At 42.4% G+C, this 115,514-nt stretch overlaps 2 protein-coding genes across 5 annotated transcripts in view; one reads left to right on the forward strand and one right to left on the reverse strand.

The window, feature by feature from the left end:
- The first annotated feature begins 10,887 nt into the window (after positions 1 to 10,887).
- On the forward strand, positions 10,888 to 78,558 carry LOC110534229 (LHFPL tetraspan subfamily member 6 protein). Of its 3 annotated transcripts, none has more exons than XM_090187025.1 (5): positions 10,888 to 11,241; positions 17,136 to 17,195; positions 17,817 to 18,371; positions 76,890 to 76,988; positions 77,647 to 78,558. In XM_090187025.1, the coding sequence occupies exons 3-5, from the start codon at positions 17,987 to 17,989 to the stop codon at positions 77,763 to 77,765; spliced, it is 603 nt and encodes a 200-aa protein (XP_090043151.1). In that variant the 5' UTR covers positions 10,888 to 11,241; positions 17,136 to 17,195; positions 17,817 to 17,986; the 3' UTR covers positions 77,766 to 78,558. The 3 variants fall into 3 exon arrangements, with proteins under 3 accessions (XP_090043151.1, XP_021474632.1, XP_036789224.1); XM_036933329.2 differs by lacking the exon at positions 10,888 to 11,241 and adding an exon at positions 16,875 to 17,027; XM_021618957.3 differs by lacking the exon at positions 10,888 to 11,241 and having other exon boundaries at positions 16,838 to 17,345.
- Positions 78,559 to 107,438: 28,880 nt separating this feature from the next.
- LOC118936705 (uncharacterized) overlaps positions 107,439 to 115,514 on the reverse strand; it is an 8,998-nt gene continuing 922 nt past the window's right edge. For both annotated transcript variants that reach the window (XM_036933331.2, XM_036933332.2), the window contains exons 3-5: positions 115,253 to 115,419; positions 113,584 to 113,776; positions 107,439 to 111,402 (exon numbers count right to left, since the gene is read on the reverse strand). In XM_036933331.2, coding sequence (XP_036789226.1) covers positions 111,296 to 111,402; positions 113,584 to 113,776; positions 115,253 to 115,419 — 467 coding nt within the window. In that variant the 3' untranslated portion in view covers positions 107,439 to 111,295. The remainder of the gene's footprint in view (positions 111,403 to 113,583; positions 113,777 to 115,252; positions 115,420 to 115,514) is intronic.

Below are 115,514 nucleotides of genomic sequence, written 5' to 3' on the forward strand. Positions count from 1 at the left end.
GCTACATCTTATTTGGCCAGCGTTGTGTCAAGTCATTCCAGTTCACACTGATCGAGGTGTGTGCAGAAAGTAGCTCATAACTTTTTCAAACTGATCTGTCGATAGCGCCTGCTAAATTCAGGGCATCAATGTTGAGAAAAGTAGCAAAACTTTTGTAGTTCTTGATGGCTAACGTTATATCTTTCAAAAATGGTGCGGTAGAATGTACTGAATAGCTCACTTTATAGACAGAAGCATGCTACATGGCAGGCCAATCCAAACTCATCTCCCGGCATGTCTAGCCCATCCTTTGAACAAAAAGCTGACCTGCGCATCACTAGTGTGTGTCTCTTCACAGTCTGTGTTGTGCCATAGTGTTGTTTTATTAGTTTTTAAAAAATCTTTCACTGCTAGCGTGAGTTAACTGACGTGGAAGAGAGCTCCATGAAGTCATGACTCTATGTACAGTGCATTCGGAAAGTATTCAGACCACTTTATTTTTTCCACATTTCGTTATGTTGCAGCCTTATTCTAAAATTTATTAAATTTAGATCTGGTGGAAGAAAATACAAGGAAATAAACATACTTTTCCTGTTTTTTATTGTTGCTGCATCTTTCAAATGATCAAGAACAGCCAAACATACAGATAGGATGCTGGGGATGATTTGAATGAAGAACATAAGATGGCAACAATAGCTGAGCAAAGTTTTAGACACATAAAAAAAATGAGCATGAAGTCACCCAGGTGTCCCATACAAATGTACCCAAGTGGCCGAATTGGTACAGTGATACATTTTGAAGGAAACAACTATATACAAAATACATAAATGCTATTCTAACACACACCAAAAATATATATATAAAACATATTTAAAAAATAATAATAATACAATTTTAATAAATTACAAGGGTAACTATTTACACATTTTCTATTTACAATATTGTGAAGACCCTCAGTCCTCTACTCAATATTGTGCTGCTGGTGCCGTGGCCCATAGCAGTCTCTTTCTGCTGTAAAGCAGAGGCTTACTGAACAGGTGGTGCAGGTGGTGGGGCACTTCCTGTGACAGTAGGGAGATGTCGTTGTGCCCTTTTTGCCCTGAGGCACATTCATGCCTGCAGAGATGAATCTGGACAGGTGAACACCACTGGTTGGAGCAGAAGGGACAGAGGTAGAGGGGACAGAAGGTGTTACAGTGGACTTGCTGTAGCTAGCAAGCTCCTGGATGAGCAGCTCCCTGAAGGCTAGCTGTGAGATGGGGGGCTGTCCACAGCTCTTGGCCATTTCCTCCTGGAGGATGAAGGCATTCACCACAGCAATATCAATGAAATGATAGAAAAATGTCAATTTCGTGGTCTTGTGGAGAACATTGTAGTATCCTATCAGTGCATCTGACAGGTCCACATCTCCCATGCCCTTGTTGTAGTCCTTCAAAGCAGCTGGAATGGGGACATTTTTTTGTGGTCCATGTTCCGCTACTGTCCCTCACACACCTGACGATGTGATCTCCACTGAAGGACTTGTGGATAGTTGTGCACATGACCACCTCTCTGGTATCCATCCACTTTACAAAGAGCAGGCCATTTTCACGAATCCATCGCATGGTACCCCGCTCAGCCCGCTTAGGCATGTCGTTCACCTTTGTTTTTGGAAAGCCCACTCTGTTGGTCCGAATGGTGCCACAGGCCCACATCTCCAGCTTCCTCAGCTCTGTAAACAGGGTAGGGCTTTTGTAGAAGTTGTCCACAAACAGTTTGCAGCCCTTCCCCAGCAGTTGAAAATACAATAACTCCACAACGGAATCATAACTCAGTCCATTACCAGTAGCAAAACAGTTTTTAGGCACACAGAATCAGTCAAAACAAACAGTTTGTAACCCCATTTGGTTGGTTTGTTACGCATTTATTGTTTGATGCTGATTCTGTCCTTTGAGGCTACCATCCTCTCATCGATGGACAGGTTCTGGGCAGGCTGAAAAAAGGTATTGCAGGCCTCAACTATGCTGGGGTAGAGAGGTTTGATTTTGCAGAGCCTATGAAACCTTGCTGTGCCTCTCTTCTTGTCATTATCCCCATCAACTTCTGGGTCACTGATGTGAAGCGCCCGTGAGATAATCAGAAACCTTTAAGAAGACATGACAGTGGTGGGGAAAGGCAGTTGATAGAGAGCTGACGTTTTCCAGTAGTCCCTCAGAGTTTTCAACTTCACCAGCCCCATGTAAATGACCAGTGAAAAAAAGCAGAAAAGGTCTGACATGGGAAGGGTATTCCACGCCTCTTTCTTTCCTGCCTGCTTCTTAGCCCTGTACTTATTGGTGTTCGACACCAGGGAATCAACAACTGATGAGGTGAGAAACAGTTGAAAAAGTTGAAGGGGGCTGTACTTTGCAGTCATGTCTAGTTGAGGTCCTGGCTGCCTTTTGGGTTTAAAAACTGATTGAATTGGTTCCACATCATCTTCCAACACAGAGTGCCAACGACCCTCTGGCCCTCTGTCTGCAGATTTCTGTCTTCCCCACCTCCGCTTCTTTGTCACTGACTTCAAACCTCTAGATGGCAGGGTAGGTTTGGAGCCAAAGACAGCAGTGGTCCAGCTGGATGAACAAGCTTCAGAGGGGGATGGACACCTAGACATTGGTGGCACATAAATCAAAATCACTGCCACTGTGGGAGGAAAAAATTGTTTCAGTAAGTATACTTTCACGTATGAGCCATGCATCAACACGTAAAATAAACAGGTGTATTATATAGAGTACACGGAACATAATCACTATGGTGAAGTGCTGTTCCATTCCATGTTTATATAAAAAATAAAAATATCACACACACAGACACACACACTGAAAGATTCATCTTCCTGAAGCAACTCGGTCTCGCTTTCTCTATCAATTTATTCTATAATTTGGGTTACATCTGTATATCTAGACTTTGATTTAGCTTTTCCTGATTTATTCACCATAATTTAAATATATAACATTTCAAAAAATGCTCTTCACTATGTACTGCTATGCGTAACACTCATAGCTCCGTCAAGTATGATTTTCAATGGCGAATTAACTTCTTGACGCTACCCATCCCTTAAGCAGGATAATTGTCATCAGCAACCGCTGAATAGCATAGCGCCTCAGTCAAATAATATTACAAAAAATATTCATATTCATGAAATCACAAGTGCAATATTGCAAAACACAGTTTAGCCTTTTGTTAATCCATCTGTCGTCTCAGATTTTGAAACTATGCTTTACAGGCGAAAGCAATCCAAGCGTTTGTGTAAGTTTATCGGTCGCATGACAAAACATTAAGTACACTTAGCATCAGGTAGCTTGGTCACGAAAATCAGAAAAGCAATCAAATTAATTGTTTACCTTTGATGATCTTCAGATGTTTTCACTCACGAGACTCCCAGTTACACAACAAAGGTTCCTTTTGTTCCATAAAAATTATTTTTATATCCAAAATACCTCCGTTTGTTTGGCGCATTATGTTCAGAAATCCAGCGGAAAGAGCGGTCACGACAATGCAGACAAATTCCAAATAATATCCGTAATGTCCACAGAAACATGTCAAACGTTTTTTTATAATCGATAATATATCTACTGCAAATGTCTTTCACAGTAGGAGAGGGAAAAGCAATACCTATCCAAAGTCTGTTGCGCGAGTAAAACCCATGTGACCACTTGATGCGATGTTATCGTTTTTCAAAATAAAAGCCTGAAACTATGTCTGAAGACTGTTGGCACCTTGAGGAAGCGATAGGAAAAGGAATCTGGATGATATCCTTTTAAATGGAGCAATGGGAGGCTATGGAACATGGAGTTTTCAAAATAGAAGCCACTTCCTGGTTTGACTTTTCTCAGGGTTTCGCCTGCAATATCAGTTCTGTTATACTCACAGACAATATTTTGACACTCTTCGAACGTATAACCATTACATATTTGTAACGTTCGTCGTAGGTGGAAGAAGAGGAGGACCAATGCGCAGCGTGGTAAGTGTCCATATTGATAATTTATTATCATGAACACAAAACAAAATAACGAGAACGAAACGAAACAGTCCTGAACGGTGAATACAAAAAACACCGAACAGTAAATAATCACCCACAACTCAAAGGTGAAACCAGGCTACCTAAGTATGGTTCTCAATATTCCCCAGCCTGTGCCCAGGGTCCTTTGCCATCCAAAATCTCCTCCCATGTCCAGGAGTCTGGAGATCGCTGCTGCTGCCCATTACCACGCTGCTTCGTCCTTGGTTGGTGGGTGATTCTGTAACACTCATCTTCTTCCTCTGAGGAGGAGTAGGAGAGATAGGACCAATGCGCAGCGTGGTAAGTGTCCATATTGATAATTTATTATCATGAACACAAAGCAAGAGAACGAAACGAAACAGTCCTGACCGGTGAATACAAAAAACACTGAACAGAAAATAATCACCCACAACTCAAAGGTGAAAACAGGCTACCTAAGTATGGTTCTCAATAAGGGACAACGATTGACAGCTGCCTCTGATTGAGAACCATACCAGGCCAAACACAGAAATCCCAAATTATAGAAAAAAGAACATAGACTGCCCACCCCAACTCACGCCCTGACCATACTAAAACAAAGACAAAACAACGGAACTAAGGTCAGAACGTGACAATATTGCTGTTTACCTCAGCACATTGGCTATCTTCCAAGCTAGATTTCAAGATGATCAGTGGTCATTGGGCCAAAATACAGTCAATCAACGATAGACCGCTCCTACCATTGGTGCGCAATGAGGTCATTGATTGGTGTCTTCAAATCGAATTGTTTCGGTCAATACGTCCCGGGAAAAGAGCCATCAAGTGTGATTGTGTTACTAACAAACAGAGGATTGCAATGAAACCAACCATGACTGGATAAACGTGTGTTTAGTGTGTGTATTTACCACAAATGTTTCATCCAAAGTTGAATGAGAAGGAAATCACGACGCAAGCGGTTTACAAATGTTTCGTGTTAGGCTATAAAAATGTATAGTGCCTTGCGAAAGTATTCGGCCCCCTTGAACTTTGCGACCTTTTGCCACATTTCAGGCTTCAAACATAAAGATATAAAACTGTATTTTTTTGTGAAGAATAAACAACAAGTGGGACACAATCATGAAGTGGAACGACATTTATTGGATATTTCAAACTTTTTTAACAAATCAAAAACTGAAAAATTGGGCGTGCAAAATTATTCAGCCCCTTTACTTTCAGTGCAGCAAACTCTCTCCAGAAGTTCAGTGAGGATCTCTGAATGATCCAATGTTGACCTAAATGACTAATGATGATAAATACAATCCACCTGTGTGTAATCAAGTCTCCGTATAAATGCACCTGCACTGTGATAGTCTCAGAGGTCCGTCAAAAGCGCAGAGAGCATCATGAAGAACAAGGAACACACCAGGCAGGTCCGAGATACTGTTGTGAAGAAGTTTAAAGCCGGATTTGGATACAAAAAGATTTCCCAAGCTTCAAACATCCCAAGAAGCACTGTGCAAGCGATAATATTGAAATGGAAGGAGTATCAGACCACTGCAAATCTACCAAGACCTGGCCGTCCCTCTAAACTTTCAGCTCATACAAGGAGAAGACTGATCAGAGATGCAGCCAAGAGGCCCATGATCACTCTGGATGAACTGCAGAGATCTACAGCTGAGGTGGGAGACTCTGTCCATAGGACAACAATCAGTCGTATATTGCACAAATCTGGCCTTTATGGAAGAGTGGCAAGAAGAAAGCCATTTCTTAAAGATATCCATAAAAAGTGTTGTTTAAAGTTTGCCACAAGCCACCTGGGAGACACACCAAACATGTGGAAGAAGGTGCTCTGGTCAGATGAAACCAAAATTGAACTTTTTGGCAACAATGCAAAACGTTATGTTTGGCGTAAAAGCAACACAGCTCATCACCCTGAACACACCATCCCCACTGTCAAACATGGTGGTGGCAGCATCATGGTTTGGGCCTGCTTTTCTTCAGCAGGGACAGGGAAGATGGTTAAAATTGATGGGAAGATGGATGGAGCCAAATACAGGGCCATTCTGGAAGAAAACCTGATGGAGTCTGCAAAAGACCTGAGACTGGGACGGAGATTTGTCTTCCAACAAGACAATGATCCAAAACATAAAGCAAAATCTACAATGGAATGGTTCAAAAATAAACATATCCAGGTGTTAGAATGGCCAAGTCAAAGTCCAGACCTGAATCCAATCGAGAATCTGTGGAAAGAACTGAAAACTGCTGTTCACAAATGCTCTCCATCCAACCTCACTGAGCTCGAGCTGTTTTGCAAAAATTTCTCTCTCGATGTGCAAAACTGATAGAGACATACCCCAAGCGACTTACAGCTGTAATCGCAGCAAAAGGTGGCGCTACAAAGTATTAACTTAAGGGGGCTGAATAATTTTGCACGCCCAATTTTTCAGTTTTTGATTTGTTAAAAAAGTTTGAAATATCCAATAAATGTCTTTCCACTTCATGATTGTGTCCCACTTGTTGTTGATTCTTCACAAAAAAATACAGTTTTATATCTTTATGTTTGAAGCCTGAAATGTGGCAAAAGGTCGCAAAGTTCAAGGGGGCCGAATACTTTCGCAAGGCACTGTATTTTATCAACCAAAACTAACATTCACTGTGGAACTAGGACAATTGGCATTGCCACCAGAGGAATATTTTCAAAGGTAAGCAATTTATTTTATTGTTATTTCTGACTTCTTTGATGCTAATGCTTGGTTGGAAAATGCTAATAATACTTATGTTAGCTGGGTGCTCTCCTCAGATAATCGCATGGTTTGTTTTTGACGTAAAGCCTTTCTGAAATCTGACACAGCGGCTGGATTAATAAAATGTTAAGCTTTGAAATGATGTTAGACACATGTATTTACAGCCCAACAGCCCTACAGTATAATAATGATACACGTTATATCAACTTAAAAAGGCTTTTTTTTACAACCTATGGGGTATAAGATGTTGAGAATAGTGGAATAAGAGATTCTGAAATTGATTAAATACCCTAACCCTAAGCTATGTTCAATGTCAGCAGAATTTTCCAGTGAAAAATGCTCAGTCTAAAGTCATTCGGCTATGGGTTTCATAGCCCTATAAAAATGATACAAGTTATATCACCTGAAAATGTTTTTTATTAACAACACGTTGGGCAAAGTGCTATAGGAGAGTCTCATAAGCCCTAACTGTCACACCCTGATCTGTTTCACATGTCTTTGTGCTTGTCTCCACCCCGCTCCAGGTGTTGCCCATCTCCCCAATTATCCCCAATGTATTGCTGCTGACCTGTGTTCTCTGTTTGGCTGTTGCCAGTTCGTTTTGTCTGTCAAGCCTACCAGTGGTTTCATATTGCTCCTGTCTTTTTCTATAGTTCCTGTTTTCTTGTTTCCCCGGTTTTGACCATTCTGCCTGCCCTGACCCTGATCCTGCATGCCGTTCTGTACCTTGTCACACCGCCATGGATTATTGACCTCTGCCTGCCCTGACCCTGAGACTGCCTGCGGTTCTGTACTGTCCCAGTCTGTTGTTCCCACATGCTTCAAGAGGGCCACCATTGTTCCTGTTCCCAAGAAAGCTAAGGTAACTGAGCTAAACGACTACCGCCCCGTAGCACTCACTTCCGTCATCATGAAGTGCTTTGAGAGACTAGTCAAGGACCATATCACCTCCACCCTACCTGACACCCTAGACCCACTCCAATTTGCTTACCGCCCAAATAGGTCCACAGACGATGCAATCTCAACCACACTGCACACTGCCCTAACCCATCTGGACAAGAGGAATACCTATGTGAGAATGCTGTTCATCGACTACAGCTCGGCATTTAACACCATAGTGCCTTCCAAGCTCGTCATTAAGCTTGAGACCCTGGGTCTCGACCCCGCCCTGTGCAACTGGGTACTGGACTTCCTGACGGGCCGCCCCCAGGTGGTGAGGGTAGGCAACAACATTTCCACCCCGCTGATCTTCAACACTGGGGCCCCACAAGGGTGCGTTCTGAGCCCTCTCCTGTACTCCCTGTTCACCCATGACTGCGTGGCCACGCACGCCTCCAACTCAATCATCAAGTTTGCGGACGACACAACAGTGGTAGGCTTGATTACCAACAACGACGAGACGGCCTACAGGGAGGAGGTGAGGGCCCTCGGAGTGTGGTGTCAGGAAAATAACCTCACACTCAACGTCAACAAAACTAAGGAGATGATTGTGGACTTCAGGAAACAGCAGAGGGAACACCCCCCAATCCACATTGATGGAACAGTAGTGGAGAGGGTAGTAAGTTTTAAGTTCCTCTGCGTACACATCACAGACAAACTGAATTGGTCCACCCACACAGACAGCATCGTGAAGAAGGCGCAGCAGCGCCTCTTCAACCTCAGGAGGCTGAAGAAATTCGGCTTGTCACCAAAAGCACTCACAAACTTCTACAGATGCACAATCGAGAGCATCCTGGCGGGCTGTATCACCGCCTGGTACGGCAACTGCTCCGCCCACAACCGTAAGGCTCTCCAGAGGGTAGTGAGGTCTGCACAACGCATCACCAGGGGCAAACTACCTGCCCTCCAGGACACCTACACCACCCGATGTCACAGGAAGGCCATAAAGATCATCAAGGACAACAACCACCCGAGCCACTGCCTGTTCACCCCGCTATCATCCAGAAGGCGAGGTCAGTACAGGTGCATCAAAGCTGGGACCGAGAGACTGAAAAACAGCTTCTATCTCAAGGCCATCAGACTGTTAAACAGCCACCACTAACATTGAGTGGCTGCTGCCAACACACTGACTCAACTCCAGCCACTTTATTAATGGGAATTGATGGGAAATTATGTAAAATATATTACTAGCCACTTTAAACAATGCTACCTAATATAATGGTTACATACCCTACATTATTCATCTCATATGTATATGTATATACTGTACTCTATATCATCTACTGCATCTTTATGTAATACATGTATCACTAGCCACTTTAACTTGCCACTTTGTTTACATACTCATCTCATATGTATATACTGCACTCAATACCGCCTACTGTATCTTGCCTATGCCTATGCCGCTCATCACTCATTCATATATCTTTATGTACATATTCTTTATCCCCTTACACTTGTGTCTATAAGGTAGTAGTTTTGGAATTGTTAGCTAGATTACTTGTTGGTTATTACTGCATTGTCGGAACTAGAAGCACAAGCATTTCGCTACACTCGCATTAACATCTGCTAACCATGTGTATGTGACAAATAAAATGTGATTTGATTTGTACCTTTTGACTCTGATCTGGATTAATGACCTCTGCCTGCCTTTGACCTGTTGTTTTGCCTGCCCCTGTCCTAGTAATAAACCTTTGTTACTTCGACACTGTCTGCATCTGGGCCTTCCCTAAAACATGATACTAACTTGAGTGCAGTCTTCGCCAATAAGAACCAAGATGGGCCTAGCTTTGTCCTTCATGACTAGGAATGGCCTCAATTCTAGGCCGTAGGAAATCCTACGTACATCCATCTCATTAGATCAGAACAGGATGCATCAACTGAATCATATTACTGGTTTGCATCCTAAAAAAAAGATAGTTGTGTTTTGCTGCACAACACACTTACATTATTTGCCCACCCATCATTGTCAGGTTATTTGATGTATAAGCTTCAGTAACAGAAGAACACCATGGATGTAATAACACTTTAAACAGGTAGTTTGTAAATGTGTAGAGTGTGTTTGTTTTAGGTCTTCACTGGTAGGTTGACTTTTGTAAATTAGACAGTCACACAAAGTGAACTCTAACGGCCATTGCCATGAAAGCCTAGTAGGCCTCTGGGCAGAGGCAGTAGTCCTACAATGCTGGCATATGCCTTGTTACAATAGTTTAAGTATATAACATGATTGACACGACCATAATAATCACCATGAAACGGCCTTGGATGTTCCATAAATGAAAGCCAGCATAATTAATTATTTTACATTAACCTGTTTAACTGCGTTGATATGGCTTAATTGATCATAGTCCAGACTCGTTATAGTGCGAACATCATGTGGCTGCACCAGGGGAATTTTTTTTAGGGTCTTCTGTTTCCACAGATTTATTGATGAATTAATTTCCCATCATGAAACTGTATCCCCATTCACCAATCAAATACCTGTCACGCCCTGATCTGTTTCACCTGTCTTTGTGATTGTCGCCACCCACCTCCAGGTGTCACCCGTTTTCCCCATTAGTCCCTGGGTATTTATTCCGGTGTTCCCTGCTTGTCTGCTGCCAGTTTGTCTTGTCAAGTCAACCAGTGTGTTTTTCCATGCTCCTGCTGTTTCTTAGCTCTCTTTTGCTAGTCCCCCTGGTTTTGACCCTTGCCTGCCTTGCCTCGGATCCCACCTGCCTGACCACACTGCCTGCCCTGAACTCGAACTCTGCCTGCCACTCTGTACCTCCTGGACTCTGACCTTGTTTCTGATCTTTTGGCTGTCCCGTGGATTATAATAAATATCAGAGACTTGGAAAAAGAAAGACAAATACAGCTTTTTGGCGACCCTCATAAAATCTGACATAGCACCAGTACCCCAAAGTATTAAGTGAAAACAAGCATAGAAAACAGTATTGGCATTAATAAAAATACAAAAAATAAACTTAAGGCTACTATTATATAAGTATTTCGGTGACACTGGTTGATTAACAATATTGGGTTGCTAACGGGTTTGTTTTCTGCACTTCTCCAATAACTTTCAAAAGATTTTTACAAAGTTTGCGCCCCAAAAATGTATTTTCATATGAAGTCGCACAAAAATGTGTATTTTCCTACGAATGAAGTCAAAACATTTTTTTTGTATTTTCACATGAATTAAGCCACAAAATACATTTTGTACATATTTGCATGAATTGAGTGTGAGATTGTGTTGCAACATTCACCACCATGTAAGATGGCGCCGAAGCAGAAGGCAGACGTTTTACGTGCCCCCAACCAATTGTGTTTTTTTGTTTATCTGCGTTGTTTAACTTATTTTTTAACCATTTCTATACATAATGTTGCCACTACCGTCTCTTATGACTGAAAATGACTTCGACATCAGGACTGCGATTACTCACCAATGACTAGCAGAATCTTTTTTCTAGTTTCATGACTCTGAAGAGCCCGAGGCAGAGAATATAAGGCTCCCTCGGGAACAGGTCCCGACCCCAGCGATCTGCGTGAAGAGAAGGTGGAGAAAGATACAGCTGGCTGGTTATACGATGTACCGGCAGGGTAGAACATCGGCATCTGGTAAGACAAGGGGCGGCGGTGTATGTATTTTTGTAAACAACAGCTAGTGCACGATATCTAAGGAAGTCTCGAGCTGTTGCTCGCCTGAGATAGTGTTTTTCATAATAAGCCGCAGACCACATTACCCACCGAGAGAGTTTTCATCTATATTCTTTGTAGCTGTTTACATACCACCACAGTCAGAGGCTGGCACTAAGATAGCATTGAATGAGCTGTATTCTGCCATAAGCAAACAAGAAAACAACTAGGCACTCCTAGTAGCCGGGGACTTTAATGCAGGGAAACTTAAATCTGTTTTACCAAATTTCTATCAGCATGTTAAATGTGCAACCAGAGGGAAAAGAACTCTAGACCACCTACACTCCACACATAGAGATGCATACAAAGCTCTACCTCACCCTCCATTTGGCAAATCTGACCCTAATTCCATCCTTTTGATTCCTGTCATCATGATTCTAAAAAAAATTCTTAGTTTCCAGTTGTCTTGAAAGCACCACAAATCCAGAGAATGCCAGAGTTTGATGACCAAATTTGAAAACAAAATTTCCCCTCGAAGGACCACCTTAGAATCATGATGACATCAGTGATCTTCAGGTCGGAGCTCATGGAAGAGGCCAAAGTTCCCTACTTACAATTGAATTTTAAAAATGTTGTTATATTTTTTTATTTATCCTTTATTTATCTAGGCAAGTCAGTTAAGAACAAATTCTTATATACAATGACAGCCTAGGAACAGTGGGTTAACTGCCATGTTCAGGGGCAGAATGATAGATTTTTACCTTGTCACCTCTGGGATTCAATCCAACGCTCTAACCACTAGGCTATCTACCGCCCCAAAATGGAAGACTGTCAAAAATGTATTATCCCAGTCGGAGCTTGTTATTTTCCGAGTTCCCAGTTGTCTTGAACTCACTGAAGTCTGATAATTCCCAGTTCCCGAGTTTCCAGTTGTTTTGAGCGCGGCAGAAGTCATGCTGATTGACAGCATGCTGGATTGACAGCATGACCAATGTTCAATGTTTATTGTTTTAAGCTTGGAAAAGAGACCCTTAAACCAAGACTTGGACCACACACCCACTCCACTGAATAGCAGACTAGTGATTGCTTTGCAATGCTTGCAGTTAGCCACTGATTCCTTCCAAACAACTCATTGTTGAATTTGCGATTTCCAACTTGTTGTTTATGTCCAATGGCTGATGAGCACCGACACGTTTTATCTATAATTTCTCTTCATATAACAAGGATTGAAAAGGATTTGACAGTAGATTGTCGACTTGATTCATGATGATAACTGCAAGCTTGCTAGCTAAGATTTCAAAAGTATGATGTTGACATGATTAGTCCAATCAAAGCTAATGTAGATAGAACGTGATTTGACTTTATTTTATCTGTGGACAATGCCCTTGAGCCTTCTTGGATGGGCACTTCGATTGTAGCTCAATGGCAGCACCCAAGTGGCTTGAATTTTTTATCTCTCCATGTATGTTTTGCGGTGATGTAGCGTCCCCATGAGTGAATGAACATTGAGCCAATCACAGTGCAACTAGAGAACATTAACAACCCCTATGTTCTGTATTTTCCGCTGGCTGCCCCAAGGTCCTGGAGTGGCCTAGCCAGTCTCCAGATCTCAACCCCATAGAAAATCTTTGGAGGGAGTTGAAAGTCGGTGTTGCCCAGCAACAGCCCCAAAACATCACTGCTCTAGAGGAGATCTGCATGGAGGAATGGGCCAAAATACCAGCAACAGTGTGTGAAAAGCTTGTGAAGACTTACAGAAATCTTTTAATCTCTGTCATTGCCAACAAAGGGTATTTAACAAAGTATTGAGATAAACTTTTGTTATTGACAAAATACTTATTTTCCACCATAATTTGCAAATAAATTCATTAAAAATCCTACAATGTGATTTTCTGGATTTTTTTTTCTAATTTTGTCTGTCATAGTTGAAGTGTACCTATGATGAAAATTACAGGCCTCTCATCTTTTTAAGTGGGAGAACTTGCACAATTGGTGGCTGACTAAATACTTTTTTGCCCCACTGTAGATGGATAGTGAAAGGAGATAATATGCTAGGCTACCAACCAAGTCATATCAGACAAGCAGGTCCAGGCAGCGATTGGTTGAAGAGCATGCATTTAGTTTTATTTGCATTTAAGAGCAGTTATAGGCCACGGAAGGAGAGTTGTATGGCATCGAAGCTTGTCTGGAGGTTAGTTAACACAGTGTCCAAAGAAGGGCCAGAGGTATACAGAATGGTGTTGTCTGCGTAGAGGTGGATCAGAGAATCACCAGCAGCAAGAGCGACATCATTGAAGTATACAGAGAAGAGAGTCTGCCTGAGAATTGAACCCTGTGGCACCCCCATAGAGACTGCCAGAGGTCCAGACAACAGGCCCCCCTGATTTGACACACTGAACTCTATCAGAGAAGTAGTTGGTGAACCAGGCGAGGCAATCATTTGAGAAACCAAGGCTGTTGAGTCTGCCGATAAGAATGTGGTGATTGACAGAGTCGAAAGTCTTGGCCAGGTCAATGAATACGGCTGCACAGTAATGTCTCTTATCGATGGGGATTATGATATCGTTTAGGACCTTAAGCGTGCCTGAGGTGCACCCATGACCAGCTCTGAAACCAGATTGCATAGCGGAGAATGTATGGTGGGATTCAAAATGGTTGGTAATCTGTTTGTTAACTTGGCTTTCGAAAACCTTAGAAAGGCAGGGTAGAATGGATATAGGTCTATAGCAGTTTGGGTGTAGAGTGTCTCCCCCTTTGAAGAGGGGGATGACCGTGGCAGCTTTCCAATCTTTGGGAATCTCAGATGACACGAAAGAGAGGTTGAACAGGCTATTAATAGGGGTGGCAACAATTATTGCAAATCATTTTAGAAAGAAAGGGTCCAGATTGTCTAGGCCGGCTGATTTGTAGGGGTCCAGATTTTGCAACTCTTTCAGAAAATCAGCTATCTGGATTTAGGTAAAGGAGAAATGGTGGGGGCTTTGGCGGGTTGCTGTGGAGGGTGCCGGGCAGTTGACCGGGGGTAGGGGTAGCCAGGTGGAAAGCATGGCCAGCCGTAGAGAAATGCTTATTGAAATTCTCAATTATAGTGGATTTATCGGGGGTGACAGTGTTTACTAGCCTCAGTGCAATGGGCAGCTCGGAGGAGGTGCTCTTATTCTCCATGGACTTTACAGTGTCCCATAACTTTTTTGAGTTAGTACTACAGGATGCAAATTTCTGTTTGAAAAAGCTAGCCTTAGCTTTCCTAACTACCTATGTATATTTGTTCCTAACTTCCCTGACAAGTTGCATATCACGGGGGCTATTCGATGCTAATGCAGAACGCCACAGGATGTTTTTGTGCTGGTCAAGGGCAGACAGGTCTGGAGTGATCCAAGGACTATATCTATTCCTAGTTCTAATTTTTTTGAACGGGGCATGCTTATTTAAGATGGTGAGGAAGGTACTTTTAAAGAATAGCCAGGCATCATTTAACCCACTGGCTCCAGGTCATCTATAAGTCTTTGCTAGGTAAAGCTCTGCCTTATCTCAGCTCACTGGTCACCATAGCAACACCCACCCGTAGCACGCGTTCCTGCAGGTATATTTCACTGGTCATCCCAAAAGCCAACACCTGCTTTGGCCGCCTTTCCTTCCAGTTCTCTGCTGCCAATGACAGGAACGAATTGCAAAAATCACTGAGGTTGGAGACTTATATCTCCCTCTCTAGCTTTAAGCATCAAAGCAGCTTAACGATCGCTGCAGCTATGCACAGCCCATCTGTAAATAGCCCATCCAACCAACTACCTACCTACCTACCTCATCCCATTTTTGTTTTTGTTTTTCTGCTCTTTTGCACACCAGTATTTCTACTTGCACATCCTCATCTGCACATCTATCACTCCAGTGTAAATTGCTAAATTGTAATTACTTTGCCACTATGGCCTATTTATGGCCTCACCTCCTTACTTCATTTGCACACACTATATACAGATATTTATATTGTGTTATTGATTGTACGTTTGTTTGTCCCATGTGTAACTCTGTGTTGTTGTTTTTGTTGCACTGCTTTGCTTTATCTTGGCCAGGTCGCAGTTGTAAATGAGAACTTGTTCTCAACTGACCTACCTTGTTAAATAAAGGTGAAATAAAGAAATGTTAATAAAAAAACATTATCGCATATTGAGCAACAACTGGCCCGATTTCGGGACACCGATCCAGTAGTAATGATGGGCTGTAATTTCTCTTTGCTTATTTGAGCTGTTCTCTCCATAATATGGAATTGGTATTTTAGTGTGCCACTATAGGTTTATAATGGGCTGCAAAATAGCGGTATTGTTGCTAATTTGGAGAGTAGTTTGACATGGGACACCTGTTGGTAAAGCACCACGGTTAAGGTCGTTAATAATTGTCATTATGCACCGTTTTTTTACAAGTTCGCCTAGGATACACAGTAGAACGTTGTATGGCGAATTCGGGGGGAAGACTGAAAGGGACTCAACCCCAGTTCTTTTCGCATTCAGTGACAGTGCCCAAAACGATTTTTGTTTGTGCTCTTAACCCACCATTAGAAGAGTGTGTTAGAAGGTTAGAAGAGTGTATGCCTTTAGTCTGACATTAACAGGGGTAAACTTGGTGTATGCGTGCGTGTACATGCGAGTTATTGGATCATTAGATTGTTAAACGTGAGTGGACAGTGATGACTGTTTGAACGAGTGTATTAGATAATTAGATTGATGGTCATTCGTTTTATATTCCCCTACATTCAGCCTGGTCTCATAGACTAGACGTAACATAGTACATGTATAATCAGAAATACTGAAATTAGTATAATATACAGTATTATGCTTTGTGTGGTAACATAAGACAGACGGTTGTTTAATCCAAAACAAAAGTAGGGTGGTTGGTCAGGCGTAGCAAAAGTTTGTTTGCTAACTAGCAACTTTTCAACTACTTACTACTTTTTTTTAGATACATTGCAACTACTTACCATGTTAGCTGACCCTTCCCATAACCCCAACTTGAACTCTTTTAGCTAACCCTTCCCCTAACCTTAACCCTTTTCGCTAACACTTCCCCTAACCCCAGCCTTAACCTTTTAAACAAACTCCTAAACTTAAACTTAACCCTAACCCCTAGTTTAGCTAACGTTAGCCACCTAGCTAGAATATCATATCATGCGTTTTGCAAATTTGTAACATATAATACGAATTGTAATTTGTAACATATCATATGAAATGGGTGATGGACATCCACAAATGAATACATCCCATACAACACGTAACATATCACACTAAATGAAGTTTCTCAGATTTACGTACAGAATAATAAGAAATGCTCTGGGACTAGGTTGCGACCAAACAAACTCCTTTCGTATTTGCCTTAAGTAACCTTCTGTCTTATGTAACCATACCAAACGTAACATATTATATACATTTGATTGTCCCGGATTTACTATGTTACGTCTAGTCTGAAACAAGGCTGTTCGCGTTTTCCTTAAATAATCTTTTGTCTCATGTAACCATACCAAATGTAATTTACAGTATACGAAATTGATTGTTCCGGATTTAAATGTACTATGTTACGTCTATTCTATGAGACCAAGCTGCAACCGCAGGAGGCAAACAGGAACCAACCCACATTCTGCTGCTCACTGAATAATTGTGTTCAAGCCTACGTCGTCGTCACTCACTTCGAAGCCAAGGAATGTTGCTCTGGTCGCTGCATTGGGACAGAGGTGTTTTCAGTTTCCCGTTAACTCCAGAACGCGGACCGCTTTGCCTACAGTAACTGAGCGAGTTTGACATATTGGATATCTTTTTTTCGATAAACGAGAGCTGTACCGACGGCGGGCACTTTATTGAAGTCCTGTTGCTCTTCTCTTTATCATTTAGATTGCACTTTGACATCGACCTCTCACCTACACGTTTGGGATCACGTTGAGGAATTGAAACGTAAGATTTTTGAAAACTTTCCCTTGCATTACAAGAATAGAATAGAATGCTCGACACAATGTTTGTTTGCTTCGAAATTAAGCGCCTATGGTGCTGAGATGAAAGGAAATAGGAAATATCTATGAACACACGGACATCTATGCCTGAGAGGTAATTATTTTTATATTTAGCAACTTTTGATATGGGAACAAAAACTGCGGACTTGTCAGGCCATTACATTCTAAAAATAGCCTTGATTGCCTTGGGTTATTATTAGTAGGCTAAGGTTTAGCAGGTCTGAATTTTAAAGCTCATATGCAGTATTGTAATTATGTAGGAAGCTATTATAATTATTACCTATGTAAATAATTACATGTATGTATTGTTAAAATGAATCACCCGTTGAAATTAAGGGCACATTAACAAAGTCAAGAGATGCCACTTGCATTATTTAATAGTACTGTAATAAGTCTTAGCCCAAATGATAAAGATGTTTTGCAATTGTGAGGTCCATAGTTTATGATCCTTCATGTATCCAGTGACAGTGTAGTTGTTTTTCCTGCCTGTACCTCAAATCCAACTCTCTCTCCCCCTCACTCTGTCTCTCTCTCTATGTCTCTCTCTCTCTCTTTCTCTCACCAGGGGTCATCGTACAGAGAAGAGGCTGGACGAAGAACACTGCTGGTGCTAGCCTGGGAATTATTCATCAACAGAGCTGCTGATAAAAAGCAAACAACTTCTGTGGGATAAAAACAATTTTTTTTTATCATCGTTGGGGTCATCGTTGTTGCTGGTCACTGAGATACTGAGATATGGGTTCTAGCCTGACATGTGCGGGCGTGGTGTGGGCTCTGCTCTCCTTCCTGTGTGCGGCGGCCTCCTGTGTGGGTTTCTTTATGCCATACTGGCTCCTAGGGTCCCAGATGGGTAAACCGGTCTCTTTCGGGACCTTCCGGCGGTGCTCGTACCCGGTGCGTGATGAGGTTCACCGGGCCACGGTGATGCTGGAGCAGTGTGGGCGTTACGCCTCGTTTCAGGGTATCCCCAGTTTGGAGTGGAGGATCTGTACGGTGGTGACAGGGGTGGGCTGTGGCCTGCTGCTCCTGGTGTCCCTCACGGCCCTGATGGGATGCTGTGTGTCTGACCTCATCTCCAGGACCATTGGACGGGTGGCCGGGGGCATCCAGTTTGTAGGGGGTAAGTTAAAATCATTAAGCGCTGTTAAGATTGGATGGGTGGAAGGATGGATGGGTGGAAAAAAGGATGGATACAATAATGAGTAGACTGACTCCTCCACCAATGGGTGTAGAATGTTATCGTTGAATGATTTAATAGAACGAAGCTGGGCTGAACGACGACTCCACAGTGTTATTTTTGGTTTCTCTGTTTGTCTTATTTTTCGGACCTTGGGGGTCTGAGGAGAGAGACATGAGGTGGTGATGGCGTGGGCTTCCTGATCCAGATGCAACACACTCAACATGTGGTGTGTGTCCTCTAAGAAAAATGCCTCTATAAGAGGAAAGGCCTCTGTAGTAAATCAGAGCATACTGCTTCTCTTCCCCCTCATGCACTCATCCCCCTCTCCTCCATCTCTATAAAGACTTTGATCACTCTTTTCATGGGGTTGATTTAGTGTGACCTTTTCATGCTTGCATATCAGGGCCTCGGAGTCCTCGCTCTGTCTCTCTCAAATTCTGTATGCTTTAATGGCATGAATGACGAGGTCAATGTTGCCAAAGCGATACACATAAAAAGTATGAAAACAACCGGGACAACAATGAGAATATTAGCTATAATACTAAATATACACGCATCTTCCAAAAATAATGGAAACCCCTACATGAAGTGTCTTAATAGGGTGTTGGGCCAGAACAGCAATGTGCCCTTGGAATAGATTTTACAAGTGTCTGGAACTCAATTGGAGGTATTGTTAGCAATTTATGTTATTCTTTAATAACACAGACCACAAGGCAAATCTGGGGGAGGATAGGTTTATAATAGGTTTATTCAAAAAGGACAAATCATGTTAGGAAGCAGATGGTCATGCTCCCCTGTCCTCAGTGATTCTCTCCAGTGATTCTCCCCAGAACAAAGGGACAGCATGTAGTTTTATAACCCAGCCCTAGCCTGTGGTTGACCAATTAGAATTCCTTGTAATAAAACTAGCCAATGGCCGAATAACAAAGTATCCTATTTCAGAAGACATATCCATCCCATGTCTCTGACCCATTGCTCATTAATCCCCTATTACAGAAAAAAACACAATTTCCATTGATCGTTATTACTCTTTTGACCTCTCGTCCTTTTGACCTCTCGTCCTTTTGACCTCTAGTCCTCTCTCTGCGTTGTGTATTTATCTTCAACATATTCTTACAGTATGTTACATCATTCTTCCACCAGAAATTCCATCATTTGGTGTTTTTTTTTTATGGTGGTGGAAAACGCTGTCCAGAATCTCCCATAAGTGTTCAATTGGGCTGAGACAGAGAGGAAGAGGCCAAGTGAGAGGTTTTACTCCACCCTAAATTTGTCCACAAAAATAAGCCTATGAAGTGAGGAATTTTTGTATGGAGGTCAATGAGAAAGTATTGAATTTGGACAACAAAAAATGTAATTGCCAATTTGCTACGTAAAGCTTATTTGATCGAATATACATTTTGTAATGGTTATGTTTATAAAAGCATTGATATATTGATATATATTGATATATATATTACTGGATGGTGTTTCGGCGACGTTAAATACAATTTATCTGGGAGTTATGCCTTCTGTCATAGAGATAGAGGAATCATCATGGATATAACCAGTGGCGATTTTAGCATGTTGGTGGGACAAAAAATAATTTTGTGGGATGCATGCCAGCAAAGCCACTAGACAACACATTCATTGCACTATAATGGTGACAAGCGGTTCCCATAAACTGTTAGGGCCTACATAAAGCTGTCCCAACACCAGAGTCCCAACAACAGTCCCAACGGCAGTTACCACTGCTAGACCTGGCTATCAGCGGAGCCTTGTCTGGCAGCAAAATAGTTCATTCAGCCTCATTTACTGCCTTTAAAAAAACATAGCTTATATGGCTGACTTGCTTACACAAATGTGGTTTCTACTGACAATCGAGGTGTACAAAATATGGCATAAGGGGACGACAAGTGGATAAGAGACATTGAGCGAGCTAAAATGGACGTAGTCAATATAACTTTGTTCAGCACTTTTGAAATGTACACCAACAGAATTCAGAACATGGGCTGTTCTTAGTATTCTCCCTGTACACCAAGTCAGAACCGTGCTCACTTGAACAGCAAGGTGGTGCGGTGGTCCTTCGTGGGCAAACTTTGTCATCAAAGGGGGGGTAGAATCATGATGATGCCAGTTATCTTCAGGTCGTAGACCTAGAAAGGGGCCCGAGTTCCGAATTTACAATTCGCAGTTGAATTAAAGTTTTCCCAAGTGCCCAGTTGTCTTGAACTCACTGAAGTCAGATTTTGAAGTTCCGAGTGAATTTGTTATTTTGGGAGCGGCACAAATCATGCTTCATTGACAGCTCAATGTTTATAATTTTAAACTAGGAAAAGAGACCCTTTAATCTTAGACTTGTGACCACACTACCAATCCACTGAATAGCAGGCTAGTGATTGCTTTGCAAGACACTGATTCCTTCCAAACCACTCATTGTTGAATTTGCGATTTCCAACTTGTTGTTTATGTCCAATGGCCGATGAGCACCGATACTTTTTATTTATAATTTCTTCATTATTTCTCAGTTGAATTAAAGTTTTCCCAAGTGCCCAGTTGTCTTGATTCATGATGATATCTTCTTGCTAAGATATTGAAGTATGATATTGACATGATCAGTCCAATCAAAGCCACTAGCTATAATGTGATTTGACTTAATTTTATCTGTGGCCAATGACATTGTTCCTTCTTGGATGGGAACTTCTAATGTAGATCTACCCTTAGACTTGAGTGACAGAACAGTGAGCCAATCACGCCGCAGCGCTCTGTATTTTCTGCTGGCTTGCATCACCACCACCACAGAAAGCATTGAGATAGGCTGCCTTACTCAAGAAAACAAAAAAGAGACCATGTTTGTACGTGGCTTTATTAACTCAATGATATATAGATATTTTTCTACATTGTTTGCAAACTGATATGTGACACATATTAATGCCAAAATAACATGCAATACTGGGAAAGCCCCCCCAAAGAAATGTGGGCCACCTGCCCTGAATGACGGGTCACCACTGGATATAACCCGTTTTACCACACATAGTGCCATTGAGGGCTTCCACCATTTCTTAAAGTTGTCAACTGGGTGGGGATTCCTATGAGTTGGTAGCAATCAGCCAATGAAGAAGAAAATGGACTAGGCCTCAATGGTGCTGCCCATGCTGTCACAGACACTATTGTGGCACAGATACAAACATGGCCTGTTGTTCACTCACATATCTGTCCTTTCATTGGCTAGAATGGTCCCACCTGATCTCTCCTGCCTGCCTTCTATCTTTGAGGACATCTATTTCCATTGTTAGAGCTGTCTTGTCAATATAATAGACAATCTTTGGTTGAGATCTGGTGACTGAGATGGCCATGGCATATGGTTTACATAGTTGTCATGCTCATCAAACAATTTGTGACAACTTGTGCCCTGTGGATGGGACATTGTCATCCCATGGAGGCATAGCTATGGTGTTCAAAAGTACTGTAATTTCTAAACAGTTTACCCAATATGGATGGAAATGCCCTCAGATTAAAGCTGACAGTTTAACCTCCTAGTCATTGTATCATCTCAAATCCAAAGTGCTGGAGTACAGAACCAAAACAACAACAAATGTGTTACTGTCTAAATATTTTTGGACCTCACCGAGTATGGTTACATGTACACAATAATACAGTTATTGTGGATAGTGAGATTAGTGTAATAGTTTGTTTAAAACGTTTACATGCTTTGCAAGAACAACAATTTCCCAAATAATCCAATTTACATGGACACATCTGAAATCAGGCTACCTGATGGGACTGAAATAAATGCGGAAAATCACCAATCAAAATAAACGTTCTACCAAAGCAACCATGTTATTTTTGCAAAGCCTATTTGATTCTGAGTTCGGACATATGAAGTTTGTTTGTGTGAACCATTTCTAAGATGTTTTTCTGAACTCACTTCACTCGTGCAAAAGAGGGAGGCTTTCCCCACTGGTGCAGGTACATGTACAGATCAAATAAACTTCTTGAACTCTGATTAAGCTGTTTACATGTCCTAATAATTTGTAAATTTGCTCAGAAAACCAGGTGTTTTAATTGGCGTATGCTAACCTAGATTTTTACCTTACACCAATCAAGATAGTAAACGCTTTACTCGGCTTACTGCCACAATCAGTTTAATACTGAATTATTAGTGTGCATGTAAACATACTGTATCTCTCCCCTCTCTCAGGAGGCCACTGGCCATTTCATGCACGATAAATATCTCCCGACATTTTGCTCTCTGAGAACACAGCGTCCGCCTCATTATTTATTAATGAAAGAGGAGGGAGACTGTTTATCCTACTCAATTCTCCTCTAAATTCTGTTCTATGGTCCATGCAGTGGTTCTTACATGCTCCGAAATACACTTCCATTAGGTAATGGCTATAATGCCAGCAGTGGGGATTCTTAGAGATCCTCACTTATGAAATTATACAATACTTTATCTCAATTTTCATGGAAATTGTATTGCAATTTTCAAGGAAATTCACTTGTTAAGTAACTAACGATTTTCTGTTTATTCAGTTCATATCAACAAAGTACTGAGTAATGGGTCTTAATACTTATGTAAATGTAATTTTTCTGTTTAATTTTCAATAAATGTGCAAACATTTCTTCATCTGTTTTTGGGGGATTGTATGGGAAAAAAACAATTGAATCAATTTTAGAATAAGGTTGTAACGTAACAAGCGATGAGCGGAGCGATCCCGTTATGACTGGAGCATGGAGCGAGATTCCCAAAGGCTGGAGCATAGGCCTTCTCGTCCGCTTCAATTTCGCTTCTGGCCTGCTCTCCAGGCACCATCTCACGAGTCTGAAGCCACAGACTGGCCAAAACTTTCTAAATATGAATTTAGAAAAATAATTTCAAAAGCACTGTCATTTAAAAAAAAATGTATTTCAAGTAAATCACAGCCTATATGTGAAATGTATAGACTATAATGATTTGATACAACAAAATGTTTAAATGCTGAGCGCTTTGTCCCTACCAGCCTATTGTGTTGCACTCGCAAATGCTTCACAATGTATTTCTATGTAGGGTACAGCCTTGAAATAATATAGCCTAAATAATGAATTTGTTCCTTCTTGGGAAGTAAAGTGGAAAGCGGCATTGTTGTCATCAACATATTGTTGCATCTGCTGCATTCATGCAAACTAAAGAGTGAACGGTCGGCAAATGATCTCGTGGTCAAGCAACAACAACTGCGCTCATTGAGCAACAGGGGCCGGGGCTTGGTGAGAGAAAGAGAGAGCCGATGCAAGTAGCACAGTAAATTATAAAAACAGAGTGGTGTATCACTTTAAAACCTCTACAGGATCAGTGGGTCCCCCACGGGACAGTTGCGCTAACATAGGCTAATGCAATTAGCATGAGATTGTAAGTAACAAGAACCTTTCCCAGGACATAGACATCTGATATCTGCAGAAAGCTTAAATTCTGGTTAACCTAACTGCACTGTTCAGTTTACAGTAGCTATTACAGTGAAATAATACCATGCTATTGTTTGAGGAGAGTGCACAGTTATGAACTTAAATGGGGCTGGAATAATACATTATGGCCTTTCTCTCTGCCTTTCAAAGATGGTACGAAAAAACTAAAAAAACGCATGTTTTTTTTTCTTTGTATTATCTTTTACCAGATCTAATGTGTTATATTATCCTACATTCATTTCACATTTCCACAAACTTCAGTGTTTCCTTTCAAATGGTATCAAGAATATGCATGTCCTTGCTTCAGGCCCTGAGCAGTTAGATTTGGGTATGTCATTTAGGCGAAAATTGAATAAAAGGGGCAGATCCTTAACATTGAAATAAAGTAAATACCTAAACTGGTCCGTGCATCAATACTGGTATATAGTAAAATAAGAAATACCGTCCATCCCTATTCTACTCTAGCTGTATGATGCTAGCAATCTGTATCCGACAGACATGTGATTGGTTCTTCGAGCTTCTGAGATTCCAGTGAATCCCACGCAAGATATCAAAACTAAATTATTGAAAGATAACCTAAAATACTATAAAGAACTGTGAAAATATTGTGATATGATATTTTGGCCATATCACCCAGCCCTAGCACAGCTCAGCACAACACACTGAGCACTACTGAGGTTAGGGCTATATGTTCTGTTCTGTTTTGCATGCTTTAAATCCCAGTATGAAGGATGGAGCCTTGCATAGGTACTATTTCACTGTTTCAGACGATTTACGAGTTATCCAGAAACCAAAAGCTAAACCAAAGCTGTGAAATTGATCCTATTCGCTTGAGAGGCTATATCATATATTATTGTATGGTAAAGCACAAAATGTGTGCTCTTGGAAGTATTTCACCTCTTGGATGTGTGAGAGAAGGAACAAAAAAATCATATTATTCTGTCTGTTTATTTTCATGCTTTTCAGTCTGTCTGTTTGGTCTCTGTCACTCTGTCTATCAGTTCTTCTATCAATCTACTACAGCATACATATCCACATATCCACAGGTGCCAGGTGGTACTTGTCTGCTCAGCTCCCACCCAATCCCTCGTTTCTCTTTCCTTCTCCCTGGTCTCCAAACTCTGGTCTTTTTAAGTATAACACTGTTCTCTTTGCAATCAATCTCCCATTAATTTCCCACAAAGGGCCCCATACCTCCAGTCTCCCTAATGTATGGCCCGGCAGTCCATCAAGAGGGAGAGATAGGTAGTGGAGGGGAGGAAAGAGACAGAAGGACAGAGAGAGGGAATGAGCGAGGGAGGTATAGAGCGCACGAAGGAATAGCAGTAGAGTAAATCAGTGACCTGAAGACAGCATGGACTGGATTGGCTGGTTCCTCAAATAGAGACTGAACATGCTGCTGTGGAAATTATACCCTTCTCAACTGGAGACTCACTCATGTAAATGTGTCAATTATCCTCCAAGAGAGGTCATCCTGTCAAAACAAGGGTAGATTTGAAGGAAAACACATTCATCAATTGCTAAAACAACAAGCGAGTTTCTTTCCCAGAAACCAGATCTGTGGCTTGTTTTGGTGAATCCAAACTGATCAGGCAAATGCCATATACACTGCTCAAAAAAATAAAGGGAACACTTAAACAACACAATGTAACTCTAAGTCAATCACACTTCTGTGAAATCAAACTGTCCACTTAGGAAGCAACACTGATTGACAATACATTTCTCATGCTGTTGTGCAAATGGAATAGACAACAGGTGGAAATTATAGGCAATTAGCAAGACACCCCGAATAAAGGAGTGGTTCTGCAGGTGGTGACCACAGACCACTTCTCATTTCCTATGCTTCCTGGCTCATTCTAGTGGTAGCATAAGACGGAGTCTACAACCCACACAAGTGGCTCAGGTAGTGCAGCTCATCCAGGATGGCACATCAATGCGAGCTGTGGCAAGAAGGTTTGCTGTGTCTGTCAGCGTAGTGTCCAGAGCATGGAGGCGCAACCAGGAGACAGGCCAGTGCATCAGGAGACGTGGAGGAGGCCGTAGGAGGGCAACAACCCAGCAGCAGGACCGCTACCTCCGCCTTTGTGCAAGGAGGAGCAGGAGGAGCACTGCCAGAGCCCTGCAAAATGACCTCCAGCAGGCCACAAATGTGCATGTGTCTGCTCAAACGGTCAGAAACAGACTCCATGAGGGTGGTATGGGTGGTACAGAGTCTGGAGATGCCGTGGAGAACGTTCTGCTGCCTGCAACATCCTCCAGCATGACCGGTTTGGCGGTGGGTCAGTCATGGTGTGGGGTGGCATTTCTTTGGGGGGCCAGAGGTAGCCTGACTGCCATTAGGTACCGAGATGAGATCCTCAGACCCCTTGTGAGACCATATGCTGGTGCGGTTGGCCCTGGGTTCCTCCTAATGCAAGACAATGCTAGACCTCATGTGGCTGGAGTGTGTCAGCAGTTCCTGCAAGAGGAAGGCATTGATGCTATGGACTGGCCCTCCCGTTCCCCAGACCTGAATCCAATTGAGCACATCTGGGACATCATGTCTCGCTCCATCCACCAACGCCACGTTGCACCACACTGTCCAGGAGTTGGCGGATGCTTTAGTCCAAGTCTGGGAGGAGATCCCTCAGGAGACCATCCCCCACCTCATCAGGAGCATGCCCAGGCGTTGTAGGGAGGTCATACAGGCACGTGGAGGCCACATACACTACTGAGCCTCATTTTGACTTGTTTTAAGGACATTGGATCAGCCTGTAGTGTGGTTTTCCACTTTAATTTTGAGTGTGACTCCAAATCCAGACCTCCATGGGTTGATAAATTTGATTTCCATTGATAATTTTTGTGTGATTTTGTTGTCCGCACATTCAACTATGTAAAGAAAAAATATTTAATAAGAATATTTCATTCATTCAGATCTAGGATGTGTTATTTTAGTGTTCCCTTTATTTTTTTGAGCAGTGTATATACACACACACACTACCGTTCAAAAGTTTGGGGTCACTTAGAAATGTCCTTGTTTTGAAAGAAAAGCAAAAAAAATGACATTAAAATAACATCAAATTGATCAGAAATACGGTGTAGACATTAATGTTGTAAATAACTATTGTACCTGGAAACGTCAGATTTTTTAAATGGAATATCTACATAGGCATACAGAGGCCCGCACCAGTCTCAACGTCAACAGTGAAGAGGCGACTCCGGGATGCTGGCCTTCTAGGCAGAGTTGCAAAGAAAAAGCCATATCTCAGACCTGCCAATGAAAATAAAAAATTAAGATGGGCAAAATAACACAGATACTGGTCAGTGGAACTCTGCCAAGAAGGCCAGCATCCCGGAGTCGCCTCTTCACTGTTGACGTTGAGACTTGTGTTTTGCGGGTATAATTTAATGAGGCTGCCAGTTGAGGACTTGTGAGGCGTCTGTTTCTAGACACTCTATTGTAGTTATCCTCTTGCTCAGTTGTGCACTGGGGCCTCCCACTCCTCTTTCTATTCTGGTTAGAGCCAGTTTGCTCTGTTCTGTGAAGGGAGCAGTACACAGCATTTTACCAGATCTTCAGTTTCTTGGCAATTTCTCACATGGAATAGCCTTCATTTCTCAGAACAAGATTAGACTGACGAGTTTCAGAAGAAAGTTCTTTGTTTCAGGCCATTTTGAGCCTGTAATCGAACCCGCATATGCTGACGCTCCAGATACTCAACTAGTCTAAAGAAGGACAGTTTTATTTCTTTTTTAATCAGAACAACAGTTTTCAGCTGTGCTAACATAATTGCAAAAGTGTTTTCTAATGATCAATTAGCCTTTTAAAATAAACTTGGATTAGCTAACTCAATGTGCCATTATAACACAGGAGTGATGTTTGCTGACAATGGGCCTCTGTACGTCTATGTAGATGTTCCATAAAAAATCTGCTGTTTTTTCTAGCTACAATAGTCATTTACAATATTAACAATGTCTACACTGTATTTCTGATCAATTTGATGTTATTTTAATTGACAAAAAATGTGCTCTTCTTTCAAAAACAAGGACATGTCTAAGTGACCCCAAACTTTTTGTAACGGTTTTCTATATGAGAAGGAGAGTCGGACCAAAATGCAGCGTGTAGATTCCGATCCATGTTTTAATAAACAAACGTAAAACACGAATCAATACAAACACTACAAAATAAAGAACGTAACGAAAACCTAAACAGCCTATCTGGTGAAAACACATAGACAGGAACAAGGACATCAAGACACTAAGGACAATCACCCACGACAAACTCAAAGAATATGGCTGCCTAAATATGGTTCCCAATCAGAGACAACGATAAACACCTGCCTCTGATTGAGAACCACTTCAGACAGCCATAGACTTAGCTAGAACACCCCACTAGCTACAATCCCCATACATACACACCACATACAAAAACCCATGCCACACCCTGGCCTGACCAAATAAATAAAGATAAACACAAAATACTTTGACCAGGGTGTGACAGAACCCCCCCCCCCTAAGGTGCGGACTCCCGAACGCACCTCAAAACAATAGGGAGGGTCCGGGTGGGCGTCTGTCCATGGTGGCGGCTCCGGCGCGGGACGTGGACCCCACTCAATCAATGTCTTAGTCCCTTCTCCTCGCGTCCTTGGATAGTCCACCCTCGCCGCCGACCATGGCCTAGCAGTCCTCACCCAGAACCCCACTGGACTGAGGAGCAGATCGGGACTGAGGGGCAGCTCGGGACTGAGGGGCAGCTCGGGACTGAGGGGAAGCTCAGGAGTGAGAGGAAGCTCAGGCAGGTTGATGAATCTACCAGATCCTGGCTGGCTGGTGGTTTCGGCAGATCCTGGCTGACTGGCAGATCCTGGCTGACTGGCAGATCTGGCAGATCCTGGTTGACTGGCAGATCTGGAAGAGTCTGGCTGACTGGCAGATCTGGAAGAGTCTGGCTGACTGGCAGATCTGGAAGAGTCTGGGAGATCTAGAAGAGTCTGGCCGACTGGCAGATCTGGAAGAGTCTGGCCGACTGGCAGATCTGGAAGAGTCTGGCCGACTGGCAGATCTGGAAGAGTCTGGCCGACTGGCAGATCTGGAAGAGTCTGGCCGACTGGCAGATCTGGAAGAGTCTGGCCGACTGGCAGATCTGGAAGAGTCTGGCCGACTGGCAGATCTGGAAGAGTCTGGCCGACTGGCAGATCTGGAAGAGTCTGGCCGACTGGCAGATCTGGAAGAGTCTGGTCGACTGACAGCTCTGGCTGCTCCATGCTGACTGGCTGCCCCATGCTGACTGGCAGCTCTGGCTGCTCCATGCTGACTGGCTGCTCCATGCTGACTGGCGGCCCTGGCTGCTCCATGCTGACTGGCGGCCCTGGCTGCTCCATGCTGACTGGCAGCTCTGGCGGCTCCTTGCAGACTGGCAGCTCCGTGCAGACTGGCAGCTCCGTGCAGACTGGCAGCTCCTTGCAGACTGGCAGCTCCTTGCAGACTGGCAGCTCCTTGCAGACTGGCAGTTCCGAACAGGCGGGAGACTCCGGCAGCGCTGTAGAGGCGGAAAGCTCTGACAGCGCTAAACAGGCGGGAGACTCCGACAGCGCTGAAGAGGAGGAAGGCTCTGGCAGCGCTGGACAGGCGAGGCGCACTGTAGACCTGATGCGTGGTGCTGGCACTGGTGGTACTGGGCCGAGGACACGCACAGGAAGCCTGGTGCGGGGAGCTGCTACCGGAGGGCTGGGGTGTGGAGGTGGTACTGGAAAAACCGGACCGTGCAGGCGCACTGGAGCTCTTGAGCACCGAGCCTGCCCAACCTTACCTGGTTGAATGCTCACGGTCGCCCTGCCAGTGCGGCGAGGTGGAATAGCCCGCACTGGGCTATGCATGCGAACCGGAGACACCGAGCGCAAGGCCGGTGCCATGTAAGCCGGCCCAAGGAGACGCACTGGGGACCAGCTGCGTAGAGCCGGCTTCATGGCATTAGGCTCGATGCTCAATCTAGCCCGGCCGACACGCGGAGCTGGAATATACCGCACCGGGCTATGCACCCGCACTGGAGACACCGTGCGCACCACTGCATAACACGGTGCCTGTCCGGTCTCTCTAGCCCCCCGGTAAGCACAGGGAGTTTGCGCAGGTCTCCTACCTGGCGTAGCCATACTCCCTGTTAGCCCCCCCCCAATACATTTTTGGGGCTGCCTCTCAGGCTTCCATCCGCGTCGCCGTCGTTGTGTATATTAAAGGAGCAGTGCAGTCAAAACGTGATATTCATGTGTTTAAAAATATATATACTTCCAATACTGAGGTCGAAATAACACTGAAATTGTGAAAATTATGATACTGCCTTTAGTGTAAGAGCTTTTTGAAAAAAAAAAAAAAAAAAAAGGGACAGATTTCAGCCTGTTCCGGTGGGATGGAGTTTTTGACAGTAATAGCCATATTATTCTTGTTATTAAGTGTTGTTTGTTTAGTTTAAAAAAAAATTGGACACTCTTGGAAACTAGATGGTGCATCAAGAGATTTCATCCTGCAAAATTTCAAGTAAATAAATAAACAGCTAGTTTTCCACTCCTCACTCAGACCATTCCCAGACACTTTCAGCTAAGCTAATTTTTGTACTTTTTTTTAATAATCAAAAACAATCACAGTAAGGTACTTAATTGTTACTAATAAATATGATATTGAGATACAGCTGCATTGGACCATTAAGCACCGGTAATTTCTCTGAAGCGATCCTTCTCTGAAGCAAGCCTGATCCCAGATCTGTTTGTGCTGTCTTGCCAACTGACCAGGCAGGGTACATCTGAGTACTTTGGGTCCTTTTCCATTCCCAAAAGAAACAAAAAGAGCTTCTTACCAAAGAGCAATTTCTCAAGCAAGAATTTTGCTAGGACTGTCTGGGAGTGGTCTGAGTGGGGAGGGGAAAACTAGCTGTTAATGGCAGAAAGGTTTGGAAATGTCTTTCTTATTGGTTTAACCTGTCTAAGATATTGGTTCCCAATTGGGAATCAACCCTCCCACGTTCAGCTGAAACGGTGGCGCATGGAACGCAAAAATATTCTTAAAAATATTTAACCTCCACACATTAACAAGTCCAATAGCTCAAATGAATGATAAACACCTTGTTCATCTAGCCAGCAAGTCAGATTTCTAAAATGTTTTACGGCGAAAACATAGCACATATATATGTCAAACCACCACCAGACACAGCTCATTTGAATAGCCAAAACATGCAATCAACAAACGCAGGATTAAAAAATAAATCGTTCACTAACCTTTTGAAAATCTTCATCAGATGACAGTAATATGACATGTTACACAGTACTTTTTTTTTTTTTTCAATAATATGCCATTTATATCCATAAATGTCCATTTACAGTGAGTTCACGTTCAGAAATTACTTAAAAATGCCCGCAGGAAATCTAGGTAGCGCGGCAAGATAACGTAAATAGACATCATAAACTTTGACTAAATATACATGTTCTACATATAGTTAGAAAGATACACTGCTTCTTTATGCAACCACTTTGTTAGATTTATTTTTAACGTTACAGAAATCGCACACTATTCAATATGCTGAGACGGCGCTCAGTTACAAGCTACATTTCTACGTAATGTTGGAGTCAACAGAAACACAGATTTAAGCATAAATATTCCCTTACCTTCGATGGTCTTCGTTCAGAATGTTCTGGAAGGCTTCATACTTACCCAATACATCGTTTGGTTTCAAGTCTTGCGTCTTTGTATTAGCTACTGCTAATAACATCAGCTGAAATGCACCCAAAACGTCCTCTGGTCCGGAAAAGTTGTGCATCAAAACTTCAAAATTACATATTATATGTCGACTAAACAGGTCAAACTAAGTGCAGAAGCAAGCTTTATGATGTTTTAGACACACAAAACAAACTTCAATTCAATCGGCCATCGTCTGCCCTTCTCTTGAGTGCTGGAACAAAGGAATGGCTGGGACCAATTCGCGCCCCTACGCACAGCCTATTTTCTCGTGGCACGCACTAATTTCACTCCCATAGGGTCAATTCTCGCGGGATTTGAACGATTCAAAGCTCTACTGAAAGAGGACATCTAGCGGAAGAGATAGAACGATAGAAGGGTGGGGGCGATGACGTCAAAGTTGCTCCAACTTTCATGACCACAAAAACTAGTTTGGAAGAATGCCTGCCCTGTGAGTTCTGCTATACTTACAGACACAATTCCAACGGTTTTAGAATCTTTAGAGTGTTTTCTATATATATGCATATATTATCAATTTTTGACAGATTTTTTTTTCAGTTTACTAGGGGTACCCAATCTCTCCAAAGGGGGCATATGTCTGCCATATCCTTAACAGGTTTTAAGTTCTTCCAGTGCCTTACAATGTCAATATTGTAGATATTTTTAGGGTGTGTTTTTTTAAAAGTCCCATTGCAGTCAAAAAGTTGATTTCCCTGTATTTGATAGATATTTCCACACTGAGGTTGGAATAATACTGTGAAATTGTGAAAATTACCATTTCGCAGTCTTAAGTGTAAGAGTTGTTTGAAAAGACAGCTTGAAATGTAAGCATGTTTTGGTGGAATGGAGTTTTGGCCTGCCTAGTGACATCACCAGCCAGTAAATTAGTTAACAGACCAATAAGAAAGAGAGTTGTAGATGCAAAAGGAGACTTGGTGGCACCAGATTGAAGTTCAGGCAGTTTACTGTACACATGTTTGGGGGATTGTATATACTGTAGTAAATGGTATATGTACAGTATCTATGCTTGCTTATATCTCATGTGTCATGTATTTAACAGTTTATACATGTATCTCGTGGGTGGCCAAAACGTATTTTTTTTTTAATCTACTTTTGAAGGAAATACCTACAGTCAATTTGTGCAAATATGTTAGGAGAGAAAGATTGGTCCGTCGCGGACCCCGATGTCTTGCTCCCAGACAAAACTAAGCAACTTCTTTGCTCGCTTTGAGGACAATACAGTGCCACCGACACGGTCCGCTACCAAAACCTGCGGACTCTCCTTCACCAACATGAGTAAAACATTTAAACGTGTTAACCCTCACTAGGCTGCTGGCCCAGACTGCATCCCTAGCCGCATCCTCAGAGCATGCGCAGACCAGCTGGCTGGCTGGCTGCACAGACCATGCGCAGACATATTCAATCAATCCCTATGCCAGTCTGCTGTTCCCACATGCTTCGAGAGGGCCACCATTGTTCCTGTTACCAATTTTATTTTTTTAACTAGGCAAGTCAGTTAAGAACAAATTCTTATTTTCAATGACGGCCTAGGAACAGTGGGTTAACTGCCTGTTCAGGGGCAGAACGACAGATTTGTACCTTGTCAGCTCGGGGATTTGATTTTGCAAACTTCCGGTTACTAGTCCAATGCTCTAACCTATGCTACCTGCCGCCCAAGAAAGCTAAGGTAACTGAGCTAAACGACTACCGCCACGTAGCACTCACTTCCGTCATCATGAAGTGCTTTGAGAGACCAGTCAAGGATCATATCACCTCCACCCTACCTGACAACCTAGACCCACTCCAATTTGCTTACCGTCCCAATAGGTCCACAGATGACCCAATCACACTGCACACTGCCCTAACCCATCTGGACAAGAGGAATACCTATGTAAGAATGTTGTTCATCGACTACAGCTCAGCATCTAACACCATAGTACCCTCCAAACTTGTCATTAAGCTTGAGACCCTGGGTCTCGACCCAGCCCTGTGTAACTGGGTCCTGGACTTTGACGGGTGTAGGAAACAACATCTCCACCCCGCTGATCCTCAACACTGGGTTTACAATGAAAGCTTTACGGCAAAAGCACAATATTCAATAATCTGAGAACAGTGTTCAGCCACAAAAGCAAGCCATACAGTTACCCGCCAAATTGTGGAGACGAAAAGTCAAGAGTTCCATTACAGTTTGTAGAAACATGTCAAACGATGTTTACAAATCAACCCTTAGGGTCTTATAATAAATCTTCAATAATATTCCAACTGGACCATAGGGTATTCATTACAGAGGAAAAGGAACAGCGCGCCCGCATGACCTCAGCCTAGTCCACTTGTTGAAACAGCTCTTATTCGACACCCTTCCACAATAGAAGCCTCAAACAACTTTCTAAAGACTGTTGACATCTACTGGAAGAATTGGGAAATGCAATCTGGCCCCATAGACACAGCGTATTGAATAAACTGCTTGCTACTCTGTCCCAGATGCTAATATAGGCATATTATTAGTAGTATTGGATAGAAAACACTCTGAAGTTTCTAAAACTGTTTGAATGATGTCTGTGAGTATAACAGAAATCATATGGCAGGCGAAAACCTGAGACAAATCCAACCAGGAAGTGGAGAATCTGAGGTTTGTAGAGTCATTTAAGTGATTGCCTAGCCACTTAAATGAAACTACAAACCTCAGATTTCCCACTTCCAAGCTACTCAATACTGCCCCCCTGTCACCAAGAAGTTAATTTAATAGTTATATATCCAAGATGTGCCAAATAAATTCTCTCCAGCTGAGTTTAGCTCACTGGCTAATGTTAGCTAAGTGGCTAATGTTAGCTTGGAAGATCAAGCTTCTTGCTAACAGAAGCAGAGAAAATTCCCTCCTGGATTAAGAAAGTGTTTGTTTTGTGTGTGCTGCAAACTGCGTTTTGAGATACTTTCATATCTTCATGAGCTGGGTTGTCTGTCCTAGTAGTAAATATTTGTGTGCACTCGTTAGCATTTACCTAGCATCTGCTCTGAGGATTCCTTAGTACTTGTTAACATTTTATTAGCATTCTGGTACGTGACTTTTGTTGGAGAAAAATATATATAAATAGCACCCCTTGTGTCCACTACCGTTAATACCGTACATCCTGGGATGGCACAGGCATGAAGGTATGGAAATCTGGATACTGTCCAACCCTAGTATATAATGTAGCCCTGTCTTTGTGTGTGCGTACATGTGTTCAACGTACAGTGCATTCGGAAAGTATTCAGGCCCCTTGACTTTTACCACATTTTGTTACATTACTGCCTTATTCTAAAATTTATGAAATTATTTTTTTTCACCAATCGACAAACAATACCCCATAATGACAAAACAAAAGTTGTTTTATTTTTTATTTGCATAAGTATTTAGACCCTTTGCTATGAGACTCAAAATTGAGCTCAGGTGCATCCTGTTTCCATTGATCATCCTTGAGATGTTGCTAAAACTTGTTTGGACAGGATTTGGAAAGGCACACACCTATCTATTTAAGGTCCCACAGTTGACAGTGCATGTCAGAGCAAAAACCAAGCAATGAGGTTGAAGAAATTGTCCGTAGAGATCTGAGACAGCATTGTGTTGAGGCACAGATCTGGGGAAGGGTACCAAAACATTTCTGCAGCATTGAAGGTCCTGAAGAGCACAGTGACGTCCATCATTCTTAAATGGAGGAAGTTTGGAACCACCAAGACTCTTCCTAAAGCTGGCCACCCGGCCAAACTTAGCAATCGGAGGAGAATGGCCTTGGTCAGGGAGGTGACCAAGAACCGGATGGCCACTCTGGCAGAGCTCCAGAATTCCTCTGTGGAGATGGGAGACTCGTCCAGAAGGACAACCATCTCTGCAGCACTCCACCAATCACGCCTTTATGGTAGAGTGGCCAGACCGAAGCCACTCCTCCTCCGCCGCCAAACTTACCCTAGTAAAACTGACTATCCTACCGATCCTCGACTTCGGCGATGTTATCTACAAAATAGCTTCCAATACTCTGCATCCAGTTTGCTGAGTAGTCTATCACAGTGCCATCCGTTTTGTTACCAAATCACCTTATACCACCCACCACTGTGACCTGTATGCTCTCGTCGGCTGGCCCTCGCCCCATATTCGTCGCCAGACCCACTGGCTCCAGGTCATCTATAAGTCTATGCTAGGTAAAGCTTCACCTTATCTCAGTTCACTGGTCACGATAACAACACCCACCCGTAGCACACGTTCCAGCAGGTATATCTCACTAATCATCCCCAAAGCCAACACCTAATTTGGCCGCCTTTCCTTCCAGTTCTCTGCTGCCAGTGACTTGAACGAATTGCAAAAATCGCTGAAGTTGGAGACTTTTATTTCCCTCACCAACTTTAAACATTAACGATCTGAGCAGCTAACCATCTGTAAATAGCCCACCCAATCTACCTACCTCATCCCCATACTGTTTTTATTTTATTTACTTTTCTGCTCTTTTGCACACCAGTATCTCTACTTGCACATCATCATCTGCTCATTTAGTGTTAATCTGCTAAATTGTAATTATTCACTCCTATTTATTGCCTACCTCCTCATGCCTTTTGCACACACTGTATATAGACTTTCTTTTTTCTACTGTGTCATTGACTTGTTTATTGTGTTATTGGCTTGTTTATTGTTTACTCCATGTGTAACTCTGTGTTGTTGTCTGTGTCACACTGCTTTGCTTTATCTTGGCCAGGTCGCAGTTGCAAATGAGAACGTGTTCTCAACTAGCCTACCTGGTTAAATAAAGGTGAAATAAATAAATAAACAGCCCACTTGGAGTTTGCCAAAAGGCACCTAATGACTCACAGGCCATAAGAAACAAAATTCTATGGTCTGATGAAACCAAGATTGAACTCTTTGGCTTGAATGCCAAGTGTCACATCTGGAGAAAACCCGTCACCATCCCTATGGTGAAGCATGGTGGCAGCATCATGCTGTGGGGATGTTTTGTAGTGGCAGGGACTGGAAGACTCGTCAGGATCGAGTGAAAGATGAATGGAGCAAAGTACAGAGAGATCCTTGATGAAAACCTGCTCCAGAGCATTCAGAACCAGAGACTGGGGTGAACGTTCACCTTCCAACAGTACAAAAACCCTAAGCACACAGCCAAGACAATGCAGGAGTGGCTTTGGGACAAGTCTCTGAATGTCCTTGAGTTGCCCAGCCGGAGCCCGGACTTTAACCCGATTGAACATCTCTGGAGATTTTATCTGACAGAGCTGGAAGAGGATCTGCAGAGAAGATTGTGAGAAACTCCCCAAATACAGGTGTGCGAAGCTTGTAGCATCATACCCAAGAAGATTCAAGGCTGTATGGCTGCCAAAGGTGCTTCAACAAAGTACTGAGTACGGATCTTAATACTTACGTCAATGTGATATTTCAAAAAAACAGTTTTTGCTTTGTCATTATGGGGTATTGTGTGTGGATTGATGAGGGAACAAATCTATTTAATCCATTTTAGAATAAGGCTGTAACGTAACAAAATGTGGAAAAAGTAAAGGGATCTGAATACTTTACGTATGCATGTGTGTCATGGTGTCACTGTTCTTTCCATTCTTGTGGGTTTTGGAGAGCTTGTCAGGGGCCTGTGAGTCTGCCTACGGAATGTTTGTAATGCCTTGGAATTCACATAGAATGTCAGAGTGCAGGACATTCTAAACCCTCCCCGCCACCCCCACCATCTCACCACTCCAGAAAATAAAGCCACCTACAGCTGCCACTTTCCATGGCCACATAATAGGTTATGCTGCCTTGCTATGTGGCTGTGAGGGCAGGCAATGCTCCAGTGCTTAGGGTGGGCTTCTATATACTGTTTTGGTTGGCTGCTGCTTGCAACTGCTCTCATTTTCACTATCAGACATTAGATCTTGTCAATTCATTTATGTGTGCAGGGAAAGCTGATATCTATGGGTACACTCACAATACCGCATCCACAAATGATTTAGCTTTGCAGTTTTTAGCAATCAGTTGGCAAGAAGAAACGGATCTGTTTTGCTGATAAGATCTTTCATTATAGGTTTTTATATCCTTGACATGTTTTTCACTTTGAGTGTTTCCCTGCCTCATTCTGGTTCTGTTTAATCTGAACATATTCCCCAGACAACATCTTGCGTTTGCTAATACCGTCATTCCTGAGCTGAATTTCTCTAGCAGCAGGCAGACTCTGTGAAAGTCTGAAGATATAATCACTACACAAACACCCAAGGTTTAAGACAGATTCCAATCCACCCTTTTATCAACAGTCTTTATAGGAATACATCAGCAATGAGGCCAACTTGTAGCGATCATGGAAATGTGAGATTCAGAGATATTTTTTTTATATTGCATCATCACCCTTTGCTTAAATTCCAGTTACTTGCCGGTTTAATTACACAAACATCACCAATTGGGATGTTTAGAACCATCTTAACAAGTAAAAGACACTGTAAAAGGGTTCAGTCCAGAGAGCATGGCAAATGTATTGGAACCAGTCTGTTTAGTCCAGGGGCACAGTAGGGCTACTGGCAGGCTGGATTCAGCCCAGAGGGAGATCTTTGAAAGCTACACAGTCTTCTTTGTTCTCCAGCCTCACGGACATGCCAGTGGCATTATGCCTCCTCTGACCAATCACCTTCTATGGAAAATCAATTGGCTTTCATTATATTATAGCCTGCAAATAGACAACTTTACTTCAGTTGATCCATTTCTCTCTACAGCTGTCAAGGTTAGTCTCAGACAAGGAGGTAAGTCTCAGGCATTGTTCAGAATCCTAACCCCATACGCACTCAGGCAAGTGAACCGGACAAACACACACACACACACACACACACACACCACAGTACAGTCATTTAGACATCCATTCCAATATGGAGTAAATCACTGCCTCTCAGGCAGGTTGTTAAATATGCAGAGTGGTTGCGTTGCATAATTAACAGCTGTAAAATGCCTCGTGACCAACTTTCTCATTTCCCCTCATGACTGTCTGTCAACACTGCTGCTGCACACACTGTCCTGCTTTCAGAAGCCAATCACAGTAGATGTTTTATTCTCCTTGGTAATAACAGTTTGGTTGGTGACTGTCTGAAGTTCTTTACTCTGCGGTCAGTGTCCTGTAGGGGTTCTAGAAGGCTAAATGGAATGGTGCTGGTTTGGTTGACTGCTATTCTCTTACCCTGTGGTCAGGGACAGAGTAGGGGTGCACATACACACATACAAATCTAAATTGCACCTGGGCTGGAATATTACATTATGGCCTTTCTCTTGCATTTATATTTTTTTTATATTGCATTTCAAAATAATGTTTTTTTTTTATTTTGTATTATCTTTTACCAGATCTATTATGTTCTCTTACATTTCTTTCACATTTTTACAAACTGCAAAGTGTTTCCTTTCAAATGGTACCAAGAATATCCTTGTTTCAGGGCCTGAGCTACAGGCAGTTAGATTTGGGTATGTCATTTTAGGCGAAAATTGAAAAAAAGGGCTGGATTCTTAAGAGTCATCCGCATCCATAGGTTCGGTTTGCACCTAGCAGAACTTGGCTAGGTGAAGCGACTGTATGTGCTCGCATACTCGCTAAAGACCTTTGCTTGAAAAACTTGGGAAAAAACTGCAATATTGCTGCTGTTTATCCCTCTTGAGCCACCGTGCAACAACATAGCCAGTAATGCTTCCTCAAAATAATCTGAATTTATCTAAGATAAATCAAGAGATCTGTAATAAATGTTGACATTTTTTCAGAGGATGTCTTAGTTCCACAATTTTACGTCTAGCTAAGATATTTGGTGCAGTACTTCATGAAATCTAGTAGTGCACTGCAGACAGTAGGGCGTAGCTGCTGCTGTGCTCTCGTTAAATGACAACAAACACTTCATTGAAGAATCCCGTCCAAAGTTCCCACCCCTACTGTTGACCAATGGGTGTAGACTTCGGCTACCGAACTTCGACTTTCCTTTCCAAACAGCCGAACCCCCCCCCCCCCCCCGCCTAACATCAAAGCGAACACAAATGTCATCATAATATATGCTCAAACTGTTTCGACTGGGATGCATGCGACAGGCTTTACACAAACGTAGCACACGTTTGCTGTTTTTCTTCCTACCGTTTCTTCTCCCACTTCTGATTTCTCTAAAGCTCATCCTTTGCTGTCTTTTTAATCCTACATCATTTATATCCCTCTCCCTCTTAAACCCACAACCATAAGTCTATATTGCTCCCTTTTTCTTACTCTCGCCTCCTTAAAGACCCATTGGAGTCAAAAACATGATTTTTCCTGTGTTTTCTATACAGTGAGAATACCAAACGTTAGGAACACTTTCCTATTCCTGAGTTGCACCCCCCCCCCCCCCCCAATTTGCAGAGGGGTAGGCCATCATTGTAAATAAGAATTTGTTCCTAACTGACTTGCCTAGTTAAATAAAGGTTAAATACATTATTTATTTATTTTGTCTGGAGATGGACTCTTAAAGGTGTGGAAAGCTGTGATGTTGGCCAATGTTGAATGCAATGATTCCCACAGTTGTCAAGTTGGCTGGGTGTCCTTTGGTTGGTGGCCCATTCTTTATACACACGGGAAACTGTTGAGCGTGAGAAACACAGCAGCATTGCAGTTCTTGAAACAAACTGGTGTGCCTGGCACCTACTACCATACCTTGTTCAAACACACTTACAATAAATCTTTAGAATCTTCTGAATGGCACACACACACAATCCATGTCTCAACTGCAGCTAGCGACTGGAACAAGCTGCAAAAAACACTCAAACTGGACAGTTTTATCTCCATCTATTCATTCAAAGACTCATGGACACACTTACTGACAGTTGTGGCTGCTTTGTGTGATGTATTGTTGTCTCTACCTTCTTGCCTTATTTGCTGTTGTCTGTGCCCAATGTTTGTACCATGTTTTGTGCTGCTACCATGTTGGGCTGCTGCCATGCTGTGTTGTCATGTGTTGCTGCAATGCTATGTTGTTTTCTTAGGTCTCTCTTTATGTAGTGGTGTGGTATCTCTTGTCGTGATTTCGTCCTATATTTTTATTACATTTTATCCCAGCCCCCGTCCCAGCAGGAGGCATTTTGCCATTTGGTAGGCCGCCATTGTAAATAAGAATTTGTTCATAAATGACTTGCCTAGTTAAGTGAAGGATAAATGAAAAAAATGGATTCAAGGCTTAAAAATCATCCTTTAACCTGTCTCCTCCCCTTCATCCACACTGTTTGAAGTGGATTTAACAAGTGACATCAATAAGGGATCATAGCTTTCACCTGGTCAGTCCATGTCATGGAAAGAGCAGGTGTCCTAAATGTTTCATACACTCAGTGTACATTTCCACACTATGAGATTGGAATAATACTGTGAAATTTGAAATAAAATATGACCATGCCCTTTTAGTGTCAGGTCAGTTTGAAAAGACCACCTGAAATGTCAGCCTTTTTTGACATCACCATGCAGTAAATTAGTTAATATAGCAATAAGAAAGAGATTTCCAAACTTCTCTGCCAATTTTTTTTCCCTCACCACAGTCCCAGACATTCCTAGCAAACTTCTTGCTTGAGAAATTGATCTTACCTAAGAAGCTATTTTTGTTTCTTTTTGGCCATTTTAACTGAAAACAATCACAGTAAGGTACTTAATTGTCACTCAGAAATTCTAATATTGAGATAAAAATGGCTGCATTGGACCTTTTTTAAAGTGTGCCATGCTTGTGCAGCTCAAGACTTTCTCTTCCAAGCTAAATTATGATGAACTTAAAGATGATCTTACACTGACTAGGGTACAGTGAATAAATCAACATATGAAGCTGTAACTTAGCTCATTCCTGCCTACCTAAAGGCCCAATGCAGCCATTTTTATATTGATCCAAAATCATTTCTGGGTAGTACCTTACTGTAGGGGAGAGTTGGGTAAGTTGAGCCACCCTTGTTTCTAGGAAACCATACACAAAATTAATAATTTGACCAAATATTTAGGAAGTGGCCGTCATTTCATGGAGTTTGTGAAGTAAGAAACCACATGGGCAAAGTGGTAAGCAGGTTAGGTCCAAAAAACATAAATTCATTTGTGTTCAAGGTTTCATGATGCTTGTATCTAAACCAAAGTAGATAATTATAAGACTGTTCTATACATCAGTTGGGGTCTCTATAAGATTCAATATGAAGTCCTAAACCTAAACCTAGCATGAAAGTTCATCCTTGTAGCTGTGTTGGCTTATATAGTCAAAATATTTGCCTTTGGGTGAGTTGAGTTAATGGTTGAGCAAGTGGCAAATAGAGAAAATGTAATTGTTTTCTTCCCAGGCGTAATGCATGGCTTACCGATGAGATATGATGCAACAACAGGGCCTGGCCTATGTTAAAAGTGTATAAAAAAGTACAACGTGTTTGTTAGGTGTTAAGCCTGTGTTAAAATATGTGTGTGATTAAAAGTATTAAAAGATTAAAAGTGATTTGTAATTTAATTCATTACAGAAATTTGTAGGGGGCTTAACTTACCCTGTCCCATGGCTCAATTTAGGCCATACCCGAGACAACTCTGTTTTGGACAAGCTATGTTTTCAAACTGTAATGTTTACATGAATTCTGATTTATCTCCAGGGATACACAACATCCTGAAATATATGTAGATATCCTTGTTAGAAAGAATACTATATTTCTCTTGACAGATTGATGCTGATTGTAAAAAGAAATGGCTCAATTTACCCCATCCTGCCCTACTGCTTTTTGTCTAAACTTTAAGTTCTGGCCTCCACCCAAAGTGTTTAAGGAAATGTGATTTCTAGTTCACTTGACTGCCAAGGAGCTACAGTATGCAACATACCAGGAGAACCTCTGCTTCAAGCCCAAACTTGGAATTAACTAAACATCCCAATCAGACACAATGTTTGTAATTGTATTATCTGCAAGTGCAGTAACTCAGTTCTGCAATGTGCTGGAATGTCCAAAGCATTTGATACATCTAGGATCACAAGAATGCTGTATATACAATATGTTCCAAAATAAATGTACAGTATATCCACTGTGAACCAGTATAGACATTGTTTACTTGATGGATATCATGTGTTGTAGCAACACTATCTAATGTTGTAAATATGTTGAACCATCCTCCACGGCATGAGAGTCTTTCTCTCACAATCATCTAGGATTGTTATTCCCATGAAGCTCTCCTTCGTCAAGCATTTCGCAGCTATGAAATTAATTCATTAACATGCTTGAACACACACGTGCGCTCTCACCTTCACCCACACGTACTTATTGTCTCAATCTGAGCTCAGTGGAGTGATTGAGAAGACTCTCAGTGCCTCTGTATCTCTGACTGGCCTTATCGGGGGCCTGCTGACAACCGTGAAGTCTCTCCCCCATTGTGGAGAGAGGCACCGCAATGGGGGAGAGAGGCACCGCAATGGGGGAGAGAGGCACCGCAATGGGGGAGAGAGGCACCGCAATGGGGGAGAGAGGCATCGCAATGGGGGAGAGAGGCACCACAATGGGGGAGAGAGGCACCGCAATAGGGGAGAGAGGCACCGCAAATGCGGAGAAGGGTACTATGATGGGGGAGACTAGACGTAACACATTATACTAATGTCCTGCATTTACATGTACTATTTAACGTTTGGAATGGTAACATAAGACAGATGGTTACTTAAGGCAAAAATGAAAGGAGGGTGGGTGGTTGGTGGGTATATAACGCAAACGTCTAGCAACCTAAAGGTTGCGAGTTAGAATCTCATCACTGACAACTTTAGCATTTTAGCTAATTTGCAACTACTTACTACTTTTTAGCTACTTTGCAACTATTTAGCATGTTAGCTAACCCTTCCAGCATATCAGAATGAGTTTTTCCCCACAAAAGGGCTTTATTACAAACCAAAATACTCAGTTTCATCACCTGTCCGGGTGGCTGGTCTCAGATGATCCCGCAGGTGAAGTCCTGGGCTGGCATGGTTACACGTAGTCTGCGGTTGTGAGGCCGGTTGGACGTCCTGCCAAATTATCTAAAACAATGTTGGATGTCGCTAATGGAAGAGAAATTAGAATTTCATTATCTGGCAACAGCTCTGGTGGACATTCCTGCAGTCAGCATGCCAATTGCACGCTCCCTCAAAATTTGGCATTGTGTTGTTTGACAAAACTGCATTTTTTAGAGTAGGCTTTTATTGTCCCCAGCAGAAGGTGCACCTGTGTAAACTTCATTCTGTTTAATCAGCTTTTTGATATGCCACATGTGTCAGGTGGATGGATTACCTTGGCAAAGGAGAAATGCTCACTAACAGGGATGTACAGTAAACACATTTGTGCAAAATGTTTGATAGAAATAAGCATAAACAAAAAAATAATCAGCTCATGAATCATGGGACCAACCCTTTACATGTTGTATTTATATTTTTGTTTGTAAGAAATGGGTGACGGACATCCACAAATGAATACATAACATATGAAACGTAACATGTCATACTAAACGTAGTGTTTCGGATTTGCGTACAGAATAATACGACCACGAGACCACGTTGGGGAGAGAGGCACTGCAAAGGAGATGTCATTTCAGACCAGGAGGAAGAAACCCAATTACACTTTGTCATGGTTTGAAGATTGGAGATACTCTATCCAAATCACACTCCCTATGTGGCTTGGAAACTGTTCTGTTCTTCCACCATCAGACTGGAGTTGATACCAGTTGAAGCAGTCTCCCTTTTTTTTCTTCTTCTTCTCCATGTAAAGAGCTGAGCTTTACAACACAACAACAACCTCTGACAACAAAAAAACAGGCAAAAGCAAGACGGCTCCCTACTTTCATCTGAGCAGCAGACTGACAATTTCAGAATACAACTTCAAAGACTCGCCGAAGGGTGTGAAAAAGAAACCAGAAAGAAAGAAAGAATGAATATGTATGAGTCAGAGTGGTGAGACATCTTGAGGCACAATAATTAAGAATCCTCGCAGGGGGTGTCCTGATTTTAAAACAGAACTGTGCGGGCTAAATGAGAGTACCTCAACATTGTTTTGGCAGACGAGAGGAGTTATGGCTACCTGCCTGATTGAAGGACATCCACTCAGTGTTAAACCAGCATGTTATTCAGTGTTTGGTATTTAGGTCGGGATACAATCCCATCGTGTCGTGTTGCGCACTTGACATTGGATTGAATCATGCCCTTAGTGTTAGTGTTGTGTATACAGTGCCCATAACCGAAGTGAGACGAGATAAAGAGAGAATGTTCTTGCTTTAGTTAAAAGGATGCCATCCCCATAAGATAGTGTAAGAAGTCTTATATAGTGCCGGGTGTAAACACCAAATTTTCTCCTGGCACCTATTCTGCCGGTGTGTTGTGGCCTATGGCACTTCAGAGGTTTGTAAAAAAAAAAAAACATCAACACATGCTGTGCTGCCGCTACTGCTCAGTTCAGTCAGTCAGTCTTGACCTAATTTTCCCACTCACACGTATCTATTCCCAGCCTCTAAAACCGTAGTCACAGACTCACTGTATACCGTCACACAATTGCACCCCCTTCTCTCTCCCTCTCTCTCTCTCTCTCACACACACACACACCTCCTAATCTATGAACACCTCATTATCAGTACATACTGAAGTTATCTTCACCCACTCATTCACAATCCCCTTGCTCCTTTCTCTGGCACGTTGTTTTGATCTTTTCCAATAGACACAGTCAAACTCCTTCCCAGTTAGTTTTTTCACCAAAATATCTACATTTTAGTTTGGTAGTTAAACTGTTTACATGCACTGGGATCAAATCAATATAACAGAAAATACGTAGTGCTATAAGATACACTGACTATACTGTAGATGTCTGCAATAGTGGGATTTGATCAGAGGAATCATGCCCTTCTCTGCTCCTTTCCCTTCCCACATTATGCAGATCTGCAGTAGAGAGCCGAGTGTTATAATCTCTGGTATGGGGTGTTTTAGGTGTTGAAGTCGTAAGTCTCTGGGACTATACCAAATAGAATCCTATTCCCTATTATGGTGCACTACTTTTGATGAAAAGTGGTGCACTATAAAGGGAAAAGGGTGCCATTTCAAATCTGTTATTTGTCACATGCTTCGTAAACAACAGGTGTAGACTAACAGGGAAATGCTTTCAGGCTCTTCCTAACAATGCAGAGAGAAAAATATGAATAATAGAAAAATAATAACACAAGAAATAAATACACCATGATAACTTGGCTATATACATGGGGTACCAGTAACCGAGTCGATGTGCAGGGGTACGAGGTAATATGTAAATATAGGAAGGGATAAAGTGACTAGGCAACAGTAAAAATATAAACAGTAGCAGCAGTATACAGTATGTGATGAGCCAGTAGCAGAGAGAACAGTCTATGACTTGTGTAGCTGGAGTCTGCAATTTTTTGGGGCCTTCCTCGGACACCGCTTGGTATAGAGGTCCTGGATGGCAGGGAGCTCGGCCCAGTACACACTACCCTCTGCAGCGTCTTGCGGTCGGATGCCAAGCAGTTGCCATACCAAGCAGTGATGCAGCCAGTCAAGATGCTCTCAGCTGTAGAACTTTTTGAGCATCTAAAGGCCCATACCAAATCTTTTCAGCCTTCTGAGGGGATTCCTTAGTGATGTGGACAATGAGGAATTTCAACTACCGCAGACCAACTGTACTTCACCCACTGTTGGTCTGCCTACATCATCACCAGCATCATCAGAGGGACCTATGACATCAGAGGGACAGTTGTCTCCTTTTGAAATACATTGCTATTGCTACAGCTGAGCCCATTAGCTACATACATAATCAACAACACTGTCTCCAAGTGAGTGTCAGGGGTGACGCGATTGGCTGCCGGTGTGGTGATACTGATGATTTGTCTCCACAGATGGTTTGTTTACATAGCAGGTTAGGATAATTAACGTGGCAGGATATGTTAATTAACATAGGTTAAGAGAATGAGGTTAAGGTTAGGAAAAGGGTTAGGCTTAGCTACAATGCTACAGATGTTTTAGTGAAGTCCTCTAATCACACCGGTTTGAGCGTGCACTGCAGGGACCACTGTAGAATGATCACAGTGTATTCATACGTGTCAAAGGTCTTACTCACATCGGAGGTCGTAAGCTGAATTTCTTATAAGCATCCGGATTAGTGTCCCGCTCCTTGAAAGCGGTAACTCTAGCCTTTAGCTCAGTGCGGATGTTGCCTGTAATCCATGGCTTCTGGTTGAGATATGTACAGTGGGGCAAAAAAGTATTTAGTCAGCCACCAATTGTGCAAGTTCTCCCACTTAAAAAGATGAGAGAGGCCTGTAATTTTCATCATAGGTACACTCCAACTATGACAGACAAAATGAGAAAAAAAATCCAGAAAATCACATTGTAGGATTTTTTTATGAATTTATTTGCAAATTATGGTGGAAAATAAGTATTTGGTCACCTACAAACAAGCAAGATTTCTTGCTCTCACAGACCTGTAACTTCTTATTTAAGAGGCTCCTCTGTCCTCCACTCGTTACCTGTATTAATGGCACCTGTTTGAACTTGTTATCAGTATAAAAGACACCTGTCCACAACCTCAAACAGTCACACTCCAAACTCCACTATGGCCAAGACCAAAGAGCTGTCAAAGGACACCAGAAACAAAATTGTAGACCATTTCCAATTATTAGGAAATGGAAGACATACAAGACCACTGATAATCTCCCTCGATCTGGGGCTCCACGCAAGATCTCACCCCGTGGGGTCAAAATGATCACAAGAATGGTGAGCAAAAATCCCAGAACCACACGGGGGGACCTAGTGAATGACCTGCAGAGAGCTGGGACCAAAGTAACAAAGCCTACCATCAGTAACACACTACACCGCCAGGGACTCAAATCCTGCAGTGCCAGACGTGTCCCCCTGCTTAAGCCAGTACATGTCCAGGCCCGTCTGAAGTTTGCTAGAACGCATTTGGATGATCCAGAAGAAGATTGGGAGAATGTCATATGGTCAGATGAAACCAAAATATAACTTTTTGGTAAAAACTCAATTCGTCGTGTTTGGAGGACAAAGAATGCTGAGTTGCATCCAAAGAACACCATACCTACTGTGAAGCATGGGGGTGGAAACATCATGCTTTGGGGCTGTTTTTCTGCAAAGGGACAAGGACGACTGATCCGTGTAAAGGAAAGAATGAATGGGGCCATGTATCGTGAGATTTTGAGTGAAAACCTCCTTCCATCAGCAAAGGCATTGAAGATGAAACGTGGCTGGGTCTTTCAGCATGACAATGATCCCAAACACACCGCCCGGGCAACGAAGGAGAGCTTCGTAAGAAGCATTTCAAGGTCCTGGAGTGGCCTAGCCAGTCTCCAGATCTCAACCCCATAGAAAATCTTTGGAGGGAGTTGAAAGTCTGTGTTGCCCAGCAACAGCCCCAAAACATCACTGCTCTAGAGGAGATCTGCATAGAGGAATGGCCCAAAATACCAGCAACAGTGTGTGAAAACCTTGTGAAGACTTACAGAAAATGTTTGACCTCTGTCATTGCCAACAAAGGGTATATAACAAAGTAATGAGAAACTTTTGTTATTGACCAAATACTTATTTTCCACCATAGTTTGCAAATAAATGCATTAAAAATCCTACAATGTGATTTTCTGGATTTTTTTTCTTCTAATTTTGTCTGTCATAGTTGAAGTGTAACTATGATGAAAATTTCAGGCCTCTCATCTTTTTTAAGTGGGAGAACTTGCACAATTGGTGGCTGACTAAATACTTTTTTGCCTCACTGTACGTACAGTCACTGTGGGGACATCGTCGTCAATGCACTTATTAATGAAGCCAGTGACTGAGGTGGTAAAAATCCTCAATGTTATCGGATGAATCCCGGAACATATTCCAGTCTGTGCTAGTGAAACAGTCCTGTAGCTTAGTATCCGCTTCATCGGACCACTTCCGTTTTAAGCACGTCACTGATAATTCCGGTTTTGAGTTTATGCTTGTAAAAAGGAATTAGGAGGATAGAGTTATGGTCAGATTAGCCAAATGGAGGGCAAGGGAGAGCTTTGTATGCATATCTGTGTGTAGGGTAAAGGTGATCTAGTTTTTTTGGATGCATTTGGAACGCATCCTCGACAGGCTCTGACTGGCTGGATGTTCCTCTGTGACCACATGGCCTGCCAGCTCCCCTGCTGTCTGCTTCATGCCTCAATAGGGGGGATGAATATTATCTTATCTGAGCCTGTCTCTTTCCCCTGGTCCTCTGCTTCCACTGCTCAGTCAGGCCAGCAGGGTTAGGATCTCGGGGCCGCAGCCACAGACAGGAGAGTCATTGTATGTCACTTCAGCAAGCCATTACACCCACCATCTCAGAATGTTCCCGAAATGATTTATGTAGTTAGAAACCGGTAAGATTGGCATTCTTGAAACATTATTTCTATTGAAATTAAATTAAGCTAATTGATTTCACCCAAATTGGCCATTTTAATTTATAGGATTCAGATAATATTAAATAAATATAGTACCGAACATCTGATTTGGATCCACCTTCTTCCAACCAATGAGTAAGACATGAGGAATTCCTCCAAAAATGTAAAAGCCACCCACGGACTCCCCACGCCAATCCCAACCTAACAACCAGTACACAGTATCAGTTCTCTGATTGTCAAGTAGTATGTCATTCCTGTTCATTATGTGAAGTGTATATACTGCATATAATTTAACAGATTTGGGATTTACATAGGCTTTTAGGGAACATTATGGAACGTTATTGAAGCTCAACCTTAGTTCAACCTTAATCTGTTCTGTTGTATACTTATCACATGTTAACCGGAGTGACATTTACTCTCACAGGTGGCTAAAAATAACTATCTGAAAGCCACACCCCTTTCCTTATTTAAGTGTTTTATTATTATTAAAACATATGTAAGACAGTTATATTGCAAACAAATGTTTTTATATATTGTAGAGAACACAATTTACAAGTAATAGCTGTCCCTCAATTTCATGTCACTTGTGTTAAAACGTATGAAAACCACAGCTTTAAAAAAATGGAACATCCTTGCCAAGTTCTTCCTGGGTCAAAGGTCCATTGGAGACGGGACTGTTTTGAAAAGCACATGGTGAGTGTGCACTCTCTCTTCATATGTCAACAATTTGCCAGCAGCATACCACTCTGCATACCACTGCTGGCTTGCTTCTGAAGCTAAGCAGGGTTGGTCCTGGTCAGTCCCTGGATGGGATACCAGATGCTGCTGGAAGTGGTGTTGGAGGGCTAGTAGGAGGCACTCTTTTCTCTGGTCTAAAAAATATCCCAATACCCCAGGGCAGTGATTGGGGACACTGCCCTGTGAAGGGTGCTGTCTTTCAGATGGGACGTTATACGGGTGTTCTGACTCTCTGAGGTCATTAAAGATCCAATGGCACTTATCGTAAGTGTAGGGGTGTTAACCCTGGTGTCCTGACTAAATTCCCAATCTGGCCCTCAAACCATCATGGTCACCTACTAATCCCCAATTTACAATTGGCTCATTCATCCCCCTCCTTTCCCCTGTAACTATTCCCCAGGTCGTTGTTGTAAATGAGAACGTGTTCTCAGTCAATTTACCTGGTAAATTAACAGATAAATCAAATTTCATGATTAACTTGATAATTTCATGTGAGGACTTAAGATGTGTCACTTGTGTTATACAGTTTATAGTAAGAGGAAAGGAAATTGGATTAAAATTATTTATATAATTGCATGATTAAGTGATTTATTTACAATTTAAGAAGTGTGATTTGAGCTACAGTGGCCGCCATCTTAGATATGCCATCTTGTCTGCAGATTTGTCACTGGCGTTATCGTCACTGGTGTTACTGTTCTTGCTGGTAACGCTAGTGACAATCAATAACAGCACAAACTTTCTTCTCAAAGTAATGTTTTATAAAACCCTCAACAATTATCTTAAAAAATACTTAGCATTTTATAACTGTTTCAATATTCTAATCACACATCACTTGCAAGTATGCTTCAGAGATCCAGTCAGTTCACTTCGGGGGTTCACACAAGCAAGTGACGCTCCACACTGGTGTCCTCTGTGTGGCAGAGGAGCCCCCCATCTTCTTCTGCACCATCTCACCCAGCAGAAGGCATTATCCAGCAACCATATGGGCTCACCTGGACCCCATTCTGGACATGATAAAACACCAGTACCCTGCCGTGCAACACCCTAATTTCTTCATTGATGGCCCTGCCACACAATATACAGTTGAAGTTGTAAGTTTACTCGTTTTTTCAACCACTCCACAAATGTCTTGTTAACAAACTATAGTTTTGGTTAGGACAAGTCGGTTAGGACATCTGCTTTGTGCATGACACAAGTCATTTTTCCAACAATTGTTTACGGACAGATTATTTAACTTATAATTCACTGTATCACAATTCCAGTGGGTCAGAAGTTTACATACACTAAGTTGACTGTGCATTTAAACAGCTTGGAAAATTCCAGAAAATTATGTCATGGCTTTAGAAGCTTGATAGGCTAATTGACATCATTTGAGTCAATTGGAGGTGTACCTGTGGATGCATTTCAAGGCCTACCTTCACATTCAGTGCCTCTTTCCTTGACATTATGGGAAAATCAAAATAAATCAGCCAAGACCTTAGAAAACGAAGTGTGATTAATCCTTGGGAGCAATTTCCAAACGCCTGAAGGTATCACGTTCAGCTGTACAAACAATAGTACGCAAGTATAAACACCATGGGACCACGCAGCCGTCATAACGCTCAGGAAGGAGATGCGTTCTATCTTCTAAAGATTAACGTACTTTGGTGCGAAAAGTGCAAATCAATCCCAGAACAACAGCAGAGGACCTTGTGAAGATGGTGGAGGAAACAGGTACAAATGTATCTATATCCACAGTAAAACGATTCCTATATCGACATAGCCTGAAAGGCCCTCAGCAAGGAAGAAGCCACTGCTCCAAAACTGCCATAAAAAAGCCAGACTACGGTTTGCCACTGCACATGGGGACAAAGATTGTACTTTTTGGAGAAATGTCCTCTGGCCTGATGAAACAAAAATAGAACTGTTTGGCCATAATGACCATCGTTATGTTTGAAGGGAAAGGGTGAGCCTTGCAAGCCGAAGAATACCATCCCAACCGTGAAGCACGGGGGTGGCAGCATCATGTTGTGGAGGTGCTTTGCTGCAGGAGGGACTGGAGCACTTCACAAAATAGATGGTATCATGAGGCAGGAAGATTATGTGGATATATATTGAAGCAACATCTCAATACATAAGTCAGGAAGTTAACTTTTACATAGTTTGCACAGAACCTTACATGAAGGGTTTCCAGGGGACTACGTGGAACTTTTTTGACGCCAGTCACGGAAAAGGTGCTCCGGCTGGAGTGGGGGGTTCATTGAAGAGGTCAGCCGAGGCACAGAGGAGGTATCTCTGGTTACCATAAAAGGAACCATGCGAATGCACCAGGTTGTAAGTAATCACTCCTGGCATCCTAAAATATAGAGACATAAGTTGTCTCTGCCATGCAGCGGAAGGCTTGTGGGATTGCGCATGTTACGGATTCCAAGAAGTCACCCTCCCGACAATGCTGGCTAATGGTTGTGATCTCTCACCTCCACAACAACCAGATGTCATCGACCTGGATACCTCAGCTCCACTTCGTCCAGATGTCATCGAGTCTCACCACAGTGGACAGTGGTTTATCGTGAACTATGATAAACAACCATACCCTTGCAATTGTACTGTAGATTGAAGAACATAATGTCAAAGTACAATGCATGCACAGGAATGGTGTCAACAAGTTCTACTGGCCAAGCCCAAGAGATGATATAAACTGGTATGGGGATGACCCGATTGTTTGTCTGATGCGAGAGCCAATGCAAGTGAACAAAAGATCAGTTCAAATTTGTCACAGTATGTGGAAGTACTTGGAGGAGCACCTGACTGTGTGAAAGTGGCATATGTGAACTGGATACTAGTGAAGAAGCCGTCAGTAGCTAGAAAGCAATGGAGATTGGCTCAGAGATGGACGTGACACAATAACATGGCAAAGACAAACATGTCTGAAGTAAAAGTGAAGAACACTACAGGACAAATTCCATGAACATGTTTTACTGCGTACAAAATGTTTGTATCGGTGTGGTTAGGAAACCAGATTTAGTTTATGTTCAATGTTTGTGTTTCTAATGTTCTAGTGGACATATTTTATATCTTTGTATGACAATGTCATGTTATGAAAGACACATTTTAGTCAATAGGCTTCATCTTTTGATCTTAATCTTTGAACAATAACCCTTATTTTATTGCTCATTTTAAATCAACTCATCTTGTGAAATCTGAAATTATTTGTAATTCGAAATATTACTAATAAATTGATAACATTTGTTTGAAATAATCTTATGTTTGTCATTGGTTTCACTTTGCGTCACTGGTATTACTGTATGGCGTATTGGTGTTCTGGCATCAGTTGCCCAATTTAATTGAATGTTTTTTGTATCTACCTAACTGTTGCTACATTCATTAGTAAACATTTTAAGGATATGATCATTCAATTTTGATGACTCAACATCAATTATTTCTAATGTACCAACAACAGAAATCAATGGTATATATGAAAAAATGTCAGACAATATAACTTTACACATGCATGTTGACAATGCTTGTGCAGTTCTACTATGCAATATATTATTTAAAAATGCTGCGTTAGACAGGATTACCTACACATACTGACCAGCTCAGATAGACAGAAGCATGCTACATGGCAGACCAATCCGAACTCATCTCTCGGCATGTCCAGCCCACTTATTATCTCAGCCAATCATGGCTAGTGGGAAGGTTGCCAGCTTTTTCTGTGGCTAAACCAATTAGGTTCGTAATTTAACAATTTTATTAGTGTTTACAGATTGCATCCAAGTTTGTTATTAAGGCACATGAAAGATCATATGTTCCAGAAGGCATTTATGCCCAAAAAAGTTTATGTTCAAATGGTCTCCTGTAAAGAAGTGACATGCGACGTACACCTGGTTTCCTGAAACAAGTCACATATACAAAAGTATGTGGACATCTCTTCAAACTAGTGGATTCAGCTATTTCAGCCACACCCGTTGCTGACAGGTGTATAAAATCGAGCACACAGCCATGCAATCTCCATAGACAAACATTGGCAGTAGAATGGCTTTACTGAAGAGCTCAACGTGGCACCGTCATGGGATGCCACCTTTCCAACAAGTCAGTTTGTCAGATTTCTGCCATGCTACAGCTGGTCCGGTCAACTGTAAGTGCTGTTTTTGTGAAGCAGTAACGTCTAGGAGCAACAAAAGCTCAGCCGCGAAGTGGTAGGCCACACAAGCTCACAGAAAATCATTTCTCCTCGGTTGCAACACTCAATATCGAGTACCAAACTGCTTCCTGAAGCAACGTCAGCACAAGAACTGTTCGTCGGGAGCTTCATGAAGTGGGTTTCCATGGCCTAGCAGCCACACACAAGCCTAAGATCACCATGCGTAATGCCAAGCATTGGATGGAGTGGTGTAAAGCTCACTGCCATTGGGCTTTGGAGCAGTGGAAACTCATTTTCTGGAGTGATGAATCACGGTTCAACGATCTGGCAGTCTGACGGACAAATCTGGGTTGGGTTGATGCCAGGAGGACTCTACCTGCCCGAATGCATAGTGCCAACTGTAAAGTTTGGTGGAGGCGGAATAATGGCCTGGGGTTGTTTTTCATGGTTGGGGCTAGGTCCTTTAGTTCCAGTGAAGGGAAATTGTAACGCTACTGCATACAATGAAATCCTAAGCGATTCTGTGCTTCCAACTTTATGGCAACAGTTTGGGGAAGGCCCTTTCTGTTTCAGCATGACAGTGTGCAGTGTGCATGACATGCACAAATCCAGGTCCACACAGAAATGGTGTCAAGATCGGTGTGGAAGAACTTGACTGGCCTCCACAGAACCCTGACCTCAACCCCATCGAACGCCTTTGGGATGAATTGGAACACCGACTGCAAGCCAGGCCTAATCGCCCAACGTCAGTGCCCGATCTCACTAATGCTCATGGCTGAATGGAAGCAAGTCCCTGTAACAATGTTCCAACATTTAGTGGAAAGCTGTCCCAAACGAGTGGAGGCTGTTATAGCAGCAAAGGGGTGACCAACTCCATATTAATGCCCATGATTTTGGAATGAGATGTTCGACAAGCAGGTGTCCACATTGTATGTCAGCATTTGCTTCATTGAGTCCTGTAATCAATGAGACTTTTCTTACATCTGCAGGCTTCCCCACTATTCACCTTTTTACCAATGTGTTTCTAGTTGTGGTGCTTTTGGCTCCACTAGCTACATTGTGTTAAGTTAGAGCTTGAGTGAGTCCAGATGTTTCAGATTGGTTTTTTTAAGAGAAAGAGAGCAGTGTCTCCCATACAGAGAAGGCCAAGCTACTTTCTAGGTGTGGTGCTTTTGGCACCACCTCGTGTGTTGGAGCTCAAGTATGTCCAGATGTGGGTTTCAATAGGTACTAGTGGTGAATTAAAACATTGTCCCCTATCATATTCCTGTACCAGAGATCCTGGCTGTAAGGAACCTACATGTCTAGTATGGGTAACTCTATCTGCTGTTCAGTGCTCACTGGAGACACACTGTAAACTGAGTTTACAAAACATTAAGAACACCTTCCTAATATTGATTTGCACCCATTTTTTGCCCTCAGAACAGCCTCAATTAGTCGAGGAATGGACTCTACAAGGTGTCGAAATGGTTCTACAGGGATATTGGCCCATCTTAATTGTGTCAAGGCTTAAAAATCCTTCTTTAACCTGTCTCTTCCTCTTCATTTACACTGACTGAAGTGGATGTAACAAGTGACATCAATAAGGGATCATAGCTTTCACCTGGATTCACCTGGTCAGTCTATGAAAGAACAGGTGTTCATAATGTTTTGTACACTCAGTGTATACAGACTTCACAGAGAGACATAAAACAGAAAGACATACAAAGATGTCAGAAAGACTGTGTTCTGTTCACGGAGGCCGTCAACATCTGTCTGGGGAATCTCTTTAAGGCTCAAGTCTACTTTACAGCTGAGTTCTATTTGTGTCATATTCCCTTTCTGAGAGGAAAGCTTTATTTCTGTGGTATTCTAATGGAGAGAGTGAGTGGTCTTTTGCAAAATCATTTTAATCACAACATTTTTGTGGTGGGCTACTTACCTCTCTCTCACACACTCACCTCATTATGCAGGCATAGCTACAGTACTGTCTATATTTACAGAAATATACACAGAAGGTGCATACACTCAATTTCAGGGGGAGGCAGTCCTACAATCTAAGCTAGATGCCCTCAATCTCACACAAATCATCAAGGAACCCACCAGGTACAACCCTAAATCTGTAAACAAGGGCACTCTCATAGACATTATCCTGACCAACTGGCCCTCCAAATACACCTCCGCTGTCTTCAATCAGGATCTCAGCGATCACTGCCTCATTGCCTGTTTCCGCTACGGGTCCGCAGTCAAACGACCACCCCTAATCACTGTCAAACGCTCCCTGAAACACTTCTGCGAGCAGGCATTTCTAATCGACCTGGCCCGGGTATCCTGGAAGGATATTGACCTCATCACGTCAGTTGAGGATGCCTGGTCGTTCTTTAAAAGTAACTTCCTCATCATCTTAGATAAGCATGCTCCGTTCAAAAAATGCAGAACTAAGAACAGATTTAGCCCCTGGTTCACTCCGGACCTGACTGCCCTCGACCAGCACAAAAACATTCTGTGGCGGACTGCAATAGCATCGAATAGTCCCCGCGATATGAAACTGTTCAGGGAAGTCAGGAACCAATACACACAGTCAGTCAGGAAAGCAAAGGCCAGCTTTTTCTAGTAGAAATTTGCATCCTGTAGCTCTAACTCCAAAAAGTTCTGGGACACTGTAAAGTCCATGGAGAACAAGAGCACCTCCTCCTAGCTGCCCACTGCACTAAGGCTAAGTAACACGGTTACCACCGATAAATCCATGATAATCGAAAACTTCAACAAGCATTTCTGAACAGCTGGCCATGCCTTCCTCCTGGCTACTCCAACCTCGGCCAACAGCTCCACCCCCCACCCCGCAGCTACTCGCCCAAACCTCCCCAGCTTCTCCTTTACCCAAATCCAGATAGCAGATGTTCTGTAAGAGCTGCAATACCTGCACCCGTACAAATCAGCTGGGCTTGACAATCTGGACCCTCTATTTCTGAAACTATCTGCCACCATTGTCGCAACCCCTATTACCAGCCTGTTCAACCTCTCTTTCATATCGTCTGAGATCCCCAAGGACTGGAAAGCTGCCGCGGTCATCCCCCTCTTCAAAGGGGGAGACACCCTGGATCCAAACTGTTACAGACCTATATCCATCCTGCGCTGCCTATCTAAGGTCTTCGAAAGCCAAGTCAACAAACAGATCACTGACCATCTCGAATCCCACCGTACCTTCTCCACTGTGCAATCTGGTTTCCGAGCCGGTCACGGGTGCACTTCAGCCACGCTAAAGGTACTAAACGATATCATAACCACCATCGATAAAAGACCGTACTGTGCAGCCGTCTTCATCGACCTGGCGAAGGCTTTCGACTCTGTCAATCACCATATTCTTATCGGCAGACTCAGTAGCCTCGGTTTTTCTAACGACTGCCTTGCCTGGTTCTCCAACTACTTTGCAGACAGAGTTCAGTGTGTCAAATCGGAGGGCATGTGGTCCGGTCCTCTGGCAGTCTCTATGGGGGTGCCACAGGGTTCAATTCTCGGGCCGACTCTTTTCTCTGTATATATCAATGATGTTGCTCTTGCTGCGGGCGATTCCCTTATCCACCTCTACGCAGACGACACCATTCTGTATACTTCTGGCTCTTCCTTGGACACTGTGCTATCTAACCTCCAAACGAGCTTCAATGCCATACAACACTCCTTCCGTGGCCTCCAACTGCTCTTAAACGCTAGTAAAACCAAATGCATGCTTTTCAACCGTTCGCTGCCTGTACCCGCATGCCGACTAGCATCACCACCCTGGATGGTTCCGACCTAGAATACGTGGACATCTATAAGTACCTAGGTGTCTGGCTAGACTGTAAACTCTCCTTCCAGACTCATATCAAACATCTCCAATCCAAAATCAAATCTAGAATTGGCTTTCTATTTCGCAACAAAGCCTCCTTCACTCACGCCACCAAACTTACCCTAGTAAAACTGACTATCCTACTGATCCTCGACTTCGGCGACGTCATCTACAAAATGGCTTCCAATACTCTACTCAGCAAACTGGATGCAGTTTATTACAGTGCCATCCGCTTTGTTACTAAAGCACCTTATACCACCCACCACTGCGACCTGTATGCTCAAGTCGGCTTGCCCTCGCTACATATTCGTCGCAAGACCCACTGGCTCCAGGTCATCTACAAGTCCATGCTAGGTAAAGCTCCGCCTTATCTCAGTTCACTGGTCACGATGGCAACACCCACCCGTAGCACGCGCTCCAGCAGGTGTATCTCACTGATCAACCCTAAAGCCAACACCTCATTTGACCGCCTTTCCTTCCAGTTCTCTGCTGCCTGTGACTGGAATGAATTGCAAAAATCGTTGAAGTTGGAGACTTTTATCTCCCTCACCAACTTTAAACATTTGCTATCTGAGCAGCTAACCGATCGCTGCAGCTGTACATAGTCCATCGGTAAATAGCCCACCCAATTGACCTACCTCATCCCCATACTGTTTTTATTTATTTACTTTTCTGCTCTTTTGCACACCAGTATCTCTACCTGCACATGACCATCTGATCATTTATCACTTCAGTGTTAATCTGCTAAATTGTAATTATTCGCCTACCTCATGCCTTTTGCACACAATGTACAGTGCCTTGCGAAAGTATTCGGCCCCCTTGAACTTTGCGACCTGCCACATTTCAGGCTTCAAACATAAAGATATAAAACTGTATTTTTTTGTGAAGAATCAACAACAAGTGGGACACAATCATGAAGTGGAACGACATTTATTGGATTATTTCAAACTTTTTTAACAAATCAAAAACTGAAAAATTGAGCGTGCAAAATTATTCAGCCCCTTTCAGTGCAGCAAACTCTCTCCAGAAGTTCAGTGAGGATCTCTGAATGATCCAATGTTGACCTAAATGACTAATGATGATAAATACAATCCACCTGTGTGTAATCAAGTCTCCGTATAAATGCACCTGCACTGTGATAGTCTCAGAGGTCCGTTAAAAGCGCAGAGAGCATCATGAAGAACAAGGAACACACCAGGCAGGTCCGAGATACTGTTGTGAAGAAGTTTAAAGCCGGATTTGGATACAAAAGATTTCCCAAGCTTTAAACATCCCAAGGAGCACTGTGCAAGTGATAATATTGAAATGGAAGGAGTATCAGACTTGGCTGTCCCTCTAAACTTTCAGCTCATACAAGGAGAATACTGATCAGAGATGCAGCCAAGAGGCCCATGATCACTCTGGATGAACTGCAGAGATCTACAGCTGAGGTGGGAGACTCTGTCCATAGGACAACAATCAGTCGTATATTGCACAAATCTGGCCTTTATGGAAGAGTGGCAAGAAGAAAGCCATTTCTTAAAGATATCCATAAAAAGTGTTGTTTAAAGTTTGCCACAAGCCACCTGGGAGACACCAAACATGTGGAAGAAGGTGCTCTGGTCAGATGAAACCAAAATGGAACTTTTTGGCAACAATGCAAAACGTTATGTTTGGCGTAAAAGCAACACAGCTGAACACACCATCCCCACTGTCAAACATGGTGGTGGCAGCATCATGGTTTGGGCCTGCTTTTCTTCAGCAGGGACAGGGAAGATGGTTAAAATTGATGGGAAGATGGATGGAGCCAAATACAGGACCATTCTGGAAGAAAACCTGATGGAGTCTGCAAAAGACCTGAGACTGGGACGGAGATTTGTCTTCCAACAAGACAATGATCCAAAACATAAAGCAAAATCTACAATGGAATGGTTCAAAAATAAAAATATCCAGGTGTTAGAATGGCCAAGTCAAAGTCCAGACCTGAATCCAATCGAGAATCTGTGGAAAGAACTGAAAACCGCTGTTCACAAATGCTCTCCATCCAACCTCACTGAGCTCGAGCTGTTTTGCAAGGAGGAATGGGAAAAAAATTCAGTCTCTCGATGTGCAAAACTGATAGAGACATACCCCAAGCGACTTACAGCTGTAATCGCAGCAAAAGGTAACGCTACAAAGTATTAACTTAAGGGGGCTGAATAATTTTGCACGCCCAATTTTTCAGTTTTTGATTTGTTAAAAAAGTTTGAAATATCCAATAAATGTCGTTCCACTTCATGATTGTGTCCCACTTGTTGTTAATTCTTCACAAAAAAATACAGTTGTATATCTTTATGTTTGAAGCCTGAAATGTGGCAAAAGGTCGCAAAGTTCAAGGGGGCCGAATACTTTCGCAAGGCACTGTATATAGACTCTTTAAAAAAAAAAAAGATTATAAAAAAAATGTCTACTGTGTTATTGACTTGTTTATTGTTTATTCCATGTGTAACTCTGTGTTGCTATCTGTTCACACTGCTATACTTTATCTTGTCCAGGCCGCAGTTGTAAATGAGAACTTGTTCTCAACTAGCCTACCTGATGAAATAAAATAAATAAAAAATTCACTCCACTATAGAAATGGGTAAAACAATCACTTCAACATAACAAAGACAAGGAATTGTAGGTCAGTGGCACTAGAATTCAACACTTGACCTTTTCAGCAGAAAGACATTTCTGTTGTGACGTGAGCAAGCAGGTGTGGAGTTGAGGCCTCACCTTTCTAATCTATAGGGTGTGTGTTCTGCTCTGTGACTGGAACAAATTATGTTTTTGCGGCTGACAATAGATCTCCCTCCCTCACCCCCCCCCCCCCCCCTCCCTCTCTCAATGGGGTGAGGTCACCAGGTTCTGAGACAATAGCAAGGTAGGAAGTTAGCTGTTTTGACTGTTCCAGGTTAGCATGAGGTTAAGGTTGGGTAACAGTGAAAGGTTGCTACAGCTCCTCTGTGCCCTCCAAATTGTAATGACTTCATGCCCTGTTGGGCAGTTCAGTTAGCACAAACACTAAGGTTATCGTAGGTGAGCCATCTGAAGTGGGCTGCATTAACAACATGTTGTTATTGTGAATTCGGAGAGAACACGATTGTGTTGTTATTGTGAAAGTCACCTCAGTTCTGCTGAATGTATAGAATGTCACTAATCAAAACAAGCTGGAATTGGGATCCCCAAAGGGAGTTGCTAAGCAGTTAAAATACACGAATAATGTCACTTTGTATCTTATTCCATTAAGACAAGGTCCTCTTCCTGTATCTAAAAATAGCACTTGGCAGCTTCATAAAAGGGCAACATCAGAGCAGCTATGACGGCATATCAGTTCTTTATTTAAGCTGATTCATACAGTAAGCAGATGGCTGTCAGAGAAATGTTATAGCGTAACTACAGTAGTGCCGTTAGGGGCCCTCGGGGTTCTGTGTGAGCAATATTGTGCACTTGTTCTGTAATAATTTTGTCAAGATTCGCTTAAGCAGCTGCATGATCTATTTCAGGGAAGCAAAATCTTCAAAGTGGTTCCATTGGCACTGGCATACCTGACAGATCTTATCTGCTACAGCCTGATAAATTGCAAGTAAAGTTGAGGATTTTGTATGCATTTGGCATTATTCATATCAGGTCGAGGAAATAATGAAAAGGGTTCTCCTTTGAAGATTATTTCCGACCAAATTTGGAGCACTATCCTTTTCCAACCATTAGAAACGTCCTCTCACTGTCAACTGTATTTATTTTCATCAAACGCGGCCTGGACAAGATAAAGTATAGCAGTGTGAACAGATAGCAACACAGAGTTACACATGGAATAAACTTCAGAACTTAACGCGTAAATATTTGTATGAACATAACAAGATTCTACAACTGAGACATAAACTGAACAAGTTCCACTGACATGTGACTAACAGAAATTGAATAATGTGTCCCTGAACACTGGGGGTTCAAAATCAAAAGTAATAGTCAGTATCTGGTGTGGCCCCAAGCTGCATTAAGTACTGCAGTGCATCTCCTCCTCATGGACTGCACCAGATTTACCAGTTCTTGCTGTCAGATGTTACCCCACTCTTCCACCAAGGCACTTGCTAGTTCCCGGACATTTCTGGGGGGGAATGGCCCAAGCCCTCACCCTCCGATCCAAAAGGTCCCAGACGTGCTCAATGGGATTGAGATCCGGGCTCTTCCCTGGCCATGGCAGAACACTGACATTCCTGTCTTTCAGGAAATCACGCACAGAACAAACAGTATGGATGGTGGCATTGTCATTCTGGAGGGTCATGTCAGGATGAGCCTGCAGGAAGGGTACCACATGAGGGAGGAGGATGTCTTGCCTGTAATGAACAGCGTTGAGATTGCCTGCAATGACAACAAGCTCAGTCCGATGATGCTGTGACACACCGCCCCAGATCATGACGGACCCTCCACCACCAAATCGATTCTGCTCCAGAGTACAGGCCTCGGTGTAAAGCTCATTCCTTCGATGATAAACGCGAATCCGACCATCACCCCTGTTGAGACAAAACCACGACTCGTCAGTGAAGAGCACTTTTTGCCAGTCCTGTCTGGTCCAGCCAGTCCTGTCTTGGTTTGGTCCTGTCTGGGTTTGTGCCCATAGGTGATGTTGTTGCCAGTGATGTCTGGTGAGGACCTGCCTTACAACAGTCCAGCCTTTCTCAGCCTATTTCGGACAGTCTGAGCACTGATGGAGGGATTGTGCGTTCCTGGTGTAACTCGGGCAGTTGTTGTTGCCATCCTCTACCTGTCCCGCAGGTGTGATGTTTTGATGTCCTGATCCTGTGCAGGTTTTGTTACGCATGGTCTGCCACTGCGAGGACGATCAGCTCTCCCTCCTGTCTCCCTGTAGCGCTGTCTTAGGCATCTCACAGTACGGACATTGCAATTTATTGCCCCGGCCACATCTGCATTCCCAAGGCACGTTCACGCAGATGAGCAGGGACCCTGGGCATCTTTCTTTTGGTGTTTTTCAGAGTCAGTAGAATGGTGTCTGTAATGTCCTACGTTTTCATAAATGTAACCTTAATTGCCTACCGTCTGTAAGCTGTTAGTGTTTTAACGACCGTTCCACAGGTACATGTTCATTAATTGTTTATGGTTCTTTGAACAAGCATGGGAAACAATGTTTTAATCCTTTACAATGAATTTCTGTGAAGTTATTTGGATTTTTATGAATTATCTTTGAAAGACAGGGCAGTTTCTTTTTTTGCTGAGTTTAGAATCCATTTTGCTTTTGATGTTCAGCTAAACTATTTTTCCCCAGACAGAATTGTAGGGGTTGTGTTTTCCTTCCCTTACTTTCCAGCCCTTGGCCCAACCTCATTCCATGTCTCCCCATGGTCTCTTCTCCTAGAGTGAAAAGAAGGTCGTGGGAAACACTATAATACACTTGTTGCTGCAGGCAATGCCAATAGACAATGACAATTGACCTTTAATTAGTATTTTAGAAAGTCTTCAAAGATGAAGTCTTCAAAAATTAATCAGACAACGATAGATTGGTTGTGGGAAATTACTTTTGCAGCGATGTAGCACACTAAGGGTGGAAAAGTCTTACCATAATCACGGTTTGTTAGTCCAACTATTATTATCCTTATCCCTCTAGCTAATTTCCTCATTGTTCTTCCCCACATGCTCTCAAAGGCATATCCTTGGTTTGTTATTATCGTTCACATTGCTTTGCTTAATGCAAACACTGTATCATTCCCTTATCTTTGAGAGGGCTAAAGAAGAATGTAGAAAGTTGAGTCAGAGTTCATGCTGGGTGAAAATATTATTGTTATATCCTTAGCTTGTGTCAAGTTGTTAATAGTTCAAGTTGTACAGTGTATAGCTGTATTGAGTAAAAAATAATGATCTTTCCCCACTCTGCATTGCTCACTGCATACTATGCATACAATTAGTCTTGTGAGTGGAGTAGGCCTGTTTGGGTGAGTTTTACGAGAGGAGGGCGGTGTGAAAGATGCTTCTACATCTGCTTCTACATGTGAGCAAGACAAAGGAGCTGATTGTGAACTATAAGAAAAGGAGAGCCAAACAGGCCCCCATTAACATTGACGGGCGTGTTTGGCCCCCGGACCATGACCCGTGGAGCGGGTCAAGAGTTTCAAGTTCCTTATCCATATCACCAACAAACTATCATGGTCCAAACACACCAAGACAGTTGTGAAGAGGAGACTGAAAAAATTTGGTATGGATCCCAGATCCTCAAAAAGTTCTACAGCTGCACCATTGAAAGCATCCTGACAGGTTGCATTACCGCATGGTATGGCAACTGCTCGGCATCTGACCGTAAAGCGCTACAGAGGGTAGTGCGTACGGCCCAGTACATCACTGGGGCCAAGCTTCCTGACATCCAGGACCTATATACTAGGTGGTGTCAGAGGAAGGCCCAAACAATTGTCAGACTCCCGTCACCCAAGTCATAGAATGTTCTCTCTGCTACCGCATGGCAAGTGGTACCGGAACCCCAAGTCTAGGACCAAAAGGCTCCTTAACAGCTTCTACCCCCAAGCCACAACTAATCGAATAAAATGGCCACCCGGACTATTTACATTGACACCCTCCCCCCACTCGCTGTTTATTATCTATGGATAATCACTTTACAAATTACCTCGATTAACCTGTACCCCCGCACATTGACTCAGTACCGTAACCCCCTGCATATAGCCTCGTTATTGTTATGTACATTACTTGTGTTACTTTTTGACTTTTGTTTATTTAGTAAACATTTAATTAAATCTATTTCTTAAACTGCATTGTTGGTTAAGGGCTTGCTAGTAAACATTTCACATTTCACTTGTATTCGATGCATGTGACATAACATTTGATTTGATTTTACGTGTACTTGCTGTTTGGGGTTTTAGGCTGAGTTTCTGTATAGCACTTTGTGACATATTCTAATGTAAAAAGGGCTTTATAAATAAATGTGACAGATTGATTGAAAGTACATAGTCCTAGCATTCACACAGAAATGTCCTGCATTGTTTCTTTAAAGTATTGAGAGACGGGATTCTCTAGTGATGACCTGAAGGTCTTGTGCGGAATACTCTGCAAGTATCAGGTGGAGTCGGTGGTCTACGGTAGTGTTTTAAACGGCACACAGTTGTCATTCCAGCTGTCTCGGTGTTGTTTCGGGCTCTTGTGTTGATTGAACCGTTTTTAAGGTCCTGTCAAGCTAGTCTTTGACAGCAGAACCTCTTAACGGTGCGGTGCACCACCTGTTTCTGTAGAAACGTCAAGTTCAGTGAACAGTTTTAAGGTTTGGTTGTGCTGTCGAGCGACTCCGACAGAGGGCTGCCCGACAGCATGCCACCTGTTCTGTAGTGAGATCAGAGAGCTGTCGGTAGGAACTCTCTCTGGGACACAAAAACGGCTTGATTTTTGAATACACTCACTGCAGAGAGGGCAGCTGTTCTAGTGGGTCATCAGGCAGTTCTCCTTCCAATACTCCCCCCCCCCCCCCCCCCCCACCCCACCTTTTATTTAACAAGGCAAGACTATTCTAAGGGGTGCACAGATAATGACTCCACTACAAGGAGTAGGGTGCTGATTAGTAGGATGCTGTAGATAAATATTTACCAAATCATTCAAAAGTCAGTATAATGTTAATTAGACTGGACGTGACTCACTTTTCCCTAAACCTTCACACTATGCAGAAACCATTTAAAGGGACACCACCACTTTTTAACTTTCTATCATCTCAAGCACTATACCAGTATCTACAAGTGTCCAAAAGATAAGAAAAGGTCCTAAGAAAATGTTTGATTAATTAAAATAATGAAGTGTCCCTTTTAATATTCTGTGATTGTTATCTGTTCTATTTTCTTCTTTTTTCGCCCTCTTTGTTTTTCCCACTTTGGTTTTGTTATCTGTATTATCTGATGACGTTCACAGACGGACCCTACCTCTCTATTGTATCACCTTGTTCCTTTATGGCATCCCACAGGGCATAATGACCTATAGGTCATGTTCAGGGTGTGGTTTATTCCCAGACAGGCATTTCTCTCCTACTACTCTCTCCTGCTCTCATATACTGCCTGTGGACATTTCACAAAGCCTTTTAACCCAGATGAAAATGCCTTGAATGATTTGAGATTCAATTGTAAAGAGCTGGATTTTCTAGGGTTGTATTCATAAGAAATGGAGGGACACACTTTGGCATGTGTGGAATGTCTATAGAAAGGATTTGATGCATACAGACAAAAGGGGCTTAGAGAAAGACAATGATATAGTGGGCCGGGGGTGGCAGCAAACTAAGAGGATGATTTGAATACAAGACATTGCAATGTATCTATCTATGCATGTGAGTGGTTTCAACTTGTGTCAGCTGGCTGAGTTTTATTCGAAAAGTTCTTCAGAGGGCTCTTAAATAAAATACCTCTCCCTAAGCTCCCAATGAATTTGCTTTTCAATAAGAGTAAAACATAAATTCTTCTTCTTTTCATGTCAGGGTTTCAGAATATTCTGAATAAAAGCCATTCCCATGACGATATGCTTTGTTAGATATAGCCTACTACTGGTGGCACTGCATTCATGCTTTCATCTGTAACTTCTTACAACCTCCCGAAAGTAACAGACAGACAGTCAAAGACAAACAGCATATCACCATGCAGACTATCTGTGGTGTTTCTGTGTTTGACTCCAGGCTATAAACCCAGACCCCAGTGTCTGTGTGCCTCCCAAATGGCACCCTATTCTCTATAGGGTGCAATACTTTTAAGCCAGAGTACTATGGGCCCTGATCAAAAGTAGTGCACTACATGAGGAATAGGGTGCTATTTGGGACACAGCCCCAAGTCCTCCTGCCACACTCCAGTTGCACTATCATCTCACCCACATCCTCACAACATCACACCTCCAAATCAACACTTTCAGTCTGGTTTAGCTACTACCATCACTGTTAAAAAAAATACACAGTCAGAGGGACATTTGCTGCACATAAAGTGAGATACAGTGGTGAAGTAGCTATAGCATTTCACAAAAACAATCCTGACACCTTTCATGTGGTAAAGCAATAAGCTACAGCTGGCAGGATCATGCACAGTTCAGTGCCTTCAGAAAGTATCCACATCCCTGGACTTATTTCCACATTTTGTTGTGTTACAGCCTGAATTTAAAATGGATAAAAAAAAAAAAATTAACAAATGATTTAAAAATGAAAAGCTGAAATGTCTTGAGTCAATAAGTAGTCAACCCCTTTGTTATGGCAAGCCTAAATACGTTCAGGAGTAACAATTTGCGTAACAAGTCACATAAGTAGCATGGACTGACTCTGTGTGCAATAATAGTGCTTGACATAATTTTCAAATAACTACCTCATTTCTGTACCTCACACATACAGTTATCTGTAAAGTTGAGCAGTGAATTTCAAACAGATTCAACCACAAAGACCAGGGACGTTTTCCGATGCCTCGCAAAGAAGGACACCTATTTGTAGATGGTTTAAAAAAACAAAAAAAACAGACATTGGATATCCCTTTGAGCATGGTGAAGTTATTAATTACATTTTGGATAGTGTATCAATAAATCCAGTCACTACAAAGATACAGGTGTCCTTCCTAACTCAGTTGCCAGAGGGGAAGAAAACCGCTCATGGATTTCACCATGAGGCCAATGGTGACTTTAAAACAGTTACAGAGTTCAACAACTGTGATAGGAGAAAACTGAGGATGGATTAACAAGATTGTAGTTATTTCAAAATAATAACCTAATTGATAGAGTGAAAAGAAAGAAGCTTGTACAGAACAAAAATATTCCAAAACATGCATCCGGTTGGCAACAAGGCACAAAAGTAATACTGCATACAATGTGGCAAAGAATTAACATTTTGTCCTGAATACAAAGTGTTGTGTGTAGCAAAACCTAATACAACACATTACTGAGTACAACTCACACAATTTTCAAGCATAGGGATGGCTGCATCATGTTATGGGTATGCTTGTAATCGTTAAGGACTGAGTAGTTTTCCAGGATAAAAAATAAATGGAATGGAGCTAAGCACAGGCAAAATTCTAAATGCTTTCCACTAGACACTGGGAGATGATTTCACCTTTCAACAGTACAATAACCTAAAACACAAGGACATATCTACACTGGAGTTCCTTACCAAGACTGTGAATGAATTAAATCTGCTTTGAAATCTATGGCAAAACTTAAATGTCTGTCTAGCAATGATCAACAACCAATTTGACAATTATTATACAATCCAGGTGTGCAAAGCTCTTACAGACTTACTCAGAAAGACTTACAACTGTAATCACTACCAAAGGTGAGTCTAACGTGTATTAACTCAGGGGGTTGAATACTTAAGTAATCAAGAGATGTTTTATTTTTCATGAATGTTAGAATTTCTCTTCCACTTTGACATAACTTTTTTTTTGTGTAGATCGTTGACAAGAAATTACTATATCACAACAAAATGTTGAAAAAGTCAAGTGTACTTTCTGAAGGGACTGTGTCACACAGAAAGTCATACAGTGGATCCTCCTTTAAAAGTTGCGGCACACCTTGTGGGCTGCTGCAGCATTCTGTGGCACGTTATCTATTTGTCAGACATTTTTTTTGTTAATGCAAGTTATTGCTAGTTTGACCACCAGAGGGCATCTTTGAGAAGCATTTGATGGTCTTCCATATTGCAGGCACGCAGGAGACAGGGTTTCAATCCTCCAATGGGGAAGAAGGAGTAGGCTGTCCTTGTAAATTAGAATTAGTTCTTAATTAAATAATGGAGTTTGATACACCTGGTATTGGATATGACTGAAAAAGAATGTCTCACAGAGATTCATACCTGAACCACACCTTTATTTGCCAAGGAAGAGTACATTAGGGTGACCAGATGTCCCCGTTTCCGTTTCAGCCTGTCCTCGGCTGGAGCTGTCCCCGGAAATGTCCCCGTTTTTAACTGTGCGTTAAAAACAGACCGCAAAGTGAAATATTTTACTTGGCAAGAAAGACCGGGCAGCAGAGCCTACGGGTTGATGTCTCAATCGTGTTGTGCTTGTTTAGGCCAACAGAGGGGGCTGCTCTCTATAGCAGCTTCATTCACTCTTCTTCTTCTACTAACTACTTGCTCGCGATAGTTTTAGAGAAAACTGCTGTGGAAAACTCAGCCAGAAGCTGGCAAGTATAAAGTGAATCCACAACATCACCACAAACGTATTTTCAAGCCAGGTAAATTACAATCGTTTGAGATACTAGCTAGTGATGTTATAATGTCACAACTTATTATATAGATAGATTATCTGCTCTATAAGGTTTTAAATAGCTAGCATAACCTAACGTTAGCTATGTAGACTAAGTTAGCTAGCTAGCTACTGTTTATGGTAGCTAGGTCAAAAAAAACGTTCACATTTAAACATGCAGTGGACGGGCTATTTTGAAAATATGATTATATTAAAATGAATGCACAATTTATTCAGAGAATATTTTTGTAGATTACAATTTTAATGGTTTTGCGAAAATCTATTTAGAAATGTTCATGGATAGCATTAGCAGTGGAGAGGAAGGAGAGGAGGAAGACTGGATAGAAAAGAAGAGTGAAGGAAACATATGAGGAAAGGTAAAGATATGGTTACAGAGCCTGCCAATTTATTTTTCCAAACATGCAAGCAATGGGAATCTGTTAGCATACTATTAGATAACCAACGTATTTTATGTATTAATACAGATTGGAGAGGAAGGAGAAGGAAAAATGAAGGGAGTAAAAAAGAGAGAAGCAAGGAGAGTGTAGAAGAGTGAGGTGGAAAGGTGAAGATAAGGAAAGGAAGACAGGTGAAGAAAAGAGGAGAGAGATTGGAGGAAAATAAAAAGTTAAGAGAGTAATTAAGAGTGGCACAAGGAGAGTGAAGAAGAGCAGACAGAGGAGATACAATGACTATTTCCAAGAAACAAAAATGCACTTATTATGATAAACATGATGAGAGAATTTCCATTTAATATGCTCAGGTCAAGATGATAAAATGGTTCACTGCGTCCTCTCTTTCAATTGGCAGCCGGGGAAGAATGGCAGTGGTAGAACATCAGCAGACGAAAAAGCATAAAGCCTCTCTGATTGCCCGTGTTGGTATGTCCTCTGTCACCACATTCTTCAAGAAGGTAGAGCCTTCCCAAGAAGAATATGGTTTAGCTGTGCAGGAGGGTGTCTTTGCATGCCACACTATGCGACACAATCATAGTTACAGATCTATGGACTGCACAGCACAACTGACACGGAAGCTTTATGAGCCAAAGTTTACATGTGCTAGGACAAAATGTGACGCCATAGTGAGTAACATGTTAGTAACATGGGCAACACAGGACCTAGACCAGGTTGAATTTGTGTCCCTGTCCAATGATGCGTCCAATCATGGACATATAACGCTGCTGCCAATAGTAGTCCGATATTGTAAGATATATGATGGCAGCACATCTGTGGAAACAAAACTGCTTGATTTTGTTGAATTGAATGGAGAAACAGCAGACGAAATTGCAGCTGAGGTCCTGGTGGTCATCCAAAAATGTAACCTGGAAAACAACAACAAACGGGAGTTAGCATTTAGCAGTCACTTCTTCTAAACCTGAAAAGGGACACTTCTAAATGTTATTCAGCGAAAACAGCCAAATATATCCAAATTGGACTTCACTAACCACATGAGGGATTTAACGAATATCCACTGTATTAGCAAGCTAGCATTAAAATAGGCACTAGTTGGTTACTAGTCCAACGCACAAACCACTAGGCTACCTGCCGCCCCGTGCAATTCACTATCTACAAACAAACACCTTTTGATTTGTATTTGTAAATCGAGGGCCTTAAGTAAAATGACTGCCATAAAGATTTGCACATAGGAGAGACATGCGAAAACATGACAGATAATGCAAACCTGCAACTCCATATTTGGAATCGCTTAGGTCACCGGACTTTTGTCAGGGATATAATGACAAGAAAAAGATTAGAAGTTCTCACACATAGATAACAAGTTCTCACGGTAGTCATAGAAAAAAGGTTTGTACCCATAGAAAGCGATTTTTATAAACTGCTGGTAGCCTCTCGTTCGACCATTTTGATGCCTTCCTTTTCAAGGCTGCATAAATTATAGTATTGTAACCATAATATGTTAACCATATACAGTGCCTTGCGAAAGTATTCGGCCCCCTTGAACTTTGCAACCTTTTGCCACATTTCAGCCTTCAAACATAAAGATATAAAACTGTATTTTTTTGTGAAGAATCAACAACAAGTGAGACACAATCATGAAGTGGAACGACATTTATTGGATATTTCAAACTTTTTTAACAAATCAAAAACTGAAAAATTGGGCGTGCAAAATTATTCAGCCCCTTTACTTTCAGTGCAGCAAACTCTCTCCAGAAGTTCAGTGAGGATCTCTGAATGATCCAATGTTGACCTAAATGACTAATGATGATAAATACAATCCACCTGTGTGTAATCAAGTCTCCGTATAAATGCACCTGCACTGTGATAGTCTCAGAGGTCCGTTAAAAGCGCAGAGAGCATCATGAAGAACAAGGAACACACCAGGCAGGTCCTAGATATTGTTGTGAAGAAGTTTAAAGCCGGATTTGGATACAAAAAGATTTCCCAAGCTTTAAACATCCCAAGGAGCACTGTGCAAGCGATAATATTGAAATGGAAGGAGTATCAGACCACTGCAAATCTACCAAGACCTGGCCGTCCCTCTAAACTTTCAGCTCATACAAGGAGAAGACTGATCAGAGATGCAGCCAAGAGGCCCATGATCACTCTGGATGAACTGCAGAGATCTACAGCTGAGGTGGGAGACTCTGTCCATAGGACAACAATCAGTCGTATATTGCACAAATCTGGCCTTTATAGAGGAGTGGCAAGAAGAAAGCCATTTCTTAAAGATATCCATAAAAAGTGTCGTTTAAAGTTTGCCACAAGCCACCTGGGAGACACACCAAACATGTGGAAGAAGGTGCTCTGGTCAGATGAAACCAAAATTGAACTTTTTGGCAACAATGCAAGACGTTATGTTTGGCGCAAAAGCAACACAGCTCATCACCCTGAGCACACCATCCCCACTGTTAAACATGGTGGTGGCAGCATCATGGTTTGGGCCTGCTTTTCTTCAGCAGGGACAGGGAAGATGGTTAATATTGATGGGAAGATGGATGGAGCCAAATACAGGACCATTCTGGAAGAAAACCTGATGGAGTCTGCAAAAGACCTGAGACTGGGACGGAGATTTGTCTTCCAACAAGACAATGATCCAAAACATAAAGCAAAATCTACAATGGAATGGTTCAAAAATAAACATATCCAGGTGTTAGAATGGCCAAGTCAAAGTCCAGACCTGAATCCAATCGAGAATCTGTGGAAAGAACTGAAAACTGCTGTTCACAAATGCTCTCTATCCAACCTCACTGAGCTCGAGCTGTTTTGCAAGGAGGAATGGGAAAAAATTTCAGTCTCTCGATGTGCAAAACTGATAGAGACATACCCCAAGCGACTTACAGCTGTAATCGCAGCAAAAGGTGGCGCTACAAAGTATTAACTTAAGGGGGCTGAATAATTTTGCACGCCCAATTTTTCAGTTTTTGATTTGTTAAAAAAGTTTGAAATATCCAATAAATGTCGTTCCACTTCATGATCGTGTCCCACTTGTTGTTGATTCTTCACAAAAAAATACAGTTTTATATCTTTATGTTTGAAGCCTGAAATGTGGCAAAAGGTCGCAAAGTTCAAGGGGGCCGAATACTTTCGCAAGGCACTGTATGTACCCATACTATGTCCAACATAAATAATCAAAACCCTAGCCCTAGATTACTCTATATTTGCAACACTATTGCGGTGTACACCCGTTCATCACCCAAATAGTTGAATTAGCTGGCCAGTGTGATAGCACCACTAAATGTGGAGGATAAATCATACATTGTAAGTGATTATAATCGATCCGCTGTCTCATGTTGCACAGAAAATGAGCATTAAGGAGACATAAGTATTCCTGAGGTCTCTAACCATTTGCCCAGGAGAGGCATGCAAAAGGTAGAGGGGTAGGACATGGGTTCAGACTTTGTAACAGTATTGCTTCAGTTTCTCTGCTCGCCCCAACCTGGGCTTGAACCAGGGACCCTCTACACACAGACAAGTCACCCTCAAAGCATCGTTACCCATTGTGCAACAAAATCCACAGCCCTTGCAGGGCAAGGAAAACACCTACTTCATTGAAACGCTATTAGCGCGCACCGCTAACTAACTAGCCATTTCACACCGGTTACACTCACCCCCTTTTCTCTGCACCAACCAGTGATCCTGGTCAACAGCATCAATGGAATCAACTTTTCTACGACCACAAATCGCTTTCTATGCGTGCTAACTTTTTTATACGCGTGATAACTGTTTTCTACGACTACAAATCGCTTTCTACCATGAGAACCTTTTTCTACGTATGAGAACTTCGTCTTTTTCTTGTCGTCGAATCCCTGACAAAAGTCTGGTGACCTCAACTCTTCCAAATATGGAGTTGCAGGTTTGCCATATCTGTCATGTTTGTGCATATCTCTCCTATGTGCATATCTTTATGGCAGTCATTTTACTTAAGGCCCTCGATTTACAAATTCAAATCAAAATGTGTTTGTGGATAGTGAACTTCATTTGTGGATGGCGATTTACATTTGTGGAAAATGATTTACATTTGTGGAAAGTGATTTACATTTGTGGATTGGTGATTTACATTTGCGAATACATTTGGCATGATATTGATCCTGTATATTATGGCCTTTCTCTTGCATTTCTAAGATGATAAAAAATGTTAAAAACAGAATAAGCATGTTTATTTCTTTGTATTATATTTTACCAGATCGAATGTGTTATATTCTCCTACATTAACCACAAACTTCAATGTTTTTCCTTTAAAATGGTATCAATAATATGCATATCCTTGTTTCAGGTCCTGAGCTACAGGCAGTTAGATTTGGGTGTCATTTTAGGCAAAAATTGGAAAAAAGGGTCTGATCGTATTGGTTGGAACTGTCACTTGGGTAATTACATGGTCTTCGTAGGGGCCAAGAACCTAAATGTACCTATTTGAGGTCCTGTTAGACAGATTCAACTTGGTTTCTCTTGTCCTCTACCTGTGTCCATTCAGAATCTAATAATGACAAGGACGTGCAGTTGGCCTGTTTTTATACTTTTGTTTAATTAAACATTTAATATATTATATATCTTGTGACTCCTCAACCTCCAGGGACCCCACGTAGTGCCCATCAGGAGAGGGGAATTTGCTCCTGGTGCAGCTGACAAAACAACACCACTTGGTTGTCTGGCCCCAGCCGCTATACTCGGGGCGGCAGGGTAGCCTAGTGGTTAGAGTGTTGGGCTAGTAACCGAAAGGTTGCAAGTTCAAATCCCCAAGCTGACAAGGTCTGTCGTTCTGCCCCTGAACAGGCAGTTAACCCACTGTTCCTAGGCCGTCATTGAAAATAAGAATTTGTTCTTAACTGACTTGCCTAGTTAAATAAAGGTAAAATTAAATTAAAATACTTGCATGGCCCACTCCAGGCACCAGTAGGCAGGCACAATTGTCTACAAAGAATTAAACAAATATCTGTCTGGCACCATAGATAGCAAGACATTCATGTCACTCACATGGTAACAGATACTGTCTCTCACGATACCATCATTGCCATTGATAACTGTAATATGTGGGGCTGGGGGATTTTCTAAAATGAATGGGTAGGTTTGAATGGGTGAAAATAAAAAGTGACATTCCTTCCAGTTATGCTACATCCTCCACCCAAAACGTGTCTTTATACAAAACCATGGGCTTTTCAGAAAGGTGAGTACATCAGTATGGGAAAGTTTGTTTGGTAGCTAGCTAAATTGTTTCATTACTTTTTCACAATGTAGCTAGCTACTCGTATGGAAATTAATTAATGTAACGTTAACGTGACCTGGTGATGCAAGTCAGCTAGCTAGGTAGAACCAGTCTAGCTAGCTACCGTGGCTAGTTAGCTGGCCACTGCCAGCTAGTTACTATCACGTTTGAAGGTAAGACCCAGGTGCAGACAATGTCAAAGTAACAAAAGTGTATTCATTCGAACACGGACAGGCAAACATACAGGATGGCAGGCAAGGTCAGGGCAGAGGTCGGTAATCCAGAGTAGTGGGGCAATGGTAACAGATGGCAGGCAGGGTCAGGGCAGGCAGATGTCGGTAATCCAGAGTAGAGGGCAAAGGTACAGGACAGCAGGCAGGACACAGCAAGCAGGACACTCAGGGTTAGGGCAGGCAGAAAGGACAAAAACAGGAAAATAGACAAGGCAGGAGCAAGGGGGAAATGCTGGTAGGTTTGAGGAACAAAATGAACTGGCAACAGACAAACAGAGAACACAGGTATAAATACATAAGGGATCATGGGGAAGATGGACGACACCTGGAGGGGAGTGGAAACAATCACAAAGACAGATGAAACCGATCAGGGAGTGATAAGTTACTAATGCTAGTTAGCTAGACAGGTTCTAGCTAACATTAGCTAACTTATGCGCAGCAAAGGAACTTGGACATCTGTCCTCACGCTCCCTCTGGTCTGGGCTGCTCACTTCAGCATGTGGAAGGTGGAAAGTATGCCTCTGTCAGTGTGGGGTCCAATGCTGGGGTGGGCGAGGAGGCATGCACGCTCCTCAATTTCTGTTGGCAGTCCCTGCCCTTGTACACACTCCTGACAGCAGAGGCATTCCTCCTCTGTGGCCATCACCGGTCGGAGAGGTAGCTATGGCTATAATGTTACTAGCTAGTTGTTGGTCGCTGAGAAGGGTCATTCAACTCTGGAGCCTTCTAGCTAACAACAGTTAGCTAGCTACCTAGCTACAACATAAGCTAACAGAAATATATTAAATTGAAGCATTCTGATTTGAATTCAATTGTGAATATTGCTAACAATTTAACAAAATATATTTAGCGTCAATGATGTCAGAATATAACATTATGTAGTTAGCTAGTGAGCTCATAACTTGTGCCGCTAGCTACTGGTTGCTAACAGTGCCAATTAGTCTAGACAAGAGAACGATGTCACATTCCTCAACATAGACAATCTAGACATTCTACATTCTCACGTTAACTGAGATTGTATGATCTATAAACCTAATTGTGTCCATCTTTTTTGCTTCTCCTCCAGCAAAATATAATTAGCATTTGCCTTTCCCCATTTAATTAAGCTTTTATATATATTTTTTATGGAAAGACAGCAGAGAAAAGATTTGTTTTCATTACATCAACAACAACTTTCTCTGATATTCAAACGGAAGGCATATTTTATCCTTTCCCGTGATTCGAGTGTCATTTCTTAAATGTCTCCTGAGGTCTCACTTATGGCATAGTGCTAATATTTCGAACCCCCTTTTTGAAAGAGTATTGACAGAAAAAGAGGAAGGGGAAAAACTCACTATAGTTAAGATGCATTGGCCAATCAAAACATATTGTTGCGTCTATAGTAAATTCCAAAATGACACTACATTATTTTTTTACCCTCTTTTTCTCCCCAATTTTGTAATATCCAATTACGATCTTGTCTCATTGCTACAACTCCCCAATCAAGCTTGAGAGAGGTGAAAGTCGAGTCATGCGTCCTCTGAAACATGACCTGCCAAACCCTCTGAAAACTCGGACGACGCTGGTCCAATTGTGCGCCGTCCTATGGTACTCGCAGTCACGGCCGGTTGTGACACAGGGATCGAACCCCAGGCTGTAGTGACGCCGTAACACTGCGATGCAGTGCCTTAGACAGTACATTATTTACCATTCATTGCTGTTGGGAAAAACGTAATCTGAAACACAACCAAAATAAACTGCAAATGCATTCAACAAGTTTGTCGAGTCACAAGCTTGATGTAGTCATTGCGTGCTTAGAATATGGGACCAAATGCTAAATGTAATACTATAAGTGAATTAGTCCAAATCCTTATGACACCTTCAAATGTGGGGACTAGATAAATAAAATGCATTCATTTGTAGATAGTAAAACAGATATGTATGAAAATGCCCTCAAATAAAAGGTGACATTCTGTACTGCTTCCTCATATAACACATTTGATCTCAAATCCAAAATGCTAGAGTAAAACTGTTGCCTTCACTGCCCACATTAATATGTTGGGAAGTGTTCGTTGGCTCTTGATGATGCCATCTCAGGAAATCATGTGACATAGTGGAACGTGTTATCTTTTTAACTTAAGTGGTTTTGAATAATGCAAGCTGCACTATTCACTGTATGATGGGTTTGTTATGACATAGCTTAGCACATGCTCTCTCTCTCTCTCCCTCTGTACAGCGTTGCTGATTGGGTCGGGGTGTGCACTTTACCCTCTAGGCTGGGACAGTGAGGAAGTCCGACAGACATGCAGCAACAGATCCAACCAGTTTGAGCTTGGTACGGGTCAAACATCTACACACAGTCACATCCACACAACATCATCATATTCAAGTCACATGTTGATAATCAACAAGTCATTCAATTTGATCACAGCTCATATTATGTTAGCTCTGATTTTATTTTTTTATTTTTTTGAATTTTTACCCCTTTTTCTCCCCAATTTCGTGGTATCCAATTGTTGTAGTAGCTACTATCCTGTCTCATCGCTACAACTCCCGTACGGGCTCGGGAGAGACGAAGGTTGAATGTCATGCGTCCTCCGATACACAACCCAACCAGCCGCACTGCTTCTTAACACAGCGCGCATCCAACCCGGAAGCCAGCCGCACCAATGTGTCGGAGGCTACACCGTGCACCTGGTAACCTTGGTTAGCGCGCACTGCGCCCGGCCCGCCGCAGGAGTTGCTGGTGCGCGATGAGACAAGGACATCCCTACCGACCAAGCCCTCCCTAACCCGGACGACGCTAGGCCAATTGTGCGTCGCCCCACGGACCTCCCGGTCGCGGCCGGTTACGACAGAGCCTGGGCGCGACTCTGATGGCCCAGCTGGCGCTGCAGTACAGCGCCCTTAACCACTGCGCCACCCGGGAGGCCTAGCTCTGATTTTAATTCACTGTTTGTGTCTCCTGTCTGTGTCTGTCTGTCTGTATCCAGGTTCTTGTGAGATTGGCTGGGCGTTCTACTGCACAGGAGCAGGGGCAGCAGCAGCCATGATGTTATGTACCTGGATGGCCTGCTTTGCTGGGAAGAGACGGAAGCAGTACCCGTACTGATGGCATCAAGGCAGGACGGCCATGATGACAACTTGAAACAACACTTGTCATCACCAAACATTTGAGACTCAGAGCAAGGGAGAATATCAGGGGGACAGAGTCTGTAGGCTAGCTATGCACTCTGTCACAAGTGAAAAGTAAATGAGCAGACCACCTTGTGCTGTATTTGATGCTGCAGTAGAAAGCAATACACAACACATGTAATGAGACACTCCATCGTTCTGCAGAGCACTTCAAAGAGTGGAGTCTACATACTTGGTTGTCATTGACAGCAAGAGCAACAACATGTGTTTCCATCTCTATTTTCCATGTTTTGTTTGGTTGCTCCTCTATTCCCCCTCTAGTCTGTCGTGTTCCAGTCCCTGTACTATAACTCTTCATCGTAACTGAAGTAATGGCACAATCCTGTGGTAAAGAGAAATTACTCTACTTTTGATGTTACTTTGTTATTGTGAGTATTTTATATCCTGTATTTAATGAATATGTTATGTGTTGGCTTAGTGTTGCCTTAAATATATAAACCTTTACTGGTAACTTGCAATAATTTGTAACTGTTTTCATGTCTATTTACAGTATATCTATAAACAGGGACTATTGAAGTCCCTAACCATGTACATCTGTCAAATATGAATGATGTATGTTTTTGTGTATTACGTTTATTGTATTATAATAACATATTTGCACCTTTTTGTATGATACACTATGTCTAATTTGACTTGGTTTTGTAAATACATTGTAAATAAATATTGTTACTTTGAAGTCTTAATGAACAAATAAAACGTTCAGCAGTGGAGAAGTTGTAGTTACACTGTAGCGCCATTTAATCTGAATTGAATCACTTGGCATGAGCCTATTACTCTTTCTTAAAATTGTAACAGCGATGTTGGTGATTATGGTGATTCATATGCTCGGTTAATCCTGGTTAAAATTATCTGTCATGTTTGTCTTTATTGACGACGGCCAGCTCTGACAACATTCAGTGGCGGTTATGAGCTCTGTTGGGAGTTTAGGCTTTACTATGAACAGCAGGAAGAGAGGTGAATGGACCATTCAACAGATGCTGCTGGAGGTAAATCATTAGTAAGGGTTAACACACACCTCTTCACTAGTCCCACAAACCACTGCTCATGCTATTTGCAATACACCTGGCTATTTAGTGAAAAGTCAACAGTAAATTGGGGGTTAAGTGATTTTCACAGATGGATTTAAAAGTGTTCTATATCACCAAACTGTTGTCTAGAGAGTGTGATGTCATTGGTCCACTGCCAGACCTTTAGTAAACACACCACTTAATTGAAGGACACACACAGCCTGCAGCTAAAGGCTATAGAAAATCAAAATAACACACGGTCAGTTCAATAAGTCTCTCAATGTCTTATTTTTCACTTCAAAAGGTAATTTTGTTAATTGGTCATGTGTTTTGTGAATCTCCCTCAGCCTTTTGGTGGACAGTGATTACTTTCAAAGCTCACTTTCAGAAACAGAAAGTAGAGGTTGAGAAAGAGGTAGGGCACGTGTGCTCTCGATGAGGGTGGCTTTGTAGTTGAGGACCTCTGGGGAACTCGACACTAAATAGATTTTGACAATGATATTTAGCAATTTTGGCGCATAATTATTCTCATGCAAGCGAGAGGCAGCTTTGTTACAACAACAAAATAAATGTATCCGGGATAGCCGTAAATCAAAGTGCGCAAAGGATTCACTGCTGACACAACCACCCAAGTTTAGCAAGAAAATGAACGCTTCTCACAGGCCAGATAGGCCAGCCAAGCCAGATACTGCCACTGGCGAGCCCACAATGAGCATTCTTGCCTCAGAAATCGGAGCAATTTGTGTGTCCCTGCAAAATAAGAATAATCAGAAATTAAGACCACGATGGAGAAAACGAGGGGAAAATGTATACACTGAGCAGACGAAGCAAAGGACCATATAGCAACATTGGAAAATGTCGCCATCACAGTGAAAGACCAGATAGAAGAAATCCAGAAGGAAATGCACAAATGTATCATTTGGATAACAGAGATAATATTAAAATCTTGGGTGGTCCTGAGAAGGCAGAAAACAAGGACATGATACCCTTACCTACAGGAGATTCCGACCATGCTGGAACAACATGGTCAACATGCTGCGTTAAGGGAAGGAGGAGATTTTCCAGGCAGTGAGAGGAAGAGAAAGGTGACATGGCAGCCCAGCTAGCACATTTGGCTCCTTTGAAGTTGTGGGAACATACGTTTTTAGTTTCCCATTGGTTCTGGGAACGAAGCCATGAGTTACCTGACGGGTAAAACGTTCTGAGAACGGCGGTAAAAATTCTGCCTGTTCTGGGAATGTTCATTTATTTGTAGGCTGCAGGGAGGTTCTGAGAACATTTTACTATGGTTCCCTGAAAGTTTTCCTGGAAGATTTTATAAACATTCTCAGAACGGAAATGATAGAATATATGAAGGTAGATAAATAACGTTTTGAGAACATGTTTCAACAACATTGCTAGCTTAGTTGAACTGTTTTGAACACCAAGCAGAAATAGGACACATGGAAACTAATTTCCTTAGGCATTAATCATGCAAAAATATATTTATATATTGTGGCACAACATCAGTGAGATTTAAACCAATTAGTAAGATTTGAATCCAAGGTCTTCAGTTCTCTATCCATGGGAATCAGTATAGAGCCAACATGCCTTGTTTTTTAACCTTTCTAGCGCAGGCTTTCTTCAAATTACAGAAATATAAATATTTAACATTCATGAAAATACAAGTGTTATACAGTGCCTTGCGAAAGTATTCGGCCCCCTTGAACTTTGCGACCTTTTGCCACATTTCAGGCTTCAAACATAAAGATATAAAACTGTATTTTTTTGTGAAGAATCAACAACAAGTGGGACACAATCATGAAGTGGAACGACATTTATTGGATATTTCAAACTTTTTTAACAAATCAAAAACTGAAAAATTGGGCGTGCAAAATTATTCAGCCCCTTTACTTTCAGTGCAGCAAACTCTCTCCAGAAGTTCAGTGAGGATCTCTGAATGATCCAATGTTGACCTAAATGACTAATGATGATAAATACAATCCACCTGTGTGTAATCAAGTCTCCGTATAAATGCAACTGCACTGTGATAGTCTCAGAGGTCCGTTAAAAGCGCAGAGGGCATCATGAAGAACAAGGAACACACCAGGCAGGTCCGAGATACTGTTCTGAAGAAGTTTAAAGCCGGATTTGGATACAAAAAGATTTCCCAAGCTTTAAACATCCCAAGGAGCACTGTGCAAGCGCTAATATTGAAATGGAAGGAGTATCAGACCACTGCAAATCTACCAAGACCTGGCCGTCCCTCTAAACTTTCAGCTCATACAAGGAGAAGACTGATCAGAGACGCAGCCAAGAGGCCCATGATCACTCTGGATGAACTGCAGAGATCTACAGCTGAGGTGGGAGACTCTGTCCATAGGACAACAATCAGTCGTATATTGCACAAATCTGGCCTTTATGGAAGAGTGGCAAGAAGAATTTCTTAAAGATATCCATAAAAAGTGTTGTTTAAAGTTTGCCACAAGCCACCTGGGAGACACACCAAACATGTGGAAGAAGGTGCTCTGGTCAGATGAAACCAAAATTGAACTTTTTGGCAACAATGCAAGACGTTATGTTTGGCGCAAAAGCAACACAGCTCATCACCCTGAGCACACCATCCCCACTGTTAAACATGGTGGTGGCAGCATCATGGTTTGGGCCTGCTTTTCTTCAGCAGGGACAGGGAAGATGGTTAATATTGATGGGAAGATGGATGGAGCCAAATACAGGACCATTCTGGAAGAAAACCTGATGGAGTCTGCAAAAGACCTGAGACTGGGACGGAGATTTGTCTTCCAACAAGACAATGATCCAAAACATAAAGCAAAATCTACAATGGAATGGTTCAAAAATAAACATATCCAGGTGTTAGAATGGCCAAGTCAAAGTCCAGACCTGAATCCAATCGAGAATCTGTGGAAAGAACTAAAAACTGCTGTTGACAAATGCTCTCCATCCAACCTCACTGAGCTCAAGCTGTTTTGCAAGGAGGAATGGGAAAAAATTTCAGTCTCTCGATGTGCAAAACTGATAGAGACATACCCCAAGCGACTTACAGCTGTAATCGCAGCAAAAGGTGGCGCTACAAAGTATTAACTTAAGGGGGCTGAATAATTTTGCACGCCCAATTTTTCAGTTTTGGATTTGTTAAAAAAGTTTGAAATATCCAATAAATGTCGTTCCATTTCATAATCATGTCCCACTTGTTGTTGATTCTTCACAAAAAAATACAGTTTTATATCTTTATGTTTGAAGCCTGAAATGTGGCAAAAGGTCGCAAAGTTCAAGGGGGCCGAATACTTTCGCAAGGCACTGTACATCAAAATAAAGCTTAACTTCTTTCAAAGCTTAACTTCTTTCAAAAAGGCTTTACGGCAAAAGCACACCATGCAATTATCTGAGGACAGCGCCCCGCATACGAAAGCATGAAAAACATATTTCAACCAGGCAGGTGCGCCACGAAATTCAGAAATAGCAATATAATAAATGCCTTACCTTTGAAGATCTTCTTCTGTTGGCACTCCAAAAGGTCCCAGTTACATCACAAATGGTCCTTTTGTTTGATAAAGTCCTTCTTTATATCCATAAAAACTCAGTTTAGCTGGCGCACTTCAGTCAATAATCCACCGGTTTCCCTCCTTCAAAATGCATACAAAATTAATCCCAAACATTACCAATTTATTTATCCAAACAAGTCAAACAACATTTAGAATCAAACCTCAGGAACCTTAATACATAAATAAACTATAAAAATTAAGACGGAGAATAGTAGGTTCATTAACGGAGATAAATAACAAAGAACATGCTTCATCCACGCGCATGGAAACACAAAAGCCAAAATGGGAGCCACTTAGAAAAACTACAACTTCTAGCTAATTTTTCCAAAAACCAGCCTGAAACTCTTTCTAAAGACTGTTTACATCTAGTGGAAGCCCTAGGAACTGCAATCTGAGAGGACTTCGCCTCATAATAAACATGAAAGCCATTGGAAACAGTGGTAGGCTGAAATTGTTTTTTTTTGGATGGTTTGTCCTCGGGGTTTCGCATGCCATATCAATTCTGTTGCACTCACAGACATTATCTTAACAGTTTTACTTTAGAGTGTTTTCTAGCCAGATTCTATCCATATCTAATTATATGCATATCCTAGCTTCTGGGCCTGAGTAACAGGCAGTCTACTTTGGGCACGCTTTTTGTCCGGACGTAAAAATACTGCCCCCTAGCCCAAAGAGGTTTTAACTAACATTGTTAGAACATTCTTTGAATGTCTTTAATGTCTTTAATTTCTTTGGTTTTTTATTAAATGTTTTCTTAATGTTACGGCTATACGTTATTTCGACAACATCCGGTGAAATTGCAGAGCGTGAAATTCAAATTAAATTATTAGAAATATTTAACTTTCATAAAATCACAAGTGCAACACACCAAAATAAAGCTTAAAGCCTCTTCATCAAAATGTCTTTATAAGACAGATGGCCCAGCACCATCCTCCGACAATTGCTTTAAGTTTTGGTCTAATTTTCATTTCTGAATATTAGACCCCCCTCCACAAATCCAACTGGTTCCAGTAGCCCAATAACTCTACCTACATTCTAAACCAACATGGTAAGAAATAATCATAGCAATGGCTAAAATAAATAACTTATTTGACAGTCCTTGATGGTCCTGATTCAAACTGAATTCTGGATTCAACAGTCCTCCCTGGTGATGCATCTCTGGATGAAGGCTGATGCTTCATCTGGTGAGTCAAACTTGTGCTTGATCTCCAGTATAGCAGGGAAATGCAGAACTAACTCAATCACCCACCATATCAGATCTGTTTTCACCTGTTTAAAGGCCATCCTCTGGTCTGCAAAGCTGAGTGTTTAAAGCTGTCATCAAGGAAAAGGGTGGCTATTTGAAGAATCTAAAATATACTTTGAGTTGTTTAACACTTTTGTGGTTACTACATGATTCCATATGTGTTATTTCATAGTTTTATTATATTATTTTTACTATTATTCTACAATGTAGAAAATGTAAAAAAACAAAAAAAACAAAGAACAACCCTTGAATGAGTAGACGTTCTAAAACTTTTGACCGGTAGTGTATTTAAAATCATGTTTTCAGGACATTTAAATAAAGTATACAATCCAGGTCATGTGACATGATCATCCAGAATACAGGGCTCTACTTACAGTGGGGAGAACAAGTATTTGATACACTCCCGATTTTGCAGGTTTTCCTACTTACAAAGCATGTTGAGGTCTGTATTTTTTGAAATCATAGGTACACTTAATCTGTGAGAGACTGAATCTAAAACAAAAATACAGAAAATCACATTGTATGATTTTTAAGTAATTATTTTGCATTTTATTGCATGACATACTGTAAGTATTTGATCACCTACCAACCAGTAAGAATTCCGGCTCTCACAGACCTGTTAGTTTTTCTTTAAGAAGCCCTCCTGTTCTCCACTCATTACCTGTATTAACTGCACCTGTTTGAACTCGTTATCTGTATAAAAGACACCTGTCCACACACTCAATCAAACAGACTCCAACCTCTCCACAATGGCCAAGACCAGACAGCTGTGTAAGGACATGAGGGTTAAATTGTAGACCTGCACAAGGCTGGGATGGGCTACAGGACAATAGGCAAGCAGCTTGGTGAGAAGGCAACAACTGTTGGCACAATTATTAGAAAATGGAAGAAGTTCAAGATGACGGTCAATCACCCTCAGTCTGGGGCTCCATGCAAGATCTCACCTCGTGGTGCATCAATGATCATGAGGAAGGTGAGGGATCAGCCCAGAACTACACGGCAGGACCAGGTCAATGACCTGAAGAGAGCTGGGACCACAGTCTCAAAGAAAACCATTAGTAACACACTACACCGTCATGGATTAAAATCCTGCAGCGCACGCAAGGTCCCCCTGCTCAAGCCAGCGCATGTCCAGGCCCGTCTGAAGTTTGCCACATTCTGACCTTAGTTCTTTTAGTATGTCTTTGTTTTAGTATGGTCAGGGCGTGAGTTGGGTGGGTTGTCTATATTAGTTTATCTATGATTTGCTATTTCTGTGTTTGGCCTGGTATGGTTCTCAATCAGAGGCAGCTGTCAATCGTTGTCCCTGATTGAGAACCATATTTAGGTAGCCTGTTTTCTATTGTGTTTCGTGGGTGATTATTTTCTGTTATCTGTTGTGTGTCTGCACCAGCCAGAACGGTTTTCGGTCGTTTCTCTTTGTTATTTTGGTTATTTCCGTGTTCATTCTAATAAATATGGACACATACCACGCTGCACCTTGGTTCTCACCTTCTTCCACCAACAACGGCCTTTACAATGATCCAGAGGAGGAATGGGTGAAGGTCATGTGGTCTGATGAGACAAAAATAGAGCTTTTTGGTCTAAACAAAGGTTTCTGTATCAAATATTACGTTCTGCTTTTCTGATGTTGAAGTGTACCTATGATAAAAATTGCAGACCTCTACATGCTTTGTAAGTAGGGAAACCTGCAAAATCGGCAGTGTATCAAATACTTGTTCTTCCCACTGTATATGTGACAGAAAGTCTTCAAAAAGCCTACTATAACTGAAATGGGTATTGCAGATGCATAAAGTGTCAGGTTGTCGGAGAGTCAAATTTGGGTGACTCTTTAATAAATTCCATTTACAGTGCATTCGGAAAGTATTCAGACCCTTCACTTTTTCCACATTTTGTTACATTACAGCCTTATTCTAAAATGGATTCTATAGTTTTTTTCTCCTCATCAATCTTCAAACAATACCCCATAAACAGGTTTTATACAAACGTATTAAAAAAAAAACAACCTGAAATATAACATTTACATAAGTATTCAGTATTATTTCCTCAGTACTTTTTTGACGCACTTTTGGCAGCGATTACAGCCTCGAGTCTTCTTGGGTATGGCTCTACAAGCCTGGCACACGTGTATTTGGGGAGTTTCTCCCATTCTTCTCTGCAGATCCTCTCAAGCTCGGTCAGGTTGGATGGCGAGCATCGCTGCACAACTATTTTCAGGTCTCTCCAGACATATTAGATAAGGTTCAAGTCCGGCCTCTGGTTGGGCCACTCAAGGACATTCAGAGATAAGTCCTGAAGCCACTCCTGCGTTGTCTCGGCTGTGTGCATAGGGTCGTTGTCCTGTTGGAACATGAACCTTCACCCCAGTCTGAGGTCTGGAGCAGGTTTTCATCAAGGATCTCTCTGTACTTTGCCGCGTTCATCTTTTGCCCGATCCTGACTAGTCTCCTAGTCCCTGCCGCTGAAAACGTCCACACAGCATGATGCTGACACCACCATGCTTCACCATAGGGATGGTGCCAGGTTTCCTCCAGACGTGACGCTTGGCATTCAGGCGAAAGAGTTCAATCTTCAATGGCTTCCGTCTGCCCACTCTACCATAAACGCCTGATTTGTGGAGTGCTGCAGAGATGGTTGTCTTTCTGGAAGGCTCTCCCATCTCCACAGATGAACTCTGGAGCTCTGTCAGAGTGACCATCGGGTTCTTGGTCACCTCCCTGACCAAGATCCTTCTCCACCGATTGTACAGTTTGGCCCGGGCGGCCAGCATTAGGAAGTGTCTTGGTGGTTCCAAACTTCTTCCATTTAAGAATGATAGAGGCCACTGTTATCCTGGTGGACCTTCAATGTTGCAGACATTTTCTGTCAGCCTTCCCCAGATCTGTGCATCGACACAAGCCTGTCTTGGAGCTCTACGGACAATTCCTTTAACCTCTTGGCTTGGTTTTTGCTCTGACATACACTGACAACTGTGGGACCTTATACAGACAGGTGTGTACCTTTCCAAGTCATGTCCTGTCACGACAGATTTCCTACTCTTCCTCTGAAGAGGAGGTGTAGCAAGGATCGGACCAATATGCAGCGTGGTAAGTGTCCATGGTATGTAATAAGAAAACTCAACATGAACACAAATACAAAACAACAAAGTGAACTGGCAACAAAACAATCCCGTGTGGCACAAACACTGACACAGGTAACAATCACCCACAAAATACCCAAAGAACATGGCTGCCTAAATATGGTGCCCAATCAGAGACAACGATAAACACCTGCCTCTAATTGAGAACCAATCTAGGCAACCATAGACTTACAAAAACACCTAGATTAGCAAACACCCCAAAAACATACAAAACCCCTAGACCCGGGAAAACACATAAATCCCCCATGTCACACCCTGACCTAACCAAAATAATAAAGAAAACAAAGATAAGTAAGGCCAGGGCGTGACATGTCCAATCAGTTGAATTTACCGTAGTTGCAGAAACATCTCAAGGATGATCAATAGACATAGGTCCATTTCGAGTCTCATAGAAAAGTGTCTGAATATTTATGTAGATAAAGGTATTCTGTTTTTGTTTTTAATACATTAGAAAACAATTCTAAAAACCTGTTTTCACTTTGTCATTGTGGTGTATTGTGTATAGATTGATGAGGAAAACAATTTATGTAATCCATTTTAGAATAAGGCTGTAATTTAACAAAATGTGGAAAAAGTCAAGGGGTCTGAATACTTTCAGAATGCACTGTAGGTCTTGGTTTGTGTTGCTTCTCCCCAGCTCCTTAGGTTTGGCTGGGATTTTACTTAGTTTTACTGTTGGATATGTGTACCATTTTTATATGTATTTTCTTATATTTTCTGATGTACTCATATACTGTACAGATATAACATATGATTAATATGACCTCTTTATATCTCAATAATCAGGTTTCCATCCAACCTTGTTATGCGACAAAAGGGCATGTCGGGTAAAAAATGTCATGACAGGGTTGATGGAAACAGAACATTTTTTAGGTCAATTTTCCATAATGTCGACAGAATAAAATACTCTAGACAAGCTGAGATATTTTGCGTCGGTAAAATTAATTGCGAAATGTCGGTGGAAATGCATTTATGCGCAGGTATTGATATAATAACCATAATATCGAAGTCAATTTGGAGTCACGCGATGACATGTCGTGTGGTCCTCCCACTACGAATCATCTGGAAAGCATGCCGTTTGTTAAACTACAGATTAAATCAATTATGATGAACTTCACATGGTGGTGAAAGTGCATGGTGATGAGCTTGATGCTCCTTTCCAGTCATTATCGAGAGTCTTATTCTTATTCTGGTGACACATTTGCGTTTGGCAAATAAAAATGATTTTGCTCTTTTGTCCGTAATAATGTCAACATGTAGGCTAGAAGTGCGCTGTAGCCATCGGCACACTCGCTATATAACGCAACATTTTTTTGTGAGAAAACCATCAGTAGAATTGAAAATGCGAAGGAAACCCATTGAACTAGTATTTTTTATTTGGTAAATGGGAATTTAACCGCAAAAGGTATTTTTATGTGCACTACGTCATCACGCATAGCTTCTTATCTGGTGGGAAAATGTGCACATTGTTTTTATGGCGATTTTAAAATATCTGCATGAAAATCTGTTGCCAATTGGATAGAAACCTAGTTATTTACAGACAGCTGAATTAAAAGTAGCCAGCTGGAATTTTCAAAGGGGATAATCATATAATCAAGAAATAGAAAACGTTAGCATATCTCAATTAATCTAAAGCTGATATAGCTTTTGTCCAGGAGACACATTTGAATAAAATGCTTTCTCTAGCCCAGGTACAGGTAAAACAAGGGGTATCTGCTCTCATACACAAGTCTGTCAACTTTACAGAAACTAATGTTCTGAGAGGGTCTCTATATAATAGTGTGTGGGCTCTTGATGGGAACATCAGTTGTTTTATGCAATATATATGCACCTATTGCAAACATGCTCGATTTGTGTTATGGGTTATCACAAACTGTTTTAGAATTGGGAGACATCTCAATAATATCGGGGGGGGGGGGGGGGGGGGGGGGGGGGGGGGGGGCGATTTCAATCAGATCCCAGACCAAGATCTGGACAAGTCTCAGCTGAGAAATAGTGTGGAGGGTAAATCTGTAGCTGCAATAAAAATACTAGTTGCTTGGCTTGGCTTTGGAACGTTCTCAGCACATTTAAGTAACTTGACAAAAAAACTCAATTTTCTTGGTATTTTATCACTTTAACAGAATGTTTCCTAAATGTTCAAACATGATTACATTGCATTTACATTTTGGCAATGGTCTAGGAATGTTCTCCAATTGGTTTGACATTGGTAATATTCTCAAATAGTTCAGAGAACTTTAAGAAGCAACATTCTTCTGTGGGAATTTCAGTACTTTAGAATAATGTTTTCTGCAGGTTTCCTCATGGTTCTATTTTAAAGTCATGTTCTCAGAACATTAAGAAAACTTTCCATAAAAGCCACAAGAAAAAAACAAGTAATGTTGAAAGAACTTTCTAAGAATGTTGTTTAATTAACCCATAAGGTTGATGTCCGTACCCCTGCAGAAATGTAATTAGGATATTAAAAACATGAGACTCACCCGAACACGATGGTGCTCTACTACCCCCACAAGTGTCTTGGGACTCATCTGATGTCTATACAGCCGATCTGACAACTTCTGTAAGTAGTGTCCGAACGGTTTGAGCTACACACCAATAGTGTTCGTGAGACTCTCACAAACACAACAAACACATTGTTTTGCTCTGGATGCCCGCAGGCCTCATAAGACTCGTCTGAAGGTCCCCCGGAACCAGTTGAAAACATTTATGGAAGCATACTGTCTATAGAGATTGTTTAGTGCCAAAAATAAGGGGTTAAATACATGTACAAAAAATGACAAATGTTTTCTGATCTTTCTTATACAGTATCTCTCAGATATAGGACAGACACTTCAGATCAAACTTCCTTTAGATTTTATTTAGGACATTTGTGTGGGCTAATAGCAGTAAAAAATTTGCACATTTTTCATAATTCAAGGGGTCTTCTTTAGGATCGGTGGGTCCCCTGGGTTAGGGACGGTTGAGCTAACGTAGGCTATTGCAATTAGCATGAGGTTGTAAGTAACAAGAAAATTCCTCAGGACATAGACATATCTGATATTGGCAGAAAGCTTAAATACCTGTTCTAACTGCACTGTCCAATTTACAGTAGCTATTACAGTGAAAGAATACCATGCTATTGTTTGAGGAGAGTGCACAGTTTTGAACATGAAACGTTATTAATGAACAAATTAGGAACATTTGGGCAGTCTTGATACAACATTTTGAACTGAAATGAAATCATTGGATCATTGGAAATCATTGGATCAGTCTACATCTTTGCACATACACTGCTGCCATTTAGTGGCCAAAATATAAAATTGCAACTGGGCTGGAATAATACATTATGGCCTTTTTCTTGCATTTCAAAATTGATGGTACAAAAAAAAAACCGTTGGTTTTACCAGATCTATTATGTTATATTCTTCTACATTAATTTCAAATTTCTACAAACTTCAAAGTGTTTCCTTTTAAATGGTATTAAGAATATGCATATCCTTGCTTCAGGGCCTGAGCTGCAGGCAGTTAGATTTGGGTATGTCATTTTAGGCGAAAATTGAAAGAAAAGGGGCCGATCCTTAATAGGTAAAACCTCCAAATAACCTTTAAATTTCATTCAAACATTCACATTTAGAGAATGTTTTCTTCTCAGAACATTAATAAAACTTCCCAGCAAAACATTTAGGAAACCATAGTAAAATGTTCTCAGAACCTCGCTGCAACCTAAAAATGGACGTTCCCAGAACAGGCAAAATGTTCACTTCCATTCTCAGAACGTTTAAAAAAAGTTCAGGAAATGTATGGCTTCGTTCCCAAAACCAATGGGAATCCTAAAACTTACATACCCACAACTTCCAAGGAACCAAATGTGCTAGCTGGGATCTCTTTGAGAAAGGACAGCATACTCTTAAACCATATTTGAGAGGGAGGATTATATCCTATGCTTTATTGAAGAATAAGACAGCCAATCTACGAGACTCCAAACTAGAGAGTGAGCTAAAGGCACTTGACACTTTATACTCCCAAAACAGAGACAGAACAAGCTATAATTGCTACTAAGTATGAGTGGAATAGATTGTACCATAAAAAAGCAGAGTATGCACTATTTCATATTAATCAATCTTACTGGGAGATGGGTGAAAAACCTGTCCGCTTGCTGGCACACCGACTGAAGCAACAAAATAGTAGGAACCATATAACTGGCATACAGATACATTTTTTGGCCATTTCTACTTCTTCTAAGCAGAAACATTTGGAGTGTAGATGCTTCTACAACACATTTTATATATTACAAGGTGTACTGGGCAAACAAAAGTTTGACAGCTTTTTTTGCAGACCTGAATTTACCACAACTCCCTGAGGATAGGGAGGATTTAGATGCACCACTTGGAGTTGAGGAGATCTTTCAGGTTGTCAAGAATACACCTTCTAATAAGTCTCCTGGGGTAGATGGCCTACCTGCTGTATTTTCAGTTAACTTCAGAAGTCTGGTTAGCATACAGTGTGCTGTCCAGGACTCAAGCTCTTCAACTATTGCTTTGTAGTTAGAAGCTGCAAAGGCCTTCGATTGTGTAGAATGGATATACGTTTTTGAATCTCTTATTCGTTTTGGTGTTGGAGAGAACTTGGATAATAACTTTATGACACTCCTTACGCCTGTGTCTCAAAGAATGGTCTTACATCCAATCGATTCCAGTTCATTAAAAGCACAAGGCAGGGATGCCCTTTAAGTTCTGGGCTCTAGAACCCTTAGCCCGGAAACTGAGAGGGAACCTGCTTATTCATAAGTTATAGTGGGCAATAATCAGCATAACCTTATGCTTTGCAGATGACAGGTTACTATTCTTATCTCAACCTGAGATTTCTGTATCTGCTTTACTATAGAATGTTACATTTACAATATTATCTGGTTATCATATTCATTGGGATACATCTGAGACTCTTCCTTTATCTGGCTTCTGCCCATCCACTCTCTTCAAACAATGGAAATGTAGATGGTCCCCTAAGGGTATGAAATACTTTGGTATTCTGATGACCCCCAGCTAAGGGGATATTGTCAGAGAAAATATGAAATCCTTACTTTTAAAATGAAGAACGACTTTGCTAGATGGTAAAACATATATTTTATTATGGGTTCAAATTAACTCTATTAAAATTATGCTGGCACCTGTAATCCACCAGCTTCTAGCTCATCTCCCTCTGAATATTGCAGATTCTTACTTTAAAGATATTGACAGGCATGAGCTATACATTCTCGGGGGTAACTCACAGCACCGTTTAGGAATTAAGAAACTTCAGGCTCCCCCAGTGAAAATTGGATTTGGTCTTCCTAATTTGAAATGGTACTATTGTGTTTACATTTACATGTTTTTAGCAGACACTCTTACAGTATTAATTCCATACATTTTCATACTGGTCCTGCTTCAGAATCAAACCCACAACCCCCCCGCTTGCGTTGCAAGCACCATCATCTACCAACTGAGCTACACAGGACAGCACTGGGCTATCAATGTCAAACATTTCAGTATGTTGTTGCCAAGTTGGAAGGGAAGGTCTAAACCAGACTGCTTCCAGATGGAGTCTGTTGTTTGTGGGGGAGTCACCCCACTGTTACAAACACCAGAACCTTTTGGGGTAAACTGTACAGAGCAGGAGGTTAGGACCTTTATAAATTGCTTAGGACCCTCTGCGGCACAATAAGCATATCTTAATTGGGGGCGAATCCATATTTTGGGACAGTGGCAATATGTAAAGATCAATTGTCTTTTGGATCTATTTGATGGGAGTACTAAAAAATTCTTAAGCTTTGCCCAGATTTCTGTTAAGTATACTCTGCCACAGAATCAATATTTGAGACACCTGCAAAGTTTTTTGTCAAAATGGCTGGGAAGCCCACCTTGCCAATGGAAGCTTCTCTAACATCAGGTACTGTATGTACAGTGCAGGGTCCCTCAGGGCAGTTGCCTTGGGCTGTTACTCTTCTCTATTTTTTTTTACAAATGATTTGCCACTGGTCTTACACAAAGCTTGAATGACTATGTATGCAGATGATTCCCTACACTACATGTCAGCACCCAAAACCAGTGAGCTCACATACATTCTAAATAAGATGTTACAGTTAGTATCAGAATGGGTGATAAATAATAAACTGGCCTTAAATACATCTAAAACTAAAAGCATTATATTTGGTTCAAAACATTCTCTAAGACCTAAACCTCAACTGCAGTGGTGCCATTTAGCGTGTCAAGCTAACGTAGGCTAATGTGATTAGTATGAGGTTGTAAGTAACATGAACATTTCCCAGTACATAGACATATCTGATATGGACAGAAAGCTGAAATTATTGTTAATCTAACTGCACTGTTCAATCTACAGTAGCTATTACAGTAAAATAATACCATGCTATTGTTTGAGGAGAGTGCACAATTATGAACTTGAAAATGTATTCATAAACCAATTAGGAACATTTGGGCAGTCTTGATACAATATTTTTAACAGATATGCAATGGTTCATTGGATCAGTCGATAACTGTGCACATACACTGCTGCCATCTAGTGGCCAAAATCGAAATTGCTCCTGCGGTGGAGTAATACATTATGGCCTTTCTCTTGCTGCCAGCTCTTTCTTTTACCATATCTAATGTGTTATATTCTCCCAAATTAATTTCAAATTTCCACAAACTTCAAAGTGTTTCCTTTCAAATGGTATCAAGAATATGCATTTCCTTGCTTCAGATCCTGAGCAACAGGCAGTTAGATTTGGGTTTGTCATTATAGGTGAAAATTGAACAAAATGGGCAGATCCTTAAGAGGTTGGCTCTGGTCTTGTCCCATCTTATTACTGTCTGGTAATATGGTCGAGTGGAGCAAAGAAAGACATAGCAAAGCTGCAGGTGGCTCAAAACAGAGCAGCACACATTGCTCTTAAATGCACATGCAGAACTAACATCACCACTTCCGGTTGAACGCGGCACGAGGAAGAGCTTGGTTTTGTTGTTTTGAAAAAGTTTGTTGTTTTGAAAGTGTATTGGAAATTTCTTAGTAGCTAGCTAACTTTTTAGTTTGGATCCCGCAACGCAGTTGGCATCAGTTGCTGGGACTGCTAGTGTCTGTCCAGTGATCCTGCTGACTAAGGATGGGTCTGAGGAGGTATTTGCTGTTTCAGCTAGCCTAGCTGCTAGCTAGCTGCTTATCAAGCTAGCTGGGTTTTCTTGAGGGCTTGAAAGCAGCCTGCAACGCGGTTAGCCATTGTGGCTGGGACAGCGGATTGTGGCTGTCTAGATCCCTGCTCTTTGTTGTTTTCAATCTTCCATGTGACCTGCCCTGTCTGGAGCCGCAAGGAGGAGCACTGTAACCTACGTTGCTAGCTACCTTGACAAAGACCAAAGCCGGCGGGAGTATAATTGAGGACAGTGGTGTCTCTCTAACACACATGAAAGATATTTTAAACGAACAAAACATTTTCTACAAGCAGTTGTTACAACAACAAGAAAATAGCTTCAAGTGTTTCGTCCAAATACTAGTCGATTCAACTAATAAAAGAATGGACGACCTGACCAGAGAGGTACAGGACCTAAAGAACAGTTTGAAGTTCTCCCAGAGTCAGCTCAATGAGTTGAAACAGGAGAATGGCAAGATGACAGCAATCTGTAAGTCATTGAGTGACATCAGTTCTGTGTGTGAATCCATGATGACAATGACGAATAAATATTGTGGGACAATCAAGGTTGGAGCAACATGGCTGTGGACTGAATTGCAGAATTTCCGCATTAGACCTGGACGGAGTCCGAGGACAAAGTGAAGTAAATGATCTCTGATAAACTGAAGATGGACCACAAGAAGATTGAGGTGGAGCACACCCACGGGACTGGAAAACCCACCACCGGCCCAGGTGACAGGCCCAGGCCGATAGTGGTCAAGTTCCTGATTTTCAAGGACAAGGTAGCTGTTCTGGAAAGAGCCAAGAACTTGAGAGGAACGTATATCATCCTCGATGAGGACAATCCTGAAGCTGTGTGCCAGAGGAGGAAAGAGCTGATTCCAGCCATGGAAGCTGCCAGAGCGCGTGAGGACATTGCTTACATCCGCTATGACAAGCTCATTGTCCATCCTCCCTCCCAGAAGCCTGGAGGGGATGAGAGAGCCAATCCTATGGGTTCATAGCTTTAACCCCGCAGCACATACACACACAACAATCAATTAATGGACTGCTGAATGTATTTTTTTTCTCTTGCTTTGTTTGCTCTTTTTAGTAATATGTCTATCTCTGATAAGCTACCCAGGAAAGGGCTAAAAATAGCCCATATTAATATATATGTAGCCTTTTGGAATGGGTGGCCAGTAATAAACTGGTCCTGAACATCTCTGAGGATTGTATTTGGTATTAGACCTCAGCTGAATATGGTAATGAATGGTGTGGCTGCTGAGCAAGTTGAGGAGACTAAATTACTTGGCGTTACTTTAGATTGTAAACTGTCATGGTCAAAACGTATCGATTCAGTGGTTGTAAAGATGGGAGAGGTCTGTCCGTAATAAATAGATGCTCTGCTTTTTTGACACCACACTCCAAAAGTTCAGCAGGTTCAAGTTTTGTCTAATTCGATTATTCTCCAGTCATGTGGTCCAGTGCTGCAAGGAAATACCTAGTTAAGCTGCAGCTGGCCCAGAACAGAGAGGCACGTCTTGCTATTCGTTGTAGTCAGAAGGTTGATATAAATACTATGCATGCCAGTCTCTCTTGGCTAAGAGTTGAGGAGAGACTGACTGCATCACTTCTTTTTATAAGAAACATTAATGTGTTGAAAATCCCAAATTGTATGCATAATCAATTTACACACAGCTCTGACACACACAGTTAAAGCACCAGACATGCCACCAGGGGTCTTTTTACAGTCCCCAAATCCAAAACAAATTCAAGAAAGCATTTTATATAGAGCCATTATTATATAGAGCCATTATTGCATTATTGCAACTCCGTTCCTGTCACGCCCTGACCTAGAGATCCTTTTTATTCTCTATGTTTGGTTAGGTCACGGTGTGACTCGGGTGGGAAAGTCTATGTTTTCTATTTCTTTGTGTTTGGCCGTGTGTGTGTGTGTGGGGGGGTCCCAATCAGGGAAGGCAGCTGTCTATCGTTGTCTCTGATTGGGGATCACATATAAGTTGTCATTTTCCTTTTGGGTTTTGTGGGATCTTGTTTTCTGTTTAGTGTTTCTGCCTGACAGAACTGTGCGCTTTTGTTTTTTGTCTTTGTTATTTTTTGGTGTCATCAATAAAATGACGATGTACACCTACCACGCTGCGCCTTGGGCCACTCATTTCGACGAGAAATAAACAGCAAACCTGTTTGCTTTAATAAACAGATAAAAAAAAAACAGATAAAGCAACACCTCATGGCACAACGCCTCTCCCCTATTTGATAGTTTGTGTGTATGCATTGATATTTAGGCTACGTTTGCCTTTTTTAAAAGCCATGTAGTTCTGTCTTTGAGCTGTTCTTGTCTATTAAACTATTGAACATAAGATTCAACAACTGAGACATAAACTGAACATGTTCCACAGACATGTGTAACGGCTGTTGGTGGAAGAAGGTGAGGACCAAAGCGCAGCGTGATAAGTGTTCATGATTATTTAATAGAACAGAACATAGAATGACAAAAACAACAAGAGAATGAAATGAAACCGAAACAGTTCTGTCTGCTGCAGACACAAAACAGAAAACGACTATGGTTCTCAATCAGAGACAACACCCTGTCAAACAACAAAGAAATACAAAACATAGAAAATGAACATAGAATACTCACCCTAGTCACACCCTGGCCTAACCAAAATAGAGAATAAAAGCCTCTCTATGGCCAGGGCGTGACAACATGTAACTAACAGAAATGGAATAATGTGTCCCTGAACAAAGGGGGGTCAAAATCAAAAGTAACAGTCACTATCTGGTGTAGCCACCAGCTGCATTAAGTACTGCAGTACATCTCCTCCTCATGGACTGCACCAGATGTGCCAGTTCTTGCTGTGAGATGCTACCCCACTCTTCCACCAAGGCACCTGCAAGTTCCCAAACATTTCTGGGGGGAATGGCCCTAGCCCTCACTCTCCGATCCAACAGGTCCCAGACGTGCTCAATGGGATTGAGATCCGGGCTCTTCTCTGGCCATGGCAGAACACTGACATTTCTGTCTTGCAGGAAATCACACACAGAACGAGCAGTATGGCTGGTGGCATTGTCATGCTGGAGGGTCATGTCAGGATGAGCCCGCAGGAAGGGTACCACATGAGGGAGGAGGATGTCTTCCCTGTAACGCATAGCGTTGAGATTGCCTGCAATGACAACGAGCTCAGTCTGATGAGGTTGTGACTCACCGCCCCAGACCATGACGGACCCTCCACCTCCAAATCGATCCCGCTCCAGAGTACAGGCCTCAGTGTAACGCTCATTCCTTCAACGATAAACACGGATCCGACCATCACCCCTGGTGAGACAAAACCGCGACTCGTCAGTGAAGCACTTTTTGCCAGTTCTGTCTGGTCCAGCGACGGTGGGTTTGTGCCCATAGGCGACGTTGTTGCTGGTGATGTTTGGTGAGGACCTGCCTTACAATAGGCCTACAAGCCCTCAGTCCAGCCTCTCTCAGCCTACTATGGACAGTGTGAGCACTGATGGAGGGATTTTAAGTTCATGGTGTAACTCGGGCAGTTGTTGTTGCCATCCTGTACCTTTCCCACGGGTATGCAGGTGTTGTTACACGTGGTCTGCCACTGCGAGGACGATCAGCTGTCTGTCCTGTCTCCCTGTAGCTCTGTCTTAGGCGTCTCACAGTACAGACATTGCAATTTATTGCCCTGGCCACATCTGCAGTCCTCATGCCTCCTTGCAGCATGCCTACGCAGATGAGTAGGAACCCTGGGCATCTGTCTTTTGGTGTTTTTCAGATTCAGTAGAAGGCCTCTTTTAGTGTCCTAAGTTTTCACAACTGTGACCTTAATTAACTGCCGTCTGTAAGCTATTAGCGTCTTAACGACCGTTCCACAGGTGCATGTTCATTATTTGTGTATGGTTCATTGAACAAGAATGGGAAACAGTGTTTAAACCCTTTTAGAATGAAGATCTGTGAAGTTGTTTGGATTTTTACGAATTATCTTTGAAAGACAGGGTCCTGAAAAAGGGGCATATTATTTTTTTGCTGACTTTATTACCTCAACTAGCAGAGCTAGAGCAGTGTTAGTCAGACAATGAGACATCCCCCAAAAATAGTGTAGAGTCCGAATGGTTTGACCTACAAACTTTTATGACCACTCTATGGAAAGGGGAGACTTTCATGAACACAATGGTGTGTTTTCTCTACCACTCCAACAAGTGTCAGAGGACTCGTCTGAAGTCAGTATTGTTGATGTGCCCGCTGTAACACAGCATAATGGGGAATAAGTAAAGGGATATTAATACTTTCTGAAGGCACTCTAGATGGCACTGGACACCACAAAGGTTACATAAGCTGAAGTTAATACCAGAGGATAGCTGTTGGAGATGCAATGGTGACGTTGCCTCTATTACACAGCCAGGATTTCCTCTAGGATTTGTCCTGTGCTTAGTTCTATTCAGTTTCTTTTTATCCTAAAAAAACTCCCTGGTCTTTGCTGATGACAAACATACACATAACATGATGCAGCCACCACCATGCTTGAAAATATGAAGAGTGGTAATGAGTGATGTGTTGTTGGATTTGCCCCAAACATAACACTTTGAATTCAGGACATAAAGTTAATTTCTTTGCCACATGTTTTGCAGTTTTACTTTAGTGCCTTGTTGCAAACAAGATGCCGTTTTTGGAATATTTTTTATTCTGTACATGCTCCCTTCTTTTCACTCTATCATTTAGGTTATTATTATGGTGTAATGCTGTTGATCCATCCTCAGTGTTCTCCTATCACAGCCATTAAACTCTGTAACTGTTTTAAAGTCACCAATCGCCTCATGGTGAAATCCCTCAGCCCGTTCCTTCCTCTCAACTGAGAGGAACTCTGAGAGCAACTCTCAACTGAGTTAGGAAGGACACCTGTATCTGTCACGATTGTCGTAAGAACATTATATACATTATATCTATTGACGTGAAACGCACAAAACAATAAAAAGCAAATGATACGTGAAGCTATGGAGTGCTCACAGGCAACTACACATAAACAAAATCACACAAAACACAGTGGGGAAATGGCTTCCTAAATATGATCCCCAATCAGAGACAATGATAAACAGCTGCCTCTGATTGGGAACCATACCAGGCCAACATAGAAATAAACACCCTAGATTACCCAACCTAGACACACCCCGACCTAACCAAAATAGAGAATAAAAAGGATCTCTATGGTCAGGGCGCACCCCAAAGGTGTGGAATCCGGCCGCAAAACCTGAATCTATAGGTGAGGGTCCGGGTGGGCATCTAACGTCGGTGGCGGCTCCGGTGCGGGGCGAAGTTCCCACTCAGCTTGTGAATCTGCCAGCATCGGGGGCGGCAATGGTGCAGGACGAAGAACCCGCTTATCCCGCGGATCCAGCCATGGACCCGGGCTGAACACTGTGCCTGGACTGGACCTCGGTGCAGAGGAAGGCTCATGCCATGGAGCGGGACTGGACACCGGGTCTAGACTGGAGATCGGTGCAGAGGAAGGCTCCGGCCATGGAGTTGTGTTGGTCGCCTTGCCTGGCGTGGGCATCGGCGCAGAGGAAGACTCCGGCCCTGGAGCTGGGTTGACCTTCGAGCCTGGACTGACTCCGCGTCTCTGATTGGGGATCAAACTAGACCATTTTCAATACATTTTGGGCACCTTTATTGCTTTGTCTAATGGACCTTAAAGGTAAAAATGTATATAACTGAAGTCCATTTCTATTGTGGTGTAACTGTGAATAATATTTAAAATATTCTTTATCTGTGTTGTTTTTGGTATGTATGTTATATTTTTGGGATTTTATGTTATTATTTTTACATGATACATTTTTGGTCTATTTAATGATTTTTGATATCCTAAACTTTTTGATATCCTTGTTTGGACATTATTGTGTTTGTCGCGCCCTATCTTTTCGTTGGAAAATCCTAACAGAGAGAGAGAGAGAGAGAGAGAACATCTTCCAGATAGTGAATGTCAGTCCTCATCGTGTTGAGCTTCACCTTCACTACTTCTCTTAATTTACAGCCCCATAGATGTAAAATCAAGCTGCTGATAGGAGGAGGGGGCAGCAGGAGAATGGAAGAGAGAACAGGAAAATTGTGTTTTGTCAAGACACCAGCTGGGCAGATTTATTGCACATGTATTGAGTTGTATTTCATGTTTAACTCTCTCTTTCACTTAGCTCTGTAAAGTTTTATTTTGACTTTAGACGACTTCTACTATTTCTGTCCCCCCCCCCCCCCCCGATCCGGTATACTTTTACCAGTTCCCCTTTAACAATAAATTCATGCAGGCTATACTTCTATGATAATGTATTTTCTCCACTCCTCCCTTCCCCATACAAGACCATATGGATTTTGGTCTCGTAAATGTTGGTACTTTCCCCTCTGCTACCATATGTAGCCAACAGAATATTCATATATATTCATTTTCATTTTCATCACTCCCTCTCAACAACGCAGTGTAGCCATATGAATGCACAGGCCATCTGGCTGGAGTGTTTTCTAAAATACTTAATCTCTCCCTATCCCAGTCTGCTGTCCACACTTGCTTCACAATGTCCACCATTGTTCATGTACCTTAGAAAGCGAAGGTAACTGAACTAAATTACTATCGCCCCGTAGCGATAGTAGTTAAGGATGATATCACCTCCACCTTAGCTGACACCCTAGACCCACTGCAATTTGCATACCACCCCAATAGATACACAGATGACACAATCACCATCGCACTGCACACTGCTCTATCCCATCTGGATAAGAGGAATACCTATGTAAGAATGTAGTTCATTGATTACAGCTCAGCCAATCAACACCATAGTGCCCTCCAAGCTCATCATTAAGCTTGGGGCCTTGGGTCTGAACCCCGCCCTGTGTAACTGGGTCCTGGACTTCCTGACCGGCCACCCCCAGGTGGTGAAGGTAGGCAAAAACACGTCCACTTCACTGATCCTCGATACATGGGCCCCACAAGGGTGTGTGCTCAGCCCCTCCTGTACTCCCTGTTCACCAATGACTGCGTGGCCATCCACATCTCCAACTCAATCATCAAGTTTTCAGACAACACAACAGAGGTAGACCTGATTACCAAAAACGATGAGACAGCCAGCAGGGCCCTGGGGGAGTGCTGCCACGAAAATAACCTCTCCCTGTACGTCAACAAAATGAAGGAGCTGATCGTGGACTTCAGGAGACAGCCTCTATCCACATCAACGGGGCCACAGTGGAGAAGGTGAAAAGCTTCAAGTTCCTCGGCGTACACATCACTGACAATCCAAAATGTTCCACCCACACAGACAGTGTGGTGAAGAAGGCGCAACAACGCCTCTTCAACCTCAAGAGGCTGAATAAATGTGGCTTGGGCCCTAAGACCCTCACAAACCTTTACAGATGCACCATTGAGATCATCCTGTCGGGCTGTATCACCGTCTGGGTGACACAGAGGGTGGTGCTGTCTGCCCAATGCATCACCGAGGGCACACTGCCTGTCCTCTAGGACATCTACAGCACTCGGTGTCACAGGAAGGCCAAAAAGTTCCTCAAGGACATCAGCCACCCGAGCCACGGCCTATTCCCCCCACTACCGTCCAGACGGCGAGGTCAGTACAGGTGCATCAACGCTGGGACTGAATAACAGCTTCTATCTCAAGGTCATCACTGTTAAATAGTCACCATTACCTTGCCCTGAACCTTCGTCATGGTCACTAGCCGGCTACCACCTGGTTACTCAAAACTGCACCTTAGATGCTGCTGCCTATGTACATAGTGTAACGCTCCGGGTGTCGTGGGTGTGGAGTCAGACGCAGGAAACAGAGTGCGATGCTGTGCTCTTTAATTCACAAAACGCAACACAGGGTGCTCACAACCAAAATGCACGACCAGGAACAAACACGTTCCTCTACTACAAAACAGAAGGTCACAATAATTAATCCCGCACAAAGAACCAGGTGGGCCGGCTGACTAATAAAGCCTCACTAATTGTACCCAACTCAAAACAGGTGTACTCAATAAACACATAAGGAGGGGGAGGAAAGAATCAGTGGCAGCTAGTAGGCCGGCGACGACGACCGCCGAGCGCCACCCGAACGGGAAGGGGAGCCACCTTTGGTCGGAGTCGTGACAGTACCCCCCCCCCCCCCGACGTGCGGCTCCCGCACGAGGTGCAGGGCGATCCGGATGGAGGCGATGGAAATCCCTCAACATTGACGGATCCAAAATGTCCCCCACCGGTACCCAGCACCTCTCCTCCGGACCGTACCCCTCCCAGTCCACGAGGTACTGCAGGCCCCTCACCCGGCGTCTCAAGTCCAGAATGGTCCTGTAGGGGACCAGCTACCACCGGCCTGAGGAGAGACACATGAAACGAGGGGTTAATACGATAATAGGAAGGGAATTGTAATCGATAACACACCTCGTTTATTCTCCTCAGGACTTTGAAGGGCCCTACACACTGCGGCCCAAGCTTCCGGCAGGGCAAGTTTTGGGTCGAGAGCCAGACCCTGTCCCCCGGTACAAACACGGGGCCCTCACTGCGGTGGCGGTCAGCACTCCTTTTCTGCCGTCCACTAGCTTGTTGAAGGGATTCCTGGACGGCCCTCCAGGTCTCTTTGGAGCGCTGCACCCATTCCTCCACTGCAGGAGCCTCGGTCTGGCTCGGATGCCACGGTGCCAGGACCGGCTGGTACCCCAACACACACATTAGTAGAGGAGTGGCGTAGTGAGTTCTGGGCCATTTCGGCCCAGGGGATGTATCTTGCCCACTCCCCTGGCTGGTCCTGGCAATACGACCACAGAAACCTACCCACCTCCTGGTTTACTCTCTCCACCTGCCCATTACTCTCGGGGTGATAACCGGAGGTCAGGCTGACCGAGACCCCCAGACGCTCCATGAACGCCCTCCATACTCGGGACGTGAACTGGGGGCCCCGATCAGAAACGATATCCTCCGGCACCCCGTAGTGCCGGAAGACGTGGGTGAATAATGCCTCCGCAGTCTGTAGGGCTGTAGGGATACCGGGCAACGGGAAGAGACGGCAGGACTTAGAGAACCGATCCACAATCACCAGAACCGTGGTGTTATCCTGAGACGGGGGAAGATCGGTCAGGAAATCTACGGATAGATGTGACCATGGCCGTTGTGGAACGGGGAGGGGTTGTAACTTCCCTCTAGGAAGGTGCCTAGGAGCCTTACTCTGGGCGCATACCGAACAGGAGGAGACATAAACCTTAACATCCCTAGCCAAGGTAGGCCACCAATACCTCCCCCGAAGGCTCCCACTGTCCTCCTCACCCCAGGGTGACCCGAGGAGGGTAGGACGTGAGCCCACCGAATCAGTTGGTCCCGAACACCAAGCGGCACGTACTTCCGCCCCGCCGGACACTGAGGAGGCGCGGGTTCATCCCGTAACGCCCGCTCGATGTCCGCCTTCACGTTCTGGGAGCCCGGTCTATAAGATAACGTGAACCGGAATCGGGTGAAAAATATGGCCCACCTTGCCTGACGTGGGTTCAGTCTCCTAGCTGCCCGAATATACTCCAGATTTTGGTGGTCGGTCCAGATGAGAAAGTGGTGCTTAGCCCCCTCAAGCCAGTGTCTCCACACCTTCAGAGCCCTGACCACCGCTAACAACTCCCGGTCCCCCACATCATAGTTACGCTCCGCTGGGCTGAGCTTCCTCGAGAAGAAAGTGCAGGGGCGGAGTTTTGGTGGCGTACCCGGGTGCTGTGATAGCACGGCACCCACCCCAGCCACGGATGCGTCCACCTCCACTATGAATGCTAGAGAGGGGTCCGGATGCGCCAACACGGGTGCATCCGTGAACAGCGCCTTCAACCTGTAGAAAGCTCCGTCCGCCTCTGCTGACCACCGCAACCGCACCGGGCCCCCCTTCAGCAGTGAGGTAATTGGAGCCGCTATCTGGCCAAAACCCCCGGATAAACCTCCGGTAGTAGTTGGCAAAACCCCAAAACCGCTGCACCTCATTTACCGTGGTCGGAGTCGGCCAATTACGCATGGCCTTACTGCGGTCACCCTCCATCTACACCCCCGAGGTGGAAATGCGATAACCCAGAAAGGAGACGGCTCGTTTGGAGAACACACACTTCTCAGCCTTGATGTATAGGTCATGCTCCAGCAGTCTACCAAGCACCTTGCGTACCGGAGACACATGCGCGGCGTGAGTGGCTGAGTAGATCAGAATGTCATTGATATAAACAACCACTCCCTGCCCGTGCAGGTCCCTGAGAATCTTGTCTACAAAGGATTGGAAAACGGCTGGAGCATTCTTTAACCCATACGGCATGACGCAGTACTCATAGTGGCCCGATGTGGTACTAAATGCGGTTTTCCACTCGTCTCCCTTCCGAATACGCACCAGACTATACGCGCTCCTGAGATCCAATTTTGGGAAGAACTGCACTCCCTGAAATGATTCCACTGCCGTAGCAATGAGAGGTAGTGGGTAGCTGAACCCCACTGTGATGGCATTTAGACCTCTATAATCAATACACGGACGCAAACCTCCCTCCTTTTTCTTCACAAAAAAGAAACTCGAGGAGACGGGTGAGATGGAGGACCGAATGTACCCCTGTCCCAGAGACTCCATGACATATTTCTCCATAGCCAACGTCTCCTCTTGGGACAATGGGTACACGTGACTCTTGGGAAGCGCAGCGTTTACCTGGAGATCTATCGCACAATCCCTTCCCGGTCGATGTAGTGGTAATTTAGTCGCCTTCTTTTTACTGAAAGCCAAATCGGCATACTCGGGGGGAATGTACACCATGGGACCCTGGTCTGGACTCTTCACCGACGTGGCACCGATGTAAACTCCCAGACACCTTCCAGAACACTCCTCTGACCACCCCTGGAGAACCCCCTGTCTCCACGAAAAGTTTAGATTGTGCCGGGCCAGCCAGGGAAACCCTAGCACCACTGGAAACGCAGGCGAATCAATAATATAGAGACTGATACGCTCCCTATGATTCCCCTGCGTTACCATGTCCAGTGGAACCGTGGTCTCCCTGACCACCCCTGACCCTAATAGACGGCTATCTAGGGAGTGCACGGGAAAGGGAGAATCTATCGGCACAAGCGGAACACCTAATTTAATAGCGAGTCCGCGATCCATAAAGTTCCCAGCTGCGCCTGAATCAACTAGCGCCCTATGCTGGGAAGAGGGGAAAAAATTTAAGGAAAAAAAATCAAGACAAACATGTGACCAACAGGGGGTTCTTTGGTGCTGACTCACCTGGGGTGATCGAGAAGTGTTCCGCCTGCCATCTCGACTCCCAGACGGACCGATCGGCCGTGTGTCCTCTCCGACCACAGCTGGTGCAGGGGGAGCCTCCTCCTCCGGTACCCCTCGGCACAGCCCCTCCCCCTGGGTGGTGGAACACACAGGACCCTCTCCGAACGCCCGCGGGCAGCCAGCAGATTGTCCAGTCGGATGGACATGTCAATCAGCTCATCCAGGGAAAGAGCAGTGTCCCGACACGCTAGCTCCCTGCGGACGTCCTCCCGGAGACTACACCGGTAGTGGTCGATAAGGGCCCTGTCGTTCCACCCAGATCCTGCTGCCAAGGTCCGGAACTCCAACACGTAATCCTGGGCGCTCCTCTTCTCCTGCCTGAGATGGAATAGTCGTTCTCACCGCTCGGCCATCAGGAGGGTGGTCAAACACGGCGCGGAAACGGCGGGAAAACTCTGGGTAGTGCTCCTTCGCTGAGTCTGGGCCATTCCAGACTGCGTTCGCCCACTCCAGAGCACGACCCGTGAGGCAGGAGATGAGGACACTCACCCTCTCCGCTCCCGAGGGAGTGGGTCTAACGGTGGCCAGGTACAGTTCCAGCTGGAGTAAGAACCCCTGGCACCCCGCCGCCGCTCCATCATAAACCCTCGGGAGCGTAAGACGGAGGGTGCTGGAGTCGGGAGATGGGGAGTCCTGAGCTGGGGGAGCCGAAGGTGGAGAGAGGAGACCACTCCCATCGGTCCATTCTCTCCATCACCTGATCCATAGCTGTTCCAATCCGTTTGAGAACGGTGGTATGATGTAGGACCCTTCCCTCCATCGATGGGAGAGGGTTGGCTGCTGCTCCTGCTGACTCCATTCTTTCGTGGTGCGGGATTCTGTAACGCTCCGGGTGTCGTGGGTGTGGAGTCAGACGCAGGAAACAGAGTGCGATGCTGTGCTCTTTAATTCACAAAACGCAACACAGGGTGCTCACAACCAAAATGCACGACCAGGAACAAACACGTTCCTCTACTACAAAACAGAAGGTCACAATAATTAATCCCGCACAAAGAACCAGGCGGGCCGGCTGACTAATAAAGCCTCACTAATTATACCCAACTCAAAACAGGTGTACTCAATAAACACATAAGGAGGGGGAGGAAAGAATCAGTGGCAGCTAGTAGACCGGTGACGACGACCGCCGAGCGCCACCCGAACGGGAAGGGGAGCCACCTTCGGTCGGAGTCGTGACACATAGACATGAAACACTGGTCACTTTAATAATCTTTGCATATTAATACAAATTGATTACTTAAAAATCATACAATGTGATTTTCTGGAATTTTTGTTTTAGATTCCGTCTCTCACAGTTGAAGTGTACCTATGATACAAATTACATGCTTTGTAAGTAGGAAAACCTGCAAAATCGGCAGTGTATCAAATACTTGTTCTCCCCACTGTATGTAAATAAGGTATTTCTGTTTTTACTGTTAATACATTTGCAAAAAAATCTAAAAACCTATTTTTGCTTTGTCATTACGTGTAGATTGATGAGAACATATACTATTCAATCCTATGTATTCTTCAGATATACTACATATTCTATCCATATACTGTCCATAATATCTATACATTCCATCATGTTTATTCTTGTATATTGTTAGATATTATTGCACTGTTGGTGCTAGGATCACAAGCATTTCGCTACACCCTGTTTTTGTTTTGTCATTATGTGTGTAAATTGATGAGGACAAAAAATGTATTTAAGCTATTTTAGAATAAGGCTGTAACGGGGTAGGGGAAGGGGGAGGGGTCTGAATACTTTCCGAATGCACTGTATAGTGTATATAGGGCATGTTGGGTCTGTAATGGCACAATTCTCAATACTATTCTCAAACATGTTTATTTTCATATTGGACCGCCATCTAGTGGCATACGGTCTGCTCCATCTCTGCTACAGAGACACAGGCAGTAACCTCAGCTCCCTCAGCAATTACAGAAGCTCATTGGTTTGATCCACAGTGAAGGTGTGCTCCTCTTTAGTGTCAGACTGCATTGTCACAGTACTGGAGGGACGAGAACAAAACACATGACCTGGTCACAAAAGTTTGATGTTCCAAAGAGAGATGAATGATTCTATAATAACTTCCTCCAAATTCTGAAATGAATGTATACTGTACCAACACCAGACTTGCCAATAGCATATATACAGTAGATTGTCTGTGAACATCATGGAAATAAATTGAAGATGCTGAAATGTTAGCAAGACAAAAAATACAATTTTTACTGTTATACCTTTATTTCTTGCTATTGCATTTTGTACACATTCAGTGGCAAGAAAGAAAGGAGAGAAAACACTGGTTTGGCAAACTAATGTGTACACATCACATTCACAAATCCCACTTTGCAAAGCAGTCAAACTACAATGAGATTTCAGTGCGTGGTGACAAAAACAAAAAGGTACAGCACACAGGATATGTGCTAAGTAAGGTGTGCCGTGTAAGAGAAGCAGAATTGTCTGCAAGGACACAGATACTGATATGAACAATAAAGCAGCATTCAAAAAGCCTAGGCACTTGAAGCATGTGCAAATAGCTAGTGCAGTGCCAGTATGAGCTGTGCGTGGGAGCAATAAGAGCATTAGAATGAAAAGGGAAGAGAATGGAAAGCAGCTAATGACATCATCAACAAGACATATTTAACCCATCTACATGTTCTTTCATTCTGCACATCCTAAAAACTAACATCAACAAACTATCAACTTACTAACTACTATCAGGACACGTGATGGTAGTGTGTATCAGAGACCCTGGTCCATTTCAAGTGCTAATTTCAGTTAATAATTGTTTTGTCCAGAAACATTTAGTTAGTTCATTTGATTTACTACCATAACTATCTCATTCATTCTCCACCTGATCTTATTATCTAAATAGCTTTTCTATAATTTGTGCTTGTCCTAAAACAGCCTCAATTTCAGTGTGGTCTTCTAGACTCTGATCTCATTCACAGTGATTGGAGGTTTTTGAGGACAAAGATCTAGAATGACCTCCATGATGAGTCCTAAAAAAAATTGCTACAATAATTTTTTAATCTGCAAAGCATATGAAATACTTTTACTTGTTAATAACCTATATAATTATTTCCAAAATAATGCTATGGTGCAGTGAAAGTACAATTTGATCAATCATTTTTGGCAAGATACATCTGTAAGCAATTCCACTTAATAATTTTCTAAAAAATAACATTACAAAATGTTGAATATAATTGTTGCCTATGGATTTTAATACATTATTACAATAACTAATAATGTGCCATGTGAAGCTGAGTATCAAAACATTTAACACAGTCATGACATGTCTTTAACTTTCAATGGCTAATCAGCAATCGGTAATTATGCAACACTAAGAGTAATGTTTCCTTTGATATACAATTTAGCTAAGCTCAAGCTTCTACTGTATGAAATCTACAAGAACATGTGGGAATGACAAAATGTAAACAAAACTTTCAAACTAGAGAGAGCATCAGATTTCTTTGCGTCTATGAAAGGTTTCTTAATACTTTGAGATTGAAATAAAAGGCAAGAGTTGATCATTAACCAATTATTGAATAGTTACAACATACCACCTGACACATAAATATTTTAGCCAATCAATAGCATGGGATTGTCAACTTCCAACTTTCATTTCCATTTCAGCCATTATCTTAATGGTAATTCAGAGGAAATCCTTAAAGGTGCAATAGGCAGAAATCACTCTGCCATTTCCTGGTTACAAAAATTATAATAGTTGCCCTAATTTCAGTTTATGTGCCAAAACAAGTATTGATAATCATTGTACCATCTGAAATACTGCAAAAAAAATTTTTAAGTACAAAAATAATGTATAATCAGCTCTTTATAGCTGGTGTACAAAACCAAACGTAAAAGATACAACAATAAACTTAAGCACGGGAAGCATAAATCGTTTCTATGTGAATTTGGTTGGGTCCCCCAAAAAGTTACATACAATATTGCAGCTTTAAGTGCCCCAGAATCAGGGGCTGTGAGCCAAATACACACGCTGATACGGTAGTGTTGGCCTTACTTTTCACCCCCCACTATCTCATCAATGCTACAGGGATGCTACAATGGGAATGGGTGATCATGTCCTAAAGAGATTCACAAAGGCTGTGTTTGCAAACTTGTCTGTCGCCCCTTCATTAAAGACCAAAATTGGTTACTGAAAATTGTGATTGAATAAAAAAATTAGACCAGTTTCATTTACGGAGCAAAAAATATACAGCTGTGCAATATACACTGAACAAAAATATAAAAGCTACATGTAAAATGTTTGTCCCATGTTTCATTATCTGAAATAAAAGATCTAATATGTTCCATATGCACAAAAAGCTTATTTCTCTCAAATGTTGTGCATAAATTTGTTTACATTCCTATTAGTGAGCATTTCTCCTTTGCTAAGATAATCAATCCACTTGACAGATGTGTATTATCACGAAGCTGATTAAACAGCATGATCATTACACAGGTGCACCTTGTGCTGGGGACAATAAAAGGCCACTCTAAAATGTGCAGTTTTGTCACACAAAAGAATTCCACAGATGTCTCAAGTTTTGAAGGAGTGTGCAATTGGCATGCTGACTGCAGGATGTACAACAGAGCTGTTGACAGATAATTTAATGTTCATTTCTCTACCATAAGCCGCTTCCAACGTAATTATAGAGAATTAGACAGTACATCCAACTAGCCTCATAGCCGCACACCACGTGTAACCACGCCGGCAAAGACCTCCACATCCGGCTTCTTCACCTGCGTGATCGTCTGAGACCAGCCACCTGGACAGCTGATGAAACTGAGGAGTATTTCTGTCCGTAATAAAGCCCTTTTGTGGAGAAAAACGTACTCTGATTGGTTGGGCATGGCTCCCCAGTGGGTGGGCTTGGCTCCCAAGTGGGTGGGCCTATGCCCTCGCAGGCCCACCCATGGCTGTGCACCTGCCCAGACATGTAAAATCCATAGGCCTAATGAATTCATGATTCATGAACTGATACATAAAATTACGCTGGATTCAAAACTTTGTTAAATAATTTAAATTATTATACAACCATCCCACCTCTGCAGATTTAGCTGTGAAGAGACAGAATCATTAGATAATTTGTTTTGGTACTGAAGAATTGCAACATTTACCTGGAGCTAACTCTGCAAAAAACCTGAGGGTGTTCAGAGATAGATGGGAGGGGTTGAATGAAGCTGAAGGGTTGTACTAAAAATAACAAGATAACTATTGTAAAATATGCTGTGTCCGTACAATGTATATAGGTTCAGAACTTTTGTGAAACAGCAGTTTAAAATTATATAGCAAATAAAACATCTAAACTGGATGGTCTTCAGAGATAGATGGGAGGAGTTGAGGGTAGGGGTAGCAGAAGGATGGGACAAAAATAAAGAAAATATAACTATTATAAAATATACTGTGTTCGTAAAATGTATATAGTATGTATAAACTGGAAGTAGAAGCCTAAGTGTTGTTGAACACTAGTTTACTCCAATTAGTGGAGGGGTGGTAGTGTTAGGGTAAAATAATAAAGGATAATATTTAAAATATATATATATATATATATATATATATATAATTATATATATCTTTACACAAAGGCTGCTTTTAACTAATCTGATTGTTTAAAAAAAACGATTAGTGGAAAAATATCACTATTGGTCTGCCTGTGTAAACATAGCCATTGTGAATCTCTTTAGGATATGACCATCCATTCCAGTACTAGCATCCCTGAGCCAAAGGGCTGATATGAGCGTGAAAGTCTGGAAGTCCTGAAAGTTTGACTGATATAAAGAAATTGTTTGATAGGATTCTCACCTGATACACCATAAGCAAAGCCTAAAGTATAGAGAATAGATAGTACAGAATAAGAACTAGTCTGATGGATCAGTTTTTGAAGTGATCATTGAAGTGGTCAGAAAACAGTGAATATGGAGCCACAGCCTCCAACGTACCACTGTTTCACACTCATTACACATTGTCTATGATCTCAGTAAATTGTAGTTATTATTGTGAACTATAATAATGATATGAAAATCTGTTTAAAAACATTTAATAACATCTAGCTATCTGTACATTGAAAGGAGGTCAGGGAGAGAGGAGACCCGTAGTTACAGGAAGTGACATCACAAGGGACAGAAGAAATAGCCCGGTATGGAACATCACGCTGAGGGCTGAACAGATTGGAAGAATTCCTAGACAGACAAAAACAGACCATCAGATTTAAACACTTGTACACAAACACAACAAACAAACCCCTGCAACAAAGAAAATTGCATTTAGAAAAATGCTAATATTATCTACCACATCAAGAGTCATTACTGAAAGATCATGTCATCACACTTCTCTTTCAATTACACTTCGCTACTAGTTTTTGATTTCATACTCATTTTCCAGATAAAAATTATTCAAATGCCTTTCGAAATGCACATTTCATCTGTATGGATGTGCAATAACACAAGAACAAATAGGTCTACATGTACACAAAGAGATCCACAAAGAGAATTTCTTGGAAATACTTTCATAATTCTTGTCTACCCTACTACATATTTGATTGAGTAAATTCATACAGTGCCTTGCGAAAGTATTCGGCCCCCTTGAATTTTGCGACCTTTTGCAACATTTCAGGCTTCAAACATAAAGATATAAAATTGTCTTTTTTTTGTGAAGAATCAACAACAAGTGGGACACAATCATGAAGTGGAACGACATTTATTGGATATTTCAAACTTTTTTAACAAATCAAAAACTATAAAATTGGGCGTGCAAAATTATTCAGCCCCTTTACTTTCAGTGCAGCAAACTCTCTCCAGAAGTTCAGTGAGGATCTCTGAATGATCCAATGTTGACCTAAATGACTAATGATGATAAATACAATCCACCTGTGTGTAATCAAGTCTCCGTATAAATGCACCTGCACTGTAATAGTCTCAGACGTCCGTTAAAAGTGCAGAGAGCATCATGAAGAACAAGAACACACCAGGCAGGTCCGAGATACTGTTGTGAAGAAGTTTAAAGCCGGATTTGGATACAAAAAGATTTCCCAAGCTTTAAACATCCCAAGGAGCACTGTGCAAGCGATAATATTGAAATGGAAGGAGTATCAGACCACTGCAAATCTACCAAAACCTGGCCGTCCCTCTAAACTTTCAGCTCATACAAGGACAAGACTGATCAGAGATGCAGCCAAGAGGCCCATGATCACTCTGGATGAACTGCAGAGATCTACAGCTGAGGTGGGAGACTCTGTCCATAGGACAACAATCAGTCGTATATTGCACAAATCTGGCCTTTATGGAAGAGTGGCAAGAAGAAAGACATTTCTTAAAGATATCCATAAAAAGTGTCGTTTAAAGTTTGCCACAAGCCACCTGGGAGACACACCAAACATGTGGAAGAAGGTACTCTGGTCAGATGAAACCAAAATTGAACTTTTTGGCAACAATGCAAAACGTTATGTTTGGCGTAAAAGCAACACAGCTCATCAACCTGAACACAACATCCCCACTGTCAAACATGGTGGTGGCAGCATCATGGTTTGGGCCTGCTTTTCTTCAGCAGGGACAGGGAAGATGGTTAAAATTGATGGGAAGATGGATGGAGCCAAATACAGGACCATTCTGGAAGAAAACCTGATGGAGTCTGCAAAAGACCTGAGACTGGGACGGAGATTTGTCTTCCAACAAGACAATGATCCAAAACATAAAGCAAAATCTACAATGGAATGGTTCAAAAATAAACATATCCAGGTGTTAGAATGGCCAAGTCAAAGTCCAGACCTGAATCCAATCGAGAATATGTGGAAAGAACTGAAAACTGCTGTTCACAAATGCTCTCCATCCAACCTCACTGAGCTCGAGCTGTTTTGCAAGGAGGAATGGGAAAACATGTCAGTCTCTCGATGTGCAAAACTGATAGAGACATACCCCAAGCGACTTACAGCTGTAATCGCAGCAAAAGGTGGCGCTACAAAGTATTAACTTAAGGGGGCTGAATAATTTTGCACGCCCAATTTTTCAGTTTTTGATTTGTTAAAAAAGTTTGAAATATCCAATAAATGTCGTTCCACTTCATGATTGTGTCCCACTTGTTGTTGATTCTTCACAAAAAAATACAGTTTTATATCTTTATGTTTGAAGCCTGAAATGTGGGAAAAGGTCGCAAAGTTCAAGGGGGCCGAATACTTTCGCAAGACACTGTATCTTTGGGCAACCCACCGAACAACTCCAATGCTGTATATGTTTGCATTTTTTTGCAATAATTTATGTTTGTAAGTGTATATGTTTGCACCATCAACTACATTGACTCCCCTCTCCTTCCCACTCCTATCTCAGTTGTCCTTCCTCCTGATCATCCCTGTACCCATGATGACTCACGCTGGTGTACAGCCATGCTGTTCTCCTTCCAGGTAGACCCCTGGTACACCCTGCAGGTGTAGGTGTAGGGCTTATCGTCCGCCATCGGAGCCCAGGTGAGGCGACACACGGTGGGGTTGACCAGGCTCACGTTGGCCCTCCTCCGGTTGTCTGTGGACACCAGGGACACAGCGTTGGGGTAGGTGCTGCCCACCTATTGTGAATGAGATTTTTTTTCTTAATTTACTTGTTTCAGTGTTCCACTGTGATTATTTTCAGCAACAGTGGCAAAGTTAGCGTGGTAGTGGGCATATTAAAGCTCATTTCTTGCAATTCTACACATTTTGTTATGGGGCGTAGAGAACATTTGATAGTTTCAAAACGAATTACCTGTAATTCTACACATTTTGCCAATTGGCAGATGCTATTCTTATGCTATCTGAGTGACTCAAACATTGTAACAAAATCAATGGGGGCCTCATGACATTTTTGGTATTTTAGATTCTCACTGTCTGTCTAGTTTTCCCTTTGGTGATTCTTAGTTCTCAAAAATGATCTTATTTTTAAATATATTGCTCCATTTCTCACATCCTGATCAGTTTCACCTGTCCTTGTTATTGTCCACTCCCTCCAGGTGTCGCTTGTTTTCCCCAGTGGATTTATCCCTGTGTTCCCTGTATCTCTGTGCCAGTTCATCTTGTATGTTTAGTCAAGTCAACCAGCATGTTTTTCCCGTACTCCTTTTGCTATTCTCCCTTTTCTAGTCCTCCCGGTTTTGACCCTGTCCTGTTTCTGGACTCTGTACCCGCCTACCTGATCATTCTGCCTGCCTTGACCACGAGTCTGTCTGCCACTCTGTACCTCCTGGACTCTGATCTGGTTTTGACCTTTTTGGCTGTCCATGACCATTCTATTGCCTACCCCTTTGGATTAATAAACAGTGTAAGACTCCAGACATCTGTCTCCTGTGTCTGCATTTGGGTCTCTCCTTGTGCCTTGATACCATTATATTTTCTACATACTTTCTATCTGGTTTAGTCACACTTAAACGTCTAAAATCAACATTGTGCCGCTGCTAAATACATATAGGGGAAGATTAAGGATAAATGCAATAAAATAAATAATTTAATGAATTAATAAATATACACTGAGTGTACAAAATATTAGGAACACCTTCCTAATATTGAGTTGCACCCCTTTTCCCCTCAGACCAGCCTCAATTCGTTGGGGCATGGACTCTACAAGGTGTCAAAAGCATTCCATTTAGACTCCAATGTTTCCCACAGTTGGCTGGATGGTGGACCATTCCTGATACACACGGGAAACTGAGCTTGAAAAATCCAGCAGCGTTGCAGTTCTTGACACACTCAAACCCGTACGTGTGCCTGGCACCTACTACCATACCCCGTTCAAAGGCACTTAAATCTTTTGTCTTGCCCATTCACCCTTTGAATTGCACACATACACAATCTATGCCTCAATTCTCTCAAGGCTTAAACATCCTTCTTTAACCTGCCTCCTCCCCTTCATCTACACTGATTTAAAGTGGATTTAACATCTATAAGGGATAATAGCTTTCACCTAGATTCACCTCGTCAGTCTATGATATGGAAATAGCAGGTGTTCCTCATGTTTTTACACTCAGTGTAAATAAGAGAACGAAAATCTATCAAAAACAATCAAATCCCACCAGTCGGCTGTCCTGCTTGTACTCGCAGTAGGGGCCTAGGTGTGCAGGGTTGTCTTCCACAGGGAACTCACAGTCCACCCGCAGGTTGCGCTCCATGTAGGTGAGGCAGGGGTACATCTGAGGACCCCGGGGAGTCCAGAAGAACCCCGAGGTTGTGGAGACCAATGCTAGGACACACAGAATAAGAGGCAATAAGAAACATCCTTGAGAATCACATCACAGGATGTATTGATAAGAAATGTAAACAATAATACAGAGGAAA

The sequence above is a fragment of the Oncorhynchus mykiss genome, chromosome 10, assembly GCF_057628025.1.
Source record: "Oncorhynchus mykiss isolate SJ-2025 chromosome 10, ASM5762802v1, whole genome shotgun sequence".
In the NCBI taxonomy this organism is placed as follows: Eukaryota; Metazoa; Chordata; class Actinopteri; order Salmoniformes; family Salmonidae; genus Oncorhynchus; species Oncorhynchus mykiss.

Bases quoted from the DNA above. Each gene is read 5' to 3' on its own strand.
- LOC110534229 (XM_090187025.1), top strand. From the start codon at position 17,987: ATGGGTTCTAGCCTGACATGTGCGGGCGTGGTGTGGGCTCTGCTCTCC. The intron at 18,372-76,889 runs GTAAGTTAAAAT...CCCTCTGTACAG, and splicing joins GGGCATCCAGTTTGTAGGGG to CGTTGCTGATTGGGTCGGGG. The intron at 76,989-77,646 runs GTACGGGTCAAA...GTCTGTATCCAG, and splicing joins ATCCAACCAGTTTGAGCTTG to GTTCTTGTGAGATTGGCTGG.